Source organism: Schistocerca piceifrons, chromosome 7, assembly GCF_021461385.2.
Source record: "Schistocerca piceifrons isolate TAMUIC-IGC-003096 chromosome 7, iqSchPice1.1, whole genome shotgun sequence".
NCBI lineage: Eukaryota > Metazoa > Arthropoda > Insecta > Orthoptera > Acrididae > Schistocerca > Schistocerca piceifrons.
Genome location: NC_060144.1, coordinates 173,168,754 through 173,312,932, shown reverse-complemented (window position 1 = coordinate 173,312,932; position 144,179 = coordinate 173,168,754).

The window sequence follows — 144,179 nt, the reverse complement described above, 5'->3', positions numbered from 1 at the left end:
CATATCCGGCAGCTTAAACAGCCGTGTTGGCGGCATCTAAATGCTCTGCGATGCTTGAGCCACACCCGCTGGGGCGCCGACCGATCTACCCTGTTATGGCTCTACCAGGCGTTAATCCAGTCCCGTCTGGATTATGGGAGCCTGGCTTATGGCTCAGCATCCCCATCTGCGTTGCGAGTGCTGGACCCAATCCTCCACAGCGGGATACGCTTTGCCACTGGTGCCTTCCGGACCAGCCCTGTGGACAGCATACTTGTGGAGGCAGGTGTCCCTCCACCGCGGTTACGACGCCAAAAATTACTGGCTGCTTATGCTGCCCATGTTTTTAGCTTGCCCAGGCATCCAAATTATCGTGTCCTGTTCCCACAGTCAGTCGTCCATCTCCCAGAACGTCGGCCCCGGTCGGGTTGTCCGATCGCCGTACGCGTCAAAGAGCTTCTCTCCGGGCTTGGGGTTTTCCCTGTTCCACCTCCTTTCCGGGCCCCTCTGTATACCCGCCCCCGTGGTGTGTGACTCGCCCTTGCCTTCGGCTCGAATTGGCACAGGGCCCGAAGGACTCAGTCCCTCCGGAGGCCTTCCGCCGCCGTTTTTTTCCATCCTGGCCACGTATCAGGGCTCTGGCGTTGTTTACACTGACGGCTCGATGGTTGCTGGTCATGTTGGTTATCCTCTGACTCTAGGGGACCACTATGAACAACATTCATTGCCAGCTGGCTGCGGCGTTTTTACTGCTGAGCTGGTCGCCATCTTTTGTGCCCTAGAGTATATTCGCTCCTGCTCAGGTGAGTCCTTCGTTATCTGTAGCGATTCCCTGAGCGGTTTACGAGCTCTCGATCAGTGTTGCCCTCGTTCTCGTCTGGTGATGGCTATCCATGAGTCCCTGTATACTCTTGCCCGTTGCGGCCGCTCTGTGGTCTTTGTGTGGACCCCCGGTCATGTTGGTATCCCGGGCAATGAACATGTTGACCACCTGGCCAAACAGGCCACCAGTGAACCCACCCTGGACATTGGCCTCCCGGAGACTGATTTGCTAGCAGTCTTCCGCCGCAATATTTTCGCGCTATGGGATGCTGAATGGCGCGGTATGACCAACCCCAACAAACTCCGTGCCATCAAGGAGACAACGACTGTGTGGCAGTCACCCCTGCGAGCCACCTGCAGGGACTCAGTAGTCCTTTGCCGGCTCCGCATTGGCCACACCCGCTTGACACACAGCTCTCTACTGCAGCATGAGGACCCACCTCTCTGTCGATGCGGGTCTGCTTTGACGGTGGTCGACATTTTGTTGGACTGCCCACTTTTAACCGTGCTCAGGCAGACGTTTGGGCTGCCTGATACGCTCCCTGCCCTTTTAACTGACGACGATGCTATGTCTAGCTTAGTTTTACGTTTTATTCGAGCAGGGGTTTTTTATCATTTAATCTGAGTGTTTGTTTTTAATGTTGATTCTGGCTTTTGGTCTCCGATTTTAAACTGAGTTTTTAATGTGTTCTCGGTGGTTGGCTTTTCCTTTTTTTCTCTATGGTCGGCCAACCACCGTCACACTCGGTGTGATTTTAATATGTTTTGTCTGATCTCTGTTGGAGTATCACTTGTCCTGTGTCATCTGGCATCTTTCCTGTTGTTCGGTTTTTATTCCCTGTGGGTTGTTTTAGTTTTTTTTGGAAAAACTGACCGATGACCATAGCAGTCTGGTCCCTTTAATCCCACAAACCAACCAACCAACCTTAAACCCACAAACCACCCAACCAATCTGAGTGTTTGTTATGTTATTTTATGTTGATTCTGGCCTTTGGCCTATGGTTATAGACTGAGTTTTTAATATGTTTCTCGGTGGCTGGTTTTTCCTTTTTTGTCTATGGTCGGCGAACCACCGTCACACTCTGTGTGATTTTAATTTGTTTTGTCTAATTTTTGTCTGAGTCCTTCTTGTCCTGTGTCGTCTGCCGTCTTTTCTGTTGTTCGTTTTTTATTCTCTGTGGGTGATTTTAGTTTTTTGGAAAAAGGGACCGATGACCGTAGGAGTCTGGTCCCTTTAACCCCCACAAACCAACCAACCTATTCATACGCTACCATTTACTATTCGTCTTTTCATAATCCCGCTCTTAAGATACCCAGCGAGTTTGAGTCAAGCAGTCAAGTTGTAGTCATCTAGATGTTTTCTTATCCTGTAGCGTTGTAATATTTGGCTTGTGGATTAACTTGCGTACCCTTAGTTTCTTCCTAAAGCTACCATATAAAATACCTCAAAAACTTTTCGATGTCTCATGAGGCGCTTTCGGACATACCACTAACATCTTGTGTTTTCTTTTCGCAATATCTCGACAGCGTAACTCGCTATCATAATCAGGTATTACCTGATGTACAAATACATCAGAGAGCACCCGATTACGGTGAAAGTTGTTTTCTGCTCTCTGGTAGTATTTTTCGTTGACTCCATAAAGTTGTGAAGAAGGAAGTTCCTCAGTGAACACAAGAAAAAATTAACCTTCTGTCGGCTGTGCATACAGAGCCATTTCTCAGTAGATTTCCAACACAGACGAAGAATAAAGGTTAAACTTAAGACTTCTCTTGTGCTGGCAACTTTCCATTGATTTTAGAAATTTCGCCGGCCGCGGTGGTCTCGCGGTTCTAGGCGCGCAGTCCGGAACCGTGCGTCTGCTGCAGTCGCAGGTTCGAATCCTGCCTCGGGCATGGATGTGTGTGCTGTCCTTAGGTTAGTTAGGTTTAAGTAGTTCTAAGTTCTAGGGGACTGATGACCACAGCAGTTGAGTCCCATAGTGCTCAGAGCCATTTGAACCATTTTTTTTTAGAAATTTCTCTTAGTAGTTTATCATTTTATCTTTCCTATTGTTTTGGTCTACAACATACTCTCCAGAAATTGTTTACTGTGACGGAAGGTAACGTCTAATTCATTTTAAAATTCGGTGATAACTCGTAAACAGCTACAAGAATTTTTAATTTAACAATTAGACGCTTAATAATGTCAATATTGTTTAGATGTGTTTTATGAAAGTAATTGAAGCTGATAGAACACTTTTCGGTATTGCTTAAATCAACGACCAACTGTCCTTCGACTTTGGTAGGTCCATAGACAAACTATATGACTGAGCACAGGAAAAAAGATTTCAAATATAAGATCATACCTTTGTAGCACATTTATCCTGTAGCTATGTCCTCTGTGCTTTGAGTCTGTTGATCGTTCTGCAGCCTCCAAGATCACTATGCAGATGTACGCTGCTGAAGGACGGTAACGTCGTTGGTGATTAAGCTAATAATCCCAATTTATTTACCAGCAAACAAAATTTTCATCTAGTATTACCTCGCTCTGCAAACTCGACACAGCACATTGCTAGAGGAAATGTAGCGTCAAATTTGTAAACAAGATATACCAGCATAGCGCTATTACTGTGATTGTCTATCAGCCCTTTTGATGGACCAACCACACGTAAAATACATACAGCATTTGAAATGAAGTAAATAATACTCATCTGAGTGATTACGGAATTAAATGGTCTGTCTTTATTCGCTGGGGGTTACGAATCGACCTCACAGTCTCCCATCCCCCTCTCTGCAATACCTCGCACCAGGCGCCTAATGATTTCAGTCTGAATTAAATCAGTGTTTCACTGATCAGTTAACTATTCTTCATAACCTCTATTTCATGATACAAGAAAAATGCCTATTCTGATTCCAGCCAAAGAGTTACTTTCATCTTCCACTGCTAGTCATGAAATTCAGATTACAGTCTTTCCATTTCTTCCTGTTTTTCTCTAACCTTATCTAGGTTTTAGCTTCTTCTTCTGATCTTATGTCACCATTCCTTACTCTATTTAGCCAGAACTAACGTTGTTACGCTTTTGATCAAGTTTTTCTTTGGGAATCAGCGTCAATCCAACACACATTGCAAGAGTACTGATACTGATAAAGCTCTCAGTAGGGTTCTGCCGACGCTGTTCTTCCAACATTTTCTACACCAGGAATTCCTAGGCTTTCTAAGATGATCGATTACTCCTGAACGAGATCAGCTATCAGAGCGAATTCACACAATAGCATAATCTTTAGACTGAAAAGAAATTGTGAACACCCTTATTTATAAAATTCGTGGTGAGCTATAATATTTATAGAACATTCCGTCGGTACTTAAATGAACGTAGACATACCAAAAACTGAGATCCGCAGTTTTAATATTCCGAAATAATAGTCATTTTAAATTTTGTTTTATGAACCGGCTTACGGCTTTCTACGCCATCTCAGACTACTTAAGACTGAACACAGACATCACACAATATTAACGAGAGCTTCTAGCTAGCAGTGGGTAAAAGATACTCGCTTTCGAACAGGCTTGCCATTTCCACGTACGCTGAAGAGCCCGATATAGTATCAAGCGCTGCTCTAACAATCACGTGACATTTGATTCGCCGCGCGGGATTAGCCGAGCGGTCTGGGGCGCTGCAGTCATGGACTGTGCGGCTGGTCCCGGCGGAGGTTCGAGTCCTTCCTCGGGCATGGGTATGTGTGTTTGTCCTTAGGATAATTTAGGTTAAGTAGTGCGTAAGCTTAGGGACTGATGACCTTAGCAATTAAGTCCCATAAGCCTTCACAAACATTTGAACATTTTTTTACATTTGATTCGCGAGGCGCAAAAGCAAGCGATCACGAGAATTTAAAAAGTTACCACAAGAACATGTTTTAGCTCAACTTGAAATCTGACAGTTTCGTGAAACATAAGTCGGATTGATAATAGATGCTACCACTGTTCAAACTCCTATTGTATTTGAGCTGATTTACAAGAACACATCTACTACAGTAATTTTAGAGACCTTATCTGTCCAGATACTAAATAACGTGTGAAAAGTTACTAGGTTTTAATCAGCCTTAAAAGACGATGGTAATACTTAGATGAATAAGGAAGAATATACGTGAGGAACTTAATACCTAATAAACGAAATAAATTATATTAAACTGGTTGTAACTACGACTGGGAGATTAAATGACAGGAACGAATCACCGTTGCGAAGATAACGCCAAGAAACGTCACTAGGTCACAGAACGAGCTAAATCTCTAGAATCAGACTGCATCGTGATTGTGCACATTAATTTATTTATTACAGGCTTTGTTTATGTATGAGCTGCACTGTTTAAGTAGCTGTAGTTCCTGTTGCACGGTTATTTTATGGTTAAAATCCATAACACGTTAATAACACTAGGATACGTCATCGCGATAATGCCAACAGTAATTGCAGGATAGGGTGGCAACCGGAAGCTCGTACAAAGCCCGAGATTCATAGAGCTGTAACGCCAACTACTCGAACAGTTCCAAGTCATGCACATGTGCACAGACTTTTTCCAAAGATATGTGACGTTTAAGGATTATGCATCTGCACGTAAAACAGAAAATAGGAATGCTTCAGCTTGACATGGGAAGAAAACAGGATATATTGTGTGGTGATATACTGAATATTTTAGACTATAAAAACAGGTGTATAAGTCCGCAAACACACTGACTCACCTAAGCATGCTGCTCACGTTATACATACTGAGTTAAAGTCTCTAAATTGTCTACGAGCTAATATTGAAATATACACTAACAAGGTATGTAACAATAAGTATAAGGTGTATTGATACAGTAAAAAGGTATGAAACATTACATATAAGGTGTACTGATACGTAACTTCTTTGTATATACTTCAATACTATTTTATGTGTAGTTTAGAAAATTTAACTAATATCTGTATAAATTGTAGAGTTCAATACGTTTAGGTCAGTTAGACAATTGGTTTACAGATTTATACTCCTGTCTTTGGAGTGCAAAATGTTCAGTTATCACTACATAATACGTCCTGTTTTCTTCCTATTTCAAACTGAAGCACTCAAACTTTGCATTTTTTGCGAGGATAGATAATCTTTAGATATCACATAGCTTTGAAAATAACAGTCTTTATACAACTAGAAATTCTAGGTAATATCTGCTCAGCTTATAGTTGCCTGACGAGGGTCTAGAAAGGTGTAAGTCAGTTCACAACAACTATAAAGTTAATACTATTATGGAAAATTAAAGAGAGTATTTTAGTTTTCAATGTGATACTTACTTAAAGTCCAAGGAAATGAAATTCAACTATTTGATACGTGTTTTGCTGAAGTAAGAAATAATGAGTCATTCAGCAGTTTATTTTTAAGATATTTTACTGTCAATTTGACTTGGCTAATGTATATCACAAACCATGCGCTAGATATACTCGATGTTTTTCTTTCCTTTTTATTGCTACTACAGAAAGAATGTACTTTCACATTTGTAGGTTGTGGCGAATGGAATGAGTATTCTTTTACCAAAACTTTGCCAGTTATCTTTTTATCAAAACTAATTTTCGTTCTGTTATTTTTGTGGAGCCTGACGAACGGTACTGGGATTGGAATTTCACTAGTTGAAAATATTAGTTTTTCAGTGGAAATTCTTAGAAAGGAAGCATTTACTCATCGATTTTGTAATCAGAAAATCTGTTGCAAATAGATTTCATTTCTCATTACAGGTGGCAAGTTACTTAATCTCTAAACGCATTTCTCATACGTTACGCCATTATCATTCTGTTCAGGGAATGCCGTCTTCTACTACAGCCCTGAGTTCGTGACGCTTTAATTTGTGAGGAGAATTGAGAATCGTACGTTGCACTTTTAAAATGTTAAACGTAATTCCTTGCAAGCAGAGGTTTATTTCTTTCTCGTAATAGGTTCACATGGTGTACTCATTTGGTACTAAATAAATTATCTGCTATTTTGGCGTATCCGGCAATCGAGCGCCTGACTAGAGAAGCAACAAGCGAGGCGATGACCCACGAGCGGAGTTTAATAGCGGCCTCGGGCATTTTCGTCGGATTCTTCAAGACCTGCAGTCCCCACAGTGTGTTAGTGGAAGCACAACCTTGAGATCATTACCCGCAGTTCTGGGTACTGCCGATCCGCTCTCTCAGATGGCACACACGCTGGCGGATTTCTAGGACGAGCTTCGTTCAGCCAAGTCCGTGAGTTTCACGTGGGGCAGAATGTCGCGCTAAAGTTGGATGCCCTGCAGTCTTTCTCAGATTATTTTGAGGAAACTATTCGATAAAAATTTGGTTTTTACGTCAGTTATAGCGTTATAAGTAAGTTTCATGATGAAGTGCCTGGCATTTCGCTAATGGTCGTACAGTAGTCACTTTGACATTTCACATTTAAGTTTAACACATTCCCTGAAATTCGAAAATTTGGCAATGAACACTAGGGATCGCTAAGAATTTGCGATTGGTGCATATAGACCATACATTATTGAATATGAAATTTAGATAACTTATTGAATTTTTCTGTAGACCTGGCAGGCGGTCTCTTCATATCAACAATCTCGAGAAAATTAATGTTACTGAACTCCTCATCTGCGATGTCACATGTCAGTGACAAGAGTGGAATGAAATACTCGTAACGCCTCTCATATCTCAAAAACGGTTTGCGATACAAAACGAGATTTTGGCAAATGATGACGCACAAAGAGGAGAGTATTTTGACGTATGGTAAATAAGCGGAATTTTCTTAGCTCCACGATACGTCATTAGTGTAGACTTTTGAAACGGAACGATGTACCGTTTGAAAAGTCAGCGGTAGCTGGTGAAATGTGAATTAGTGTGGCTTTGCAACAAGATAAGTGAAGATATAACACTTCTATATTTCTGCCTAGAATGCGCTTTCGTACGCTTTTGACCTGGTGTGTCTTCAGTTACTCGTTTAATAAACCACTGTTTCAATATTCAACTGCAATTGCAACTGCTTTAGGATGTTATTGAGATGATATTGTGTAAACTCGCTTTGTTTCGCCAAAAGAAGCAAATTTTAACATGGCAATCAGACAGATGTAGAAGATACTTGAAAATATTCCACTGATGAATGAGTGGTTTGTAGGTGACAGCAAGTTTAAGTTGCTGTAAGCATGTTAAAGGCCACATCGAGAAACCTACACAAGTGTACCATGAAATACCTTGTATGCGAAAATTTACACATCAGCATTACACAAAGAAGCATGTAAAAGAATAGGGCACACAAAGAGATAGTTGAATCTTTTCTAGACAGTGTTTCAACTGTGGACCAAAATATTATAAAAAGTGACAACAAGGCCAAACGATGGAATACCGCAAAAACAAGCAAGCAGACAGTGTTTCCCGTTGGGAGCAAAAATCGGACATAATACACCGTAAGTAACGTCAACAACTTTTGTAACAAACTGTTTTTAGATGCAGAAAGGAACCCAAATTCTAAATGTGTTTCATTAGAGATCACTGATGATGCTTTATTTTAATAACACGAAACGCATTTGATGACAAAAACACGCATTTTGTTGTACCTGCAAAGATGGATTTAAAATATCATCAGCAATTTCAGAAATGATCTCAAAAAGGTCTATGTCTCTTGAAAGGTGCCTAAAGCGAGGGTGGAGGGGGAGGGGGTGGGGAGATGGATTGTCTAAACCGGGAGCGGCCGAGTACTCGGCTCGCGAGCCGCGCCCTGAAACAAGTGCCATAGCGCTCAGCATCGCTGCGTATTTCCCCCATCGCCACGTCTCGCTGTCGGAGCCCAAGGAGGGGAAGAGGGAGAAACTGCGAACGCGCCACACATAAAGTGCAGTGCAGATGCACTGCATATTGCTCGGTTTCGTGTTTCACATTTCACAGCAACATAGATCACAAACAAAACAAATGTTCAGTATTATTTTATTATTTTCGGCGCGCTGAAGCCATCAAATAACTTTTATCTGGTACAAATTTTCGAAGTTACGTTGCCACATATTCGTGACTTATTTAGTTTTCTAATTCAGAAACATCTTTCGCACACCTATGTTGATCAAAATATTGTAACACTACTGCAACCTCATTATCGAGACGTGAAAACTTTTCCTGAGGAAAGTAATGCAGACGTTCTGGACAATTTTAACGTAAAAGGATGTGTCTTTAAGACGCTAATTAACTTGCAAATCAGTCGGTTACAGCTACACATGCACCAGGGCTGCTTTCAATTGAAACTGCAAACGATCTCTAAAATAGCTCGGAAACAGATGTAAGATTCGGCGTGTTCTCAAAACTTTTAGAAAACTCCTTTGTAATTATTGTGAATTCATCAAACCTCGAATTTTCTTTAAGCTCAGCAAACTGGACTGTGTTTGTCAGAATGTGTACCTTCTGTAACGCAATTTTCTTTTTAAATGCATCCCCGTCCAGTAAGAAATATGTTGTTTCTCACCCTGCTATATCTTACTGTGTGCAATGTGCAGTCAATTCCATTTAAAATGCAGAGTCCGCAATCCATTCCAGTGTCCTGATTTCCGTTTCTGCACTATTTTTTATTTAATAAATCCAACAATAACGAGTTTCAAATCTAAAATTCATCCTGGCTTTCCCCTTGACTTAAGCAGTCATCCAAAACTGTTGCAACTGACAGTGGACTGATGCGTGCGGCTTCAGAAGTTTTACTATTCGCACCACCAATTTCTTCACGTCCTTCATGCCTGCAAATTTAGAACAAAGTGCTACTTGATGTACAGAACAACGAATCCCGTCTGTCGATCGTTGTAATTTTGTGGATTTTCACTGTCAGCTAGATCCCTAATGTCTTTCTACATGGTATTGTAACGTCGTCTCATAGCAAATTTGCATTACCCGTCTCTCTGCAACTGCATAATATACGAAGGTTGGAACTTAAATAGTGGCAACTATTTATTCACAACCGATACAGAAGAGTTACATGTTTTCACCTGTTACTGTCCTTCAAGGTAGTCACCAGCGTTGTGTAGAACCCGTTGTCACCGATGTGGAAGGCGTAGTATACCGTTAGCAGAGCCTGTTCTGTTGATGGTGCGAATGGAGTGGTCTACTGTCTGACGAATCTCTGGAACACTTCTGAAGCGAATGCCACGAAGTGGTTCCTTCATCTTCGGAATCAAATCAAAGTCGCAAGGACTCAAGTCCGGGGAGTGTGGTGGATAGTAGAGTACTGTACTTCACAGTCCCATCGAGCGAACAGAGTAGTCCCAGCTTGCGCTGTATGCGCCTGAGCCGTGGTAAAATTTGCTGTTTTGAAGAGCGCGCCGCAGCGCGTAGTGTGAAGCAGTCGCCCTCCGCTTCTGGCGGTGGCGCCGCTGTGGCAGTCGCAGCTTTGGTGTCTCCCTCTGGTGGAAAAGGGGAAAGGTTGCCTGTTCACGTGCATTTAAGGGGCGCTATAACCTCGCCAGTGGCAGTTGATCAGTGGGAGTGAGGCTGGGTCAGCCTCGCGTCACCAGTTGCTGGTCTGTCTCTAGTTCGCATTTGTGCGGCAGTTAGTGTCTGTCTGTCACTCAGAGTGCTAGTATGTCTGTCGTTTGGATCAAATTTTAAAGCCAGAAAATGATAGTCTTGCTACTCCGCCAGTAACAGAACTCAGCAAGTGGTCACCTGTTCGGGGCTGAGTTCCTGCATCCGAGTCTGCTCCAGATGCTCGGGCAACGGTCATTGGCGATGGGATCGGTCGGTTGGTCGGTCGCGCACTGACACACGAGTTGACTTGTCCGCCTTGAGCGTCGGCGCATGTGGGCGGCGCCGTATAGAAAGGGGTAGTGGCTTCGCGGTCGACACGAGAGCAACAGGAGTCAAACCACATCGGGCTGGCCGGTGCGAGCTGCGACGCAGTGAGACGGGAGATCGGCGCGACTTCCTGCGTCTGTTGAAGAGGCTGGCAGCGGACGGTTCGGGAGAGCGTTGGAGGTGCTGCGCCAGGTCTTCGCCAGAAATCGCAGTTTATTAGAAGTTAAGTGATTGGAGATATGTTATTTCATTTACTTGTTAAATTCTACTGGTTTCTTTGGTGAGGTCACCAGCCGCTTTGTTTTGGGGTCGTGCCACCATTCTTCTCCGTTTGCCCACCCGCAGGAAGGTGGTTATTTATGAATTGGGTGGTCCGTTTTTCGCTTGTGGAGTAGGGGCGGGTTAGAGCTATCTGCGGTTCGGGTTGTTCAGTAATTCCCCTGTCAATCTGCTATACGTTAATAGCTGTCTCTGTCATGTTTGTCGGATACGGTGTTAACGAATTTATTGCGTAAGGTGTAAAGGCCGAATTCCTGAAATATGTTTTTATCTTGCCTATCATCTTGAGAGGCGGTATATGTGTAATGTAGAGCATGTTTGTACATTTTATGTAAGACTGCATTTCATGAGTTTTTATTTAAATGGTCTTTTAGTATATAAAGTTGCCACCCTTCCACCATAAGAGTTTTCTTTTAAAAGAAGTTGCACTTTCGGTGGCAAGTAATTTTTTAATCTGAGTGTTTTGTACCATTTCCATCCCTCCTACGGGGGGCATAGTTTATGTGTTTGTGTGAGTTGTTAAAATTTTTAGTTTAAAGTAATCTGGTGTGTTGCAAGGGAGCGGGAAGATTCTCAGCGCGAAAGCTCATACTGTAAAAAAAATAAATAAAAAAAAATAAAAAAAAGTTGTTTCTGCCTCTGAATAAATTGTAACTTGATATTTAGAGGGTGCTTTCTGATTATAATTTTCAAGAATTCGGCCTTTACACCTTAAGCAATAAATTCGTTTACACCGAATCCGACAAACATGACAGAGACAGCTATTAACGTATAGCAGATTGACAGGGGAATTACTGAACAACCCGAACCGCAGATTGCTCTAACCCGCCCCTACTCCACAAGCGAAAAACGGACCACCCAATTCATAAATAACCACTTTCCTGCGGGTGGGCGAACGGAGAAGAATGGTGGGACGACCCCAAAACAAAGCGGCTGGTGACCTCACCAAGGAAATCAGTAGAATTTAACGAGTAAATGAAATAACATATCTCCAATCACTTAACATCTAATAAACTGCGATTTTTGGCGAAGACCTGGCGCAGCGCCCTCGCATTGTCGTGCAAATGTTGGATGGGCTGCGCAGAAAGTGTTGCCGCTTCTTTTGCAAAGCTGGTCGTCGGTGATGCTCCAAAAACGAACAATAATACTGTGCATTGACGGTCTGACGTGGAGGAACGTAATGCATTAGGATAACACCATCACAGTCGTACACAAGCATAACTTTTTCCGCTCCATGCGCACCATCGACAGGACAGGCCCTCCTAAAGGTATACTACATCTTCCACATCGCTGGCAACGGGTTCTACACAACGCTGGTGACTACTTTGAAGGACAGTAACAGGTGCAAACATGTAACTCTTTTGTGTCGGTTGTGAGTAAATAGTTGCCACTATTTAAGTTCCAACCCTCGTATATTGAGAATCATCATCCCTCTCTTCTGTCATTCCGATTCATTTTTTAAAGGCTTATGACGATAGATCGCTAGATCGCCCTTTTTGTGCAAACAACTACTGAAGCTGTGAATGTCCTTCACACCATGAAAAAATAGTGAATGTTAAACAGCGATGACGTCATGATTCTGCCAGACTGAAGAGAGTTGTGCCGACTGAAAAACTGCACACCGCAATACTAAATGATATGTTGTGCAGTTCCGGGCACTTTCGCGATAATTAATAATTCCACTGTCCAAACATTATCAAGCAAACATCCATCATCATACATTTCCTTGCGTATTTTCTTATAAATACACCATTTCATCTCACTTTACAATGCATGTCCTACTAACTCACAGTCTCCACTAAGAATATCATGTCCATACACTTCCCTATCCACTCGCTTACTGCTAGTCCGTCCAATCACAGAATCTCTTACCGATAGCGCAGAGCGTTGTCAGCGATACTAACACAGTCTATAGCGCTGCCAACATACAAACAGACTACTTACAAGCTCAACGGAAGTCGTTTCCGCCGAGCTTCTCCGCACGTCACCTGTCTCGTGCTCCTGACTTCTACAGCTCACCCAGAAGAGCAACTGTTACAGCGAGCACCATGTTAGAGTAAGGAATATTAAGAAGAGGAAATGTAACCACTGCATATAGTCTCTGTAATCTCACTACTCCACCTAAACTAACCCAACTCCCCTTATAACATACCTGTTTAATTGTGTAGTTAGCTTGGCTGAAGGAAAATTATTCTGTTACGTAGCCTGGTACATTATTATGTTTCTTGGCATAACCATTTGCAGGTTCACCTCTTTTCAGATAGAATGGAGCGAGAAAGGTAAATACTTCTTGTCAAAATTTCTGTCAGAATTCATCCTACTATTGTTGTTAATTCGTTTCATTGCTTAGACAACCACCAGTAATATTTAATTTGACACGCAAGTAAATTATGGAAATGGTGGTTATATCATTATCAGGCAGACATGGAAATAAATATTAGCCATGTTAATATACCTTACACTGATGTGACAAAATTCATAGGATAAAGATATGCACATTTATAGAGGGCTGTAGTATCAACATTGGTGGTGCTGTCACCTATACTCAGGTGATTCATATGAAAACAGCGTCCAACATTATTATGGCGGCACAACAGGAATTTGAACGCGAAATGTAGTTGCGGCTAGACACATGGGACATTCCATTTCTGAAATCGTTATCGAAATCAGTATTCTGCGATCCATCGTGTCAACAGTGTGCCGAGAATGCCAAATTTCATGCATTGCCTCTCAGCTCGAACAACGCAGTGGCCGACGGTCTTCACCTAATGACCGAGAGCAGCGGCGTTTGCGTAGTCAGTGGTAGCAGACAAGAAACATTGCATGAAATAACCGCAGAACTCCTTGTTGGACGTATGACGAACGTATCCGTTAGGAAAGTGCCCGAAATTTGGCGTTAATGGGCCATGGCAGCAGACGACTGAAGCGAGTGCATTTGCTAACAGCACGACATCGCCTGCAGCACCTCTCCTGGATTCGTGACTATCTGTTGGGCCCTTGACGACTTAAAAACCCTGGCCCGGTCAGAGCTGATGGTAGGGTTCGAGTGTGGCGCAGACCTTATGAAGCCATAAATTCAATCTATAAACAAGGCTTTATGCAATCTACTGGTGGTTGCATAATAGTGTGGGCTGTGTTTTCATGAATGATGGACGGGGTCCTCTGGTCCAACTAAACCGATCGTTGATTGAAATGTTTATGTTCGGCTTCATGAACCACTTGCAGCCATACATGGACTTCATGTTCCCAAACAACGATGGAATTTTTATGGATGTCAATACGCCATATCACCAGGCCACAGTTGTTCGCGACTGGTTTGGAGCACGTTCTGGACAGTCCGAGCGAATGATTTGGCCACCCAGACCACTCTACATTAATCACCTCAAACATTTATGGGACATAATTGAGAGGTCAGTTCGTGCATAAAATTCTGAACCGGCAACACTGTCGCAGTTATGCACGGCTATAGAAAAAGTGTGCCTCAATATTTCTTCAGGGGACTTCCAGCGACTTGTTGAGTCCATGCCACAACGAATTGCTGTCTTACGCCGGGCAAAAGGAGGTCCGGCGCCATATTAGGAAGTAGCCCATGACTTTTGTCGCCTCTGTATAGGTTTAAGATAATGAGATTACCTTTATTACTTGTTATGCCGTATTTGGTGCTTTAACATATGTCACAAAAATGGCCAAGTCTTCAAAAGTACAGCATAAAACCTGTAACACTACAATTTGAAAACTATTAGAAGGCAGTTGTACCACATCAGGAAATGTGTGGAGACGGATAGATAAGAAATATGTAAATAAGCGAAGAATAGGAATTTGGCATACAGTCGGAGCAACTGTAGATCTGGAAATCGCCTTCGACAGGGTAATGTAAAAATAGATATTCGAAGTCTTGATAAAGGTAGGGATAAAGTAGAGAAACAGAATCGTAATGCACACTAGATGCAAAAATCTGTTGGAAGGGGTAGGAGTGGAAGATGAAGAAAAATAAGCTCGTGTTAAGAAGTAACTGGCTCATGGCTGCAATTTATCAACACTACGCTATAACTTGTATGCCGATGAATCAATGGAACGTGTGAATTACAAATTCAAAGAAATATAAAAATATTACAAAGGAAACACTTCCCGACGTCCTTTAAAATTGTATTTATTTGGTCACGAATCGGCTTTCGGCTTCTTAGGCCATTTTCGGTGACAAAAATGTCGCAAACAGCTAAAAATAATGTGTGACTTATAAAGATATTATTTCTATAGAATATACAATGATGTAGATTGTCTGCATTGGAAAACATTGCATTTTTTGTCACATAAAAATAATTACATTAACTAAAAAACGAGGGAAAACTAAGGTTTTGTGTGGAGATACATTAACAACTGATGACAAACAACATCAATTACCAATCTGAATTTAGTATTTGCAGCGAAAACTTGATTTGACGAAGGGGAAAGAGGAAATTATCATTTAATACTTATCATTTACTACTTAGCTAGCATTCTGTGTCATGTTTGTTCATTTCAAGTACTTCTGGTAGGGCATCCGTCTGCATTTCTCAATAAATGTAAAACTTTTTGCACCATATGAATGGTTTTCTGTTAAAAGATAATCAGTGAATGCTGAATCTCTTTTCCTCAATGTCCAGTTTCGGTGATGTTCAGATAAACTAATTGCCACACCTCTGCCTAGTTGACAAATATAAACTTTTTCCAACTGCTTGCAATCGATTTTATACACACCATTCTGTGACAAGGGTTGCAGTTGTTTTTACTATTGAACAAAAATTTTTGATGCTGTTGGTATTATAAAAAGTTGATCTATAGTTGCCAGAGTTTAACTTTTTTGAAAGATTGTCTGAAATGTTGTCAATATACGGGATGTTGCACCAAGATTTATAACTATTAACTCATTCCTGCCGACCAGCGTACAGAAATGCTGTGATTTTACTCGTTTCCTTTTTTTGTAGTACTTTATCAATTGAGGGAGAGCTACAACCATTGCTGGAAGGTATATGTTTGATGGTGTGTTGTTCTGTCTGAAAGGCTCATTCAGATAGTGAAACAGATTTGAGGAGATGCACCATCGAATCGAAAGCTGTATGTTTGTGGCTGTTGGATGCTGGGAGCTTCCAGGGGTTATCGTGTATGTAGCTAGGTATTTTCTGTAAATGCTAAGTATCTTGTGCTACTGCCTATATTAAGGCCCAAGAAATTATAACAGAGCCTCCCAGTTCCATTACAAACTGGATTTTCTTATGTTACGAGCTTAAATTTCGGTTTTATGTATCTAATGGTCTAGTGGTACCATCTACAAACACAGCACTAAATTTTGCAATTCGGCTGCCCTTTTTGTAAGGAAATTTGTTGGGAATTGTCCACGAAATGTCAGATAGTGTAAGACTAAAAAGAAGACCTCGCCTATTTGTCATCAGCAGTTTCGTCCAAATTTATGGCATGTGTAAGGTTTAAACAGAAATAGAAATGACAAAAGTGAGAGCTCCAGATGACAATTCGTTTGCAAGAAAATATCATTTTCGGAGCGTGTCGGGAGAGGCGTGAGCCATTTATATTAGCGAGGATTGCAGGCAGCTGTTGGTGCAAGACGGTAATCCGAGGGACGTGTAATCGCGCCCCTAAGAGTAAAGTTTTTTAATTTCAGTTTTTACGTTACTTACACTGCAAGTAAAGTAAAATGATGTTCAGTATATTGCAATTATTAAATTTTCATAACAGGCATCAAAAGGAAAGAAAAACGAAAATTTGGGATCGCAAATAAATTTCCAAGAAACGATTGTAAGACGTACACGACAAGTTCGTATATAAAATTATATCCTTTTATTATTCTATAGTTGGTGATTTACACGTCGTGCGGTTATATTCATCGTAAAACTGGGAAAGCAGCAATTTCCTCAGCGTATTGCAAACCTTATAAACACAATATACGAACTGAATTTTTACAGTTACGTGGTTATTTTATGGCTTCTATAGAAAAACAAACTTGGTTTACATTTGTCTAAGGTTCTCTCTTATCGCACAGTTTGCAGGAAATCTCACGCAACTCACGTAAGGTCAAAATCAAACTAATGGAATAAGTAGTCCTGTACGCTTTCATTACAATCTCTTCTTGGAAAGTTATTACCAGTGTTGTGTCTAGCAATCTTGCATACCAGGTTCGCTAGACAAGCAATCAAACAACTCATATTAATGAGTTTTATTACAACAAGACAGGCACAAATGCTTAACTGGTACAGATATGTCGCAAGCAAATGGCTTCATACAAATTAATCATTCTTCTTCAGAATTGACAAACACAAGTCTGTGCTATGTAGAGATTGCTAATGATAGAGGTTACGATGCGTCGGCTAACGAAGTGGCTATCGAAGTGGGCTGTCACCAGTCGGACGCGGCGCTTATGTCGTCTTCACGTAGGGGCCGCAGCTGACGCGTTGTCGTCCTGGAAGGAGGTCGGTCAACATGCGAATGGCTGACCTCTTCTCACAGCTTTCATTCCTCTGTCGTTCTCGACTGGCGTTCCGGAGCTTGACGTTAAGCCGTAACAAGCAGGGTCCTCGCGGACGCTGTAAGGACCACACCTTCTTCGAAATTTATTTGCCACCCCAAATTTTCCATTACCCTGCCTTTTATGAAAATATTAAGAAGTACAATATATTAAGGATTTGGTTTGTTTGGAGTGTAAATAATGTAACAATGAAAGTAACAAAGTGGTCCGCATAAGGAATCGATCCCACGGTCCTCAGACCACCGTTCCGTGCGCCCACCGTTGCCTGGAAACTACACTAATGGAAGTTTCGTTTCAATTATCGCCTATTTCAAAACCTGCTCTCTATTTTAAAAAGCTGGTCATACATTTTACAATTTTACACGTTACAGTACATTGTTCCATATTTCTAACAAAATTTGTTTTTAGCAATACGACAAGAGTAACAATAATGAGTTAATACTGCTATAAAATGAGCATAATGTGAGGAAAAGAAACCAGAAACAATCTGTTTATTTCAAAAGAAGCTAGCAGATGATAGGAGAGGGTTTTATTAGAAGAAGGTGTGCCACTACCTGGCTGTTCCAGGAGGGAGAGCATCGGAGCAACTTCGAGCCAGTCCCAGATGGAACAGAAATTTGCTTAGATCTAAGTACAAATTGTATTGAACTATATTATTTACATTTTTTCATTATACACAATAAATTAACGTATTTTTCTCGTATTAATTTTACTGTTATAGTGTAATTTCCAGTAATGCATTATAGAAAATGATCTATTATGGGAAATTTACAGCTCAGATGGCGTTTGACAGTAGTATGACATTCTTAAATAATTACTGGCAATGACATGGCTTTTATTATGGGAGGGGAGCCTCGGAAGTTCGTCGAGCCTAGCCTCCCCAGGAAGTTTGAGCTCAGTGTATTTCTGTAATACAAGCCGTTATGAAATTAAACGTAGCAATTATGTACGTGTTACTTATGTATAGCTACAATCCTTATACATTTTCTATCATTGGTTAATGTTCTATAAATACTTTTATTTATTCCTTGTCCTATTACACGACTGGCCATTAAAATTGCTACACCAAGAAAAAATGCAGATTATAAACGGGTATTCATTGGACAAATATATTATACTAGAACTGACATATGATTACATTTTCACGCAATTTGGGTGCATAGATCCTGAGAAATCAGTACCCTGAACAACCACCTCCAACCGTAATAACGGCGTTGATACTCCTGGGCATTGAGTCAAACAGAGAGCTTGGATGGCGTGTACAGGTACAGCTGCCCATGCAGCTTCAACACGATACCACAGTTCACCACGAATAATGACTGACGTATTGTGACGAGCCAGTTGCTCGGCCACCATTGACCAGACGTTTTCAGTTGGTGAGAGACCTGGAGAATGTGCTGGACAGGGCAGCAGTCGAACATTTTCTGTATCCAGAAAGGCCCATACAGTACCTGCATTATCCTGCTAAAATGTAGGGTTTCGCAGGGATCGAATGAAGAGCCACGGGTCGTAACACATCTCAAATATAACGTCCACTGTTCAAAGTGCCGTCAATGCGAACAAGAGGTGACCGAGACGTGTAACCAATGCACGCCATACCATCACGCCGGTTGATACGCCAGTATGGCGATGACGAATACACGCTTCCAATGTGCGTTCACCGCGACGTCACCAAACACGGATGCGACCATCATGATGCTGTAAACAGAATCTGGATTCATTCGAAAAAATGACGTTATGCCATTCGTGCACCCAGGTTCGTCGTTGAGTACACCACTGCAGGTGCTCCTGTCTGTGATGTAGCGTCAAGGGTAACCGCAGCCATGGTCTCCGAGCTCGTAGTCCATACTGCTGCAAACGTTGTCGAACTGTTCGTGCAGATGGTTGTTGTCTTGCAAACGTCCCCATCTGTTGACTCAGGCATCGAGACGTGGCTGCATGATCCGTTACAGCCATGCGGATAAGATGTCTGTCATCTCGACTGCTAGTGATACGAGGCCGTTGGGATCCAGCACGGCGTTCCATATTACCGTCCTGAACCCACCGATTCAATATTATGCTAACAGTCATTGGATCTCGACCAACGCGAGCAGCAATGTCGAGATACGATACACCGCAATCGCAATAGGCTACAATCTGACCCTTATCAAAGTCGGAAACGTGATGGTACGCATTTCTCTTCCTTACTCGAGGCATCACAACAACGTTTCACCAGGCAACGCCTGGCTGTTTGTGTACGAGAAATCAGTTGGAAACTTTCCTCATGTCAGCACGTTGTAGGTGTCACCACCGGCGCCAACCTTGTGCGAATGCTCTGAAAAGCTAATCATTTGCATATCACAGCATCTTCTTACTGTCGGTAAATTTCGCGTCTGCAGCACGTCATCTTCGTAGTGTAGCAATTTTAATGGCTAGTAGTGTATTTACTTTTACAGTGTTCTGTGTATCAATGTTGTCTTGTTCTGAGGTTGTTGAGGCTTCTGAGTAGTGGTTGTGTTGTCGGAATCGTTCCATGTGTTCTGTCGTCTCATGTAGGGTCGTTCCTGTCTGTATGCTGTGTGCAGTGCCTGTGAAATTTTGCCTATGGTGGTGTTTAGTTCTAACCAATCATCCAGCTGTCTTATCTTTTGTCGTATGGCATTTTCGTGGTGCTGTGGCTGAATGTGTGTAGACACCTCGCAATATAATGTCATGTGTTCCGCTGTGCAGATTTCTCGTTATGTCTGTGTCACTTAGTCCAACACGATGGAGATGCTGTGGGTATGGTCCATGCTCTGTACGAAAGTTGACCATACCACGTGTCGGATCTATATACATATTTCATGATCATTCGTTCTCGGATGTTCGAGAAGAATGTGTGCACTGTGCGTCCTTTGTCTGCTGTGTTCCTTTCTCTCTGCCAGGCCTCACTGGCCTGTCGTCCCTTTTTCATTCAGTATGTTACAGCTCTGAAACATATGGTAAATCCTATTGGGTACACAGCCAGTACGACGCATAATGTCTCCATAGATGTTGTCCCAAACGCTCCAGACATTCTTGAAAGGATGCTTCTCTCTCCGTGTCGTACTATGGTATTGCGTGACTCGAGGCAGAGACGATGGACCCACGTGCTGGCTGTGAAGCTCAGAATGGACTCAAACAAGGCGATGCGGTAGGTTCGCATGATCTTCAGTGGTTGTCTAAAACGTGCAGTGTTGAGTCTGGCTAGTTTATGAATCAGTTTCTTCGTTTTGTCAGTCGCGAGATTTGCGTGGTCTTTGAATGAGAGTTTTCCGTCAACATATACTCCGAGGTATATTGTCGTTAGTTTTCGTTGTATGGTGGTATTGTCAGATCTGACTGTTGGGTTTCTTTGTAATCCTCCCTTTAGCAGTAGGTAGGCAGTTGTGTTGGCTGCTATTTTAAGTTCTTGCAGCGCCAGTTATTTACTTTTTCCAGTTCTGTCTTGCCTTTGCTTTTGACTTGATCGACATAATTACCATTACGTCATCTGCATACGCAATTATTTCTGTCGTCCTGTTCTCCTCATCAAGAACGTTGGACCGCATATAGAAACCTGTGGGCTGCCTTTTGTAATTCTTTTGAAGACCTTCTAATGGCCTGCGCGCCATTCTACTGCTCTATTGTTGCAATAGTCTAGGGGACTCTAATACAGCCAAACCTCCGTATATGATAAACCCGGGCACAGCAACAACTTTATATGGCCCCGGCTGATTTCCTATATTTACTATGTTAATTACCCCTCAATACAACGATGAAGTAAATTTAGCAACATCCTGTCATAACGAAGACAAAATTTCGAGGAATTTATTATTCCCTACTGCTAAGACGCTTATTATAGCGGTAGGTATTGTTTATTTAACTATTAGACTCTCGGCGCTTTATTTCCAGAAGCTTCGCTACATACTGGAGTACTGTATTTATTCTAGCGGTAAAGAGAAAAGCGTACAGCCGCGGGCGAGCTGTGCTGAGCGACAAACGTCGCAAAGCTCCTTTGTTTGTAGGAGTGTTTAGTTTGTCCATTGTTGAGTTTCAGTAACAGACATAAGTGTTTCGTTGGGCTCATAAGCAGCTTATGTCCGTGATTTTTGCAATTTGTGAATATTTTTAGTTGACGTAAACGCTTTAGACTTCGCGAAGATTTGGACAATGGCTGAAACTCGCAAACAAATAAGGATGGAGAAGAAAATAGGGGTTTCATAGACATTGATAACGGAATGAAACAAGTAGACGTGGCGAAGATGTATGAACTTGTGTAGTCAATGTTAGCTACATTCCTTAAAAAGCGAAAAGAAATTGAAGAAAGTTTTGTAGGTGGCTAATTTAACCCTTCAATGAAGACGGCTGCTGCAGGCAATGTGGACAGTGCTACATTGCGGTGCTTTAGCGAGATGCCTGAGCAGAATGTACCAATTAATGGTCCGGTGATATGTCAAAAAGCCTTAGACTTCGCTAAGTTGCTTGGCGATACTAATTTTAAGGCAAGTAACGGATGGATGCAAATGTTTAAGGACAGGCATGGGATCATTTTTAAAGTGATTTCAGGAGAAGAAAAATCAGCACCGTTAGCTGATGCAGAATTTTGGAGGAAAAACACTACGTGTGAACTGTTAGAAAAATACATTCCTGAAAACTTGTACAACGCTCTTGAGACGGGATTGTTTTATCAAATGATGCCAGAGAAGACGATGGCCTTTAGAGAAGAAAAGTGTAAAGGAGGGAAGCAGTCGAAAGTACGCCTAACTGTTCTTCTCTGCAGCAACGCGTCAGGTTCAAAATGGTTCAAATGGCTCTGAGCACTATGGGACTTAACATCTGTGGTCATCAGTCCCCTAGAACTTAGAACTACTTAAACCTAACTTACCTAAAGACATCACACACATCCATGCCCGAGGCAGGATTCGAACCTGCGACCGTAGCGGTCACGCGGTTCCAGACTGAAGCGCCTAGAACCGCACGTCCACACCGGCCGGCCAACACGTCAGGGACACACAAATTGACACCACTGGTGATCGGACGATCAGCAAACCCACGGTGCTTCAGAAATGTAAGAAGCTTACCAGGTAACAGGGTACATATATTTTATTTTACCTTCCTTAATTTATAAGTTAATTCGGTACAGTATAGCTTCAGCTGTAATGTTTTGCTAGAGTCGTATTGTAAATGTGATTTCTTTTACTGCAGTCAATTAAAAGGCAAATCGAAAAGCATGGATGACGCCTACCCTTTTAGTGAGTGGCTGCTTTCGCTTGATAAAGAGATGTCAATGAAGAATAAGAAAATTGAATTGCTGGTGGATTATTGTAGTGCGCATAAGAACATGCAAGCGTTGAAGAACGTTGAACTATGCTACTTTCCCCAAAGGGTACTTTGATTCTTCAGCCACTAGGTATGGGGATAATTAAGAACTTTAAGACAAAATACCGTTCGCGTTTAGTTCACCCGTATCGCAAACGGTGAAACGAAGGTGAGCAATCCATACAGTTTCAATGTGAAGCTGGCTTGTGGCATGATTTCTAGTTCCTGAAACAGAGTACAGCCGAATGTGATCGTGAACTGCTGGAAAAATGCAATAATTTCCGAAAGTGAAGATGTTGGTGAGAATGTTGTAGTGGATGAAATAATGCAGGATGATATTCAAAGTGATATGGAGACTTATTCAACAATTATTGGTAAAACCATACGCTTCAGTAGTTGAATATGTGTCAGTGGATGATGAGGCGTTGGAGTTTGAAGCATATACCGACGAATCTATCATCGAGACGTTAAGGGGTGATTCGTCCGTTGAAGATTCTGACGATGACAGTGACGTGATAAGTGAGAGTCCCCCTCCTCTGATGGAGCTAAGAGGTCACATGGAAACGATTCAGCAAGTAACTTCTTCAATCCCCAGTGTTTCAGCGCAGCAGTTGATTGTGTCGGAGGAGATAGACAATATTCACAAGAGAATCTTGAAGAAAAAAGAAACAAAGGAAAATAAGTGAATTTTTCTGTACACAAAAGTAAGATATTCTACAGGTACAGTATTAACAAATGAAGTGAACAAAATGTGTTTCATTGTTTGCATTTTAATGTTATTTTTCATCAGAAAAATACTACAGTAATGTACTTCTCAGCCACGAAAACATGGCTCCTTGCTCCGAGTCACGATAACAAAACCTCATTATAAGAATAACCCTGGTACAATAATTTAATTTTCATACTCCCGTTAAATTCGTTATATCGAGGTTTGACTGTATAACGATGTCGGTGTCTGCATTTCCCTAAATCTTCCAAATAGTGCAGGCCCTCAGAGGTTATCAAAGGGGCCGGCTATATCGATCAGGATCGCGACCACATATTTGTCCTGTGTCGTTTGTATCGTCTGCAGTGCATTTTTAATGGCGTCGTCTATATATTTCTGTGGTCTAATCCCTTAAGAAATCTTTGTAAATTCGTTTCCAGACTATTTTTCACCCCGTCTTGGGAATTTCTGTCCCAGGAGTTTGACTAAGATGCCGTGGTCTTTCAGGAGATTTGCCGTTCGGACCCATGTGTCGACCGACTCGAGCCAAAAATGCTATCTTTTTTAAACGTTTGGCTATCTGGAACTCCCACTTCTGCCACTTTCACTTCTGGCCAAGCCTTATACATGCCATAAATTTGGACGATCTCGGTGTAGACGAGTAGACGCGGTCTCCTTGTAAGAATGATTGTAATACTGGTTCTGAAGCTGGAAGTAATTCTGTTTCACACACTGACAATGTAATTATACACAGGCAAACGAGATATATAGCAATGTTGGGCTTCATGAACGGTCTTCTGACCGAAAGTGTAGAAGACGTAGAGGACCTGCTGAACAGTATTGATAGCTGACATTGTACCGAATGCTACTTCGTGCCAAAAAATTACTTGTCTCGTCGTTTAAGTATGCGTCTGTCCTGCGACCATGAATTGTGTCTCTGTCTTGTGACAACTATCATCTAAATTGATCTACTCATTGGTCGTGAGTCCGCAGCTCGTGGTCGTGCGGCAGCGTACTCGCTTCCCGCGCCCGGGTTCCCGGGTTCGATTCCCGGCGGGGTCAGGGATTTTCTCTGCCTCGTGATGACTGGGTGTTGTGTGATGTCCTTAGGTTAGTTAGGTTTAAGTAGTTCTAAGTTCTAGAGGACTGATGATCGTAGACGTTAAGTCCCATAGTACTCAGAGCCATTGGTCGTGAATCAGCAGTTGACTAAATATGAGCATCGCATGATTGCAAACTGTGGAACTTCACAGAAAATTTTGATCAATGGAGAGGAAGAATTCTAGTGTGTTTAACTCAACGGGGACCGTAACTGAACGCAGACTCCACTAATGGAACACGACAAAACGAAGATAAGTGGAATCCTACGATTACGGGAGAGTCGTGCAGTATCGGCCGGCTTACAGTACCGGCCACTACTGTGGCAGAAGTGTAGAGTAAGCAGAAGCAAGCCTGTGCATTGATGTGCACTGTAATCTCTTATCTCTCTCCTCTCTTCAGTGTTTTGTCTGCTCTGAGTGCCTGAGAATGTTGCTGTGCCTCTTAGTGCACGGAAGATATTTTGTGGCATGTGATATCCGTTTTAAGGTAAGTGATTAATTTCGTTGCTATACTTCGTTATCAGGAGAAAGAAAACTGGCGTGCTACGGATCGGAGCGTGGAATGTCAGATCCCTTAATCGGGCAGGTAGGTTAGAAAATTTAAAAAGAGGAATGGATAGGTTAAAGTTAGATATAGTGGGAATTAGTGAAGTTCGGTGGCAGTAGGAACGAGACTTTTGGTCAGGTGAATATAGGGTTATAAATACAAAATAAAGTAGGGGTAATGCAGGAGTAGGTTTAATAATGAATAAAAAAATAGGAGTGCGGGTAAGCTACTACAAACAGCATAGTGAACGCATTATTGTGGCCAAAATAGACACGAAGCCCACGCCTACTACAGTAGTACAAGTTTATATGCCAACTAGCTCTGCAGATGATGAAGAAATTGATGAAATGTATGATGAGATAAAAGAAATTATTCAGGTAGTGAAGGGAGACGAAAATTTAATAATCATGGGTGACTGGAATTCGACAGTAGGAAATGGAAGAGAAGGAAACGTAGTAGGTGAATATGGATTGGGGCTAAGAAATGGAAGAGGAAGCCGCCTGGTAGAATTTTGCACAGAGCATAACTTAGTCATAGCTAACACTTGGTTCAAGAATCATGAAAGAAGGTTATATACATGGAAGAACCCTGGAGATACTAGAAGGTTTCAGATAGATTATATAATGGTAAGACAGAGATTTAGGAACCAGGTTTTAAATTGTTAGACAGTTCCAGGGGCAGATGTGGACACTGACCACAATCTATTGGTTATGAACTGTAGATTAAAACTGAAGAAACTGCAAGAAGGTGGGAATTTAAGGAGATGGGACCTGGATAAACTGAAAGAACCAGAGGTTGTACAGAGCTTCAGGGAGAGCATAAAGGAACAATTGACAGGAATGAGGGAAAGAAATGCAGTAGAAGAAGAATGGGCAGCTTTGAGGAATGAAATAGTGAATGCAGCACAGGATCAAGTAGGTAAAAAGACGAGGGCTAGTAGAAATCCTTGGGTAACAGAAGAGATATTGAATTTAATTGATGAAAGGAGAAAATATAAAAATGCAGTAAATGAAGCAGGCAAAAAGGAATACAAACGTCTCAAAAATGAAATCGGCAGGAAATGCAAAATGGCTAAGCAGGGATGGCTAGAGGACAAATGTAAGGATGTAGAGGCTTATCTCACTAGGGGTAAGATAGATACTGCCTACAGGAAAATTAAGGAGACCTTTGGAAAAAAGAGAACCACTTGCACGAGTATCAAGAGCTCAGATGGAAACCCAGTTCTAAGCAAAGAAGGCAAAGCAGAAAGGTGGAAGGAGTCTATACAGGGGCGATGTTCTTGAGGACAATATTATGGAAATGGAAGATGATGTAGATGAAGATGAAATGGGAGATATGATACTGCGTGGAAAGTTTGACAGAGCACTGAAAGACCTAAGTCGAAACAAGGCTCCGGGAGTAGACAACATTCATTAGAACTACTGACAGCCTTGAGAGAGCCAGTCCTGCCAAAACTCTACCACCTGGTGAGCAAGATGTATGAGACAGGCGAAATACCCTCAGACTTCAAGAAGAATATAATAAATCCGATCCCAAAGAAAGCAGGCGTTGACAGATGTGAAAATTACCGAACTATCAGTTTAATAAGTTACAGCTGCAAAATACTAACGCGAATTCTTTACAGACGAATGGAAAAACTGGTAGAGGCCGACCTCGGGGAAGAACAATTTGGATTCCGTAGAGTTGGAACACGTGAGGCAATACTGACCCTACGACTTATCTTAGAAGAAAAATTAAGGAAAGGAAAACCAACATTTCTAGCATTTGTAGACTTAGAGAAAGCTTTTGACAATGTTGACTGGAATACTCTCTTTCAAATTCTAAAGGTGGCAGGGGTAAAATACAGGGAGCGAAAGGCTATTTACAATTTGTACAGAAACCAGGTGGCAGTTATAAGAGTCGAGGGGCATGAAAGGGAAGCAGTGGTTGGAAATGGAGTGAGACAAGTTTGTAGCCTCTCCCCGGGTGTTATTCAATCTGTATATTGAGCAAGCAGTAAAGGAAACAAAAGAAAAATTTGGAGTACGTATTAAAATCCATGGAGAAGAAATAAAAACTTTGAGGTTCGCCGATGACATTGTAATTCTGTCAGAGACAGCAAAGGACTTGGAAGAGCAGTTGAACGGAAATGACAGTGTCTTGAAAGAAGGATGTAAGATGAACATCAACAAAAGCAAAACGAGGATAATGGAATGTAGTCGAATTAAGTCGGGTGATGCTGAGGGAATTAGATTAGGAAATGAAACACTTAAAGTAGTAAAGGAGTTTTGCTATTTGGGGAGCAAAATAACTGATGATGGTCGAAGTAGAGAGGATATAAAATGTAGACTGGCAATGGCAAGAAAGCGTTTCTGAAGAAGAGAAATTTGTTAACATCGTGTATAGATTTAAGTGTCAGGAAGTCGTTTTTGAAAGTATTTGTATGGAGTGTAGCCATGTATGGAAGTGAAACATGGACAATAAATAGTTTGGACAAGAAGAGAATAGAAGCTTTCGAAATGTGGTGCTACAGAAGAATGTTGAAGATTAGGTGGATAGATCACGTAAGTAATGAGGAGGTATTGAACAGGATTGGGGAGAAGAGACGTTTGTGGCAGAACTTGACTAGAAGAAGGGATCGGTTTGTCGGACATGTTCTGAGGCATCAAGGGATCACAAATTTAGCATTGGAGGGCAGCGTGGAGGGTAAAAATCGTAGAGGGAGACCAAGGGTGAATACACTAAGCAGAATCAGAAGGATGTAGACTGCAGTAGGTACTGGGAGATGAAGAAGCTTGCACAGGATAGAGTAGCATGGAGAGCTGCATCAAACCAGTCTCAGGACTGAAGACTGCAACAACAAAAACAACTTCGGTTATCCATGTTATGTAAGAAATGGGATCTAAGGAACGCTTCGTTGTAATTTCTATAAAAGAACGCACAATATACTATTCATAATGCATATTTGTCATGCAGTACCGGCTACCCGATTGTCTTTCATTATCTGCCAGAAGTCATTTCAATTTTTAAATTATATTTTCTTCTTCTCACTTCCTTCCACATTGATATGACGGAAAATGGGAGAAAAAGTACGAGGAAAATGTAATGAAGAGTGCACTATAATTGCTGTAAGCAAGGTTATGTCTAACAAAACGACAATTAGAAAAGAAAAAGATCGTCAGTGAAGAGAAGAGAAAGCTGAACTTAAGTAGGGTGGTCGAATATAAAAAAGCACACGCCGGCCGCGGTGGCCGTGCGGTTATAGGCGCTACAGTCCGGAACCGCGGGGCCACTACGGTCGCAGGTTCGAATCCTGCCTCGGGGATGGATGTGTGTGATGTCCTTGGGTTAGTTACGTTTAAGTAGTTCTAAGTTCTAGGGGACTGATGACCTAAGATGTTAAGTCCCATAGTGCTCAGAGCCAAAAAAGCACGCAAAGCATGCACATGAAAAGCCAATTACAAACCGGCGAGTAAGACTGGAATGTGCTAGAGATAGTGGGTCAACAGAAGAGACTGAACAGTGCATTAGTTGCTTAGAGTTATTTGGAAAAGACCTGGGTGCTGTGTACCAAGCCTCAAGGCTGGGGACATGTTGGCTGTGTGGATCAGGTGAGCATTTTTATTTGCAATATGTGTAAAACATGTAACTCATTGTAAGAAATGAAAGGAATAAACTTATGAAACGGAAGAGAAGGGTAATAAACCTCAAAAACCTGGAAGAACATTCCTCGAAATTGCAAAGCAAATTCCACGTAACTAAAGATGGTGACTTGGCGGAAATGATTGTTTCAAGTGCACAAGAAGTCGGTGGCCTATGCCAAAAAAATAAACAACCAAAGAAATTCAGTGTCAAAACTGAAACCCTTTTACAACAGAGGAGAGAAATGAAAATCGAAACAGATCGTGACATGGTAGCTTATTCCGAACTATGCAAGGCAGTGCAAAGAGAAATGAAAACTAACATACAGAAATTCACTGAAGACACCTTACGAGCAAGCTTGGAGTACAAGACAAGTTTAAAGTCAGCCAAACGCACAATCGGTAAAAAGCAGATTATCGCACTCGATGGAAATGACTGTCGAATCACTGAAAAGGAGGAGGTTTTGAAGTTCATCAGAGACTTTTATAGCGATTTGTATAGCAATCCAAGGGAAAATTTGAGTGTATCTAAATTAAATGATTTACCTAGTGTTCCAGATATACTCCCATCGGAAGTCAAGTGTGCTCTAGATAGCATGAAGAAGGGAACAGTGGCGGGTGATGATGAGCTCAGTGTTGACATTCTCAAACTGGCAGGAGAGGCAACAATAAATCACTTGGCAAAAGTATTTACTTCCTGCCTGCACTATGCTTCAGTCCCACTATCGTGGAACAAGGCTAAGATTATTTTGATACACAAGAAAGGAAGTATTCACAATATTAAAAACTACATTCCTATCAACTTGCTCTCAATTTTGTACCAAATTTTCACAAAGATCTTGTTAAACGGAATTAGTTCCACCCTAGACTCAGTCCAACCTGTAGGACAAGCAGGATTCCGAAGCAGTTTTAGCACTATTGACCACATTCTGACCGTTAGTGAAGTGATAAGCGCAGCGAATGAATACCAACTGCCTCTCTGCATTGCCTTTGTTGACTTTGAAAAGGCGTTTGACTCCGTTAGCCATGTAGCTGTCCTCCAAGCTTTGAGTGAGCAAGGAGTGGGAGCAGCACACATTGAAGTGCTCAGGAAAATCTACGAGAATTCTTCTGCTTATGTTAACATCAGCGAATCAACTCAAGAATTCCGCATCATGAGGGGTGTCAAGCAATGCGATCCCATCTCCCCAAAACTGTTCTCTGCTGTATTAGAAATGGCTATGTCAGAGCTGAGCTGGGAAGGTAAGGGAATTAGAATTAATGTAAGAAGGCTTACCAACTTGAGATTTGCTGCTGATATTGCCTTACTGGCCAAAGACTTCGCAGAGCTCCAAAACTTAGTTACAGATCTTGCATCGGAATGTCAGCTGGTGGGCTTGAACATGAACCTTTCCAAAACAAAAGTAATATCCAACAAATGGGTCGCAGCTGGAGATGTGAAAGTCAAGGACAGTTTATTAGAAGAAGTCAGTGAATATGTCTACCTTGGCCAGATTATAAATATGAAGGGAGACATAAGGCCAGAAATCTATCGACGCATCAAGCTTGGCTGACAAGCATTTAGAAGAATTCAACGGTATTCAGATCAAAATTGCCAGTAAATCTGAAGAAAGTAGTATTTGATCAGTGCATTCTTCTCGTAATGACGTATGGCTGCGAGACATGAACACTGAACTCATTTACAAAAGGGAAACTTAGGACAGCACAGAGAGCCATGGAGAGATCAATGCTGTGCTGTACAAGAAAGGATCGGAAAAGGGCAGATAACATTCGGTCTGTGACGAAGGTTAAGGACATCTTAGAGACAGTAGGTTCCTTGAAATGGCAGTGGGCTGACCACGTCGCAAGAAGAAAAGACAACAGATGGACGAAGCTAGTACTGGAGTGGAGTCCGAGAGAGCACCCGAGGCCTAGAGGAAGACCACCAGACAGATGGGACAAAGACATCAAGAAGATCGCTGGTAACACCTCGCGGAGAACTGCCCAAGACCGTCCCACTTGGAGAAGACTGCTGAAAGCCTACCTGAAACCACGACTCGAAGAGGCCACATCATTTAATGATTGAATTGGCTGATGATAATGATGATGTGTAAAACAATGGGCTAAACATTGGTGAACTGAGGTGAAATAGTACCTTAAGTTCCCATACTCATGTGTTCTACTATTATTCAGTAAGTATCACTGCAGTGTATCGTTAACAACCTATATTATCACAGAAAAGATAATGGACGATGCTGTAAGACACTTTCTAGCAGCCTTGTAATTGTAACTCTTTTACTTTCGATGTAATTAAGTACTAAAAAGCAAATGAAAATCATTACGCTGTGCTCTTCATAGCACATGCCTTGAGGTAACAGAATATCACATCAATATTCCGATTTACCACCACACATACACAGTGAAGTTAAAAACTTATGCCAGCCGATACTGCATGACTCTACCCTATAACATCAATGGGTTGCTATCAGTCAGTTCATTCAAATACCTGGATGTAACAGTTCGTACCCACATCAAATGGAATGATCACAGAGGCTCAGGTGTAGGTGGGAGGTAGTCTTCGGTTCATTCGCAGAATACTGTGAAAATGCAATCAGTCTGCAGTCTGCAAATGAGGCTGCTTACAAATTATTGGTGTGTCCCATTTTAAATTATTGCTTAAATACTTGGGATCTATACTGGTTAGGAATAACAGGGGATACTGAACATACACAATTTTTTTTATTTTTTATTTTTATTTTTATTTTTTTACGGAAACGGTGAGAAACGGGAATCGACAGACGCTAGACGCCAGTTATCCTACGAAAGCCTACTTACGAAGTTTCGAAATCCATTATTGAGATATTCATCAGTCCTCTGTAGAGACAGCAAAGAGAAAATTAGATTAATTATAGGGGGCACACAGTAATTTAACGATCATTATTTCCGCATTGAATAAGCAACTGGAACGGGAAAAGTGCTTCACAAGCAGGCGACGTGGATTATTTACCGCATTTAGAACTTTTTCAAACGTGAATTTGAAAGCATTTCTCCTACTACTGACATTTGAAAACACAAGAACGGACTCCAGAACCATGTGGTGTCGCCAAGAGAACTGCAAAGAGAATTGTAAACGAAAATTCAGAGCTGTAGGAACCGTAGAAAAAATTGGTTTCGTGTCACCTGGAAAACATCGAAATCGCAAGGAACCTGTAACACAATTGGATGGTTTTAAGTACGATCTTTTAAAGTGCTGCATGTGAATGATGAACGCCCGAAGTCACAAAAACGTGTTACTGTGATGCAGGCTTCAATGGTTAAGCACTTCGTCAATGTAAAAAAATTTAAAAAACGTTCGTAGCAGACACGTTAAGAAGAGAGTTTTTAGTTCAGAGAAGTGGCATAGGTGCTGTACGATAGAATAGAAGGAGGTAGTTTAACAGTGTATTGCCGGCCGGTGTGGCCTAGTGGTTCTAGGCGCTTCAGTCTTGAACCGCGTGCTTGCTACGGTCGCAGGTTCGAATCCCGCCTCGGGCATGGATGTGTGTGACGTCCTTAGGTTAGTTAGGTTTAAGTAGTTCTAAGTTCTAGGGGGCTGACGACCTCAGATATTAAGTCCCATAGTGCTCAGAGCCATTTAAACCATTTAAGCCAACAGTGTATTACCTTGATCAAACAATGATCAGTTCGAATCATTCCAACAAGATCTGCCTGAAAATGAGTGATGGTACTGGCGGTTTTAAAGTTCTCATGGGAATTGGTTCTCGGATAATTATTCTGCGTGCTGACTCTTCCTCTGGTTTTGTTTCTGAGAATAAACTTATATTTACGTGTAAGAAAAACAGCAGTGATTACCATTCGGAAATGAGCGTTGTCAGAGTCGTGATGTGATTCACAATTCTTGTCATACCCTGCTTCGATGTCGGTCACTGCCAGTTATAATTGAAGTGTTATGGAGAAAACATCAGGTGGAAACACGAGAAAAGCGGACATTTTTTCGCCGGCTGAGAAATAAAAATATAACGCACCGTATAAACCAGACTCGAGTCGATATCCTGCGGCTCGTTAATTTATACAAGTCACTTAACTGCACCGTGCTTGTGTCTGACTAGCAGTCATTATCGCCAGGTGCGCTGCTAACGCCGGGACGGGCTTATATCGTAGTAGGTCGGTGGTAATAATAGTCTGGCTGATCAATGTATATGCCAGTTCCTAAAATAAAGTCACTACTAAAGTCACAGGAATACTTTCTTTTGACCTATTTATTTTAAATCACTCTATATTTCTTTTGTACTGCGATAGTATGGATTGAGAATAACGAAGCCTTAGTGTAGGTGTTGTAATTGAGTAAAAAGAACAGCGAAACAGCGACATGCTTAACAACTTAACAGCCGAATACACAGCAGGACGAAAACGACAGCGTAGATATCAGCAGTAGATTGATGACTTGGAATAAAGTTTCGTTCAAGAATCTCTGCTTCTATCAGATTAGACTATCTGATGAAAAATATCCAGAAATCCCTATGTAATGCGGGATTGACCGTTAGAAGTGCCAAACGCGGATCTGATGGTATAATAGGATGCGATTAGTATAGTCGAGTGAGATGCACTAAAACCAAAATGAGTAAGTCAGTAGAGCCGAGCGACTTCGGGAGTGGACCAGTCATTAGATGATAACTAAGTAACATGCCATGAGGGACATTTCAACCCTTCAAAAGTTACTCACGTCGCCGGAGATGTTGTGAAGTGGAAAAGCGAAGGAACAACGACAGCTAAACCAAGACCAAGCAGAGACAATGTACTGACGGATAGTGACCGTCCAACATTGCCGAGAGTGGTTGTAAAAACAATCGCATAAAATCACGGGCAAAATAAGTCGTGAGTTTGAGACTGCTACCAGCAGTCCAGACAGCACAATGACTGTGTACACGAAGTTAAAAACGTGGGGTACAATGCTTCAGTAGCTCCTCATAAGCGACAGTTTTCTATAGTCAGTGCTAAACGACGCTTCAGATGGTGTACATGACGACGCTATTGGGCGGTGGATAATTAGACACAAGTGATTTGGAGTGATGAATCGCGCTAAACACTGTGGCAATCCAATGGAAGGGTCTCGGTCTGGCGAATGCTTGCCATCATGTGTAGTGCCATCAGCGAAGTATGGAAGAGCTGGTGTCACTTTATAGGACTGTTTAAACAAATGTTCAAATGTGCGTGAATTCCGAAGGGACCAAACTGCTGAGGCCATTGGTCCCTAGACTTACACACTACTACTTAATGGGACCACACCGTGATTCAGGTCGAAAAAATCGATTTTCGGTTTTCATCATATTTTGATAGATTAAGGTTTTATTTAAGTATTCTGAAAAAGATTTTGCTGAAAAAATGTTTTTCGAGCATTTGTGTTTATGTGCCCCACCCACTTTTCTGTCACCTAATTTTCTGCATATATTTTAGATATCCCCTACATTGCACGTTAGAGAATCTTTTTACTCCCGAGTGTATTGGCTATCCTTGGAATGCAATGGTCGGTATTCTTTTGTTTCTGCTGTTTGTAAACAACGCGCTTTCAAATACGCAGTTAGTTTTGTTCAAGTGTGATTGCGAGTAGTTGTTATAGAAAACTTGCAGGTATACTATGGGCAGGCAATTAGGAGAAATAAGAAAATATGGAGGCAATGAAGAGAGATGTTTGGGCCATATTTTTCCATAAGTCCTCTACTGATAATGAACCATGTGATGGATTGTGTTGTAACCTCCCCACAAAATTCTGTTCTCAATTGTAACCTCCCTACAAAATTCGTTCACATTTAACCTTCCCACAAAATTCTTTTCTCATTTAATGTAAGCTCAAAACAGAAAACTTCCTAAACATCTCAACAGTAAAAATTATAATTATGTCGTTCACATTCAGTGTAACGTCCCAACAAAATAATTTCCGTAACCTGGTAATAATACAATGTAACTAAACTCTCAATTAAATTGTCGCTCACTTATAACTTTTCAATAATTGACTGTGAATTTAACCTGGTAAATCTTGGACGTCAGCAGTGCTGCGTCATGGCCCTGAAAGATCATTCTGAACACAAAAGAGAAGAGTTCTTACCTCAATGAAGTCGTCGGATAACGCATATATATCTGCTCTTACAATAAATTTTTTTGGCACAGCCTTGTGCAATGCTGGCCGATAGATTTGTCATTTGTGAAAGGAAGCAACTGATTTTTCTTTTGCAACAATCGGGATGATCATGGATTGGAGAAATTGGTAAATTCTTTAAATTGAAATGAATGGTTGTTAAAAGTTATTTTTTTATGAGAAAGATTATTATTACGAGATTTTTAACATTTACATGGGACTTGAGATAACATTACTACATATGCGCGAGGCTGCTTTTTACCTTATACAATAATACTCAGGCTCCGGCATCGCTACACCGCGACTGGGCCAGCCAACACGATATACCAGACCAGACCAGAGCAGACTGCAGACTAGCAACAACTTACTGCTACAGCTACACAGGTCCTACTGCAGTCAACACTGCTCTCTGGTCAGAGATTCTCTTATACCTTGCATATCGCAGGCAGCGCATGAGCAATACATCGAAATTACATCTGCTCGGACCTCTTACGTAAAATTACATCTGCTCGGACCTCTTACATAACCCTCCACGGGGGGGGGGGGGGGGGCAAAAAAATTTGGCAGCGATGGTGAGTCAATTGGACTTGCCATGAGCAACAAATTTTTCTATAATCTACTTAATTAACTAAGTTTACAGTCACAGGGTATATACATATATATATATAAGTGCAGAACATGAAATGAAATAGAGTACACATGCACTGAGTACAGAACATATCAAGAAATCACAAAATGTACACGCAATGAGTACAAAACATATTAACAAATGACATAAAGTGCACACACACTGTATATATTTTTACCATTTTACAAAAACTAGGAAAGGAAAGGGAAGGATTGCATCATGGTTGTAGCACAGTAGGTTGCACGTAGCTGCACTGAAAGTCCATATCTTTCTACAGAAGCACAACACCAAGTGAGACAATCTGAAGTTCTCTTCCCTGAAGTGTTAATCAGTGTAGCCAAGACACTGAAATGTTGTATTAATATTCAATGTTATCATTTTGGTAGTACACTAGGTACACCAAACAGTAGGATCATAATAACATCTCCATCGTTCAAGGTGGTGGACAGCATGATGTGTCAACACCACATTCTTGTAGAATCCATACTCTTTCACCAACGTAGAATTAGTGCAAAATCCAAATATAGTGCTCCATGATCATGAGGATGGACAGGATAAACGGATATTGCAGTAGGTCGGAAGGTGAAGGACATTAAGTCTTATGCTAGTTATCATTGAGAATTACACTAGTCCATCAACCGATTTGAGTAATTGTTGGTACTCATTGCCTAGTTACTAAACATTTCTGTACTATGTATGGAGTATTACAGAACATTATTCATAAGTCATCTGATTACAGTAAATATTGGCACTCATTGGCCAGTTACAAACCATTTTTATGCATTATTCAGAAGTCATCATTCAAAACAAGAGTTAATTAATGGCATAGAATTTACATAATTCATCTAATTATAGTAATCATTGGCATTCATTGGCCAGTTACTAAACATATAGCAAGTATTGAATATTACAAAACACTTTTCATAACTCATCCGATTGCAGTAATTATTGGCATTCATTGGCCAGTTACAAACCATTTTTATGCATTATTCAGAAGTCATCATTCAAAATAGGAGCTAATGAGTGTAGCATCAAGCTACTGGTATTCATATATGATATCATGTAAGTGACATAAGACAAATTTAAAATATAAGAAACAGTGGCATTCATTGGCCAGTTACAAAGTATTCATATAGTTTTATAAAACATTATTCAGTATTATTCAGAAGTCATCATTCAAAATGAGAGTTAGTAATTGGCATAGCATTTATAGAGCATAACAAAAATATTATTTACAGAAATTATTGGCATAGCATTTATGCCTTATTACAAAACATCATTCAGTATTACTCAGAACTCATCAGTCAAGTGACATAGGACATATTTAAAATGTAACACACTGTAACTATTACTCAAGGTCTGTGGTCCAATAATACATAGATATAATGGATTCAGTACATCTGAGAAATTTGCATTATATTTAGAACTAGAAATATCTCTTAAACTAGTAGCATAATTTGGGACTGGTAATACATTTTTTTGTGCTAGCAATTGCGTTAAGATCGATAATTAATTGCTGGGGCATGAAAATATTTGCTTTTGACTTATTGCTGGAAATAAGGATTAATAACGTCATTCGTCATGAGTCAGCTGTAGCAAGGTTATGAAACAAGTAGAGTACATGTGATCACATTCATGAATGACACACACAAATGGGTAAAAAAAATGCAAGTACTAGAATGGGTTTAATGACTAACTGCTTATAGCACATTAATTTCATGAATAGCTTCTCCTCGAAAAAATACAAAATGGATTATTCAGCTGAAAGAAGAAACGCATATTATGCTGAAAAGTAGTGAACTTCGAATCAACAGGTAATGAAACGTGTACTCAATATGTATGTACTCTAGCTGTCCTTTCCAAAACATTCAGTCATTATACCATGCGACATAAGACATACTGTCAAAACGAACTGCAACAAATACTTAAATAACTACATAGCATCTCTTAACTAATAGTAAATATATAAACTTCATCATTATTCTCATCTGCAAGCAAAAACTTCATTATTCATATCACCATAACTTCATTACTATCATCACCTGCAAAGAAAAACTTCATTATTCATATTAGCATATTCTTCATATAACTATTCATCATCATTCATTATCATCCGCAAAAAAGACACTTCATTATTCACATTCATATTAACATTTACTTCATACAACTATTCATAGTATAGTGTTTCTTATTTCTAGCATATTTCATCACTAAAACTAAGATGTGTAGTTCTATCTGGCAGTGTGCATCAATCGCCTCGTATTCTGAAAGAAAAATAATTAGTCAAGACTGCTGTCATACGATGTGTATAGTATATTCTTGTTAATGCTTGTTAATTCCGATCCATTTACTCTTCATGACAAGGTATTGCATTTTCTTTCGTTCATTCCAAAGGTGAAATTCCCATTTCATAGTAATCCACTGTGGTTTGTTTAAGTTATTTCTTTTACACGTTATTGCTTTCTGAAAATGATGAATAAGGATTAATATCTTGCATTTAAATCATATACTCATTAAATGAAAATTTGTTTCTAGTGATATAATTAAGCTTACAGCATAGCATGACAGAAAACGTATTATGGCAAAAACATAGACAGTTTTCAAGTGCAAAAAATGTACAACGAGTATCATAATGTAGTAGCAAAAAAAAAAAAAAAAAAAAATGTAAAATAGTCAAGATATTGAGATATCATAAGGAAGAATGTCAAAGTCAACTGGCGTTTGTTATATCTTAAAGATTACATAGTGCATACAGACAAAACAGGAAAACAATCATACATACACGAAAAATGGAAAATGTGCACGGTCTGATGTGTAACGACAAGAAAAGCGACCTGCTAACCTTACCTTGTCGGGCACTTGCCAAGAAAAAATATGATAATCATCAGTAAGCATTCATATAAATATCTGCAAATGGCATTACAGTGCGACAAATCATAAAGTATGTTCATTCAATAAAGGGTTTAATATTGGAAATATGGTGATTGCCCTTGCTTTTTCTGGTTCTCAAAGTTTCGAAGTGTACTACATTGGGGTGAGGAATGCTGCAAATTCGATATGGACCTGCGTATAGAAGCTCAAATTTACTACATCTACTCTTTCCTCTGTTGGATAAATAATGTGTGCGTACTAATATCTTCTATCCAATGTGAAAGTCACGGCGTGTACAAACCTGTTTTTGCTGTCCTCCCCGGCGCTCTGTGGCACGTTTGATGTTGTTCAGCGCAATGTCAATCACTTCATGGCGTCGTAGTTGACGAAATGTAGGAAAGGATACTAACTCTTTAATTTTGTTAGGTGGTTCAATATTTTTCAGTATAACAGTCGGAGATAGCATAGTAGATTCATTTGATATCGAGTTAATTACATCCTGGAATGAGAGTATGTGTATGTCCCAGTCAATATGTTTTTTATGGTAGTATATTCTACACAGTTTACCAATTTCTTTCATTAGACGTTCACAAGGGTTCGAAGAAGCGTGATATCTGGATACATAGATCGGAGAAATGTTTCTTGCTCGTAACATACGTGTCCATATAGGAGATCGAAATTGTGGTCCATTGTCGGAAATTACTTTTAATACATGCCCTACATGGAATAAAAAATGTTTTACAAATGCATTCGAAATCGATTTAGCAGTAGCTTTGCGTAACGGAGTGAAGGTAACAAATTTCGAAGTGAGTTCAACAGCGCAAAGATGTAGCAAAAACCTCTATTATTTCTGGGAATCGGACCAAAAATGTCTACAGCGGCCATGTGTCTCAATTTAACGGGTACAATGGGATGTAATGGAGGAATATGTGAAGTCGTGTCTGACTTAGCTTTCTGGCAGATTTTACATGACGCTAAAACACGTCGTATACGTTTCTCCATCTTGGCAAAATAACAGTTCTGTCTCAGTATAAGAAAACATTTTCTGGCTCCGTAATGTGCGTAACTTAAATGAGTATACCAAATTAATTTGTTAACAAGTTCGTCAGGAATGCATAGTAACCAGTAGTTGCTGTCAGGGTGAGAGCGGCGAAACAGAATGTTATTGCGTACAGTGTAATGGTTTCTGATGGTAACATTATTCCTATCTTGCCAAAGGTGTTTAATTTCTTTCCATACGTTGTCTTTACTCTGCTCTTGTGCTATATCTCGTAATGATGCTGAAATGAAGTTTTCAAATGCAACTTGTTGAATATACATGACGCTAGAATTTGCTTGGCAGAAGTTAGTTGCAATGTCTTGCTGATTGTTGCTGAGAGAACGGGATAGTGCGTCTGCTACAATATTTTGCGTACCGGGAATATGAACAATTGTAAAATTAAATTCCTGTAAATAAAGTTTCCATCTGCTTAACCTGTCGTGTGTAAATTTTGCGGAAGGTAAAAACTGTATCGCTCTATGATCTGTGTAAACGGTCGTATGTCTTCCATAAACAAAATGCCGAAATCTCGTAAATGCCCATACAACACATAATGTTTCAAGTTCTGTAACAGAATAATTGCGCTCATCAGGTGACAGAATGCGACATGCAAAGGCGATGTTTTTAATTACTGTAGAACCATCTTCTTCAATTTCCTGAAAAATGTGTACTCCTAAAGCGGTGTTAGAACTGTCGGTGGCAATGGAAAAATTTGTAGTAAGATCTGGGTGTGATAAAAGAGGTGCATTCAACAAAGCTTGTTTTAAATTAACAAATTCAGACTGCGCTTGGCTATCTCACGACCAAATAGTGTTTTTACCTGTCAATTGACATAATCTAGGGGTGTCTAAAGCAGAGTAATGAATAAATTTACGAAAAAAGTTAATTAATCCCAGAAAGCTGCGTAATTGTTTCTTCGTCGTAGGTACAGTAATGTCACGTAAAGCTTTAAGTTTTTCCGGGTCAGGCGCAATGCCTTCTGCTGAAATTACATGTCCAAGAAATTTTATAGAAGTTTTGCCAACGTGTGATTTGCTAAGATTAACTGTGAGTCCTTGTGCACGAAATGTTTGTAACAGTTGTTCAAAAATCAAATTGTGTTCAGGCCAGTTAGCTTCTGCAATAAGAATATCGTCTACATACGTTGTGATTCTGTCTTTAAGTTCTGTCTGAAGTATTTTATTCAAACCGCGAATAAACGCTGCTGAAGAAATTGTCAAACCGAACCGTTATTTACAAAATTGATAACAGTCACCAAAACAGAGAAATGCTGTGTACTTTCTGCAGTTCGGATGGAGCTGAATTTGCCAAAATCCCGATTTCAAATCTAATGTGGAATAAATAGCAGTACCATGAAATTTCTGTAGAATTTCTTCTAGTGTCTGTGGGCGATCTGTTTTATTAATAATAATGTCACTGATGTGACGCGAATCAAGTACGAGGCGAAGTGAACCATCCTTTTTCTTAACAATATGGAGCGGGTTTATGTACGGACTAACTGCCGGTTCAATAATTCCTTGGTCAAGCATAGCTTGTAATTCTTTCTTAACTTGTTCTCTGTGAATATATGGAACAGGATAATGTTTGGCTTTAAATGTATCGTGCTGTTTAACTTGAAATTCATACATAAAACCGGACATAGTTCCAGGAATGTTGTCAAAAACTGGAGCTTGCTGTAAAAGAATTTTGCGTAGTTGCGTGCGTTCGTCGTCTGTATTTGCACTGCTCTGTTTAACTTTATCAGAAATCATCTGCATAACGTCATAGTCGGCTTCGTCTGGTGTATAATAGTTGTGAACATACGTATCTGTGAAGAAATGGTTCAAATGGCTCTGAGCACTATGGGACTTAACATCTAAGGTCATCAGTCCCCTAGAACGTAGCACCACTTAAACCTAACTAACCTAAGGACATCACACACATCCATGCCCGAGGCAGGATTCGAAACTGCGACCGTAGCAGTCGCTATCTGTGAACAATGTGGAATGACAGTCCCATGTTACGTGATGCAGAAATGACCTCTGTCCGATTAATTGTTTGTTCTTCTGCAGATAAAGAGTGCTGAAATTCTAATGCCAGTTGTACATTTTCATCCTTTAACATTAAATAGGAATTCTGAAAGTCAATAATTGCGTCGTGTTGTACCAGAAAATTCGTACCTAAAATAACGTCTGTTGTCAATAACGGAACAATCAAAAAATTTGAGTGGAACGTATGACCTGCAATATAAAACGAAAAAGTAATTTTTTTATGAGAAAGATTATTATTACGAGATTTTTAACATTTACATGGGACTTGAGATAACATTACTACATATGCGCGAGGCTGCTTTTTACCTTATACAATAATACTCAGGCTCCGACATCGCTACACCGCGACCGGGCCAGCCAACACGATACACCAGACCAGACCAGAGCAGACTGCAGACTAGCAACATCTTACTGCTACAGCTACACAGTTCCTACTGCAGTCAACACTGCTCTCTGGTCAGAGATTCTCTTATACCTTGCATATCGCAGGCAGCGCATGAGCAATACATCGAAATTATATCTGCTCGGACCTCTTACGTAAAATTACATCTGCTCGGACCTCTTACAGTGTCCATCAGGAGAAAGTTCGTGGTGCAAATACAATAGGCAACTGGAGAATCTTATTCTCATCAGCATTCCCTTCCTGCTGCTGTTATTACAGCAATTAAACCTATTTTCAGAGACTTTGCTCATCCTGACCTTCTAAGGAAATGTCTGCAGGTTCAGACACAGCACCCAAATGAATGTTTCAACAGCATAATTCGGAACCGCCTTCTTAAAACTGTATTTATAGGTATGCATACAATGAAACTAGGAATTCATGATGCTGTTATTACATTCAGTTGTGGTAATATTGGAAAGTGTTAGGTACTGAAAAAGCTGGGAATTACTCCTGCTGAAAATATGATCACTGGGCTGCAACAATGTAATAAAATGAGGATAGCCGATGCAGACAGGTCTGCATCTAAAATGGCCAAGAAAGCAAGACAAGCATCCAGAAAGGTGAAAAAGAAGCTGGAAGCCCTGCTAGAGGCCAAGGAAGGGCCATCATATGCAGCAGGACTGGTTTAATTAGCTGTAAGTAACAAATTTCAAAAGTTTTTCTTTAAAGTCAATTTCCTGCAAACTAACATTTTCAGTACATATGCCCCTTTATATCACAAACTATCATAGATAAATGAATTAAATTTTCAGAGACACTGCATAACATAAAAAGCCATCTCTGGTACTACATTCATTAATATTCTCCCATTAGGAAGCTCAAAAAAAATTTTTTCTGCAGAAAAACTTAATATTTTTTGTTTATAAATTTAAAAAAGTACTTCTTAAAAACTATAAAATGGATAAAGTAGATTTTAATACTCTTGAATCTATTAGCATCATGTAATATATAGTAAAAATATTAAGGTGCTGCAACATACAGTTTTTTTCAGAAATGGGTCAAACACTTGCCTAAATTAACATGGGTTGGATAGGCAGGGTGTGGTCCCCTTAAACTAACTTATACTAAGAACAACACACACACCCATGCCCGAGGGAGGACTCTAACCTCCGGCGGGAGGGAGACTGTTTTTCCTTACTAGGGATTGATATTCTTATAGCGCTTATGAAAACGCTAAATGCGGAAGGATATGTAAACATTTTGCAGCATTGTTCAAAATGGTTCAAATGGCTCTGAGCACTATGGGACTCAACTGCTGAGGTCATCAGTCCCCTAGAACTTAGAACTAGTTAAACCTAACTAACCTAAGGACATCACAAACATCCATGCCCGAGGCAGGATTCGAACCTGCGACCGTAGCGGTCTTGCGGTTCCAGACTGCAGCGCCTTTAACCGCACGGCCACTTCGGCCGGCCTGCAGCATTGTGTACTGCGTACAGTATAGCAGCAGTTCGGAGTCTGTAACTGTTTATATCGGCATGATAATGCACCGTGTCATAGAGCAGCAGCTGTGAGGCAGTGGTTTGTGGACAATAACATTCCGAAAATGGACTGGCACGCCAGGAATCGCGACCTGAACGCAACCAACACCTTTGTGATAAATTAGAATGTCGAGTTTGCTCCAGACCCCAGCGTCTAACATCACTACCTTCTCTGATTTCGACTCTTGAGAAAGAATGGGATGTCAGTCCTACACAGCCATTTAAACGCCTCACTGAAAGCGTTTCCAGCAAAATGAGGTTGGACGCACCCCACACTAACGTGCGCTGATAGATATCAGTATTGATTTGAACAGAAAGTGCAGACGTATTTAAGGAAGAAATCTGTACAGTACTGCCTCAGGAACACAGGTGAGCGAAAGTCTTACGCGCACAGTGAGAAACCCGGGAAAGAAGAAACAGGATACATTCTAAATGTGGTGTTACAAACTGAGCTTAAAATAAACAAGTGTGTGGACAAAATGTGAAGAATTGCGAAATAAGGGTAGACTTTGCAAAGCATATAACGAGAATATAGATCCTATAGAAACGGAAAGATAATCACAAATGAAGATATTCAAGAATATAGAAAAAAATCGTTAATTTTGACACTATTTGTTTCTCCGATTTATTAATAGGAAAAGTCACTATATACTAAATCTTTATTAAAAACGGATACACTGATAGTATGGGATAATGACACGTTGAGAGACGAGTATCAGCTTGTTACATACGACCTGCCGCTGCGCTTATGCAAACTGCATATGGAAGCTTTACTGCTATATGCCGAGTGGCTATTACGAACAGATGACGCCAGGCGTCGCCCTGGGTCCGCGATTAGCGTAATCACGACGTCCATTACACAGAATGAAGTATGTATCGCTTCCATTACGTTTACAATCACATATTCCACGGGCCCCAGGCGTATAGCCGTTACAGCGATCTGTTGTGCAGCATAAAGCTCTCCATCCACTGTCATAACCAGATTTGCTCTGGAGGGCACGGATTACCGGCCAATATCCTTCAATGAATCTGCCTTTAGAACAGAAGGGCGCCCGTACAACCCAAATACTACTCGCCGTTTCGGACGGTCCACGGGGTAATAGAAACACCGTTCTGTTCGAAACTACTGTCGATGTTATAACTACTTTTACGTACATCAACATTTGTACTAAGGCTCCTAGAACAGTTTGGTTATAAAGCCCATTTAATTTACATTGAAATAATTTTCACCACACTCATTACATCTCCACATTCTTATAACGAGCTGGTAAAACAGTTCTTGTCTAGTGCTCTATGACAGTTGAGCCCCCCTACACTAGCATCTGAAAGTTCGCATAATCGCGAAAAAAAAAATGGATACAGGAAAGACGAAACCCATTGCAAATGAGCATTAAGATCTCGTAAAATTATTAATGTTGGAGAGAATACTCGTCAGTACGACAATCAACGATCAATGCTATTGCAAAGCTGTACAGAACATCCAAAGTCCCATTAAAAGAAAGTGATGGCGCAGATTGTCCCAGGCTGTGATTTTGTTTCACGATAATGCTCGGTCGAACACTGTGTTTTCTACCATAGGGTGGTGAAGGACCATTTGCCTTAAAGTTCGGACTTACGAAATGCGGTTGTAAAATAACGGGGATGACGCTGTCACAAAATACACATGCGCCAGAGATTAACAACCAATAGCTGTGAAGAGTGAAACCTTCTCCGCACAGAGATACATTACTAGGCTGCCAAAGGCGTATCTTTTACTGAAACCTGGCATTTTGTGAGGTAAGATGGTGGTATCAGGCAGTTTCTGCAGGGTACCTCTAAGATTTTTTGAAAGAAAATGAATTTTTGCGCCTTGGTCTAAACAATTTCTGCAGTTTATCTAATATTTGCGTATTGGTTGAGTTTAACACATACATTGTAGAATCGTGCTATGACGATGACCAGTGGCGGGTTTAATCTTGACAGCATGGCACCCCGCTGGCGCCATTATCTACTTGCGTTGTACTGATATCGATCTCAACGTACCTCGCGAGCTAGGGTTTTTGGTCGAAGCGTGTGGGGTTGGCTTGGCGGGGCCTGGTACAGTCAGTCGGCTGGACGGGCCTCGGGAAGCCGCGAATGGTTAAATCAGTCAGCAGCAAGTCTTTCCGGCTAGCTTAAGCACTGTTAGTGGCTAGTTGCGGGATGAGCACAGGACATCGCGTTCAACCCGGTCGACAAGTTCCTGGTCAACTCTGCAAGCTTAAATTTTCCAGCACCTCGAAGACCGCCTGTATGGATTGGAGGCAATAGCACCCCGGCTGGAATCCTACAAGTCACGACTCCTTCACATATAAGTTGAGATACGTGTTCTTTTCTTATTTTTTGGGTACTTGATATTGCAAGGCCATGTCTGTGTAATGTGGAATCGGACCTGTTATATTAACGTGCCTATGAGTGACTGTGTGTATGATCATTGGTCAGTGTAACTGACTGAAATTTGTGTTCCAGGCCGTAAGCCATGCAAGTGTACGAGTATTCTCCGTTATAAACTGAATAGGGGAAATTGTATTTGTTACATAGTCGTTGTCAGAGGCAAAGTACCCTTTGTAGAGGAGTATTCCTCAATCAAGGCATCAGCAGGAGCTGATATTTCCGCCTCTAAATAACTACATATTAGGCATTCTCGTCTGAAGCAATATCTGCACGGATTACTGTTCCCTTTTGGTGTGTTGGCAGGGTAGCTTTGTCAGTGACGACGCGTTCATGTTCCCTGGGCCCGGAGCAGAGACATGTTTGCTTTCGGCCGTGGCGGCGCTTCCATCGTCACACGGCGTCTTGGTTGACCAGAAATCTGGTGCCTCTACCAGCCGCAGCCGTGTCTTTGTGGCTCAAGTTAAGTAAAGTTGATCGTCTGATGCGTGCCACGGCGGGGTGTCGCCGATTAATCAAAAAAATGGCTCTGAGCACTATGGGACTAAAAATCTGTGGTCATCAGTCCCCTAGAACTTAGAACTGCTTAAACCTAACCAACCTAAGGACATCACACACATCCATGCCCGCGCTTTTCCAGACTGAAGCGCCTAGAACCGCTCGGCCACAGCGGCCGGCGCCGATTAATCGGGAACCAATAGTATGCCCTATTTTAAAGTATGTTCTGCAACCATGAAGCTCCTTCTCGATATACCTGCTCTTTAACTAACATTGTACCCGTATTGCTGCTTCTGAGTGCTTAAGTTGAAGCCCTTTTACTAATCGATATAAACTGTTGAGACTCTCCTTTGATGTGCAGTCATTACCTATGTCCACTCATTGTGAAACTTGCGTACTTGTTGGCTGTGATAGCCGTTTGCTGCAGTCCTCAGCTTACCCTGAATTTTCGGCAATTGTATATTCATTAAAGGTCATCGTTAGCGTTTCTGCTGGAGTGTACCTGTTGGGAGTCACATTTGAATTGCATATCCTCCTAATTTATCTTGCACTTGGAGCAGGTGTATCTTTATTAAGGGTCATTGTCAATGTTTCTGCGGGTGTGTATCAGTTTGGAGTCACATTTAAATTGTATGTCCTCTCAGCTTATCTTGTATTTTGGGCAGTTGCATATTTATTTAAGGTTCATTATCAGTGTTTCTGTTGTTGTCTACCAGTTGGGAGCCACATTTAAATTGTATGATTCCCAGGTTTGTCTGTATTTTTCGGGTTTGTGTATTTTATTGCTTAATGGATCCCTATTAAGGCTTACAGCTTACACGTAGTTACGGGCTCTCCAACAGCCACAATCAGTGGTGTAACTTGTTATTTTTTCTGTAATCTGAATGGGCGTTATCCACTTGTGTAATGTGTTACCCAAGCTCGGAAATTTAGTCCATTTAGTAGCTGTCTTTGTAATTTATTTTGCCGATAAAATTGTTTGTTAACCTGCTTGCAGCCACGCCTAGTTGATGTGACCTCTCTCTTATTTTGGGAACTGTATACTTCCAGTTTTAAGCCCTGCTCTTAATCGTAAAAACTGTTAAAATTTGTTTTTAATGAACTGAGCCTGGTCAACATTTGTGATCATTGTGATTCTTTTAACAAGGTTTTCCTTAAATTGTAATTATAATAGTGTTGTTAGGAATAAAGCGTATTAGATGAAACAACAAATGACGAAATATGTGTGTGCATCTTCCATGTGTTTTCCTTAAATTTATCTCAACCGTAGTTGCGAGGTATATCAATTGGTATACGCAGAGCGCGGTTACGTTCTGTTTAGGAAGGGGGTTAGAGTTGTTTGTCTTTGGCGTCATTTGTCGCCTCTTGTAATTATTGTGGTAATATATTTATCCTTTTCAAGGTATTGTACTCTTATCAAATTGTCATTGTTTTCAGGGGGCCGTTATTTATCCTGGATTCCAGGGGGTGACCCAGAGTTTCACATCTAAAAAAGAAGTTCTTTCTGTATGAACTATAAATATGTCAATCTCCAACCAAAGGTTGCGTCCCGGAATGGATGACCAGGTTGCGTGCGGCGTTGGACAGGTCGCTTACTCTTTCGACGGATATCATTGGGTTCAAATGGTTCAAATGGCTCTGAGCACTATGGGACTTAACATCTGTGGTCATCAGTCCCCTAGAACTTAGAACTACTTAAACCTAAGGACATCACATACATCCATGCCCGAGGCAGGATTCGAACCTGCGACTGTAGCGGTGGCGCGGTTCCAGACTGAAGCGCCTAGAACCGCTCGGTGGATATTATTGGGAAGAGGTGCCTCTCTTCATAACGTTCCAGTGGAAGTCCTTGGTTTATCCCTGTTATTTAAGTAGTTGAGTGATTGACCAAGGGACTTGAAGGTTGGTGCTGCATTCCTGAGTTTAGAAAGTGAGAATGTATGCTCTGGGTAGGAAATTAAAGGCCTTCATGAACTCGGCGATAAGAGCTCTGAAGTCTACGTAGTTTGCCCTCTGATCATTTTGGTAAGTATCCCAACCCGATTATGTACTCCTTGAATGGCATTTCAGAATTGTCTGTAGATAGTTTAAATCAAGTGCAGCAAATATTGTGGCTGCTTGTCCGGTTTCTGTCTCATGCTGATACCTTACACATACTGCTCCATGTTTTACTGTCCTTGCTTTATCCTTTAGATAAAAGAGCGCTGGGTACCTTGGTTTCAGAAACCTTGAAACATCAGGATTCTATAGGGCAGCTCAGGGCTTATTATAGACGGAAAGTTGTCGGCACGTACGCGCAATGAGCTTGAGTGAAGTGTTATTGGCAGGTACAGGCGTCCTCAGAGTCGTTGAGCCAACATGTGGAGCGAGTGCGCACGGCCGTGTTAGGCCTTGGGATGTCCGTTACCGAGTCTGACAGCATTTCCAATATCTTAGGACACGCGCCTTGAGAATCGATCCACGTTTGGTGTTTGCTCGGCCTCCCACCAACTTTGATCAATTACAATAATTAGTAGATTCTATTGAACCCCGCACTTTTGCTGATGAGCAGCGTAGGGTAGGTGTGGGTTCGACACTTTTGCCTTCAGCTTCCTAGGCTGACAAACTCACCATCTAGTACGCGAGTGTCCAGTTGTGAAGGCCTCGAGGCCTAACAGCTAGTGCCATGGAGGGGGCAGCCCTTGTACGCGGTTGAGAAGGTCAATTCCCTAGTGTGCACGTATTTGTGCTGCAACAAGATCGTCCCTCCCTTATGTTTGTGACCGTGTCAGACAGGAACATCTGTAGGCATTTTTCGATTCCAGTAGTTCTGTCTCGTTACTTGACTGTAACTGGTATTTGGAATTCGGCCATTTCTGTAAATTATCTCCCATGCGCCCGTGCCCTCAGGGATGCCGTGTGTCCAATTGGCAGGAGCTGCCTCTGGTTGGGGAGGTACATGGTAGCTTCTTCATTTGCAGTATCTCCTTACCAGTTAATCTCCAGGTTGAAAATGACCTAGCAGGAAATTTGTCGCTCGGCTGTGATTTCATTCAAAGAACCGGAATGGTCCTTGATTTTGCTAGTCGTGCTTTGTTCTTTAAATTCTCGGCAAGGCGAGAAGGTAGCTCTCTGTTATTGTCGCCGTCCGAGCGTGATTAATTCTGTAAGTTGCGAGACTGGGAATTGGACGGGGCTCATCTTTAATCGAAGCAGGCTACGCATTAATTGGGTTTGTCGTGGGAATTTCCTGATGTTTTGTCTAATAAGTTAGGAGTAACTAGTGTGATCCAGTATGATATACGTTTGTTTGATGATGTTCCTGTTCAGCACTCTCCTTATCGACTTTCGTCTTCTAAAATCTGAATTTTCAGGCATAATTTGGCTAATATGTTGCATGATGTAGTGATCACGCATTCTACTTCTCCTTACGCTTCGCTCATTTTTGTTGTCCCCAAGGTTCAAGATCAGGACTATATGCCAGTCTCCTTGCCCAATCTTCACAACTGTTTTATGTAGTTCTCTGGGACTAAGTGGTTCACCGTGTGTGATTTGAATCAAGCCTATTGTCAAATCCCTCTTACCGAAAAATCTAAGCACATCACGGTCTTTTGCACCGACTGAAATCTGTACAATAGGGTGTCATTTGGCTTGGCCACCAACGTCGCTGCTCTCTCTCTCGGTTGTTGGATCGTATCTTGGGGGACTTGTAGTTCGTCTGTGTATTTAACTACCTGAATGATGTGGTCATTTATAGTAGTTCATTTGAGGAACACCTGTCCCATGTTAGACAGATGTAGTTTTGCGACGCTGTGTTGACTGTCAAACCTTCTAAGATTACTCTCGCGAGCCGTCAGATTTCATTTTTGGGTCATTTCTGGGGTTGGCATTAGTATCGAACAAAAGCGAACGAAGGACTTGGAGAGATTCCCCCAACATGTAACTGGGAAAGGGTTAGCTAGATTTATTGGAATGGCAACTATTTCCGGAGGTTCCTCCCCAATTTCGCTCAGTTTGCTGCCCCTCTTAATAATCTGCACAGGAAGGGAGAAAATTTTGGATGAAGTGAAACCAAACAGTGTACCTTTGAAGCTATTAAGACTGCCATCAGGAACCCCACCCCCCCCTCCCCTACCTCGCCCCACCAATTTTGGCCATGCCCAGTTTCGGCAAGAGGTTGATTGTACAGACAGACGTCTCCAACCCAAGGGCTGCTGCGGTACTCTTCCAAGAAGATCAGAATCAGAGACTCCGTTTAGCTTTTGTATCAAAAAAGATGTCTGGCTCCGAGTTGAATTATTCTGTGTATCAGTGTAAGGCTTCTGCCATTCTCTTCACCCTAGAAACATTTCAGTTCTATCTGGAACGTAGGGAGTTCCATTTGAAAACAGATAATCAGGCCCAGGAAAGCCTGGGAATCGCGAGTTGGGCGATCCGAATTTCGACGGTTCACTTTAAGGTGTGCCATGTTAAAGGCTCCAAGAATCAGGCAGCTGATGCACTCAGCCGGATGTTTGAGCAGAAAGACACCACTGAGGGAGATCAAGCTCAGTGCTCTGTTGATCTTATTTACACTTTTATGAATGAAGTGCCCCAATTATTTGCTGATCTTAAAATTAAGCAGGACCAGGATCTGATGTAGGGACCGATTAGGAGACAATTGTTGTCTGGAAAGGAGATTCTGAGATATTCTTTGAAGAACGGTATATTGCGTAAAGAAGTTTGCGAATATGGGGAATTTAGGATTTGCTTGCCTCTTTAGTTAGTCCCTTCCATCTTTCATTACAGTTCGTTGCTCGTGGGCATTTAGATCTTGTCTAAGAGCTCACCTCACCTGGCCGTCTTTGTATAGGGATATCTGTTTTGGTTGGTGAGTGCGACTCTTGCAGAAGAGGGAAACACAATAACAACCCGCTATGCAGGTTATTACAATTCAAGCGTGAACAGAACGCTAAGGATAAAATCTTTATTGATTTTGTGGGACCCCTTCCCCATACTAAGAAAGGAAACCACTATATCCTTGTGGTCGTTGATGAATTTTCGCGATTTCTTTGGTTCGTTCCGAGCTGAGGGAATACTGCCGCTGTTACTGCCGGACACATGACCAACATCTTCTCCTGGATTGGCCCTCCTAAGGCTCTGGTGAGCGATAACGCTCTGGCGTTTCTTTCCAAGCAGTTTAAACAATTCTGTCTCCACAGAGTCATTAAACACATCACTACCACGCCATTTAATCTGTACTGAAAGAGTGAACCATTATCTTAGGTCGGCCTTGATTTTATGCCATAATAAGTCCTCGAGTAAATGGGATACTACCCTACCTCGGCTCAAAGAGCGTTTGATTCTGATCAAAACGAAACATTAAAAGCTGCTCCTGCCACCTTGATGTTGCCGTATACCCTCACTTCTCCACTAGCTAACTTGTAGAATATTAACGATCTTCTGCCCGCATCTATCACTCGTGATACCCTGAAGCAAAACTGGCAATGGACCAGGAACAATATCGAGTCTGCCCATCATTGACAGGCAAAGCACTAAAACCAGGGTAGACGTCTCTTTCAGTGGAAGGTAGGGGATAAAATCTTTGTTCGAAGCTATGCACTTGGTGGCGTTCGACTCGGCAAATTCATCCCCCACTTTATCGGTCGTTAATCCATTGTTAAGGTTCTGGGGAACTGTATACTTCCGGTTTCAAGCCCTGCTCTTAATGATATAAATTGTTAAAATTTGTTTTTAATGAACTGAGCCAGTTCACGATTTTTAAAGTTTGTGAGCATTGTGATTCTTTTAATAAGGTTTTTCTTAAATTGTAATTGTAACGTTGTTGTTAAGCAGTAAAGTGTATTAGATGAAACAACAAATGGTGAAATATGTAGGTCCACCTTCCATGTGTTTTCCTTAAAGGTATTCAAACCCTAGTTGTGAGGTATCATAGCGGAGCATCAAGTTACATAAATACATGTTTAAACCAGACTGTAGTTTTCGTAAGAACATTCTGTTGAATAAAGGCACCTATTATGAACGACAAATAGCACGTTCTACTTAAAGGAGCTCTTTCATAACGAGCATACTATTCGAAGAAAAGTCCTACATAATCTCAGAAACAAAACTACGTAAGATGTTTCTAATTATGCTTGCACTGAGATATGTCTTTTTCCTTGTATCTTTAGGTTGGTGCTCGAAAAGATACACCCAAACACGTCACATATATTGACCCGTAATTGTATCAGTACATCACCTTTTCTTACGATTGCTTTATCAATACACAAATAGCTGTATACACATCCTTTGCGTTCTCAGAAACAAAACTACGTAAGATGTTTCTAATTATGCTTGCACTGAGATATGTCTTTTTCCTTGTATCTTTAGGTTGGTGCTCGAAAAGATACACCCAAACACGTCACATATATTGACCCGTAATTGTATCAGTACATCACCTTTTCTTACGATTGCTTTATCAATACACAAATAGCTGTATACACATCCTTTGCGTTCGCCGTCATATTACGACACTTTTCAACACGAGAAACGGATGAAAATAGCGAAAACGTAGGTAACCTGGTTTGATTTGACAGTAGGTTAAGTATTCGATAACTTGGTGAAACTGTAGCAACTGACAAGGAATGTGTTGAGGCAATACTTTTGTGAGACCACTGATAATGTATACGGTATTGCTAGTCTAGTAATGTGTGTGTGTGTTTGTGCTTCCGAATGGGGTATCTCTGGTAGATAAAGCAGTGTGGCCTTCGTTTGTCTAAGAGCTGTTATTCTGTTTTGTCGGAAAAATCGTAAGTGTCATAACAGAGCAACGAATTGTGAAGTTTCACAAGAAACATCGAAATACTGCTACTGAAAACTATCTTTTACTAACAGAAGTGTAGGGCGAAGACTGTTTATCACGTACGCGAATTTTTGAGTGGTTCAAGGGTGTTTCTAAGATGGACGAGAAAACGTTGAAGATGACTCATGCTAGTGACGTCTTTCAACATCAAAAAAGGATGAAAATGGTGAAAAAGTAAGTAATGTGATTCGATCCGACCGTCGGTTGACTACTCTGTCGACTGCTGAAACTGTAAGAATTGACCAAGAATGCGTTAGGCAAATTTTACATAACCAGTTAAAGATGAGAACAGTGCCTCCGAAACTGGTTCCGAAACTTCTCGCGATCGACCAAAAAGAACCTCGTGGAAATATTTGTACTGACACTTGGAATACCATTGAAATTCTAATTGTTTGGAAAGAAAGATAACATGTAACGAGTCTTGGTTTTCCACGTATGATCCAGAAACTAAGCACTAGCCCATGCATTGGAACTGCCGCACTTCACCAAGAGTGAAAAAAGTTCGAATGAGCAAATCAAGATTCAAAGCGGTGATAATTGTTTCTTTTTTTTCAGTGTTCATGGAAATGTGTGTCTTCACTGGGTTCCTGAGTAGCAAATCGTTACTACCTTGAGGTTCTCGCTCAACAAGTGGAAAAAAACACCCGACCCGAATTGCTGAAGAACACGTTATGGGTTCTGCACCAAAACAACGCACTGGCTCATATCACAAAGTCTGTTAAGTAACGAAGACCAGCATCCCAGAGTTCGACCACCCACCTTGTTTGTTTGATCTAGCATCATGCGATTTATCTGTCCACGAAGTTCAAATCTGCATTAAGAAGAACAAGATTTCAGTCCGCCCAAGCACTGAAAGAAGAAACGGCACGTGTCATCAAGAATATCACAGAGGAGTATTTCCAGTACTGTTTCCATCAATGGAAATTTTGTATGGTGCTTTTTGAGGATAGTGGAGTGGAGTATATTAGTGATAACGATGACTAAATATTTATGTTTTTGAAATAAAATGTTCTACAGCAGGAGTCCCGTTATTGTATAGCTAGGCCTCATGTTGCTTTGCGACTATCACCTGTCTTGGCCGGGCTGGCCGAGCGGTTCTAGGCGCTACAGTCTGGAACCGTGCGACCGCTACGATCACAGGTTCGAATCCTGCCTCGGGCATGGATGTGTGTGATGTCCTTAGGTTAGTTAGGTTTAAGTAGTTCTAAGTTCTAGGGGACTGATGACCTTATAAGTTAAGTCCCATAGTGCTCAGAGCCATTTGAACCATATACCTTGAAGAATGCCCTGAAAAGTCAGTGCATTACCAGCGTCTAAGCAGTGCATGACACCGTGGAAGAGTGAATCCGCCATTAGTACTCGTTCTCCTTTTTTCTTAGAATGTGTAGAAACTTCTGCACCTCGTTGGGGCTGTTGTCTAAACAATGACCTCTCTTAATTCATCACCGCTTGTCGACTGCTGCAACGTTCGCTTCTGAACAAAGTATCTGTAATGACTCATACGTCAGACCGCGTTGCATTTGTAGAATCCACAGACGTATAACACAGACTGTTGCCCACCATACACTGATTCGATTGTTGCCTAAATTATTTTAAGATTACGGAACAAAATATTAGCCACCCCTGTAAAAGAAGATAGTTGTCGTTTTGTAACCCCATATGTGGTGCAACAGGCGGTCACGGGACCTTCTAGTGTAGTCGTAGGTTATGTCTCTAATTGGTAGTATATGTATCTTACTCTTGCTCTTTGTAGTAAATGATCTAAGCGACTGAGTTATTCACGAACGACTGCCGATAATCCCCAACTGGAGAGTCGTCCGAGACTAACTGCGCTAAACGTAACTGTATTTCATAGTCGACAATTGCCAAGTTTGGCAGTGTGTCTGTGAGACTAACACAGAGAGACAGTTGTACATTCCGCTTGTCCGTGGTTGCTGTTTTAGGAGCAGTTTCTGCATTGAGTTGGTCGTCTGTACGGAGGAAGCGTATCGACGGCGCGCAGCGTTCTAGGAAAGCGGCTAGAATGTACACAGCTTGTTGCACAAAAACAGAGCGCCTCTTTCCACCGACCGCGTCGCATGGCACTCACACAGTATTCAGCACACGGGCGAAATGTGAGTAGCAGAAAGGAGCCGTCGCATTAATACGTAATACTACGCCTCTCTGGACATGGAAGGGTTTGCGGTGGCTTTATGACGCAAGTCTTCCGCCTATTAGCACAAATTATACAGCGTTTCACAGCTGCTTGCATTATTTCTGGGTCCAGAAGTAACTTGGAGATCTACTAACTTTGTGATATATGCTAGGAAATAGGATATCTATTTTATGGCACTCATGATAGGTCGAGATAATTCCTTGGTGGTGCTCTACCAACACACTCACATTACTGTTGCACTCCTACATCAACGATAATTTATAACTTTTTCAACCCTACGTATATGCTCACCCAGTAAGAATCCTTCTTCTCTTTTCTTTTTATTTTACTGTGTTGATGCTAGCCGACCCTCTTACCAATGTAAATCCGGCAGACCTTGTAAGAAAACATTGGAGATAGAGGTTTTTTTCTGAAAACACATAGCAATAAACTCTACTCAATATCGGATTTCGGACAATGATTACGTCACAGAAAAAATCTAGACAGCTCTTGCGGAACAAATTATAGATTCTATCAGTTCACATTTGGCTACGCATGGTGTCAGCATGAAGTCTCCTGTGATGCGTAATTTATTTGTCCAGTTTGCGTGTTATAAGACAAGTCAGGGACTTCATAAGATGTATGCGAGCAAAGACAACGCCATAGTTTCTCTCTTTTTCCTTAAAATTGTAGTAACCGTCGTGGCAAGTTTGGATAGGGAAGGATGGTTGGAAAGGAACTGTATTAATGTGTAAGCGTTGTTTATTAACGTTTTTCTCTATATGCTTTTAAAGAAAAGGTACGAAGAATTACAATACAAAACACGAGTCTTCAGCTGTGGGTCACAAGGAGACCCTTGCCTGTGAGGTCGCAAAAGGCCAATGATGTTTACGGCATTCGACGCCCCATATAATGCGTACCATGCAACCGCAGTATTGGCTGCTAATGGCAATAAGGGGCAGGACTGGAGGTATCCAATGGTGAGTAGAGCATGAAGTTATGGAAGGTAACTGGACTTCTTAGTCGATGGGTAACACACAACAGTGCTAGAATACTAGTGGTGTTAACATAAAGCAGGGCAGTGACAAAGATAAAAGAAGCAAACATTGGATTATACACTGAAGAGCCAAAGAAGCTAGAACACCTGCCCCCGCGAGCATGCAGAAGTGCTGCAACACTACGTGCCATGGACTCGACTAATGTCTGAAGTAGTGCTGGAGGGAACTGACGCCATGAATCCTGCAGGGCTGTCCACAAATCCGTAAGAGTACGAGGGGGTGGAGATCTCTTCTGAACAGCACGTTGCAGGGCATCCAAGGTATATTCAATAGCGTTCATGCCTGTGGAGTTAGGAGACCGGCGAAAGTGTTTAAACTCAGAAGAGTGCGGCTGGAGCCACGAAAATTTACGAAAATTGTTGTCATCCCTCGTAGTTATATCTTGCGTATCTTCTTCTTTTAACTTCTGGTAAATAATTTGACAGTCTCTCACAAATATCTTCTATGGCTTTTCTTGGTCCTGTTACCTGCTTACCTACCTGGTTTCGGGAGGATTCGGGGCTACGACCACGGAGGTCGGCGTCAGCAAATATTTTTGCATTCGGAGGAGAAAGTTGATGATTGAAATTTGGTGAGAAGATCCCGCCGCAACGAGAAACGCCTTTGTTTTAACGATTTTCGCCTGAAATCCTGTATCATGTTCATGACATTCTCTCTCCTATTTCTCTGTATTACAAAATGTGCTGCGCTTCTTTGAACATTCTCGATGCACTTCGTTAATCCTGTCTGGTAAGGATCCCAGACCGCTCAGCAGTACTCTAAAAGAGGATGGACAAGCGTAGAGTAGGCAGTCTCTTTAGTTGATCTGTTGCATCTTCTACGTATTCTACCAAGAAAACGCAGTCTCTGGCTCGCCTTGCCCACAACATTTTCTATGTGATCTTTCCAGTTTAAGTTGTTCGTACTTGTAATGCCTAGTTATTTAGTTGAATTTACTGCCTTTACATTTGTTTGATGTATCGTGTAACCGAGTCCTTTTAGAAGTCATGTGGATCCTCAACCGAGAAACCTTGCGCAGCTGGTCGCGGCCCTGGAGCCAGAATGGCTGCACTTCCATGTCGGTGCCTCCCAGAACCTCACTAATACACTCTTCCTGCACCAGCGGTCCGCACTGCAGAAGTTTGTTATTCAGGCAACTGGCAGATGGTCACGTTAATGTGACCAGTGTACAGTAGATGAACTCTGGCAAAGAGTTGAATAAGCGTATAATGAAGTACCTGTTTCTCTTATCTCACTTCAGTTCTACTGGATGCGAACCTTGATTAGAGCTGTTGCTGCTGCTATAGGTGGTAGCTCTGGAAACTACATTTCACACCCATTACAGTCGCATTTCACAAAGAAATTTGGTTTGTATACGTCTCTACAGCGCAACAACAACAACATTACTTATTCGCTATCCTTCCAGGCGTTGCAATAATAATGTCCACCAATGTATATAAGGGCACGCCACACATGCTGCGTTATGATGTTCAAACCTCCCCTTAGAAAAATTTGTGAATGATTGTGCTGATAAACCCCTTACGTTATTTGATTTTCAAACAGCAGAGCAGAACTGAACATACTCAGACATTTCGCTCTTTACTTACTCTGATCAACACTAAACTGACACACAATATTTTTAGCGCAACGCAATCTGACTTTCAATAATCCCTACAAAAGAATGGCCCTGACTGACAATAACCTATAGCTTTCATGAATCACTTACCTCAAAAAATCTTCGATACTTGAACTACTGCAATACAGCGAGCGCCAGTAGTGCCAGCTAAATAAAAGATTCTAATTACTGAAGGCACTAACTGCTGATAGGCATACTTAGCAAATGAAAGATTCTGATAGAGAACAAACAATGCATTTACCTTAATAGTGTTCGAAAGTTTATATATATATATATATATATATATATATATATATATATATATATATATATATATCAGTTCATGACATCCAGTCTTACAAATTTACTGTCTCTGATGGACACACGTCCAGATCATCCGCTCTCAAAACTCCGCCATCTCTCTCCCCACATCCACCACTGCTGGCGGCTCACCTCCAACTGCGCAACGCTACGCGCTGTTCACATCCAACTGCCCAACACTATAATAACGAATATTACAACAATGCCAACCAACCACAGAGTGCACACAGCACAGTCAGTGATTTTCATACAGAGCGCTACGTGGCGTTACCAACATAAAAACCTAAACAGCCTGCTTTACAGAGCGCTATGTGGCGTTACCAACATAAAAACCTAAACAGCCTACTTACAATGTAATTGATAGCCTCTGGAGATAATTTGTAAATGGCCCCTAAGCTCGTGACGTACAAATAACTTTTCCAAAAACTTGTGGCTACAGTAGAGCCGTCCATCAAGTTCATAGTGGTTGGGTTGTCTAAAGTAAGGAACTCGAAAATCGTAGTTTTCACAGTCAGCTTCAAAAAGTTCACATATTTTTTTCGGAAATGCAATCATCGTCTAAACTACGTGCCCAGGGAGCAGTGCGCGTCAGCACGGCGCTTCCGGGATCGAATCTCTCCCGCGGATTAGCGATGAGTGTCGGTTTGCCGGTCAGCCTGGATTTGGTTTTCAGATGGTTTCCCACACCCGACTAGGTGAATATCTGGCTGGGTTCCACGTTCCGCCTCAGTTACACGATTCCCGAACACGTCAAAAACGTTCTTACGCTTCGACACGGATAAAACTAGATGCAGACGGGCACAGCAGCTTGGTTGTGAGTGCTCGCCGTTTGGTCTGCAGCGCTTCTCGGTTATGAAGAGGTTAACTTGATAGAATAGTCAAAACTATTGTACCACCATGAATTTTAAGTCTATCAGAATATTGTGTGAGTGGTTTGTGAAATGGAAGAAGCACGCCACAATACCAGAGCTGTATCTCATCGACATCTCGCTGTATCGGTTCTTTTTTAGTATGGTAATATGCTGTTGGGTCATCGAAGTTATGAAGTTATTTCAATATAACTAGAAAATATTCGCCATATGACATAAGACATCCTGTATCTGGTCCGTAAGCCCATTACGTTTCATTTCGAAAACAGTTAAATTGCTAAAATGCTAAAAAATATGTTTTATAGTTTGTAACTTTTCTCATTATTGCATTATTGCCAAAAATTAGTGTCACTCACCAATTAATTCACTTTCAAAATGCAAATTTTTATTTCACAATATGAAATTTCACTGTATTTCTTTATGTAGACTGCATGTACCTGCTATGTTCAACATACTTAACTGAATATAGTTTTTGGTTGAAATTTGTACATTTTGTTTTACTACCAGTAAGGTAACGTTCAGATTCATGTTTTTAACATTGGTTGGTAGCACTACAGAAAACCAACGAGTTGGGTATAAACCTCTGCTCCATGCATTTGGAACCCAGAGCGGAGCAAGGAGGGAGATGAGTTTGCAAAGACAAACATTATTTTTATAGGAAGGGGGTTAGGGGGGAGAGGCTGCAGTACCTCACGCCAGATATGTCATTGGTTGAAATGTTAGTAAATCAAATTCACTGACAGGTACGTTCTATTCTGATTAAAAAGACTGAAGCAATGTAGAAGTATGCGTCATTTCGAAGTAACATTAATTTGTTCCTCTTTTTCGTTCCTACAAGTAATAGGAACTGTAAACAAATAACTAACGTACATAAAATGGGCATTATAAAGGACACCAATAAAATTTTCGCTTGAGTTGCTCAAATCTGCTATATTCCAGAATAAGGACGTTTTACTCTGGGTCAGCGATACACACACACACACGTATTTTCCTGTCTCTACCTTTTATTTTCGTATTGCTTCTTTACTTCTGCGATAGTGAATTTTATCTCTGAGTTCATTTGTGGACGAAAAGCATAGCATTTGTACGGTTCTACGGGAAAAGGATTGCAACAACTCTTTTTACGAGTTTGGTTTTGATGACATAGCCTGGTGTATTTCATTTTATTTCCGAGGAGTGATGACAGCTATCGTGATCGCTAGATGTCTGTAGGTATTACATTTTTTATCTTGCAAGATCCTTTCATTTGCCGCGATACATTACTGAGTGCAGCGTCAGGCAGACACACTTTTCTGGCAATATCAAATAGAATGTGACCATCATTAAGATAACTCTAAGAAAGAAACCAACTTGAAGTTACTCGGAGATTGCAGTGTGTAACACATATTATCGAATAAACTGGACATAATATGTGCAGAAACTATAAGATTAGTACAAAGCATGTGAGACTTGCGAAAACTGATGCAATCATGTGTCAATGAATTCTCGGTCGAATTGGAACTTAATTGATTTTTACCTGTATTATTTATATATGTGAGCCGTTTTGGGTTAACGGAACGTATTTCTATACTGCTATGCTTGACCGCAGGCAGACGGCCACAAACGCTGGGACGGTATTACTCATCCGCACCAAAGGAAGTTTCAACTAAACATAGATAGGATTTCCAGATCATTTTCATAGAATATGGGAGATGAAGTGCAAAGTGGGTGATACCATAATACGGTAGAAGATCAAACGCTGATAGCTGAATTTTACATTATTGTTATTATTTTTGTTCTTGCTTTGGCCTTAGAGGACTGAGCGACGTATAACAGAGAGCAATTCAGAAATTTATTTTAGTTACTCCTATTTTTAATTCCCTCACAATGAATTCTTTTCCTGTCCTCAGAGAAAATGGTTCCGGTCTACTTGAATATTTCTGCTTGGTGAACTCTCGAGTTGTGGATTTACATTATAAAAGTATCATAGTGACGTGCAGAATAAGAAGTTTAAACGATCTACTTGTCGCCGTGGTTATAAATCTGACTCAGAAGCGCAGTGTGTCATTGGCCTGAGTTATAATTGAACCTACCTCTAAAATGATGGCTCCGCTATGTCTGAACAGTGCAAAGTCGTAAACTTACTCTACTGAGTGGACAGAATTCACATAAAAATTGACAGGCAGCGAAGTTATCTAAAATCTGAATTGAAATTGCAGAAAATTTTTAGGGGTTACTCACTAATTAGAAAGAAGTACCGATTGCCAAAAGCGAGCAGTTAGAATAATATGTGTGTTCATCCGTTGTCGTCAAAGGAGTGAGCCATTTTAACTGCAGCATCACAACATATGAAATTCGCTACTGAAATTCCTCATAAATAATCCATCATAATTGGAGAATAATTGTGATGTCCACGCCTACAGCGCTACAGGAAACATGACTTTTATTGCTCATTATTAAAGCAGCCAGAGGCTCAGAAAGGAGTTCAATATTCAGCAACAAAAATTGTTGATCCTTTGCCCAATAACACAAATGTGATATTTAGCAAAGCAAGCTTCACACCTATTTAAACCTAACCTAAAATAGTTTTTCCTGAACAACTCCTTCTGCTCCGCTGACGAATTTCCATTTAAAACTAGTAGGCCGTAAAAAACGGCTTGTTTTTTAGAGTAGTTGCGTGAGTAGAACTAAAAAAAGTGTTCATTATGTTAACATTAAGCTTGTGTACAGACCCTGCTTGTAAACTGATTCGTTCCACATCATTTCTATTTATGGAACGTTGTAATTAACTAAATGATGCTAATACTGGAGGGTGGGGGGTGGGGTTACCATATAATATGGAAATGCAAGATATCCTCGTCTGACAGCTTGCGAGTTCAAAGTTAAAGAGAAAGAAAATCCAAAAAATTTTAATCACTTACGCAATTCAAATTGGATGGGTATCCTATAAATGCTGTAATATCAGAGTTATAATGTTCTTTGAATTTACACATACGGAAAAGACTATTCTCATTTTGGAATGTTACGTAATTAGAATTAATTTGTGAAAGTATATTTTAAAACGATGTTCTTTCGTAATGCAAATGTATTAAAATTTTGTCTGTTAAAGTGGCCCCATGATTCACGGCTATAGGACTGAATGAAATATAAAACCTGGAGGAAGTTCCTCCGCAACGAAAAGCTTTAGGCGGGAGCGCAAAAGATGGTTTGGCGCGAAGTAGCGCGAGAAGACTTCGGGGCTGAATATTCTGCGGCCTAAATTCAACACGCTACGATCCTGGGTGCGTATGAGGCAAGAATTATAGCAAGAAACGATTAATTATACCTCAGATGTGGATTTGTGTTGGTTATTAGGTTATGGCATTGATTGGTTTGCTCTCAATCATGAAATTCCACCGCAATGAAGATATTTTATAGAGCATTTTACACCAAGAGCCATGATCATGTGTGACCCAGAAAATTATCACGACCACCACCTTCGGGACAAGTAAAGTTTAGTGTTGTACTTATCTGCACGGACCAGTAATTTGCTGAACATTTAAATAATAGCTTTTCCATTCTTAACTTTGTGTCAAGAACACAGATTTATCCTCAGCCATTTACTGAATAGGTTTGTGTTTATATTCCTGAAATATATCAAGTGTTTCCGAGGATAATGGACAACAGAGTCATTACTGTTGAAAATATTTATTAACTTACACAGAGTAGTAACTTTCTTAAGTGTTTAGTTAATCTTCTGTATGAAATGTTTCACTTGGTCATCAAAGTGTATATCTAAAGCATTTCAAAAGTGTGTTTGATAAGGTTTTATCAAAGTGATTATTTGCTGTTATTGTTTAAAGTTCACATTACTAAAAGTTGTATAATGGAACTGTAATTATAAAAAAGAAAGTAGAGGCCATTACAGTTCAAAGTCTTAAATCACTACATTTTGGTTTACAGATTTGTATTGGTGCTTTTATTCATATGTTTGTGTTTGTGTGTATATTATTACTGTGTCCTGTTAAAAGTTCCCACCTTATGCTGAGCCACTGATTTAGTAAATTTCGCAGTGAAAGTGTTTACAAAGTTCAGGAATGATCCTAGAGATATTTGAACACTTAAACCATAACTGGCAACAACTTATTAAAACCATAACAGATTCATAGTCCACATGTTTCTATTATGATCTATATAATATGGTTTGCATGAAAGAAATAGTGTTGATGTTAAGTAAAATGACAGATTGACAACTATTTCAAAATTGCTTTCTCTCAACAGTAAAATATTAAAGCTATCGGATGCCCAAATTATCTATGCTCCTCCCTTATTAAATGGTACTTTATAGCGATCATTAAACTCTACACTTTAGAACAGACAGTGTACATTAGTGTGAGATAGCTTGTTGCCAATACTATTTTATTATTTATCGCTGTTGTTCATGGATAGTTGCTTTGATACTGCAGGCTTGGGTGTGCTGTTGTTTTCAAGTCCGATTTACGTTTCTGTTGCAAGTAAAGTTTAAAACAGTCCTAATTTACTTTGTTGGCCGTATATTTGTTTGGAATTACTTTGACTAATTAGGCTGGCGATCGTATTCATTTGCATGATCACATAATTACTTTTAAAACATTAATACGGTGAGTTGGATTCCCGCTGAAATAAGTGCTGCTCTCTCTTGAAACATAAAACGTCTGGTGACGTAACATAGCCCAATAAATTTCCACTAAGACATGATCAAGGTCAACTCTCAGGGAGTAACATTATAGGGGACTTGCTCTTGTAGTAATAACCTGCGGTGTTATAATGTCACAAAATGTTTTGAAAAAAAAAGTAAATAACAGCAAATCATTGATGTGTAATCGTACCAAATGTTAATCAATGATATATTCAGAAGAATGTGTTACTGTCTTGTGCAACCTTTTCTGTTTTTGAACATATGTCGTGAATCATTCGATGTCAAAGTATTGTTATTGGTTGGCTCCATTACCTTAACACACCAACACAATTCTGACCAATATTTTTTCTCGTGTGATTAAATTTTGGCATACTTTTGAATTTCCTTATTTGCTCTCATAGTGATGTTTACCTGTTCGTATAGCAGAGCCCACAGCGCAATACACAGCGAGACAAGGAGGTGGTCCAGATCCGGATCGATCAGAGTGTTAATTATGAGCTGGGTCACCGGCTGTAGTGTCGTTTTTACGTGATTTCCGCAATCGTTAGGCAAGTACTGAACTGTTTACCAGTTCCGTCTCAAAGAACACGATGTACAAACCGTTAGAATACGATAACACACATGCCAAAGTTTACGCGACAGATGACACGCATGACTTCCATCCCTTAAGTTACCTTGACGATTACGGCATCAGGAAGGGCATTCATCCACGAAGTTAAATAACGCCGTAAAATTCACCAAACCATGAAAAAGAGAACCTGGATGCTAGGGAAACAGAAAGCTGTCTCCATCTTTATTCCTCAATGTTTTTTGGACCTAAAATGTTCCTGAGAACTATTTGTTCCATCTTTTGGGTTTTACGGAGTTTCCTTCCTATTTAAAATTATGCAGAAGACTTTGTAATCCGGGTAGGACCGCATCAGCTGAAGTTGTCTTATCTTCAAACTATTTAAAATTAATTTTTCTGCTTAGCAATGTTACAGTAGTTTGATGACTTTTTGTAGGACTAAGTTTTATATATTTTGAGGTGTATTTTTTTTCTCTTAAATGTCTCTTGAAACTGTGGCGGCTGTTCCTGCTTTCTGGCAAAGAATTTCATAGTTAACCATTTAGAGGCAACTCTCTTCAATGCTTCCATTTAAACATTTGAAATGAGAAACTGTCGATTACTTTGTATTTAATTTCTAGCCTTTTGGGTGCCATACTGTTGCTGGGTATGTACTTCTTATTCCAAATTGAAGACCTACTCTTCCTGTTGTTGGTTTAAAAACAGAACTGCAAAGTCGTCAATGTCAGCAATGTATCCTAATATTGGACCTTCCGTTTCAGAGAACAAAATGTGCAAACCTTTAGAATACGATAAAGCACAGAATAGCTTTTACACGACAGATGGCACACATTTCTATTTTCTGGCAAAGAATTTCATAGCAAATCTTTCAGAGGCAACTCTTGTACTGTAAACAACGTCCTAACCCTTGTTTTCACTTTCTCTAAAAGTTGATAAGAGGTGGAAGGCATTCATATCTTATCTCACCCTTGTTTTACTTTCAAAATGTTCCAAAATTTATCTTCTGAATTATAGTTTAGATTTTGCACCATTTGGTGTTCTTCTAATGACGAAGTTGTAAAGTTCAGACCTCGCTTCTTCAGAATTCTGAAAAGGCAATTATAGTCTACCGACTCATAATCTTCTTAAAATCTACAAAAACACAGACTACTTTATTACTATAAGTTTCTTGATATTATATAAATCGCTTCAAAAACGAATTTTGTTGTGGTCACGATTTGTTTGATCTGCAGCTTGCTTGGTATTCACTGAGTTTACATTCTAGTTGTATGCAACAAGAACAATGGAACGCTACAATCTTAATATCAGTTCTGTCTCCCGACTTATATAGCGGTCGTACCTATGGTGTTTTCCAGTCAGCAAGACTTTTTCTGGTTGCTTAAGCGTTCGGATGGCCAATGTTAACTTCCTTTATTGTTTTTGAGCCACCTGATTGGTGCAACAATTCCGTCTACGCCTGAAATGTTGCTGTTTTCAAGGTTTTTAATCTGTTAGATAATTTCTTCTTCACTTGGTGCTTGTATATCTGGGTTAGTTTTAAGGAAAATTTGTTCTAGAAATCATTCTGCTAGCTAATACCAATTTAAAATTTTCTACAAATACCCTAACGGAAAAACAATCGCAACACCAAAAAAAAGTAACATATTTAAGTGCTTAACGTTGTAAGACCACATGTTTAAATGTAAGTACGAGGTAAGACATTGCATACATGAAATGCTGGTACATCAACAGCCGGTGTAAACGCCAGAAAGTTACATGCAAGTATGAAAACGCGCATGTATTCTGGTCTACAGGTGCCGGATGTTAGTTCGTGCGATGAGGTTCCATGCCTGTTGCACTTGGTCGGCCGGCCACGGTGGCCGAGCGGTTCTAGGCGCTTCAGTCCGGAATCGCGCTACTGCTACGGTCGCAGGTTCGAATCCTGCCTCGGGCATGGATGTGTGTGATGTCCTTAGGTTAGTTAGGTTTACGTAGTTCTAAGTTCTAGGGGACTGATGACCTCAGATGTTAAGTCCCATAGTGCTCAGAGCCATTTTTTGAGCACTCTTTGGGTCAATATAGGGACGGTTAATGCCTACTGTGGATGGCGCTAGAGTTGTCATCCGATGATTTCCATGTGCTCAATTTGAGAGAGATCTGATGATCAAGCAGGCGAAGGCGACAAGTCGATTCTCCGTAGAGCGTGCTGGGTTGCAACAGAGGTACGTGGGCGAGCGTTATCCTGTTGAAAAACACCCCCGGGAATACTGTTCATAAATGACAGCACAAAAGGTCGAATCACCAGAATTGACGTACAGACTTGCGGTCAGGGTATGTGTGATAATCACGAGGGTGCTCCTGCTGTCATAAGAAATAGCCCGCCAGAAAATAATTGCATGTGTAGGTCCACTGTGTCTAGCAAGCAAACAAGTTAGGCGTAGATCGTTAACTCGCCTAGTTCTAACCAACACATGGCCGTCATTGGTACAGAGCAGAAACAACTTTCATCAGAAAACACAACACAGGCCCACCCTGCCCTCCAATGAGCTCTAGCTTGACACCAGTGAAACAGCAGATGGTGGTGGTTTGGAGTCAGGGCATGTGGTTCGGAGCTGTCCTTGGTGTAACCTGTTTGTGACAGTTGTGTCACTGGGCTGCCAACTGCTGCAGAAATAGCTACTGCAGCTGCAGTACGGTGCGCCAGAGCCATATGCTGAACACGATGGTCTTCCCTCTCGGTAGCGTCACGTGGTCGTCCGGAGCCGGGTCTTCTTGTGACCGTACATTCTCGTGACCACCACTGCCAACAATCGTATGCGGTGGTTACATTGCTGCCAAGGGTTTCTGCAATGGCGCAGAAGGAACACAGCGAATTGTTGACGTCTTTGTCGCCTTAAAGGCATTCGTGACAGACATCAACTCACTGCATCCAATCCCAAAGGTAACTAACATCCACCACTGTTACACCGTGTATTTAAAGCAAACATGATTTGCAACCTCACAGTGGCACTACTAGCGCCATTCTTCTGCCACTGGCGTAAAACCTGAATAGACATAAACTTTCAGATGTAGAAACGCGCCTGTTCAAATTCAAATGGCTCTGAGCACTGTGGGACTTAACTTCTGAGGTCATCAGTCCCCTAGAACTACTTAAACCTAACTAACCTAAGGACATCACACACATCCAAGTCCCAGCCAGGATTCGAACTTGCGACCGTAGCGAACACGGGGTTCCAGACTGTAGCGCCGAGAACCGCTCGGCCACCCCGGCCGGCGAAACGCGCCTGTCAACTTTCGTTTATGTCGCACAATTTCTTCGAGGTGTAGCAAGTTTTTTCCCATCAGTGTATTTAGGAAGCTATCTACAATTATTTTCATTTTTCAGGCCAAATATTCAGTTTTCTTCTTTAACTAGAGAATTTGGGACACACCCATTTTGCGGCATTTTAAGTGTTTTGCAGTAATTCCTGCTGTTCTTCGATTTCAAAGAGCTGACTGTTGTCGTACGTAATGTAGCAAGATAGATTGAGGATCACAAAACACTCCAGCAGAAAAAGCAACTGATATTATAATACTGTAATTGATAAGTTGTAGGTATTTAGTCGGAATTCTGGCCGAGACAATGACCTTATCTAAAGGTCACTGATAAAGTATGGGGTTACATATGGTGACTAACTATATTGTAGGCCACCTCCTACACCCTTCCCCTAGGGACTGACTGGCATCTCAGTGTGGTATATTGAAGGTCATTCAGGGCAATCCCCACCGTCTCCCCTCCCCCGCTCCAACATGGACCAATAAGATTCATGCACTCCTCTCACTCTTCCTCCTGCCTTTGTGATTAGAGTACTTGAGTGGGTGGTTTCATTTATGAGCTGTGCACCATAGCAAGAAGATCAAGGTGTAGCTACTACTTATTAACAAATTAATTTACTGTAATTACGTTAAGTCACGTCACTTTACGTCTAGGAATAGGATCAGGATATGGATGTTTATTAATAAGATATTAAGTTTAAATATTTTTATGCGAATTTCATCAATGAAGGTCGTAGCAGGGACCACCCCAGGCAGACATGTAAGTACTTTCGTTCTCATCTTTTCATATATTCCACAATTTTACAAATTTTTCCACTATTTTTACAATCTTTCGTATTTTTCCAGTCTGTTTGTAAATTTACCATAGTATATAATAATGGATAAAATGTTCTCGGGTTTCCAACCGCGCAAATTGCTTAAAACTACACGAGCTTTCGGCCAAGCACTTCTTGGCCATTGTAAAGTGGTAGTGGGCTGTTGGTGCGCCCTTATATACGCTGGCTGCCGGCTGTGACGTCACTGGTGCCCGTGACATTGCCATATATGGGCATGTTGGGAGTCGGCCTTCGATGTGCCCTTTTTGTAAATTACCATAACAAATTGTTTAACAACAAATAGGGTAATAAAAACCGCAGAGTGATTTATAAACAAATTATGTGATATTTAACAACAAGGAGAGACGAAAAGAACACAATAAATAAATAAACGTTTGCTAACTCACACCTTAGTTGCTAGATTGTGTGGCATCGTAGCATATGTCATAAAATGGAGCATGATGTTAGAAATAATGACGTCACCGCATACTGCATAAAATCTTAATCAATTTATAAGGTCATAGTAAAATTCTGAGATTTGCCGGTTTCAAAATACACTCTACATGTTAAAGAAGTGACATAGCACGAAAGACAAACTCTTTAAAGTCATTCCTACATTACCTTCATATGTGTGCAATGTCATTACGTATGTGTTACTAGGAGCGCGTTATTGGAAATAATAACGTCACAGGCCATTGCCCAAAATGTGGGTAATTTTATGAAGTCATAGCAAAATTTTAAGGTTTACGAATCCTCAGGACGCACGCAAATACGTAGGTACCGCCACATGAGCTGCTACTAGTCGAACACAATGCCCATAGCTCAGGCAACCCATTTTTCCGGTGACACGACCACATGAACCCAAGTAGGCAGTTGTAAAGAAACAGTTTTTATTCAAACAAACAATGTGTGTGTGTGTGTGTGTGTGTGTGTGTGTGTGTGTGTGTGTGTGTGAGTGGAATCTTCTTCGTGCCAGGCGCAGTCATCCTGGGTGTTGACAGAGAGGAGACTGGAATGAAAACATGAACTCAGTAAAAGACAGCCTGCCCACGGTAATAAAGGCAAACAGGTTCCGACACGCTGGCTAGAATATGGAGGCAGCATTATAGGTAAGTGTCAGGAACTCCCATTCCTTCCCCCTTTTCTCTTTGAACCAGTCAGACTGAAGCTCCACCAACAAGCCTGCTTTTTAATACGATAGAAACTCTGTGGTCGACGCCAGTCTTGGTCAGCTTGTGCCCCCAGACGGAAAAAAGAGGGTAAGAAGCAGACATTTAACCCACCACAACACGATAGTTAAATAAATAAACCTTGCGTTATTAATGTGTGGCAGCACTATATGACTTGCAAATAACTACGGAAAAAAACCGAGTAGACGAGTCTCAGCGCTATGAACAATTATCGCAATTTTAAGAAAAAATGGCGAATGATATCCACAGTTTATACGAGCCACTTAGCTTGCGAAGTACCACCATGGGTAAGCACCTCTTATATCATCGTCTTATATCACCTCTCTCCTTCGCCCTTTTTCCTTGTTTTATGAAAGGTATCAGTTTGTTACGTTTAGAAACGAGGATGAAAATATTTATAAGTCGTGACGTCGCGTATATTTCGCACAAATAGCAGCTAAAATATACGCTGACAATCATCAATGTTGCTACGTAGGCAAGTAATTCTGAGTAAAGGTGCTGGGTTGGGTTGTAACTATTTACTTTTGTTCTCAATACACGCTGCTAGCTCAAAAATACGCGTGGTTTGTTTAAAACTGTAGTAGTTAATGCCTGCTAAAAAAAAAAAAAACTGTTGCAGACAGAGACACAATATAATCACCTACGTAGCTGCACTTCTGTTCTCAATGATACGTAAATTCTTTGTTGAACACTGATCTTTTAGACTGTTAATTATGTTTTGAATAATGTTTACGGCAGTGGTAGAAAGATTTTTACCAATCAGCAATTTAATCATAAGCAAGCTTGAGCCTCATATTATTGTTTATTATCTTTGCATTCGTTGTGTGTACTTAATGAAAATTTTTCTGCAAAAAGTGTTTTATTTTCCTTATACAAAACATCTAAAGTATTTTTTCTTGTTATCTTGTGAGTAAAGCCCGAAAATCACGTGATAAATTATATTTCAAGTCATGGCTACCAGTGCGCTATTATGACAAAAGAATGGCAGATGGCCAATGATAATACTTGAATTCTAGCGATAATTAATTATTTCCACTTAATTATTTCAGATGGAGTGAGAGGTATGAAATGAGATTAAACGGAAAAATGTTTTTTATTCATATGCTGTGAAAAAACTTACGTGCAATTAACAAAATCGTGCGAACAGAAGCAACCTCGTACGAAAGCGTCTACCAGGTTCAAGAGCTGACAACAGAGTCATCATTTTATTCATCCAAGTCTTTATCCCAGAAATATATAGAAATCACACGACATGATACACTCACAGTCTTTGTTATTATTAGTATTCGTAACACAGAAATACATTTATTAATAATATTTTTATGTTCAGAACACGAAAAGATGGAGAGTTCTCTCGTTCCAATATAATATTTCATCATTGATAGCAGATTTTGCATACATAAACACTCATAGTTTTATTCGTTATTGAGACAGTTCACTTGTGGTTATCGTAACATTTTACTACGATTTTTAGAAGACTTTCCAGAATACGGTACATCATTTCATTGATTCTAAGTAGCCACGCGAAATCTTTCCACGTGTCAGACTCTCTGCCCCGTGTGTCACTTGCGGTAACAGCCGGATTCCTCACGCCGTCTTGGAAGGCACACGTGCATCCTACAGACATTAATTTCATCACCCTTTAATACGGCTGCCCGATAGATCACCAACTCCTCCTTGTGTGTACGCCTGCCCGCCACACTGCTGTGGCACAAAAGAGATGACGACAAGAGTGGCGTGCACAGTGTGGAGGCAGTCTAAAGACTTTCTTATTACATGTCGGCCTAAATATCAAAATAAATCCATTAATGACAGACTACAAATTGTAGCAGAGTTTTTCCGTACAGCAAGATTTTATATAGTCGATAGTTCTAAGAAAAAAAAACATTCTGAGGTATTAACGATGTCAAATATGTTTTATGTTGTGTCACGCTGGCAGCCTAATCACCAAGACGGAATCGTTAAATGTGCACATTTTATGTACGCAGTGGCGAACTACAATCGATGTACCACAAGACAGATCCATACGCTGCATCCTGTGAGGATCCCTAAAAACAGTCGTGTAATGCTAGACCTATTACCATTAGATTCGCTCAGGACACGAATATTACATAAACTCAAATTGAATGACGTTCTTTTCACGAAAACACTAGTGAGAACCGATATTCGAAACCAACATACGTTCTGCACACGGTAAGAGAAAAACTAGGGTTCGTAGTTAGGCATATAACGTATATAGTCTTTTTCTCCCTCTCTCTATTTTTGCGAGTGGCGCAAGGTGGTTTGAGGAGTATGTATGTTCAAAAAAAAAAGATTTCAGCTCGCACTTCCAGGAATAAAAGTTATTGAGAAAGCAAGTAACCTACAACAGCACAATATTTTAAACAAATAAACCAGGCGTTATTAGCATGTGAGATCACTATAGGACTCACAACTGCAAAAAAAGAAAAGAAAAAATTCAAGGTATATACATGTCGCCACCATCCAGAATTGGCATTATGTTACAAGAAATAAACAATTTCGACGTACTAAGTCATCGACACTCCGAGATCATTCCACCTTTACCACTGAAAGAGAAATGCGACCATAGAGAGGTGTGGAGCACGTAATTTATAGTGTAAGGCATCATGAGAACGTAGTATGTGGCTAAATTAATGACGTCACGATGTACATTATGGCGAAAATGGTTGCAAAGTGTTAGTCCACCTGTCAGATAATTCTTTGATTTCCTCCTATAGCTCGCACTCTGCTGGGTACTTTTCTTTTTTCTTGAACAAACATTTAATAGTTTCTTAAAATGGTGTGCAGCGGTAATAGTTTATATCGTTGTGTTGAAATGTTCCTACACAAATTTATTTTGTAGTTTTGCGCAATTCTTATAGTGCTGCCACACACTAATAATGCAGCGTTTATTTGTTTAAGTATAGTGTTGTGGTAAGTTAAATGTCTTCTTATGCTTTTTTTTGGTTTTGTCTTGGATCACTGGCTGACCAAGACCAGCATCGCCCACACGATTTCTTTTTTATTAAAAAGCAGAATGGCTTGTGAAGCCTGATTCCGATTGGTCCACAGAGAAGGGATGAATGAGATGGGAGTTCTTGACACTTCTCTCTAATGCCGCCAACATATTTGTGACAGCCTGTCAGAACATATTTGCCTTTGTTGCCATGGTCGGGATGACTATCCCAGAGTGCATGTTTTCGTATAAGTATCTTCTCTGCCAGAAGATTACATATAGATTATTTGTTTTGATAAAACGCATTTATTTACCACTGCCTGCTTAGGTTTGTTAGGTCTCGTCAGCAGCAAAATGGGTTCCTAGCATGACACTCATCGTGTTCGACTAATAGCAGCTCCTGTGGTGGGTGGTACATAGCCTAGTAATGTACACACACCGGTACATATACATGTACATTCAAGGTAACGTAGGGGTGAATTAGTAAGAGATTCTCTATCACGCTGTCGTATTTCTTTAACATTTAGAACATTTGGGAATCGGTAAACCTCAGAATTTTACTACGACGTCATAAATTTATCGAGATTTTACGTAATATGCAGTGACGTCATTATTTCTAATAGAACACTCGTTTTATTACAAACACTATGATATCACACACACTACTAATGAACTTGTGACTTAGCCAGGGTTTATTTGTTTATTGTGGTATTTGTTGAATATTTAAAATCTTTGTTATTAAATAGTACGCATTTTGTTAATAAATTGCTCTGTGGTAGTTGTTTAACACTTAAAATCTTTGCAACAGCATATCTTTTGTCAAGTATTTCGTTGCAGTAATTTTCAGTAAGAGAAAACATATTCCAGTATATTTCTACATTGAAGAGCCAAAGAAACTCATACACCTGCCCAATATCGTGTAGGGCCCCTGCGACCATGCAGAGGTGCCGCAACACGACATGCCATGTACTCGACTAATATGTGGAGTGATGCTGGAGGAAATTGTCACTATGAATCCCGCAGGGCTGCCCATAAATCCGTAAGAGTACGAAGGGGTGGTGATCTCTTCTGAACTACACGTCACAAGGCATCCCATATATGCTCAATAGTGTTCATGTCTGGGGAGTTTGGAGACCAGCGGAAGAGTTGAAACTCAGAAGAGTGTTCCTGGAGCCACTCTGTAGCAATTCTGTACGTGTGGGGTGCCGCATTGTCCTGCTGGAATTACCCAAGTCCGTCGGAATGCACAGTGGACATGAATGGATGCAGGTGATCAGACAGGATGCTTACGTACGTGTCATCTGTCAGAGTCATATCTAGACATACGAGGGGTTCAATAAGACTCCAACTGCATACGCTTCACACCATTACAGAGCCTGCACCGGCATGAACAGTCCACTACTGACATTCAGGGTTCATGGATTCATGACGTTGTCTCCACACCCGTACACGTTTATCCGCTGGATACAATTTGAAACGAGACTCGTCTGACCAGGCAACATGTTTCCAGTCATCAACAGTCCAACATCGATGTTGGTGAGACGAGGCGTAAAGCTTTATGTCGTGCAGTCATCAAGGGTACATGGGTGGGCTTCAGCTCCGAAAGCCCATATCGATGATGTTTCGTTCATTGGTTCGCACGCTGACACTTGTTGATGGCCCAGCATTGAAATCTGCAGCATTTTGCGGAAGGGTTGCACTATTGTCACGTTGAACGATTCTTTTCAGTCGTCGTTTCGTTGGTCCCGTGCTTGCAGGATCTTTCTCCGGCCGCAGCGATGTCGGACATTTGATGTTTTACCGGATTCTTCATAGTAACGGTACACTCGTGAAATGGTCGTATGGGAAAATCCTCACTTCATAGCTAGCTCGGAAATGCTGTGTTCCATCACTCGTGCGCCGACTGTAACACCAAATACAAACTCACTAAAATCTTGATAATCTGCCATTGTAGCAGCAGTTAATCGATCTAACAACTGCGACGGACGCTTATTGTCTTGTATAGGCGTTGCTGACCGCAGCGCCGTATTCTGCCTTACCATATATTTGAATACGCATGCCTACATCAGTTTCTTTAGCGTTTCACTGTATACATACTATGGAACACATATAAAAAAATATGACAGAACGGTAGAGTTGTGGAAAAATACGGAAAATTGTAAGAACTGTGGAAAAATAATTAAATTTATGAAAATATGGAAAGAAGGAAAATGAGGGTAATCAGATGTCAGCCTGCGGTGATATTTTCTGGCGTCAATAATTACGATATTTGCGTAATAATATTAAATTTAATTCGTTATTAACAAATACGCACATCCTCATCGTCTCTCTAGACCTCAAGTGCCTTAACGTAGTTACAATAAGATTAATTTGCTATTAACAATAGGCAGACTCTGATCCTTCTATTAAGGTGCACAGCTCAAGAATGAAGCCACCTATTGAAATGTTCTAGTTATAAAGGCGAGATGGGGAGGGGTCTTTGAATATTATTGCTCCAGTGGGCGGGGTGTGTGGGTAGTAGGAGGAGGGGATTGGATTGTGTTTCCACTCAATGACCTTGAATGGACCACATACGTGTGATAGCGATTCCCCAAGGGGATTGGGGTGGGTGGTGATATAGAATATGGCTAATCCAGGTGTGTAACTGACACTGGAAGTGTAACATGATACCCCTTATCTTGCCAGTTATCTTGAGATTAGATAGTTACCTCATCCAGAATGCCCACTAGATGACTACTACTTATCAGTTACATCATTATCCAACCTGCTACCTTTTCGTGAGTACTGTTAGTGTTATGTGATCTAGAACCCACCCTGCTACGCTATTCTCATAGCGTCCATTTCTTAATATAATTAATTTTGATACTTCTTTGCTAATTCCCAGAAACATAAAAAGTGTGTTTTGTAATTTGTGACTATTTCATGCTCTAAATACCTCTTATATCGTCGACGTTGTTTCTTCCACCTTTGTAAAAAAACTTTGGTTGCCTCCTGTTTTGACAAATTTGTGTTTCACTTAATATCAGTTTTGTGCTTCTGTTTTGTTGAATTCAGGTGGTCATAGAGATGAAAAGTTTTTACTCGGGTCAAATTTAGGGATTACTGACATCATTTTGGCTAATTTTTAGGGCTATCAATCTAGTTTCACAAGGTTTAGGTAGTATTGTCAGTGTTGTCTAATGTGAGAACTTGATCATTTAGAATATCCGTGTGACATGAATATGGGATTTGATGTGATCATTTCGGATTTCACCCGAGTTGTTGTTAAGTGAGCGCTATGTTGTTTACTTTGAAGGCGTTTTTTTCTTATGATGCTGTAAGTTAACATAATTTGGAGATTGATTTTTTTACACAGTTTTTCCAGTTTCTCTCATTTTGATTAGTTCATTTAAGTGCGAGGGATTCACAAATCACATTCATGATTGTATTTTTCTAATTGAGCGTTGAAATAGCCTAGTAAACTTCACGTTTTTTTAAACAGAATTTTAAGAAATTTTGTTTTATAGAACTTATTGTGACTTGCTTACTTTTTGTGAATTTGTTTCATTCTCTTGCTTGGCAAATGAGCGTTAACTGCTGTGTAAATTCATTTGCTCATGTCAAGGAAATTATCATTAGTCTGCTACTCACAGGTTTTACTTGGAGTGTGGAACAAATATGTTTCGCGAAACTGCAAATGTAGCACCCAGATGAAGTGTGAAATTAATGGTCTTTTTTTTGTCTGATGCACTTTTGAAGACTTCGTAATTCCCAGAACCCATAATGTCTTTATCTTGTCATCATATTCCTGCAAAGGTAAGCTTTTTGAAAGATAACTTTTGTTCAGTTAGTATATATACTAATTCGTTAAATTTGCCCGGCGTTTAGAGTGAGTCAATGTTGACTATGACAAAGACAGTTCCGATTTTGGACACAATTCTGATTTTGGACTTAAATTGACCGAAAGACTTGGATTTCCTCAGATTTGGGCCGTATCGTCTGAGCCTAGTCTCCCTACAATCCGACAGACTAGTTACACCATGGTGGTGGATTGTTTCTTACCTCATGGGACAATTTTGTGATTGTTAAAATGATCCATCACTGTACATGGAATTTGAGGTATGGCTTAATAAAACCGACGTATTGATTAAGAATGGAGTAATTCGAGCCGTTTATTATTTTAGCGAAATTGATATTTCTCCTCCTCGTTCCTCAGCACCTGCACGACGATGCGCAGGGCACGGTACATGAGTTTTTATATTATATTACTGTATTAGTATTAGAAGGAGCTGTAGAGGATAAAAACTGTAGAGGAAGACGGACATTGGAATACATCCAACATATAACTGAATGCATAGGCTGAAAGTGCTACTCTGTGATGAAGAGGACAACACAGGAAAGGAGTTCGCGGCGAGCCGCGTCAAATCAATCAGAAGACTGAGGATTCAAAAATAAAGAATGTACAAAGCGTATCTCATCAGTCAGGTCTTCACTTTCTTTCCCACAAAGTAGTTTGCGAGTTGCACTGATGGCGACGATATTTTTGAATCAGAACTCTAGAGATCATAGATTACAGAAATTAACTGAGCTGCAGGCGGTTCTTCGGACCAGTTATCTTCGAAAAGCACTCTTATGAATCGTAATTCACTACTTAACAGGAACATTTTGTTATTAACACGTTCATGTGACTAAACGAGACATCAACATTCCTTTTTCTCTTCTAATTAGTTAGTGCAGCATCCATTTGTTTCCCAAAAGTTACACTGTTAAATGCGTGAATCAAGGACTTGATAACTAATTGTCAACAGCATTTCAGTTATAGGACGCGCTACACGATTTGTTCCTGTATACGGTAAGTGATGTTCAAGACGCTGTATGTGTATTTCCGACATGTGTGTGCGAACAAATCTGTTTCCATGTAGCACTGTAAGGAGTGGTCAGCATCAGTCTGAAAAGCATGTAAGAGTGTTCCAGAGAAGAGTGTGCTGGGAAATAATTGCTAAGAAAAAAATTCGATACCTTGCTCCGTTATTTAGCACTGAAGCTAGCCAATCTGGTCGTCGCGCGTGCAAATTCAAGCAGTCTGCTGCAAACTGCGTAGAGCATCGAATATTTTCTTAAGAATTATTTCTCAGCAGAACCTGCCCTGTAACACACAAGTTTTTAGACTGTTTCTGACCACCCTGTACAGATGATTTTAAAAATACACTCCTGGAAATTGAAATAAGAACACCGTGAATTCATTGTCCCAGGAAGGGGAAACTTTATTGACACATTCCTGAGGTCAGATACATCACATGATCACACTGACAGAACCACAGGCACATAGACACAGGCAACAGAGCTTGCACAATGTCGGCACTAGTACAGTGTATATCCACCTTTCGCAGCAATGCAGGCTGCTATTCTCCCATGGAGACGATCGTAGAGATGCTGGATGTAGTCCTGTGGAACGGCTTGCCATGCCATTTCCACCTGGCGCCTCAGTTGGACCAGCGTTCGTGCTGGACGTGCAGACCGCGTGAGATGACGCTTCATCCAGTCCCAAACATGCTCAATGGGGGACAGATCCGGAGATCTTGCTGGCCAGGGTAGTTGACTTACACCTTCTAGAGCACGTTGGGTGGCACGGGATACATGCGGACGTGCATTGTCCTGTTGGAACTGCAAGTTCCCTTGCCGGTCTAGGAATGGTAGGACGATGGGTTCGATGACGGTTTGGATGTACCGTGCACTATTCAGTGTCCCCTCGACAATCACCAGTGGTGTACGGCCAGTGTAGGAGATCGCTCCCCACACCATGATGCCGGGTGTTGGCCCTGTGTGCCTCGGTCGTATGCAGTCCTGATTGTGGCGCTCACCTGCACGATGCCAAACACGCATACGACCATCATTGGCACCAAGGCAGAAGCGACTCTCATCGCTGAAGACGACACGTCTCCATTCGTCCCTCCATTCACGCCTGTCGCGACACCACTGGAGGCGGGCTGCACGATGTTGGGGCGTGAGCGGAAGACGGCCTAACGGTGTGCGGGACCGTAGCCCAGCTTCATGGAGACGGTTGCGAATGGTCCTCGCCGATACCCCAGGAGCAACAGTGTCCCTAATTTGCTGGGAAGTGGCGGTGCGGTCCCCTACGGCACTGCGTAGGATCCTACGGTCTTGGCGTGCATCCGTGCGTCGCTGCGGTCCGGTCCCAGGTCGACGGGCACGTGCACCTTCCGCCGACCACTGGCGACAACATCGATGTACTGTGAAGACCTCACGCCCCACGTGTTGAGCAATTCGGCGGTACGTCCACCCGGCCTCTAACATGCTCACTATACGCCCTCGCTCAAAGTCCGTCAACTGCACATACGGTTCATGTCCACGCTGTCGCGGCATGCTACCAGTGTTAAAGACTGCGATGGAGCTCCGTATGCCACGGCAAACTGGCTGACACTGACGGCGGCGGTGCACAAATGCTGCGCAGCTAGCGCCATTCGACGGCCAACACCGCGGTTCCTGGTGTGTCCGCTGTGCCGTGCGTGTGATCATTGCTTGTACAGCCCTCTCGCAGTGTCCGGAGCAAGTATGGTGGGTCTGACACACCGGTGTCAATGTGTTCTTTTTTCCATTTCCAGGAGTGTATAACTACTTACACTCAACCGACGCAACCGCATATGAGTATGGCCAAATGTCGAACTGGTCCGAAATGTACTGCATGCTGTAATAAAATTCATTTATACAAAAAGTTTCGGACAGTCTACGCTTGACACAAAACTGGTTTTATTTTTCAGACATTACGTCAAGGCTGTAGATCCTCACATAAGGAAAGTAATCTTCAAGGCAATTGTGATAATGTAGTAACCAGGTGCGGCTTAACTGTTCACTGAGGGTTCGCAAGTAAGTAATCAATGGACAACGTCTTATTTTGTACTGATCTCCAAGCAGAGCCGACATACCTCCTCCATCATATCACGTCATTGTTTACCGCAGAGGTAGTGGCTGTAACGTAAGCTTCACGTTCGTTGAACAAAGCACTTCATTTCCACGTTTGTTTTATTGTTACTTACCAGAGCCATGCTATTCAGCACACCTTTCGATGGTTCACCTTGATGAATCGATAGGTCGGTCGTGTTTTCGCAGGTGCGCCGCAGCCACTTTACGGAACGGAAAGTGATCACAAGCGGAAACCTGAGAGGAGCTCGCACATTTGTTCTCGGCTCAGAATTCCTGAACGCCCACTTAACAGTGAATCAACATTTGCGAGAGGTGGGCACCACCTGTCAGACACCTTTACTTGGTGTCTGGCGCACACCAATGACAGCTTTAATAACACTGTGTCACTGGGACATTCGCAGAGAATGGACGCCTTCGTAGGAAATTGTTTTCATCAAGGGTTTTGAAGGCTAACTGCCCTTATTGCAGCAGCAAAAATGAATGTGAATCACAAATTCCTTGTGATTTAGATATTACTATACAGTTATTATCACAAGTGCTCTACACTCTGCTGGGTTCAAATTGAAGAGTTCAATACACTGCTGAAAGAAAGAAGTACGCCCTTATAGAATTTTCCAATTCACTCAAGATTTACTGTTGCAAAATTCTAATAATTTTAAGGAAAAAAACTCTTGAGGTCGATGGTATTTCAATCAGAATTCTGAAAAGTTGTGCAAACTTAATTAATACTGTCTTTAGTGACATATGCAATGCATCACTGGGACACGGAATTTTTCCAGACAGGTCAAAATATGCAATTACGAAACCTCTTCATAAGAAGGGCGACAAGGTGACTTAAGGAATTATTGTTCAGTTTCCTTACTGACATTTCTTTTCAAAGTATTCGAAAAAGTAATGTCGTCAAGAGTAGTCGTACATTTAAGTGGAAACAATTTACTTAGCATATCACAATTTGGTTTCCAGAAAGGTTGCTCGATTGAAAATGCTATTTACACAGTCACTCATCAAGTAATAAAATAAGAACATGTCGCCAGTTGGTATTTTTGTGATCTCTCCAAGGCCTTCAATTGTGTATATCATGATTATCCCTTAGAAAAACTTAGTTTTTAAAGATTTGATAGCTTTACTTACAGTTGTGCTGAATAATTCAATGTCAGAAAGGTAGAAAATTTTAGCAACTGGGGTAAAATCACAAACGGAGGCTAAAAGGGTTCAATTTTGGGTCCACTGCTATTCCTTATACGTGTGAATGACCTTCCAATTAATACTAAAAAGTAAATAAAATTGATACTTTTTGTAGTGTTGTAATAAATCCCATTTGAGACAAAGCAACTGAAGAGTTAGTAAATACTATTTACAAAAGGATTATTAAGCGGATCTCTGAAAATGGATCCTCCCTACATTTTGAAGATACACATTACATTCAGTTCTGTAGAACAAATACTCATACAAACAATAAATTCATGTAACACTTGAGCAAGAGTCAGTAAGTAGGGTAGAAAGCTCGAAATTTTTAAGTGTACATAATGACGAAACCTTGAACTGGAAGAAGCATATTACTGAGCTCACGACACCTCATAGGTCTGATTCATTCAGCGGCAAGTGTCTTTATCAGCTGTTATCTACTTTGCCTAACAGCCTACAAGATTCAGCCTGTATGGTGAATACAATGCTTTGCAATCACATAGCCTCAGAATTCGACGATGACGAAGCAGTGGCATCAGCGACGAGTTACCTTGTTTGCCGAAAATTGTTTATCACATAAAAGCTTAACAGGAGACAATGTAATTACGCAAGAAGAATACCACCACACGAAAGTGCATGAATATTTCAGCTAAGTGAGACAACACGATGAAAGATCCTCCTCACCCCCCATCCCACCCGCACCCTGGTACTAAACCTACATGAATGTTTCTCAGTCTAGTGACAAGTCCGTAGCAAGTGGTGTAGGTGACGTACAGTGCTTCTAGTAGTACCTTCCCACTGAAGGCTGTAGAAGTTATATTAATTCTTTCCTGGACAAACTCAGTGAATCGACGCTTAGAAGTCCTCCCCACCTGTTGTGTGCCGTTCTCTTGCTGAAGTTGTTCCTTGCGGCAGTTCTCGTACGGTACTGGATTCTTTCGGAGGCATGCAGACAATCTGCCTTTTTGGCTACGAATGAAAGTACTTGTAACTACTCTGTATTCAACAAGTTACGGGACGCCATTACGGTGGATTTATCAACAAACATCATAAGCCGGCCGTTGTGGCAAAGCGGTTCTAGGCGCTTAAGTCTGGAACCGCGTGACTGCTGTGGTCGCAGGTTCGAATCCTGCCTCGGGCATGGATGTGTGTGATGACCTTAGGCTAGCTAGGTTTAAGTAGTTCTAGGGGAATGATGGCCTCAGATATTAAGTTCCCTAGTTCTCCGAACCATTTGAACCAATTTGAAACACCATAAAATAATTCACATGACACAGTCTGATCATACAATTACAAAAAGTACGGGAAGTCGACAGCGTTAGCGACACAGAGAACTGGTCTGGATTGCATCCTGTTGCCGACTGATACGACTGGCGCGAAACGGACGTCTTTAGTATATTTTCTATAACTTCATAACTATTCACACGTTTTCGCCAGAAGAATAATTGTCATTTGTTTCGTGATGTAAATAGTTTACTGCGACGATTGTTGCAACTGTATGACACGTTGCATAGTCCTGCTGGCAGATGCCATCGTGCCGACGGAAAACAAACTGCATGTAGGTGTGGACATGGACGTCAAGGATAGATGCATACCTGTGTTGATCCGTTGTGTCTTCCAGAATGACATCGCCCAGTAACGCTCGTTCCTCCGGCGTTGACACTTCCGACGATTGTTGCAGGGTGTTTGATTCCAGCCGTTTCTCACCGCGCACGCCAACGGCTATTCGTCATCTCAAAATGCCACCTGTTGCCACTCAGTGGACGTCTAGCGTACAGATTGCAGCTTCCGTCGCCGATGACCAGCAATCATCTTGGGTGCATGCACCAGACGCTTGTTGCGTTGGCCCATACCCAGCAACGTTCGAGAAGAGACTGTTGGTTAGTTAGTTCGTTAGTTAGTTGGTTGCGTGTTCCATTGATCAATCGCACGGTACGGTAGCCGTTATGATGTGGAACATGTCAAGTGCACAAGCAATGCACATATGAAACAAGATTTTTTAATATATGTAAATTACAACACAGAGTTAAAGATTAATATTTCTGTTAGTAACCCCATTCCCTTAAATGGCACAAAATGCATATACTATATTTATAGATTTATTTATTCCTATTCAAGAATTCATCTATCGTGTAGGAGGAGTTGTCAAGTAGATATGATTTCAATTTATTTTTGAAGCTATTACTGCTGTCTGTCAAACATTTTATTTCATCTGGTAATTTGTTGAACGTTTTTACAGCAGCGAATTTTATCCCTTTCTGTGCCAAAGATAGGTTGAGTAAAGGATAGTGTAAGTCTTTCTTTTTCCGGTATTATAATCATAATTGTTTTTAAACTGGTCCATGTTGTTGAGAACAAATTTCATTAGTGAGTAAATGTACTGTGAGGCTGTTGTAAGAAATCTCAATCTTTTAAAAAGATGCCGGCCTGAGTGGCCGAGCGGTTCTAGGCGCTACAGACTGGAATCGTGCGACCCTGCGGTCGCAGGTTCGAATCCTGCCTCGGGCATGGATGTGTGATGTCCTTAGGTTAGTTAGGTTTAAGTAGTTCTAAGTTCTAGGGGACTGATGACCTCACTAGTTAAGTCCCATGGTGATCAGAACCATTTGAACCATTTTTTTTAAAAGATGCCTACAAGATGTGTGACTATGGACCCCGCATATTATTCTAAGTACTTTCTTTTGAGTAGTGAATACTTTTTGTCTAAATGTTGAGTTACCCCAAAATATTATTCCCTATGACATCAGAAAGTGAAAGTATGCAAAGTATGTTAGCTTACTAACTTCTATATGCTCAGAAATGGCAATTATTCTGATTGCCAAGTAACTGAACCTAGTCGCTTTAGAAGATCCACAATATGAATTTTCCAATTGAGATTCTCATCTACATGTACACCCAAAAACTTAGTATGCTCTACCCTGGCCTGTCTACTGACTTCTGTTGATGTGTTATATTTATTGAAGGAACTGTACTTTTTGCAACAGAAAATTGGACGTACTGTGTTTTTTCAAAGTTTAGAGCAAGCCCATTTGCAGAAACCCAGTTATGACTTTTCCAAAGACCTTATTTGTATCATTTTCAATTGGAGTTTCTTTTACCGGATTAATAATGATGCTTGTATCATCAGCAAACAGTGTCAGTTCTTCTTCCTGTTTCAGATAGGAAGGGAGGTCGTTCACATATATCAAGAACAGAAGGGGACCCATGATTAAACACTGTGGGACACCTAAAGTAATTTCATCCCAGTTAGATGAAGTGGCAGACTTATTTAAATCACTTGACACATATAAGGAACCTTTTTGCTTCCTGTCCTTTAGGTACGGCTTAAACCACTCATATGCTATTCCATTTACACCATAGAATTGTAATTTCTGTAACATAATGTCGTGGTTCACACAATCAAGTGCTTTGGACAAGTCACAGAAAATTTCTGTTGGTGACGTTTTACTATTTAAAGACTCTATTATGTGGACAGTGAAATTGTATATTGCTGTCTCAGTGGAACAGCATTTTTGAAATCCAAACTGTGATTTACTAAGTATTCCATTACTGTTGAGATGGCTAACCACATTGAGTACATTACTTTCTCGAAGGTTTTTGAAAATACTGTAAGCAAGGATACTGGCCGATAATTATTGACATCTGTGGTGTCCCCCTTTTTGTAGAGAGGCCTGACAATGGCATATACCTTGAGTTAGTGATGCATTGGCAGCCCCTTGATTCATTCGGGCGGTCAACTGCTCGACGGCTGTCGTTGACCCACGTCACCTATTGCCCGTGGCACACCACAGTTGCCTCGGCGCCGATTACAGGTAGCGCCAATTTGCCATGCACGGTATGTGAACAGTTTACAAACTTAGCAGTTTCGGAAGTGTTCCACTCTTGGCAAAAAACACAATGATCATTCCCTTTCCGATGGCAGATAAATCACTCTGGTTCCGCTTTGCAACAACGACTGCACTGTTTTCCGCTTCCCGCGACATGATTTGTATACCCTACACCGCTAGTGCTGCCACCTGCCCTCTGTGAGTGGTTATTGCATGTGGACGTCGAATACAAGCTGTTGCCACATTAATGTAACTGGACCGTGTAGCCGGCCGCTGTGGACGAGCGGTTCTAGGCGCTTCAGTCCGGAACCGCGCTGCTGCTACGGTCACAGGTTCGAATCCTGTCTCGGGGATGGATGTGTGTGCTGTCCTTTCCTTAGGTTAGTCAGGTTTAAGCAGTTCTAAGTCTAGGGGACTGATGGTCTCAGATGTTACGTCCCATAGTGCTTAGAGCCATTTTTTTTTTTTGGATCGTGTATTATAAATTCCCAGAACATTTGAAAATGGGTGTGAAAAGCTACTCATAAACCTTGTGAATTTACCGATCCTTAATCAGATGGATTCATGCCACCACGTGTTCTGAATTAAACAGAATGTGAATAAAGATACGGTATTCTGCACGTGAGATTTACACACACACACACACACACACACACACACACACACACACGAACACAAACGCGCGGTGCGGAATAGCCGAGTGGCATTCTCATCGACTGAAGTCGGTCAAAGCACTTAGCTCGCTCTGAAAGAGTCCTGCACTTTATAGTTTACGGCAACGATATCTTTTGTTTGCGGATAGAAGCGAAGCGTGACTGAATGCTCATAATCAAAACAAGTGACTTGTGTTGAAGTACGTTGGAATCTTGCGATATATGAAACGCACTCGTTTTAAACGGACGTATTTTAAAGTGAAACAGGAAATCAATAACCACAGCGTGTGCTTGCACAGATACAAAGAGAATATAACGAATTATCCTTTATTGTCAGTTTCGAACAATTGTGTTAAACTGTGTTGATGGCAGAATCATTGACTGTTTAAAACTTTGCTGCTTACAGCTTAAAAACAATAACTTCTATGAATTTAAAAAATGAGTTCATTTCATGCAATCAAGGTATATGTTAGGGACCAGCTGAATCTATTTCAGGAAGTACATATTTTTAAAAACAATTTTAGCTGCAAAAACGTGGTCGCAATTTTCATAGTTGAAATAGGGTTGTTAAATTTCGAGAAACATTCCTTCGAAGAACGTATAATGTTGTTTAGCATGCTATGCTGTCAAACCTCAGCATCTACGTTAAAGGGCTGAACTTACGCCAGCAGCAGACGCGTGTTTTGAAGTAGCAAGACCTGTTCTGTGGCGTGCCACTATCGCACACCGAATTTAGGATGCTAGCATTTAGGAACAATGACACGTGACAGACGCCATCTTGTGCTACTTGTGCAACGCCTAACGATCCTCCACTGAATGACAAACACGTGATTCCACCTGTAACGCAAGAATACATTGAAATGAAACATGTAATAGATAGCTCGATCACTACCACTTTCTGCAGTTTTATCAGGCTGAACTTATTCTTAACATGTTTGAACGAGATATAGCCTTTACGCTGATATTTTCACAACGGCGCCTTCCGCTGACTATTGAAATTTTAAGTATGTTAGCTTACAAGTAGGTTGAAAACAAACAAGAATTAGATTGTACACTGACGGATTTATATTTGATCAAGTGACTGAGCGTATTTACATGGGTGTAGCTAACATGCATTTGGATTATTCGAAGTTAAACCAGCAACGACAATAAAGGCGGCAGACCTGGAAATCCGCAAAGTGACATAAGCTGCTATTGTGTAAACATCAAATAAGTCTTGCCATTGCTAAAATCATTTTAAATGTAATCAGTATAACCTACGCAGGTAGAATTTCGAGGGCTGCAAGGAGAAGGAAAGTTATGGGAAAGGAGGAGGGTGGTATTCACATTCAATTAATGAGAAGGCTGACCAATTAGTAAAACTAGCGACGTATCAAGGGGTATAGGACGATAAGGCCTCGATACTCTACTTTATGTCACCCTTAAAAGCTAAAAGAAAAGCTGTCAGAATCATGGTAAACACATAATCTAGATAACAGACAGAACTATGAGTCCATACTACCAAGTATCCTGTGATACCAATGGCACTCGACAACTGAATGTTTATATAACTATTTCAACAGTTAAATATTATCACAAGTGCTCTAAATAACCGTTATTCTTCGAAAGAACAGTCTGTCACGAGTGTGGGGAGGTTAAGTCTTTTAAACTTAACTGTGCGGCGCCATTCGACTGATGAAGACCAGTTTCTTACGAGTCCACCTATTTTCACGTTTTCAGATGTTCGGTGCAGATGAACACAGGGGCTACTATTGTCACTCATGGGTTATAAAGTGGTGACTGCTTCATCCGTAGCAAATAACTCATTACACACATGAAGTAATCACTGCTATCGACAAGGAACCTCAAATTGATTCCAGGTTTCTGGATGGCCAGAAGGCTCCTGGCACCGTTCCTCACAAGTGACTTCTAATCAAATTTCGTGCATATGGAATATCCTCTCAGTTGTGCGTCTGGGTTAGTGAGGTCATCGAAATGAATACTAAAACGGATCCGTTTAATTTCCGTTACCCAGTAAATCACAAATCTAAACGCTGTCCATTCACTGAAATATTTAGGAATTTAAATTAAGAACAACTGAAACTAGAACGATCACAAAGATGATGTGGAGAGGAAGACGAACTAAAGACTGCGCTTTATTGGCAGATCACGTAGAAGATGCAACAGGTCTACTCAAGAGAATAGTCGCACTACGCCTGTCCATCATCTTATAATGTATTGCTGCACGTTGTGGAATCTGCATCAGATAGGACTGACGGAGGACATCGAAAAAGTTCATAGGAGTGCAAGCCCCTTTTCTATTATCGTGAAATAGATGGGAGAGTGTCACGAATATGATACTCACTGATATGATGCCCGAGTTGAGGCGGCAATCATTCAAGATAAAGGCGCTTTCCTTTGCAGCTAGATCTTTTCACGAAATTTCAATCACCAACTTTCTCCTCCAAATGAAAAAAAAAAAAAATGCTGACACGAACCCACATAGAGCGAAATGATCATCATGATAAACTAAGAGAAACCAGAGGTCGCACGAAAAGATTTAAGTGTTGGTTTTTCCCACTGGCTGTTCAAGAGGAGAACGGTAGCGATATAGTCTGAAGGTGGTTCGATAAACCCTCAGCCTGGCACTTAAGTGTGATCTGGAAAATAGTGATGCAGATGTAGAAGAAAAAAGGCGAGAAACGGCAGAAATGCCACACATCTCCGATGTGTGTAAACACAATGGTGTTCACATGCAAATGGTTTGAGCAGCACAAACTATTTTCACCACATATCTGTGTATATAAATAACAAAACATTTTGGTTTTAAAAGTAACAATAACGCTGCGTAGTGGCGGAAGAAATAAACTGTGACAAATCATTGCAGCACTATTTAGTCAACCCATTAAAACTATGCATTTCGAATATGGCTGACTGTAGTTCATTGGCTGCTACAACCAGCCCGCAGTTTATTTCTCTGTATGTACAGATGAATCCAGAATGTTCTTCATTTTCTCATTCGTGTGTAATAGTAAAGCAACAGATCTTCCTCTGAGCTTAAATCTCTACTCCTGATGCCGCTTGTACTCATGTTCAACAAACAGTACTCCCTCTCTTCAACGCCAGCACACTGCAATTACAGTTTGTCACTTCACAGTCGAGACATACGCCGAACTGCGTTGCCAGTCAGTCGACAACCAGTCGCCGGATTAGGTTGTCTGTCTGTTGCATTCCTTTTCACTCGCTACGTATTGTGACGGCTTTACATTACTCTCGGTTGGTGTGTCATCTACTACTCCACACTAAATATCTAAGTAAATTCGCTGTTTTCAGATAAAGCAAAATCTCAGAATCGTTTAGTATCGACATGATCGTCAACCAGAATTTATTGTACTTATTCCAAATCTTCTGGTAAATTATAGAAAATGTGCCTTACTTTTTTCCTTTATTTTTGAGTATCTGAAAACTTCTGATTTCCTGCCATCAAAATGTTAAAGTGTTTTCCACAAAAATACAAAATGCATTGTGAACTCTGCATAGTGATGACCGATTTAGACGGAAGTAATACTTATTTTTAGTATTGTGGTAGTGAATTTCATAGTGTATTCTAAATTCACTTTTACTGTTAAACACAAAACCATAAGGAAGCACTTTTATTGGCGCGGAGTTGTATGATTTCCAAGTTTCCGCGTCGGTTCTGGGGAAACTTATATCAAATAACCATTGCTTTGATCTTAACTGCATTGTTTCACAAGATTATGCCACAGGACAGAATCGAGTGAAGGTATGCAAAAATACTCCAGCAATCTACTATGCAACGGGAAATATTTCTAAGTGCAAACACAAAAAACTGAAATTTTTTGATTAAATTATCCATTTGCTGGTACCACTTTAATTTATTAACCATCAGGACGCCCAAGAACATCAGACAGAGTTTCGTTTTACTAGGTACTTTATGGTCTATACTACTGGGACATGCGAGTGAATTTTTATTTGTCTGTAGCTGCATATATGAGTTCAGTATTTTGCTGTGAACCAGACGTACACTGATATGACCAAAATCGTGGGATAGCCCCTCGTATCGAGTTGGACCTCCTTTTGCCCAGTATAGTGCAGCAACTCGACGTGGCATGCACTCCACAAGTCGTTGAAATTTCCCTGCAGATATATTGAGCCATGCTGCCTCTATAGCCGTCCATAATTGCAAAAGTCTCCATGGTGCAGGATTTTTTGCATAAATTGGCCTCTCATTTCTATCTCTTTTCAAGCATTAATCCAGACTTGCGGGGTCTGCTGGTTAATCCGATGTGACATGTTAATTTTTTTAAGGGGTGGCCGGATGCCCTTCCTGTCACCGCCCCGTACCCCACGGGAAGGAATTAGTGTACCCCAACTGTCTGCGTCTAGTGTAATCCATGGAATGGTGCGAATGTGTTCAGATGTCTGCGAGCCGTGTAACTGAGGGGGAACGTGGGGGATCAGCCCGGCATTCACCTAGTGGAATGTGGAAAACAACCTAAAAAGCACACCCAGGCTGGCTGGCAGGCTCTTCGCTAATTCGTCAGGAGAATTCGATCCGGGGCTGGCGCGCCTACCCGAGTTCAGGAAACAGTGCTTTAGCACTCTCGACTACCCTGGCGGGTGAACTGACCTCTCGCTTATGTTCCATAAATGTGACCTCTCGCTTATGTTCCATAAATGTTTGATTGGATTAACGTCGGGTAATCTGGGTGGTCAAATTGTCTGGTCGAACTGTCCAGAATGTTCTTCAAACATGTAACCAACAAACTGTGGTCCGGTGACATGGCGCATTGTCATCCATAAATATTCCATAGTTATTTGGGAACATAAAGCCCATGAATGGGTGGAGATGGTCCCAAAGTAGCCTAGCATAGTCATTTCTAGTCAGTGATAGGTTTGACAACTGAGTTAATGGTTTCATGGGGTTTGCGCCATTCTCGGAACGTACCATCAGCTCTTACCGACTGAAATCGGGACGCATCTGACCATACCACGGCTTTCCAACCGTGCTGGGTTCAAACGGTATGGTCACGAGCCCAGGAGAGGCGCTGCAGGCGATGTCGTGTTGTTAGCAAAGGCACTCGCGTTGGTCACCTGCTACCATAGCCCACTAGCCCTAAATTTCGTCGCACTGTCCTACGTTCGTCGCACATCTCACATTGATTTGTGTCGTTATTTCATGCAGCGTTTCTTCTCTGTTAGCACTGACAACACTATGCAAACGCCACTGCTCTTTTTTTCTTTTTTAATCTGCTCCTAAGTGACGTAATTTGTATTGCTGATGTGAACAAATTGCGTCCTTCCTAAACGACGGGCCTTGTCGTAACATAAGATGAAACTTAAACGATGGTAAGTACATATGCACTTGGTTCCATCGCAGCACACTGACAGTTTCAGAGTGCGTCTTCACGGATGTGCCGTCGCAGTTTCTGTCCTTCCTTAGCCGTGTTGCATTTGCCGTTTACTGGCTTTGAAAGATTGAGTAGAGCTGCCGGCTTCTCAAACTCTGGATCGACCGTCCGCGAGGATTCCACAGCGCAGTTTGCTTCCTTTCTTGTTCCAAATGGAAAAGAAAAGTATTTGGAATAAAATAGAGCAGACGTTGTTGAACAGTTGTACTTCACAGTATTGCTAAGGTTTTTTATAAAATATGGCAGCACTTCTCTTCGTATCAGAGGAGTAATTGGAAACCACAATACACGTAGAGCCGGCCGCGGTGGTCTAGCGGTTCTAGGCGCTCAGTCCGGAACCGCGCGACTGCTACGGTCGCAGGTTCGAATCCTGCCTCGGGCATGGATGTGTGTGATGTCCTTAAGTTAGTTAGGTTTAAGTAGTTCTAAGTTCTAGGGGACTGATGACCACAGATGTTAAGTCCCATAGTGTTCAGAGGCATTTGAACTATTTGAATACACGTAGAGAGAAAAGTTCAAAAATACACGGAAAGATAATCTACATTATTGGAAGGCCGTTAAGTGAAGGCCGTCGGCCACTGCGTTGTGTGTGGTGAATATTGATTTCCGCAACGATTTTCCAAATGCAATGTTCCATGCGTCTAGCTCCAGCCATAATTCCGGTTTCAAAGTCTGTTAATTCCCATCGTGCTGCCGTAATCACGTCGAAAATCTTTTCACGTAAATCACTTGAGTAAAAATGACAGTTCCGCCAAAGCACAGCCCTTTTATACCTTGTGTGCACGATACTACCGCCATTGGGATACGTGCATATCGCTATCCCATGACTTCTAAACCTTAGTGTATTTGTTATACAGTGGTCATTCAGTAGTTGTAGCACGTCAAGAATACATTTGTTTGTAACGTATCGAAGTATGTGACCATTTTAGGTACCACCAAATACGAACCAACTCATGTAACCAATGCATAGCATGTATCCGTTATTCACCTCTGGTGAACTCCCTTCCTTGTCTGTGTGAGAATGTACATATAACATAGCTCATTACGCCTTCACACAAGTGTGGTTACATACACTGCTATTTTGCTATTTAATTTCAACTATGCATCTTCAGACCAAATAAATTCCACTACTTTCTCTCTTCGTGGTCGTCCAGAAATTTGCTTATGTTCATTATTCACAGCCCACTCGGTTTGAAATTAAAAACTGCTCACGGTATTGGTGTCTGTATTGTAGACTCATCCGCGCATTATCGTTGCAATTCTTTGGTGCTGTCATACGTCCTGTTTAATGCAAATACAGATTGCACTTCACAAAGAAAAAATCTCTCATTTCAGTTTACTTATGTGCGTTACCATCTACTTGCAACAAACAAGTAGCTCAAGCAATCTACGTTATTAGTTGAGAAGACATCACATTACGAGGAGGAGGAGTAGGAGGTTAGTGTTTAACGTCCCGTCGACAGCGAGGTCATCAGAGACGGAGCACAAGCTCGGATTAGGAAAGTGTAGGGAAGGAAACCGGCCGTGCCATTTCAAAGGAACCTTCCTGGCATTTTCCTGAAACGATTTAGGGAAATCACGGAAAACCTATATCAGGATGGCCGGAGACGGGTTTGAACCGTCGTCCTCCCGAATGCAAGTACAGTGTGATAACCACTGCCCCACCTCGCTCAGTATCACACTACAAGTATCTCGATGTCTTTGGAACAAAATGATACGTAGTTAAGAAGCTTGCGTCACACTAGAAGTATACTGCTACGCAACCATCTTAACCACATGTCCTTTTGTTCCAAATAAATCGACTGTCAAAAAGTGACTAAATTTTTGGGCTTCCCGTATATTTATTACCAGTTTTTTAAACAGTATTTGTAAAAACGCTTTTAACCCTTTCACATTCCACCTGCTATTCCACGTGCTATTGAACACCAGATGGATTCAGGTTGAAACGACTTCATGACAACCATAAAAAGGAGAATGTTTATGGCGCATCACTGTGTGTAGGCAAATGACTATTTAAGAGTATGGTCTGTTCAAAAAATTCCGCCAACATTCATAATTTAGTGCCAATGGTATGTAGGAGTATAATGCCGTTAGAATCCCTGCGCACGCCTGTGATTAATGTGTAACTGCCGGAAGTTTCATTGTTGTATGTCTGTTAGTTTTTTGTTCAGTGCTGTGTTAGGTAGAATTCGAGAATTTCGAGATGGCAGAATTAGAGGAACAACGCGTCTGCATTAAATTTTGCGTGATACTAAAGAAATCTTTACAGGGACACACAAAATAATGCAGAAAGCCAACGGTGAGGAGTGCTAAAGCCACACTCGGTGTTTCGAATGGTTCACACGGTTTAAAAATTGCCGGACAGAAGTTAGATGACCCTCTTTCAGGACGCCCTTCGACGTCTACCGACTTCAACATTTTAATGTTCGGATAATAAGTTGCCCTCTCTTTAATCTAAGAAAAGATGATCAATGCAGCTAGCCGCTATCTCTGTGTAATGTCTGTATAGACGTGTATCTGTTGTCTTTAAGATCCCTTCACCTTCACACATAAGTCTATACAGTAAAGTAAGACCCTCCCAGTTCTTGGCTGATCCGTGACGAGACAGGCGAAAATTAGACTAATGCAGGGTTATTAGTATTATCTCTATTTTCATTCGCTCTCTCTCTTTCTTTCCTTTATTTATGAATAGTTTTTAATATAAGATTTCATTACGTGGTATAGTGATAAAAAAATCAGCCAAATAGAATCTTTGGTGGAGTCCTTTGTCTTGGTAATCAGCGGCTGGCTTGCTGTAAGAGATCTTTACATTTATTATTACTGTTAAACACTGCAGTCAGTCGGGAGAATCAATCGTTTGGACAATTTGTTCCTTTTACGAAAGATTGCGAATTCCAGATGTGTACGAAGCCTTTTTGGACGATTTAACACAGACTCAGTGATTGCAGGCTCTCTTCGACACAGCTGAAACTTCCCCACTAATTACAGGGCCAACGTGATCAACAAATGACTCAGAAAAAACTCATTCGTTCATTCACTCCAGAACAAAAAAGTCACAAACCTTATTTATGGAGGAAATCGTGTATTAAATCCATCTCCATTACATGTCCAGATCTCCGGTGATTCCACGCCTTAATTATTTTCCTTTTACAATCTCTTTCACTTCAAAACAAACCGCTAGCGGCACAAACGTTAATAGGCTCGCTTTAGCGAGAAGAAAAGCAGAATATGTATCTCTCAGAAACACGTCAATCTCTCAACAGATACTGCAGAAGCTGTCTTACTTACTACTCACACAGCCATGGAGAATGCATATATGCGTCTCTGTTATTTCAAAGAATAAATGTACTAGAAAATACTTTGGCGTCGACGAGCTGTCGCCGCATATATTACGAGAAAATCAGATCAGATAACTTTTCCAAAGTGAATGAATGTGGATGGTTTGATTGAAAATGATTAATTGGTGCGTGGTAGAGGGTATTTGTTGTGGGGACATTACACGACGACGCTCATACCAATAACATTAACGAAACTGTGCGTACCAATCGACGACTGACTTTGCAAGAGATTGCAGAAGAATGCAAAATTTCAGTTGGATCATGTCATGAAATCCTGACAGTATCTTGGAAAACATCGTGTTGCCACCGAATTCATCTCGCGGCTCATGAGTCAAGACTAGAGACAGACAATAAGAAATTCAGCCTTCAGTTGCAAGGTAAAATTTTTTTAGTTTACCTAGGTGTCCATGCCAATAATGATATCTTCTTCAGAACAAATATTGAGGGCAAAACGTTGGCCGTGTCACCGAATAAAACTAATACAGAATAAAGACGCGCATAATCATAAGATTATGTCTGTCAGTACTAAAAACGATAAGAAAACCGTAGACGGAGCTACGCCGGGCCAGGAATAAGGGTCACACGTAAGCAACAAGGTTGTTAATTTTTGTTCTGAAGAAGATACCGTTATTGGCATCGAAACCTAGGTAAACAAAAAAGTTTACCTTGGAACTGAAGGCAGAATTTCTTATTGTCTGAACAGTTCACGGTTACTGAAGCGCTGCACTATGTTAAGGATCTGTAAAGACTAGAGACCTTCGCCTCGCAGTTTGTGTAGAACTTCTTGATCGTGCAAATGAGAACCACATGTTCCTTAAGAGAATCATAACTGACGATGAGACGTGGGTCTTCGGTTATGCTGTGAGACCAAGTTTCAGTCTTCACAATGGGTCGGGAAAGTTTCTCCAATACCAAAAACGGTCTACAGGTCAGATCAAATGTCAAAGCCGTGCTGATAGTTTTCTTCGACTTTGAATGGCCAGTTCATCACGAATTTGTGCCACAGGGAAAAACTGTCAATCAATGGTACTATCGGACCATGATGCGACACCTGCGAGAGAATCTGAGAAGGAAACGGTCTGAAGTGTGGCGAGACAATTCATGGCTCTTGCATCAACGACAACGCATCCGCACATTCATCCCTGTTTGTGCGCGACTGTTGGACAAAGAAACGAAATCACGGTGCTGCCTCATCCATCGTACTCGCCAGACCTGACCCCTGCGGACATTTTTTTTATTTCCAAAGCTGAAAACCCCGTTGAAAGAACGAAGATTTGCAACGATATACGAGATAAAAGAAAATTCGCAGACGGCACTTCACGCGATCCAACAAAAGGCGTACCAAGACTGCTTCCGGACGTGGAAACGGTGTTGGAAGCGGCGTATCAGTTGTGGAGGAGAGTATTTGTAAGGTGATCAGGCACAATAAGTAAAAGTTAAGTTCTGGGATTTTCTGAACAGATGATGCTATAGATATGTTAGGAGAGGAGTTGCATTTATCATCTAATAGAACATAGCACTCCTTGTGAACGTGGCCACGGTGCTGGATCACGGATGATGGCTGTATGGTGAAGCGTAACACAAGCGAAGGGGCGGCCGCTGGCGTTTCCTTCCGCGGCCGCAAGGGGCGCTGGCCAGAGCTACAGGCTCTCGCTTTTAGCCACTAATTGCAGGTCCTAGTCAGTAGGTTCTCTCAATCAAGTCCTGTCGGCGCCGCCATTTTTGCGGGTCAGTCTGAGAGATTAAACGTTACAAATTTATGCGAAACTTACGGAACGGAACTGCTGTATAAAAATGCTGTTTTGTGAGCTCAGCCTTAATTTGTAAAATTTCAAATTAAATCCATATATATAAACAAACGCCTTTAGAATTATATCAAGCCCTACAGATTCTATACCGCCATACCCTCCCCTAAACGAATACTCTTTGAATTTATAATCCCATCCTTACGTTTCACAATGAACGCTTCCGAATATTATAAGAATGCTTGGTGTCTGTTCCTTTGGACGTGTCTGACAGAACGGTCAGGCCGGGAACCTGCAGCTGTGATACAGTATATGTAAACTGAAGGTGGAGGGGGAAGAAACAAAAATAAATGAACTATTGATGTCAGCTGCATCAGGACTTAATGCGGAATCAGCGGCGCTGAGTGAAATTGTGTACCGGACCGGAATTCGAACCCTAAATATCCTGCTTACTAGGCAGGTGCGTCAATATGCGGCATCCGAGACACAGCGTTTATCGCAATTGCACGGACTTTCTCGGTAAGCCTCTCAGTTGACCCACACTCCTATCCAGCTCCACTTACCGCGGTCCCCGTCCATATACCAATGCTCGCTACTTTGCGATTCCCACAGGAAGTCGTACGTAATTGTACATCCACTCTGAACGTGGTGGTTTCATTGTCCATCGAAGCGAATCAATTATATGAATGCGCCGTGTATGTTCTTTCACACATGCAGGTAACGCATTTCTTAAACAAATTCCGAAGACGCCTCAAAAATGCGAAATGAGTCAATGAATCTTCTGCTGCCATTGCAGCCTAGACCGTTTTTAGGGATTCGTACCTTCTTATTTAGAAACGAATCCGTAGTTTGTTGTCCGTCTGTCTGTCGGTCGAACTGCTCAAACCCTTTTTTTCAGGAACGGGCAAATGTATCAAGTTGAAATTTAAGTCAAACATTAAAGTATACGGTCCCTTGGGTATGTAAAAACGCGAAGCTTGTAACTCCATGCAGTGAAAAGATAAAGCATCTATGTAAAATATTTTTATATTCGCAGTATCATTTATCAAAACCTAAAAACCTAAAAACGCGAAGCTTGTAACTCCATGCAGTGAAAAGATAAAGCATCTATGTAAAATATTTTTATATTCGCAGTATCATTTATCAAAACCTAAAGCGTACTTCCCGTTGACCTAGAATCACGAAACTTGGCAAGAAGCAAAGTTTCAAACTACAACGAAAGGAAAAAATCCGAAAATTGTGACTTTGTAATTATACCACGCGAAAAAATTGTTTTTGTCATTTGTTATCAGAACGTGTGTCTGTTCTTCCGTTTGTTAAGACCCTTTTATCTCGGGAACGGCTTGACGCATCAAGTTGAAATTTATTTTACATACTAATGCCTATGATTCCTTGCTGGTGTAATAAACGGATGTTAGCTGCTAAGTCAGTGCAATCAACAGAAGCGGCCATTTATGTCACATGTTTTGACGTTTGCAAACCCACTCATCAAAACTTATAGGGTATTTCCCATTGGCCTAGAATCACGAAATTTGGCAAGAAGAGAGGTTTCATTGTGTAATTAAAGGAAAATAAGCAGAAAATTGTTAATTTGTTATTAAATCAGACAAAAAATATCTTTTCTGTCATTTGTTATTAACATTTTCGGAAGTCTTGGAATCCCTGGGACAGATGTCTTGCCAGTATCAGTATCGATAATAGGTAGAAATCGTCGAGATACCCGATTCCCTGAGTGGTAGAACTGTCTGTATACATAAATTTGTACAGACCCCTCAGTGCGCGACTCCTACTCGCACCTGGCCAATTTTGTCCTACAGAAAATACGTTACGGTTGCTCCACCATGGCCACAGAGTAATCTGCATAAAAATTAAAAAAATGTGGATCTCTTTGGCAACGTTCAGTTCGACTTTAGTAAAGGTAACGGCACCAGAGAAGCCGTTTTTACGTTACCCTTGACAATGCAAGTAGACACATTTATAGGCTGTCGAGGCAGCTAAAGCGTTTGAAAACAAAAATAATACACTATGTTTGAAAGTTCTCTTTAAATAATGAAAATATGAGTGACGTACTCTGTTTTGAATAATAAGAGCTGTGCAGAAATAATAATGAATCGTAATAGAAAATTGTACTGTCGTAATGTGAAGCCAAAGCTGAATTGTAATAATAATTAATTGTCGTGATGAAAAGAGAAGTATTTCACACTGTAAAAACTTATGAATCTGACTGAAACAATTTTGAACAGTATAAACTGCGTGAATAATGAACTTTGACATAAAACCTACAATAATTAGTTCTGCAAAACTGACCACAAAAACTGTCTCTGAATGAAAGAAGTTGGCCCTGATTGAATAAAAAAAACATCAAATTATTTATTCCTTACCTCTGCTCTCCGGAAATCTGGATAACGCTTTGCATTACTGCTCTGTCTTGCACGCCGCTATGCTAAAGCTGCAAATTACTGTATCCACACAGAGACACTCGTGAGGTGCAATGAGTTCTGTCAGTTGCAAATCGAAGTATGCTTTTAATAAAAACTATGATAAATTAAAAGTTGTGAGAGAAAGGTAAGTGAAAAATGAAATATGGGCATAAATGACAACACTAAGTTTTTTTGTATACAGTGGTAGAGTGCTCATGGCTGATTTTAAATGTAATGGATGTCTTAACATCCAAACAATACACTTTACAATCTTTCAAATCTAGTAACTCTCAGGACAATAACCAAGTTAGTCCGATGGCGCAGCAATAATGAAAAAAAATATCAATGTAATATTTACCTCTGACATTCCATTTCTGGTATACATTTAGTTCCATTAAACTTCCTCCTTCAAAAATCAGTTCCCGTTACAATCTTGATATAATCCTGTTAATTAAACACATTGATAAATTGAGAGTTTACATTTGAAACATAATATTAAAATGTATTCTCAGTGCAACACAGCTTAACATTATCTGATCCTGCGCCTCCTCGCACACCAAAGATAATAACCTAACTTATGCGATACAGCTTTACAACATCGCTGCTCGCTCACAATCGACTCAGATACCAAAATTACACATGAGACCTATCATGTTTAAAATTCTCAGAAAAATTGCTGAAGACTGTATGAAAAAACGTCCAATACATAATATCCCGACGGTACCACACAGATTTACAATGATAATTTCCTGTGAATTCGTATATAAATATTATTGAATTGGTAAACTACTATAATCTACTGTAGTCGAGACAAATTGTTTGTAATAAAACTGAGAGGTTATTTTGGCAGATTTCGTAAACACGCATCACTGGCGCCTGTTGTAAGTCTGAGGTATCAACAGAAATGTCTTACACCTACTGTGATTAAAGCAAAATATTAAAGTTCGGAGATTGACTCATAAGCTAAAATACGGTGTACAGAACACTAAAATGTCCAACTCAAATAATTATGACACCGACTGATCCCACCAGCTGAAAGCAAATACAAGTCCTGACTGTTCGTCCAGCTTACGAAATCCTAACAGGGGTTAACTCATGGAAGGTCAAATACTCGTTCAACATCCACAACTGCAAATATTCAGTTTTCAAAAATGCACTCGAGAAATCTGCGGTCTGTAAAAACAGCGAATAAAGTTAGAGTACAAACTGTGACTCAGAAGCGAAATTTTCACAAGTGATGAAGGTACACACAGGAATAACTCTAGGTTTCAACTGTAACGTGAGGCCAGTTCACGACGCAGAGCGGCGGAACACGTGCTTCCAGCGTTATTGAAAACAGACCCCTCTCTCGAGAGGAAAGCTTAAATGCCATTCGACGGTACTTTCCTAAATTTTCATTAAGCTCAGATTTTTAAGCAGAAAATTACAATTTCTATATCCTTAATTATAGTACAATTATAAATACTCGAGAGACTGCACGCTTCTGTGATAATCAGTTAAAAGGTCGCAGGAAAATATGCTGTGGATAATTCGTGCACGATCTATAAAAATATAATTAACATGATTGCACAATGTTAGTAAATTATTAATATCGTCCAAATTCTATTACTGACGAAGCGCAGATCACTCTAATGGAATATTACCACCTCTTTCTGCCAGTGCATTATTTTTCTTGTAACTTTGATTTGAAGTATGGGCGACTTTAATTGCTAAAACATTAATCGGCTGAAAATAGCGCAACAAATCATATAAAACTTGTAAGAATAATGTGTGCTGTGTATGATAGTAGGCTGTCCTAGCTTGTGTTCCATTGCTGTTATACGTAGCTGCCTTCTTTGATTAATAAAATAGTATTTTGATTTAATGTATATATATTTTTATCGATGAAATATGACATCTTTGACAAAAGCAAGAACATCACCTGATCTTCCTCGTCCAATAGTTCAGTGTGACATTTCGATTTTAATTATATCACCTTTCGCTAAACAGGTATTAATTGCCAATGTTTTCCTGTTACAGTTTTTCTTCCCCTAATGAACGTTGATGGTGCTGATACAAACATGGTAGCGGAATGCTCCGTGCCTTGCCCTCTTTAAAAGGGTAAATGGCGCTTTTGTGTACCTCATATGGTTGGCGCGATACAACATATAAGTAAAACGATTCGCTTACCGGTACTATTATCACATATGCTCACGTGGCCAGCACGATAGACGTTCTAGTCGCGCCAAAATTTGACACTGTCGCGTGTACGTCCCCTCCATCTTCCTGGCCAGCGCGGGACTACTCAGGTCTGCACTGACAGCTCGAAGCACCCGTGCCACGCCCCCTCAACTGCCGAGCGTTCCATGTCTGCTCTTACGGCAGCTTGGGAGAGCATGGCACGTCACAATATGTACAAGAACCAAGAGGGAACCATAAGAATGGGAACCCAAGAGGAAGTGTTTGCATTAAAAATGGCATAAGGCAGGGATTCAGTCTTTCTCTTCTGTTGTTCGACGTGTATATCAAAGAAGCAAAATGAAGGAAATAGCAGGACGGTTCAAAAGTAATAATGAAATTCATAGTGTAAGGGCATTAATGATAAGATTTACTGCTGATACTGCTGTCCTCCGTGAGAGTGAAGAATTATAGGAGTTGAAATGGATGAACAGACCATTGACTAAAGAATTTGGTTCGAGAATAAACAAAAGAAAGACGTAACTGTTACGGTGCGGAAGAAATGAGATTATTGAGAAACTTAACATTAAGTAAGCAAAATAAGGTGTAACGGACCAAACAGGGAGGATATAAGAAGCATACTATCGCAGTCAAAGAGAGCATTTCTTACTAAAATAAGAAGAAGGAGTTCTGCCGCACACCACTGAAGAGATATAGAATATGGGCTGTTAGCAAACCAGAATATCATAGAATCGAGGCGGTACAGAACAATGCTGAAAATTAAGTACACTAAGAAGATACGGACTACTGTAGAGGCTCTACATCTATCTGCAACTATACTCCGCAATGCACATTACTGTGTGTGGCGAACGGTTCTCAGGTGTCACCATCATTTACCCCTTTCTCTGTTCCACTCTCAAATGCTGGTGTGTGTGGGGGGGAGGGGGGGGGGAGGGAAACGCCTGTCGATAAACTTCCCTATTAGCTTTAGCTTATATGACATTTTCATCATGCTCATTTCACGCGCTGTAAGTGAGAGGAGGTAACAAGTCGGCTCTCGGAATTTATACACTGGTCTCCTTTGTGATAAACAACGCCTCTTATAGCGACTGACACTTGAGTCTGTTGAGTATCTCCGTAATGATTTCGCGCTTAGTAAATGATCCAGTAATCATTGTACCTTCTCTATCTCTACTCTTATTCCTAGTTGGTAAGATTTGCAGACTGAAGAACAATATTCAAGAATTGGTCAAAGAAGCGTTTTGTAAGCTATTTCTTTCACATATGATATACATATCCTTTAGAGTCTTCCAATGAATATCAGCCTGTCATCAGCTTCACCTACGGTTTGTTTTAGATGATTATCCCTTTTTAGGTCACTCCAGATTGTCATTACTGTTTTCAGCGATTGTTCATCAATAGTATAAGCTGGTCTCTTCGCCTATTTACGAGTAACATACTAGGCTTATTTATGCCATTGCTAAACTTCCAGTACCTGCACCAGTCATCGGTGATCTGCAGGATGTTCTGCGTTTAGATGCTGTATTCTGGCGTTGCGACCTACCTATAGACTACAGAATCGTCTGCAAAAAGCCTCATAGAGCTTCCGATAATGTCCTCTAGATAATTCTTTGACCTGTGGTCTAGGGGTAGCGTCTTTGTTTCATAATCAAAACGTCTTCGGTCCCGGGTTCGATCCCCACCACTGCCTAAATTTTGATAAATAATCAGCATTTGCGGCTGAAGACTTCCGGCATAAGAAGTCAGCCCCATTCTGCCAACGGCTTTGTCAAAGAGGGCGGAGGAGCGGATAGAGGTTCAGGGCACTCTCTTGTCCTAGGGGTGGGAAATTGCCCCTAAAGGCGGAAGAATCAGCAATGATTAACGACATGAGGATGCAGAAGGCAATGGAAACCACTTCATTAAAGACACGTAACGTGTATCCACAGGACTTGTGGCCTGTAATTGAAGAAGTGTCATGGTGATCTCTCCATTGGCAAAAGATTCCGGAATAGTCCCCCATTCGGATCTCCGGGAAGGGACTGCCAAGGGGGAGGTTACCATGAGAAAAACATTGAATAATCAACGAAAGGATAACGTTCTACGAGTCGGGGCGTGGAATGTCAGAAGCTTGAACGTGGTAGGGAAACTAGAAAATCTGAAAAGGGAAATGCAAAGGCTCAATCTAGATATAGCAGGGGTCAGTGAAGGGAAGTGGAAGGAAGACAAGGATTTCTGGTCAGATGAGTATCGGGTAATATCAACAGCAGCAGAAAATGGTATAACAGGTGTAGGATTCGTTATGAATAGGAAGGTAGGGCAGAGGGTGTGTTACTGTGAACAGTTCAGTGACCGGGTTGTTCTAATCAGAATCGACAGCATACCAACACCGACAACGATAGTTCAGGTATACATGCCGACGTCGCAAGCTGAAGAAGAACAGATAGAGAAAGTGTATGAGGATATTGAAAGGGTATTGCAGTATGTAAAGGGGGACGAAAATCTAATAGTCATGGGCGACTGGAATGCAGTTGTAGGGGAAGGAGTAGAGGAAAAGGTTACAGGAGAATATGGGCTTGGGACAAGAAATGAAAGAGGAGAAAGACTAATTGAGTTCTGTAACAAGTTTCAGCTAGTAATAGCGAATACCCTGTTCAAGAATCACAAGAGGAGGAGGTATACTTGGAAAAGGGCGGGAGATGCGGGAAGATTTCAATTAGATTACGTCATGGTCAGACAGAGATTCCGAAATCAGATACTGGATTGTAAGGCGTACCCAGGAGCGGATATAGACTCAGATCACAATATAGTAGTGATGAAGAGTAGGCTGAAGTTCAAGACATTAGTCAGGAAGAATCAAAACGCGAAGAAGTGGGATACGGAAGAACTAAGGAATGACGAGATACGTTTGAAGTTCTCTAACGCTATAGATACAGCAATAAGGAATAGCGCAGTAGGCAGTACAGTTGAAGAGGTATGGACATCTCTAAAAAGGGCCATCACAGAAGTTGGGAAGGTTCAAATGGTTCAAATGGCTCTGAGCACTATGGGACACAACTGCTGAGGTCATTAGTCCCCTAAAACTTAGAACTAGTTAAACCTAAGATCCATACCCAAGGCAGGATTCGAACCTGCGACCGTAGCGGTCTTGCGGTTCCAGACTGCAGCGCCTTTAACCGCACGGCCACTTCGGCCAGCAAGTTGGGAAGGAAAACATAGGTACAAAGAAGGTAGCTGCGAAGAAACCATGGGTAACAAAAGAAATACTTCAGTTGATTGATGAAGGGAGGAAGTACAAACATGTTCCGGGAAAATCAGGAATACAAAATACAAGTCGCTGAGGAATGAAATAAATAGGAAGTGCAGGGAAGCTAAGACGAAATGGCTGCAGGAAAAATGTGAAGACATCGAAAAAGATATGATTGTCGGAAGGACAGACTCAGCATACAGGAAAGTCAAAACAACCTTTGGTGACATTAAAAGCAACGGTGGTAACATTAAGAGTGCTACGGGAATTCCACTGTTAAATGCAGAGGAGAGAGCAGATAGGTGGAAAGAATACATTGAAAGCCTCTATGAGGGAGAATATTTGTCTGATGTGATAGAAGAAGAACCAGGAGTCGATAGGGGATCCAGTATTAGAATCGGAATTTAAAAGAGCTTTGGAGGACTTACGGTCAAATAAGGCAGTAGGGATAGATAACATTCCATCAGAATTTCTAAAATCATTGGGGGAAGTGGCAACAAAACGACTATTCACGTTGGTGTGTAGAATATATGAGTCTGGCGATATACCATCTGACTTTCGGAAAAGCATCATCCACACAATTCCGAAGACGGCAAGAGCTGACAAGTGCGAGAATTATAAAACACAATCAGCTTAACAGCCCATGCATCGAAGCAGCTTACAAAAATAATATACAGAAGAATGGAAAAGAAAATTGAGAATGCGCTTGGTGACGATCAGTTTGGCTTTAGGAAAAGTAAAGGGAAGAGAGAGGCAATTCTGACGTTACGGCTAATAATGGAAGCAAGGCTAAAGAAAAATCAAGACACTTTCATAGGATTTGTCGACCTGGAAAAAGCGTTCGACAATATAAAATGGTGTAAGCTGTTCGCGATTCTGAAAAAAGTAGGGGTAAGCTATAGGGAGACACGGGTCATATACAATATGTACAACAACCAAGAGGGAATAATAAGAGTGGACGATCAAGAACGAAGTGCTCGTATTAAGAGGGGTGTAACACAAGGCTGTAGCCTTTCGCCCCTACTCTTCAATCCGTACATCGAGGAAGCAATGATGGAAATAAAAGAAAGGTTCAGGAGTGGAATTAAAATACAAGGTGAAAGGATATCAATGATACGATTCGCTGATGACATTGCTATCCTGAGTGAAAGTGAAGAAGAATTAAATGATCTGCTGAACGGAATGAACAGTCTAATGAGTACACAGTATGGTTTGAGAGTAAATCGGAGAAAGACGAAGGCAATGAGAAGTAGTAGAAATGAGAACAGTGAGAAACTTAACATCAGGATTTATGGTCACGAAGTCAATGAAGTTAAGGAATTCTGCTACCTAGGCAGTAAAATAACCAATGACGGACGGAGCAAGGAGGACATCAAAAGCAGACTCGCTATGGCAAAAAAGGCATTTCTGGCCAAGAGGAGTCTACTAATATCAAATACCGGCCTTAATTTGAGGAAGAAATTTCTGAGGATGTACGTCTGGAGTACAGCATTGTATGGTAGTGAAACATGGTCTGTGGAAAAACCGGAACAGAAGAGAATCGAAGCATTTGAGATGTGGTGCTATAGACGAATGTTGAAAATTAGGTGGACTGATAAGGTAAGGAATGAGGAGGTTCTCCGCAGAATCGGAGAGGAAAGGAATATGTGGAAAACACTGATAAGGAGAAGGGACAGGATGATAGGACATCTGCTAAGACATGAGGGAATGACTTTCATGGCACTAGAGGGAGCTGTAGAGGGCAAAAACTGTAGAGGAAGACAGAGATTGGAATACGTCAAGCAAATAATTGAGGAATTCGTGGCGGGCCGCATCAAACCAGTCAGTAGACTAATGACAAAAAAAAAAAAAAAAAAAAAAAAAAAAAAAAAAAAAAAAAAAAAAAAAAACCTCGCCGAAGAAAGAAATACATAGGGAACAGTGACAAGAAGAAGTCATAGGACGGCAGGGCAGACACATGTTGAGACATTGCGAAACAAATTTCGTAGTACTAAAGGCAACTGTAAAGGAAAAAACACTTTCTTTAGGGGATGTCAGAGATTAGAATGAATACGTTTAACTTAAAAGGCGAACAATTTTGGGTTAGGCTTTACCGTGACTTATTGACATTAAACGAAACAACAAGTTTACTGTTACCAGTCACCGTTTTTATTTATTTCCACGACGCGTTTCAAAGATTTAAACCTCCATCATCGGGTGGATTTAGATTAGTTCGTATGACATTTGTGTGTGTGTTGTGTTACGATTTTTGGAGGAACTTGTGGGACTGCCTGGTGGAGAAACAAGCTACTATTTCAGAACATGGATTTGGATTTAATCTGACAAAAATTAAACTCATATCTAATGGTAAACATAAAATAAGTAAACTAGAGTACCTCCAGTGGTCACAGGTTCCTTTCGTTATCGTAACACATCACATGTATATTGTCACATTTGTAAACAAATATGGCGTGTAGAATCAGCTGGGTGCAAGGTTCGTATAGCAGAAGAGAAGACATAATCGCAAAGTGCAAAGAATATATATATTACAGAATAATTGTTAAAGCGTTTGTAGGTGTTTGTTTTGAGGTTTCGAATATATGTGTGTGTGTTAAGCTTATCCATTACGGATATTTTAGAACCGTAACTGTATATTAAATGTAAATAAGTTATACACAACTGCAACCAGTCACTTTTTTTCAATAGTAATGCTTTATTACATGAACCGGTTTTCGCACAGTTGTAAAGCGCATGCTGGATGCTGGTAAAGTGTCACTGTCAAAGTGTAAATTAATATAGTTCGTGTGAAAGTGTTCTGGACATCAAAATGGAGGCAGACAGATACCAAAAAGCCGCCTATACTGTCGCAAACCAGCACCAAGCATTATGCTACTACCTGTAATGATGAAACTTCCCGGATCCTCCCGAAATCATCTGAAGATGAACCTGAAAGGGTTCGAAAACCGGTTCATGTAATAAAGCATTATTATTGAAAAAAAGTGACTGGTTGCAGTTGTGTATAACTTATTTACATTACATATATGTGTGTGTACTTCAGGTGGCATATACAGGGTGTTACAAAAAGGTACCGCCAAAGTTTCAGGAAACATTCCTCACACACAAAGAAAGAAAATATGTTATGTGGACATGTGTCCGGAAACGCTTACTTTCCATGTTAGATCTCATTTTATTACTTCTGTTCAAATCACATTAATCATGGAATGGAAACACACAGCAACAGAACGTACCAGCGTGACTTCAAACACTTTGTTACAGGAAATGTTCAAAATGTCCTCCGTTAGCGAGGGTACATGCATCCACCCTCCGTCGCATGGAATCCCTGATGCTCTGATGCAGCCCTGGAGAATGGCGTGTTGTATCACAGCCGTCCACAATACGAGCACGAAGAGTCTCTACATTTGGTACCGGGGTTGCGTAGACAAGAGCTTTTAAATGCCCCCATAAATGAAAGTGAAGAGGGCTGAGGTCAGGAGAGCGTGGAGGCCATGGAATTGGTCCGCCTCTACCAATCCATCGGTCACCGAATCTGTTGTTGAGAAGCGTACGAACACTTCGACTGAAATGTGCAGGAGCTCCATCGTGCATGAAACCACATGTTGTGTCGTACTTGTAATGGCACATGTTCAGCAGCAGAGGTAGAGTATCCCGTATGAAATCATGATAACGTGCTCCATTGAGCGTAGGTGGAAGAACATGGGGCCCAATCAAGACATCAACAACAATGCCTGCCTAAACGTTCACAGAAAATCCGTGTTGATGACGTGACTACACAATTGCGTGCGGATTCTCGTCAGCCCACACAAGTTGATTGTGAAAATTTACAATTAGATCACGTTGGAATGAAGCCTCATTCGTAAAGAGAACATTTGCACTGAAATGAGGATTGACACATTGTTGGATGAACCATTCGCAGAAGTGTACCCGTGGGGGCCAATCAGCTGCTGATAGTGCCTGCACACGTTGTACATGTTACGGAAACAACTGGTTCTCCCGTAGCACTCTCCATACAGTGACGTGGTTAACGTTACCTTGTACAGCAGCAACTTCTCTGACGCTGACATTAGGGTTATCGTCAACTGCACAAAGAATTGCCTCGTCCATTGCAGGTGTCCTCGTCGTTCTAGGTCTTCCCCAGTCGCGAGTCATAGGCTGGAATGTTCCGTGCTCCCTAAGACGCCGATCAATTGCTTCGAACGTCTTCCTGTCGGGACACCTTCGTTCTGGAAATCTGTCTCGATACAAACGTACCGCGCCACGGCTATTGCCCCGTGCTAATCCATACATCAAATGGGCATCTGCCAACTCCGCATTTGTAAGTATTGCACTGACTGCAAAATCACGTTCGTGATGAACACTAACCTGTTGATGATACGTACTGATGTGCTCGATGCTAGTACTGTAGAGGAATAAGTCGCATGTCAACACAAGCACCGAAGTCAACATTACCTTCCTTCAATTGGGCCAACTGGTGGTGAATTGAGGAAGTACAGTACATAATGACGAAACTAAAATGAGCTCTAACATGGAAAATTAAGCGTTTCCGGACACACGTCCACATAACATCTTTTCTTTATTTGATTGTGAGGAATGTTTCCTGAAAGTTTGGCCGTACCTTTTTGTAACACCCTGTAAATCCAATTTTGACAAGTTAAAACAGCTTAACATTCGTACTCGTTTGTACAGTCAGGTGAAATGTTAAAATGGCTTAAACTTCATACTTGTTAATAACAATCACGTGAAAAGTTACAGACTTGAAGTACAATAATCATATCGACTAAAGCAGTAAAATCTTACATAGATGACGCTATTTGATTGGGATTAATAGACAGATGTGAGAGGCTGGAGGCAGAAGGAGAGGAAGGGAGAGAGAAAGTGTGTGTGTGTGTGTGTGTGTGTGTGTGTGTGTGTGTGTGTGAGAGAGAGAGAGAGAGAGAGATAGAGAGAGAGAGAGGATGGGGGGGGGGAGGAGAGAAATTGTGTGTACATCAACTACTGGCACAAATTGTATATCTATCTGCATATTTTACAGCATTAACCAATGTATTACCGCGCCTTTAGGCAGCTAATATATGTAACATGTAATCTGAAGACCCCTTGCCATGTAAATGTTGGCTCTCAATAATCACTCTTTGCATCCCATCTCTCTCTCTCTCTCTCTCTTTCTCTCTCTCTCTCATTCAAACTTAATCTGCCCAGTCACGCAATCAAGGCTATTTTCGAGTACAAAAACATTGCAGAAAAGGTCGCAATGACAAGACAACACACAAACTTCAATAGTAATTGTCTCAAGAATAACGTCACTCCAAATTATGTCAAGTTTGACATCAAAACAAACACGACAAATGCGATGAAAACATTGGAAAACGCACGAAAACTCTGGGTGAAAAATGAACTGAAAAAACTCTATATTAAAAAACAAATGTTCAAGACACAGCTTTATAATTCAAAATTACAGTTGGGAAAGTTGCTTAATAGATTATAATATGATTCCATAACCAAAAAAGTCAAAAAGTACACCGAGTTCATCGTACAGAAAACGAAAGCTACTCAGAAGAAAAAACTAGCCAATCTTATAAAGCAACAATTACCCCCAAACTGAACCAAAACATCCGAAAGAAACACACATGGTACTCACTTTTCCTCAACAACACGAACATAATATTCACTGCAGAAGAAGAGGCACTACTCTGCAAAGGCTTAAATACAACGTTCACGCTACACTGGAACAAAAGAACCAAGAAAAGCTCATTACTTGTGTCGCACAAATCTCTACCATCGCCTTTAAGAAGCAAAATGATAGAATAGCAGCCTGCCACAAAATTAACGAAATCATTGAAAAGGAAATTGAAAAACCATTCCAAGCATACAAGAAAAGAGAAGAAGCCCTTACACGTACCATTAAGACTAAATTAAACATGAATAATGCAATAATTGTAAAAGCTGACAAGGGCACACAACTGTTGTAATGGACAGAGTAACATATATAGAAAAAACTTTATACTTCTTCCAAACCAGCAACATAACAGAAATACATAAAGATCCAACAGCCAGAATACAAAAGGAGATTAAGCGCATTTCAAACAACATTAACATTCTACTCACCATCCAAGAAGCAAGAAACTTTGTAACAATGAGCCCACAAGCACCTTGCCTTAGAATGCAACCAAAGATCCACAAAAATGGGACCCCCATCAGGCCCATAGTGAACTGTAGGAACAGCCCAACATTCATATTCAATAAAATGCTCTTCAGAATTCTCAAAGAAACATACACATTCAGTAATGAGAGAACACTTAAAAACACGACAGAATTCACACAGTATGTCAAAAACATACAAGTACCTGATGGAGCCACACTTGCCTCATTTGACATACAAAACCTTCTTTCCTCTGTGCCAATAGATCCCACACTACAGGTAATCAATGCCTACCTACATAAACACAAAAACATCCCTTCAACTCACATTACTGAAATAATGGACCTACTTGAATTCACACTTTCACACAACTATTTTAAGTTTAACAACAAAATCTACAAACAAACAGATGGTCTGGCAATGGGCTCTAATCTTTCTGGATTGCTAGCAGAAATATTTATAAGTAACCTAGAAGACAAAATCCTGAATTCCAATCACCACCTCCTCAAAAATATCATTTACTACTACAGGTATGTAGATGATACCATCATTTTAATCAAAGGAACTAAAGATGACATCAGTGAGTTGAACCAGTTTTTCAACAACTCCCATGAAAACATAAAATTCACAGTTGAACGTCACAACACATACCACAATCCACAACTCCTCTTGTCACCCTGAAGCACACAAAATGGCAGCATTCCGGTACATGATTAATAGAGCTATCCAATTACCACTCTCTGAAGATCAAAAAATTGAAATAATAAAACAAAAAGCTATTGAAAACGGATATAACAGCTCCATAGTAGACACCTTAAAACACTCAGTAATGGCAAAGCAATCACAACACAAAAAACAAAAATAAAATATCATATTCCATACAATCCTCTTTCTAGGTAAAATTTCATACCAGATTACCAATGTCTTCAAACGAAAAGGCACAAGCATATCATTTACAACAGACAACAAGATTGGAAACGAAACCCACTTCATCACACAGGAGTGTACAAAGTTGAATGTTTGGACTGTGACTGCTTCTACATAGGCCAGACAGGCAGATCATTTGAGATTAGATTCAAGGAACACATGCCAGCACTGTTGTTGTTGTGGTCTTCAGTCCTGAGACTAGTTTGATGCTGCTCTCCATGCTACTCTATCCTGTGCAAGCTTCTTCATCTCCCAGTACCTACTGCAGCCTACATCCTTCTGAATCTGCTTAGTGTATTAATCTCTTGGTCTCCCTCTACGATTTTTACCCTCCACGCCTGCTTCATTTATTGCATTTTTATATTTTCTCCTTTCATCAATTAAATTCGATATTTCTTCTGTTACCCAAGGGTTTCTACTAGCCCTCGTCTTTTTACCTATTTGATCCTCTGCTGCCTTCACTATTTCATCCCTCAAAGTTACCCATTCTTCTTCTACTGTATTGCTTTCCCCCATTCCTGTCAATTGTTCCCTTATACTCTCCCTGAAACTCTGTTCAACCTCTGGTTTAGTCAGTTTATCCAGGTCCCATCCCTTTAAATTCCCACCTTTTTGCAGTATCTTCAGTTTTAATCTACAGTTCATAACCAATAGATTGTGGTCAGAGTCCACATCTGCCTCTGGAAATGTCTCACAATTTAAAATCTGGTTCCTAAATCTCTGTCTTACCATTATATAATCTATTTGATACCTTTTGGTATCTCCAGGGTTCTTCCATGTATACAACCCTCTTTCATGATTCTTGAACCAAGTGTTGGCTATGATCAAGTTATGCTCTGTGCAAAATTCTACCAGGCGGCTTCCTCTTTCATTTCTTAGCCCCAATCCTTATTCACCTGCTATGTTTCCTTCTCTCCCTTTTGCTACTACCGAATTCCAGTCACCCATGACTATTAAATTTTCGTCTCCCTTCACTACCTGAATAATTTCTTTTATCCCATCATAAATTTCATGAATTTCTTAGTCATCTGCAGAGCTAGTTGGCATATCTGTAGTAGATGTGGGCTTCGTGTCTATCTTGGCCACAATAATGCGGTCACTATGCTGTTTGTAGTAGCTTACCCGTACTCCTATTTTTTTTATTCATTATTAAACTTACTCCTGCATTACCCCTATTTGTTTTTGTATTTATAACCCTGTATTTACCTGACCAGAAGTCTTGTTCCTCCTGTCACCGAACTTCACTGATTCCCACTATATCTAACTTTAACCTATCCATTTCCCTTTTTAAATTTTCTAACCTAACTGCCCGTTTGAGGGATCTGACATTCCACGCTCCGATCTGTAGAACGCCAGTTTTCTTTCTCCTGATAACGACGTCCTCTTGAGTAGTCCCCGCCCGGAGATCCGAATGGGGGACTATTTTAACTCCGGAATATTTTACCCAAGAGGAAGCCATCATCATTGAATCATACAGTAAAGCTACATGCCCTCGGGAAAAATTACGGCTGTACTTTCTCCTTGCGTTCAGCCGTTCGCAGTACCAGAACAGCAAGGCCAATTTGGTTAGTGTTACAAGGCCAGATCAGTCAATCATCCAGACTGTTGCCCCTGCAACTACTGAAAAGGCTGCTGCACCTCTTCAGGAACCACACGTTTTTCTGGCCTCTCAACAGATACCCCTCCGTTGTGATTGCACCTATGGTACGGCTATCTGAATCGTTGAGGCACGCAAGCCTCCCCACCAACGGCAAGGTCCATGGTTCATGGGGGGATGGCAGCACTAAAAAACAAAAAATACCACACATCAGCAGTAGCTACCCACATGCATGAAACACCATGTTAACAACACAAGTATTAGCATCCTACACATCCAACCAAAAGGCAGAAAACTAGACATCCTCGAAACACTCCAAATATACAAACACCAAACGAAACAACCAGAATCCATCTTAAATGACAAAAATGACAATATTTACAGTAGTATCATCTTTGTTTTCAGCAACTGCCTACACTATTAAAAATGCGCGCGCGCACACACACACACACACACACACACACACACACACACACACACACGTGCACACACCTTAAAATGTACCATGAATATTGACAGATGCCAAGAGTACAAGAGATTGACCTTATTAACAGATAATTCATCACACCAACAACTTGTACCCCTTGTCAGCTTGAAACTGTATGTACATCAACTACTGACACATTTTGTATACCTATCTGCACATTTTATAGTATTAACCAATGTATTACCCCAACCTTTAGGCAGCTAATATATGTAACATGTAATCCTAAGACCCCTTGCCATGTAAATGTTTGCTCTCAATGATCACTCTTTCCACCCTGTCTCTCTCTCTCTCTCTCTCTCTCACTTTCTCTCTCCCTTCCTCTCCTTCTGCCTCCAGCCTCTCACATCTGTCTATTAATCCCAATCAAATAGTGTCATCTATGTATGATTTTACTGCTGTAGTCAATATGATTATTGCACTTCAAGTCTGTAACATTTCACCTGATTGTTATTAACAAGCCTGAAGTTTAAGCCATTTTAACATTTCACCTGATTGCATAAACGAGTACGAATGTTAAGCTGTTTTAACTTGTCAAAATCGGATCTATATGCCACCTGAAGTACACACACATATATTCGACACCTCAAAACAAACAGCTACAAATGCTTTAACAATTATTCTGTAATAATGTTGTTGTGATGTATATTCTTTGCACTTTGCGATTGTGTCTTCACTTCTGCTATACGAACCTTGCACCCAGCAGATTCCAGACGCCATATTTGTTTACAAATGTGACAGTATACATGCGATGTGTTACGACAGCGAAAGTAACCTATGACCACTGGAGGTACTCTAGTTTACTTATTTTTTGTTTACCAATAGATATCAGTATAATTTTTTTCAGAAGACATCCAAATCCGTGTCCTGAAATAGTGTCTTGTTTCTCCACTAGGCATTGCCACAAGTTCCTCTAAAAATCGTAACACAACACACACACAAATGTCATACTAACTAATGTAAATCCACCCGATGATGGAGGTTTAAACCTTTGAAACACGCCCTGGAGATAAATATAAGCGGAGAATGAATACGTTTGGTGTAGGCACTACTCTGAGATGAAGAGATTAGCACATTAAGGTGAAACGGAGGCAGCATCCAATGACTGATGTCCTTAAAAGGACGTTCGTTTTTCGTTTGAGATGCATGTGCTGTGTGTCTTACCACAAGAATCAGTTGCTGAAGTGACCTTTGGATGTTATCGTCAGGTGACACCGTCTCATTGAATAAATTTTCAGTGGCAGGCTGAAAGATTTGCGCAGTTCGTCGAAGCACCTACCAAAGGGGAGAGGAAATTTAGAGTTGAAAACCAGGTCATTGGGGATGGTGGAGCCTAGTTTCCTATTGGGAGTGAACGGGTAAGGAAGTAGGTCGCACCTAACGTCTCCAGCCTTTGGCTTAAGCAATGTAGGGAAATCTCCGGAAACCTCATACATGATGGCCGGATTGAGGTTCGCACTCCGGCGCCCCAAAATGCGAATCGTGTGCTTACCAATGCGTCATTCCGCTAGAATTACTAGAAGGGCCACCACTGCCAGATAGCCTCAACGGATAAGCCCATGTCTCAGGTCAGGTGGAAGAATCCCTAATGGAGGAGACCCTGACATCAGACACCACCGCCTCAGACGCAGATCCACTACTGGTATATCTGTTGCATGGGGGCTTAATTATTTAGAATATGGAATGAAAACACTTTTAATTTTTAGTAGCTAACTGTCCGGTTACGAAGTCTCGTAAACGGTTGGCCCTGACTAGTATTTGTACGCAATCTGACTGCATAGAATGAAATGAAATTTCCGTTAACACAATTAATTAATTATGTCCCCAGCAACTATAAAACCTACGAAACCAAAGCACAAGTATAACTGTTCTGTGTGTGGAAGTATGACTCAACATACGCATCTGGCACCGTTCTTCTTCAATAAGACAAGAAATTTTAAATATCATTAATACTGAAGTAATTAAAAAATAGAAATACTATAATTGCGCAAGAAAACCAGAATTACACTCTAATACAAGAACACAAGCCAGATGCTTTGTTGACTGAACCTGTAATGACGCATTATTCAAGACATTGAAATAATGAGAAAAAAAAACGAGTTTTGTTACCTTCATATATATTGACGAAAAGCACTCTAATCATTACATCTCCATTAGAACAACATCTGCTATCTAGCCCATCAAATAACTGCATAAAACATGGAACAAGCACTCACTACTACGACATCTCGACAAGAACTTTTCACTACCACACCTCAGCAAGCACTGCCTACTACGAGTCCTCGACAAGCACTGCACTCCGCTACTTCTCAATAATCACTGCCAGTGGAGGCGGCGGAACAATACTCTCCAGCGCGATCTCTGGCGCTGTGGCTCAGTGTAGCCACCTTTCATATGCCCTTCCTCCACGGGCCAGAATTTGATGGTATTTTTGCCAGCATCGGTGGTGAAAATACCACCAAATTCGTCCAAAAAAAATACAGACAAAAATAAAAGATAATATTAATACGTAAATATCACATAATTAGATAAAATTTTGACTTTGCACTGACCTTTCAATAACCTAATATATAAAATACAGTAAGCAATACAAATTCTTTCATACATGTGACTTTACATAATAGTTTACACAATACACAAAAAATCAGTTTTTACAAATGTTCACATAAAATGCTTTCAAAGATTAAAAAAAAAAAAAAAAAACAAGTAGTTGATAGTTCCAGCTGTAGCACCCAGCAATAGTCAACAGGTGCAAATACCAACGAGTGACATCATTTCAGTAGAAGAAGTTCCATCAGTGGCACCTAGTAATGTTGAACAGGTGCAGATACCAACAAGTGACATTATGTCAGTAGAAGCAGTTCATCAGTGGCACCCAGCAATGTTAAACAGGTGCAGACACCAACAAGTGACATTATTTCAGTAGAAGCAGTCCATCAGTGGCACCCAGCAATGTTGAGCAGCTGCAGACAGCCAGAAGTAACATCATTTCAGTAGAAACAGTTTCAACAGTGGCACCCAGCAATGTTGAGTAGGTGCAGACACCGACAAGTGACATCATTTCAATAGAAGCAGTTCCATCAGTTGCACCCAGCAATACTGAACAGGTGCAGACACCAACAAGTGACATCATTTCAGTAGAAGCAGTCCATCAGTGGCACCCAGCAATGTTGAACAGGTGCAGACACCAACAAGTGACATTATTTCAATAGATGCAGTCCATCAGTGGCACCCAGTAATGTTGACAGGTGCAGACACCAACAAGTGACATCATTTCAGTAGAAGCAGTCCATCAGTGGCACCCAGCAATGTTGAACAGGTGCAGACACCAACAAGTGACATCATTTCAATAGATGCAGTCCATCAGTGGCACCCAGTAATGTTGAACAGGTGCAGACACCAACAAGTGACATTATCTCAGTAGAAGCAGTCCATCAGTGGCACCCAGTAATGTTAAGTAGGTGCGGACACCAACAAGTGACATTATTTCAGTAGAAACAGTTCCATCAGTGGCACCCAGCATTGTTGAACAGGTGCAGACACCAACAAGTGACATTATCTCAGTAGAAGCAGTCCGTCAGTGGCACCCAGCAATGTTGAGAAGGTGCAAACAGCAACAAGTGATATTATTTCAGCAGAATCAGTTCCATCAGTCGCACCCAGTAATGTTGAACAGGTGCAGACACCAACGAGTGACATCATTTCAGTAGAAGCAGTTCCATTAGTGACACCCAGTAATGTTGACAGGTGCAGGCAGCAACAAGTGACATCTCATCACTGGTTGAGCAGTTCCAACAGTGGCACCCAGTAATGTTGAGCAGGTGCAGACAGCAAGAAGTGACATCATTTCACTAGAAGTAGTTCAATCAGTGGCACCCAGCAATGTTGAGCAGGTGCAAACAGCAGTCCATAATATTCACTATCACTAATCACACTGTTCATCAGAGTTTATCAGCAGAAATTAAACATGTCCTAGTGGCACCAATCATGTAGAAAAAGTGCAAGTAACAGTCCATAATATTCAATATCCTAATCACACAGTTCATCAGCAGAAATTAAACATTTCTAAGTGTCACACATCAATGTTGAACAGGAGCAGGTGTGAACAACAGTTTGAATGCACACACAATTGCTTTTACAAAATTATTATCAATGCTCTTACACTAAACATACAAATCATAATAAACACGCAAATTATATCAGATAATTGTCCTATTAACTATTACAATACATGAATAACAGTAAACCTATAATGTTTATGGGTGTCAGTGCAAGCCACAAGAAACATGTAAAATAATATTTAGGAGATAGGTTGGTACCAATTATCTGGGATTATAAAAGGAAAACACACAAAACACACTCACTCAACTTTCATTCACATTTAGTGCTACTGTGTAGTTGAATAGTGTTAACTGTGTAAATGGAATTCTGTCCAAAATTTTATGTTCATCATGTGTATCAAGTAGTAGTGGCAGCAATGTATAACAGTCAATAATAGTTAGTCAACGTCATAGTCATCATGTCAAGACCAATGTTTGCCAAGCCAGATCAAATGTACTGTTGCTGAACAACTGTCAGTGAGCCAAGATATGCAAATGCTTCCTCTGCTTAGTGATTTAACAAAGTGTGTGTGTAGACAATCTTCCTTCTACTTGAGTATTCTAGTCTGCTATCTTCATCCTCCTTGTTCCATATAAACCAACAAAAAAAAATATGCTCCTCACTTACTTTACCTCTTATCCACCAAAACTCCAATAATCATCAGCATCACATAATCTCAATACTTCAATAATACCTCTTACGTCGATACATATAAACCTTATCGTCAATATCATTTACCTTACCTCTTGTCCACCAAAACTCCAATAATCATCAACTTCACATAATCTCAATATCTCAATAATACCTCTTCAATACGCCGATACATATAAACCTTAGCACCAATATCATTTCACTTCGATAACAACTCTTTCCTCTAGTCAGTCTCCTCAAACAAGTACAGATAAAATCCTAGTGCAAACTTCAGTTCATCATCCCATACAATCCGAAGACACAATGTCCACACACACCCTGTGTGTAGTCCACCTGAGCCAAATCTTCTACTCATTATGAATTATAAAATACATTTTGGTTACCTTGTCCATCATTAAATTAAAAAAAATGCATACATGACCTCTAACAGACTTTAGTTCAAATCACTCTCAGTAAGTAAGTACGAAGAATTATGGCAAACAGAAGCAAACATGTGGAGTATTTCTTGTGTCAAGTGTCACTTACTATTTCAATTGCTCACGAAAAATGCAGTGTAATAACTGTCAATGGTCTAAACCTAGTGTTGGTATGTCATGTCGTTAGCTTCCTTCCTATTAGCATAAATTTATACAGCTTCCATAAAACCTCAGCTCATGTGACTTCTATGAAGTTTCTTGTACTAATGTCGTTCGTTGATTATAGCAGTTCATTTTCTTATCTTAAAAGTATAAGGCACTGAGCGTAAGCAAAACATGCAATAGCGAGTAAATATACCAGTGGAGAACAGAATGTCAACAAGTGGATGCAGCACAATTCTTACAACGAGGCTCTGCCAAGCGAACAATCTATAATTAATACAATAGTGTGACCTACACTCTATGTTCGTACACAGTGCATCAGCATTTCTATATACCAAATTAAAGAGTAGTTATGACACCAAAACAGAAATGTGTAAATATGCAATCCATAAGCAAGGCAGCAAATATGTTATCTAACATAATAAACAGGTCATTAGCACCATATCAGCATAAGCAAATAAATGTTCATATGTAATCTTAATAAGTAAACATGAAGGCGCAAGCAGATAAATCACAAAGTAAAACTTATACACATAACCATAGTCAGCACAATTAATCAGGTGAAAATTATAATTTAAATAAATAAGCGCAGCAGGCACATAATAAAAAAAAATATGACATCAGTGAAAAAGCAGTGCAGCCAAGCGATGCATAATATATACAAATAACAACCCTGTTCATTAATCAATCATTGTCAAAATCAGTTAGCGTACGCAAGCATGTCGCTTCACAAGTAAATTCATAGAACATGAAATTTAGCACAAAGTATAAATCACGTAATCGCGAGCAGCAAATTACGTCTAAGTACGTACCAAAGTGGAAATATGTTACCTGAAAAATAAACTCAATTAATAGTTACCCTTTATAGTTTATTACTTTTTTCTTCGAAATTACATTCTTCCTGAAATTTTCTCCATAGCAAGTCCTCTTAACGTCGGACACACACAGAGTTAACCTGAAGTTCTTAAATATTTTATACAACCATATCCTGAAAAATACTGAACATTAATAACATAATTCATCAAGTCACTATAGCTTTATACTGAATTTAGTCAGAGCCAAGGAGTAAATCTCCTCCTGCAACTGATATCTCGTGGAATGACGTCCAAATTGCTTCTCTTACCGAAGGTCACCTCTCCTTGCAGTACCTGGCCAGATGAATTTTCCCACGTCTTTCTTGGTCGATCTCGTCCATCCTTGTTTTAAATGTTACTGAGATCCGTTTTTTGGAGTGACAGCTATCGGCCATCTACGGAATAGCCCCTGTTGTCTTCTTTATTATCTATTATTGTTGCTGTCTTCAGTCCAGAGGCTGATTTTATGCTAGTCTACCAGATGCAAGACTCTTGATCTCTGCATAATTACCTCAACCTACATTCGTCTGAACATACATATTTATTCATGCCTTGCTTTCCCTCTACAATTTTTAGTCTCTACAGTTCTTTGCATCATCAAATTGACGATTTCTTCATGCCTCAGGATGTGTCCTGTCAACATGTTCATACTTTCAGTCAGTTGCATCATTAATTTCCTATTTCCCCAACCCAGCACCTCCTCATTTGTTATTCGAGCTATCCATTTGATCTATAGCATTCTTGTTCAGCACCACATTTCAAGAGTTACCGGTACTGTTATCTGCTTATCGCCCACGTTTCACTTCACTTATAAACTGTCCCATTTTCAGCATTCTTCTGATTTTATCGAAATCGTATGTACGCTATCTAAGTGTAAAATTAATTATGTGGAGCCCATTCTCTGAGACACATATGCCGAAAGATTCGAAATAAAATATTCAAGGTACAACACTACTGATGGAGAGGTGCAATTGTACCACTGAAAATTTTTTTTAACTATAGATAGAAATACAGAAATCTGATATGACCAATATATTTTATTTTAATTTCTATGACAGTGGCAAAAAAATTTAAGCCATTAATATGTATTCGCTATGTACAATGTTAGGCTGCTTTTGGACTTACTCTAAACAGTTCCAATAATAGCTACTGATTCATTCAGCTTTGCAGCTATCAGAACACAATATTTTTTCCTTTGTGCTCACTTTCACACACCAGTTATTCATTACTTCGTTCTGCTCAGCTTCGCAGACCGTGAAGAAGAACATGGAAGACGTATTGCCGATGTTGGTTTTGCCTGTATTAGTTTCGTTATGCTTACTTTCAGTTTTCTTAGATTCTTTGTGAAGTAGAAGCCTCTTGTAAGGAGCACCGGTGATCTCAGGAACATACTGTATAGGGTTACTCTGCTTTTTCTTTTTGTCTGTAGAGTTTCGAGACTTATAATAACCATTTCACTTCTACTATGTCATTTGGACTCTAGTAAGTTTTTATTCTGGCCAAAGAAACGATAAATATTCTCTCCGGTCTTTCATATTCATTTCGTCTTTGACGTGATATATACATCTTATATGACATGTTTCTCTTAAAATTTAATTATTCACCATAAAAAATTTTATAAAATGAAAAATAATGAAACTTTCACAAGAACCGATAAATGTCCTCTCCAGTCTTTCTTTCATAGCATGACTGTCAATTAATATGTCTTATGATTACATGCTTCAGTAAAATAATGCAGCACGTGAACTGTAGTAAGGCAATATTTGGAAACAGTCACAGAATTAGCTTCTGTTTTGTTCTATGGTTAAATAAAATGAAACAACGAAATGTGCAAAACTGAATCTTCTAAACATAGGCTGTAAGCAGGCCTCCTGTATTTACATATTTACAATTGCCAACACATATAGCAGAACGTATCAAATCAATTGTAAAGCTTGTATAATGAACATTATTTTAAAATATTCTGGTATAATATGTAGGAAAAGTGTTGGTTCGGTATACAGGACAACACTATACTTTATAAACTTGCTGTTCCCGCAGAGAGGGAGATTTTAAATATTTCTACACTATATTATCACTGAATAGGAATAGCTATATGGAAGACGTAATTATAAATACACTTTACATAACTGCAAGAGTACAGATGCTTACGTTCACAAGCAAGTATTGACTTCCTCAGACCACAGAATAAAGTTGAACCTTTCCACATCAGAATTCTTGATGGTCAGTCGAACGTGCAACAGGCGGGTGCAACCTAATAAACATTCTGTCCAAAGTGTGACAACTGCATGCACATAGTTCGCTGGATGTGTTAAGTAGGACAATTTTAAAAGCGGTACTGTTTATAAGAATTTCTCCTACGTCTTTAGACTTCCAACAAATAGCTTCAGAAAATACTTCTTGCACTGAAATTGATGTTGAATGTTAACAATTTTTTCTTTTTAAAATGCTTTTTTGCTATTTCCATTCTGTATTTTATATCCTCTACTTCTGTGTAACGTATCCTTTCTTGTGTATCATAAGGAAATCTTGAAGCCGGCCGCTGTGGGTTAGCTGTTCTAGACGCTACAGTCGCAGGTTTGAATCCTGCCTCAGGCATGGATGTGTGTGATGTCCTTAGGTTAGTTAGGTTTAAGTTGTTCTAAGTCTAGGGGACTGATGACCTCAGATGTTAAGTCCCATAGTGCTTAGAGCCATTTGAACCATTTTGAAATCTTGAAAATTTATCGGGTAATGAGTCGGATGGCGTCGTCCAACAGGCGCGATATTTCGGCAAGCCGACTCCTAGTCATCGTCAGGCGTTCCTGCAGTCTGACTGATCTGGGTCTATACCCATGATGCATATGAAGACCCAGCACCCTTAAAACGCTCTGGCTTTAGAAGTGATCCTCATTTGTTAGGATTGGCGTATTATGTGGTGTTGGACTGGGGATTTTTGTTCCCTAGGTACATGATGGTGGTGGTGGTGGTGATGGTGGTGGCGGTGGTGGTGATGATGATGTGATTGGTATGTATATTTATGAGTTTCTTAGTGGATAGCGCCGGGGGGATTTTTGTTCCCTAGGTACATGATGGTGGTGGTGGTGATGGTGGTGGCGGTGGTGGTGATGATGATGTGATTGGTATGTATATTTATGAGTTTCTTAGTGGATAGCGCCGGAATTGGTGGTGGATGGTGGTGACTGGTGCTCTGTGGTCAGGGTTGACAACCCCTCCCAGAGAGTTGATGAGATGATTTGGAGATGCATTGGATGAGTCGAAGAATTTTGTTGATTTTTGCTTAATGAGGTAATAAAAGGATGGCTGTTCTAACATAGCTCTGATATCCTCATTACTTGAGAACCTCGGTGCGTCTGTGATGATTCGGAAGGTTTTATTTTGGATAATTTCGAGTTTCTCGAGTTTGGTGTCTGCTGCCGCGCTCCACGCTTCTGAGCCGTAGAGGATGGCAGGCAGGATGATCGTTTTCCATATTTTGAGCTTGGCAGGTACTATTAGTCCCTTACCTTTTAGAAGTGGACAGAGTCGGGCGGAACCCTTGTTTCTGACTTCCTTGATATGGTGTGTGAATGTCAGGTTCTTGTCCAGTTTTAGCCCCAGGTAAGTAACGACTTCCTTCCAGGGTAGTACCTGGTCGTTGTGGGTGATATTAACTACGGGGCGTTTGATTTTATGACTGAATAGAATTGTTTGACCACAGGCTGCACCACTTGGTCACTTTATCCAGGTGGCGTTGTAGGCTGTAGGCAAGATAATTTATGTTTCTGCCACTGTGATACAGTGCAGTATCGTCTGCATACAGGGCTATATTGCCGCCCGGCTCTTTCGGCAGATCGTTGGAGTACAGGAGATATAGGATCTGATGGATGCCGATTTTATATGATCTTCACCTCTCTGCCGCAGCCTCCGTCTTGGCGCTTTCGTGCTGTACGCTGCCGGTGGTGGGGGAAGCATGGTGCCTGGTGGTGGGGGAAGGGCGGCGCTCCGCGACACATCATGGACCGCAGTCCTTCCGCGGCCATGGTCGCGTGCAGAACTCTGCCGCCGTGGTGACAATGCGTCTTCTTCGTCAGGTGCCCTGACAGGAGCGGATTTCCGTGTAGACTATCGTTGTGTTTTAATCATACTCAAGGCTGGATCCGAGGCCTTCCTTGACCGCTGTCTTTATTTATTAGCTCGGCATGCAGCCGGATCTCCATTGTCTCCTTCCCAAAAGGTGTTCGACTGCTGTAACACCTTTGTGGCATTTTCATGTCCACATGAGATGCAATGCTGTGCCACGGCGGACTTGATCGGCTGTCCCCCACTATCGGCCGCGGACCACACGGGAACGCGAAGAGTGGCTGCGGGAGGGGTGGGGTGGGGGGGTGGGGGGGTGGGAAGGGTGAATATTATATAAAGTCGGCATCCAATAGAGATCAATCAGAGTCCAGGAACGCCTGAAGATGGCAAGAAGTCGGCTTGCCGAAGTATCGCACCTGCTGGACGACGCCACCCGGCTGAATACCCGAAAAATTTTCAAGACGTACCCTTCCTTCCTCCCAGATAATGAAGTGATAAAAGTAATTAAATCGAGCCAAAAGTATACATTTCATGTACCGGGTGATCAAAAAGTCAGTATAAATTTGAAAACTGAATAAATCACGGAATAATGTAGCTAGACAGGTACAAATTGACACACATGCTTGGAATGTCATGGGGTTTTATTAGAACCAAAAAAATACAAAAGTTCAAAAAATGTCTGACAGATGGTGCTTCATCTGATCAGAATAGCAATAGTTAGCACAACAAAGTAAGACAAAGCAAAGATGATGTTCTTTACAGGAAATGCTCAATATGTCCACCATCATTCCTCCACAATAGCTGTAGTCGAGGAATAATGTTGTGAACAGCACTGTAAAGCATGTCCGGAGTTATGGTGAGGCATTGGCGTCGGATGTTGTCTTTCAGCATCCCTAGAGATGTCGGTCGATCACGTTACACTTGCGACTTCAGGTAACCCCAAAGCCAATAATCGCACGGACTGAGGTCTGGGGACCTGGGAGGCCAAGCATAACGAAAGTGGCGGCTGAGCACACCATCATCACCAAACGACGCGCGCAAGGGATCTTTCATGTGTCTAGCAATAGGGGTGGAGCGCCATCCTGCATAAACATTGTACGTTCCAGCAGGTGTTTATCAGCCAGGCTGGGGATGATGCGATTCTGTAACATATCGGCGTACCTCTCACCCGTCACGGTAGCAGTTACAAAATCAGAATCACGCGTTTCCTCGAAGAAATAAGGTCCGATAACGGTAGATGTGGTAAATCCAACCCTCCCGTTACTTTCTCGTTGTGCAATGGGGTTTCCACGACAGTTCTAGGATTTTCGGTATCCCAAATTCTACAGTTGTAAGCGTTGACCGACCCTCGGAGCGTGAAATTAGCTTCGTCGGTCCACAACACGTTACTCAACCAATCATCATCTTTTGAAGCGTCACTAAAAGCGCCTTTTCAGGTAACGTGAACATGCTGCGACTGCTGGTGCATCTGATTCTCTCTCTCATTACAGCTCCTTTTATACACGATTGTCACGCGCAGTAACTGACGTTTTGCTGTCCATCCGTCGGACATTTTGTGAACTTTTTTTTGTTTGGTTCTAATAAAACCCCATGTCATTCCAAGCATGTGTGTCAATTTTTACGTCTCTATCTACATTATTCCGTGGTTTATTAAGTTTTCAAATTTATACTGACTTTTTGATCACCCGGTATAAAGGTTTCCTTCAGGGAAGACGCGTCACAAGTGTAATGGCACGATGCAGTCAGTATTATACTGCCCATCAGTAAGTACTCATAAAAAATGAGTTGAAAAACAGTTGTTTAAAAACTTAATAAATGAAGGCATTCCTAATATTATAATGAAGTATTGCGTTCTTCAGTACTAATATGAAGACATAAATCTTGATAGCTCTTCTCTTTTCCTTCAAATTTTCAAATTTCCATTTCGCTCCCTTCTGTACGCTGACTGGGGACACTCCCTGTGTCGCACCCAACAGTGGTCAGGTATCTTGTTGACATACCATCGGTCCTGGTAAACTCATTCCATTTGTTTAGTGTCTTGATGAAACCATATCCCTGTTCCCCGTTCGCAGCATCCAAATTTTCTAGAAAATAGCTCACGTGGGAATCCAGAAAGCGCAGCTTCAAGCTCATTGAGGCATCCAAATCTTTTAAGTTATCCACCGTGTTTCTTAGTAATTCTCGTAATAAAGGTTTTTGCTATTGCCAATAAACTTGTTGACAACTTGTTTAAAGGCTATCCAAGATTATTATCTTTTCATTTCATTTTTTTACTTCAAATGTTTCGTTTTTCACTAGTTTCCGAATGTCAGGTGAGACGAAAACCCTTCATCTCGACTTCCGATAGCCGCACTAACGTACTTACCAAATACTTGAAAGTGTCATCTTCTGGTAGGGCTTTTAATAAATTGCTTCATAATGCCAAGTTTTATGTTAAGTTGAGCCATAAGTGCTTTTGGGTCCTCCTTTGAATCGAATAACACTTTTTTCCCCGCCATCTTTTGGCGATCAAATTGGTCATATTTTTGAGATCGCGGCTTCTCTTCTGCACGACTGTCCGGTTTTCACGTGAAGCAGAAGTACTTGCTCACAACTTGACCATACTCTCAGTGGGGCCAATGACTTGCTCACAACCCCAACTTTTACATCAAACTACGCACAATACACTTCTCTGACAAAGTTTGAGATTTTCGGCTGCTGATTTTTCAATACAAATTTTCCACAGACGTACCATAAGCGATCAAGGTAATTAATACAACTTCTTGAAGTCACAAAATACGCAAAAGCACGCTCCAGTTGATTTATCCCCCGCAGCTGAAGTTTGTATGGAATAAGATACGTAAAGTGAACATACTGGTCTCAGCGTAACAATATCACCGAAATATGAACGTAACTGTATAGTAAACTACGCAGCTATAGATCTGTTTGTTGCTAGTTACTTTGAACATTTTCACAAAAACTGTTGGTGTCATTACAATGATTAAATAGCTATATTTTACATATCTCACATGGGACTGCATGTGATTGAACAATCTAAGCACTTCAAATGAAATCAGCACCCAAAAATACACCAGGGACGCCCGTTACCTTTAGGAAAAAATTTCATTCAGTTTAATTGAGCTAGTATAGATGCAAGTCGAAGTACATTAAAATATTATTAGTTTCATGTGAAAGCTAAGTAACGCAAAGGTCAAATTAAAGTTATCATACCATAGCAGAGGCTACGCAAGAAACTTCCTCGCAGCTAGGAGGGCTGTTGCCAGCTTTCAGCCTCGTAGCACAAACAGGTGCAGCAGGAGATACCCACCAATATAGCTACTACAACACTGAGGCGTTGCCATACAGACGTATAGAAAGTCGCGTTACGTGACTGGTCGAACAAGACGGGCGATGCAGCCACCCCCAAGCACACTGCAGCCGACAGTTAGTTTCTTTCGCCAGCTCTACTGAAGTAAGAGGTACTTTATGCGTTGATTAATATCGAGACAAAGTGTAACGAAAGCACGAAATCATACAACTAATTTATGTGACTGTGGTGCCATGTGATTTACAAGAGATGTGCTCGATAAATTCGAGAGTGCTGAGTGCCCTGTCAGTCACTTTCTTAAATGTATAAATATTTCAACTAGTTTTCACCTACAGATAATATTTATATATGTCGATATGATTCATTACCTCTCGTTGATAAAGAACCCCAAACCATTGCGTTTATTTTTTAAAAAAATTGTTCAAATGGCTCTGAGCACTATGAGACTTAACATCTGAGGTCATCAGTCCCCTGGACGTAGAACTACTTGAACCTAACTAACCTAAGGACTGCACACACATCTATGCCCAAGGCAGGATTCGAACCTGCGACCATAGCAGTAGCGCGGTTCCGAACTGAAGCGCCTAGAACCGCTCGGCCACAAGGCCGGCTGTTTATTTTAAAGTAGTCATAATAAGAAAACGGGGATGAGTATTTATGATTAATATATTTGTTTCCCTAAGATGAGCCAAGATTAAACATAGGGAACTAGAAGGTAAAAACGGAAGAATTTCGTCTCTAAAAATTTTCAAAGTGATATAAATCACTAATTTGCTTTAAGTCATATCTCCATATTATATGTTTCTGCTGACACTTTCGCTTTGGCGTACTAGGAAGCAATTTTGAAAAGCTTCCACAGTGTAATTTATAAGGACATAAACTTGTAAGTATGACCAAACGCAGTACAAAAACTATAACTGTCGGTGACCATTCTTTCCCTATACTGAAAAGTTTTGAGTCTTGTCACAGACAAACTAAACGGCCTTGCATTTATTATTTCAAAGCTTTAAGACAAGTTCGTTCCAGATGTGAAATGCATATTATTAAGATGCCTTTGAAACGTGTGTACTAACGGCGTAATGGCATTCAAAACCTGCAGAGTGCTTTCGGAGAAACCTTACGCCGGATCATAAAAAATATCTGCAACAGAAATCTGTTCTGCGTATATGAATGTTCACTCCATAGATAATCATACTCTATGTACGTTGCACAGAAAATGTTATTTCACTACATCATGTAATGTAAAAAACCGAATACTACACAAAATATTCATTAAAAATTACAGCTTTGCAGTTAGCATTTAAAATCCAGATAGCCAACAGCGTATGTTTTAGTATGATTATCGTTATAAACGTCGAGGAATTATTTCATCTGCGTGTCATTGCACCTATGTATTTGCTGAAAACTATGAATAAATCGAGGTAAAATAAATATGCAATAGGTTTGGTGGCCAAAGACCTGTGGAGCACAGAATGTGATGATTTTGTTATAGTTTGAAGCGAGGTTCCAAGCAAATAGCTCAGATTTCTATTATATGAATTCAGTAATAAAATTATGCCTTTTTCTGATTATTATCAGAAAATACATCATGTGAAGGATTCCAAAAAATGGCTGTTGCACGCAAACACGTTGCCTTCCGTTGTAACGTAAATAAAATCAAAAGACTGATGGAACACAAATTGCAGCGAGAGTTGTATAATTTGTCTTTCAAGCCGAATGAAAACATTTTATAGAAGAGCACTCAGCAATTTAACTTCTGATTCTGCAAATCATTCTTCTTCGTCCCTCATTTTAAAACGTGACTCAATTGTGCGCCGGAAGTTCTGCCTAACTTTTGCTCTCTGATTTGACGGAGTGACGATGCTCGCACACTAATCTGGTTTTCGCCGACGGCGGTACGGAAATGACGTAGAAAAGTGAATTTCACTCCAGTCTGTAGGGGGAGGAAGGCAGAATTGAGGCGTCGCCGCAGCGAAAGCTGTGGGCGAAATGTGGAAGAGCGTTGTCACCAGCATGCATGTGACGCAAGAACACAAATAATGCCAACGAATTTGACACTTCTGAAGTACGCTTTACACATATTTATCAAAAAATCTGAAGATTTCCGTTATGGAACAACTGAATGTTTTTGTGAGTCATTTACTGGATCTTAGCAGGAAACAGTTGACTGGTTATTACGCTGTCCATTCAAAACTGTATTGTGGAAGTTAACCGATACTTGAAAACTAAAGAAACGTTTTCTATCATAACGGAGCTAGGAGGCATTACATAAAGAGGTCTCTGTTTGACTTTTTTACAACAACACTTCATACGTAGTTGATAACGTGGTGAAATATTGAAAATATAAAAATTTATTGTGTGTGTGTGTGTGTGTGTGTGGGTGTGTTTGGGGGGGGGGGGGGCGGCGTGTGGATGAGATACAAGTGAATATTTATATCACACACCTTTTTTCTCTTTTCCCTTATCCTTCCACCTTTGTCTCACGCCGCATTTGTGTACTTCCATTATGTGCTTCACGTAGGAAGCTACTGGAAGGTCACGTGGACTTTCTGATGAAGTTGTACAACATATGTTCTTGGGTTAGTAGACGGTTGCCCAGCTCTTAACTGATTCGTATAATGTTCCGTTGCGGCTTTTATATCATCCTTTACAATCCGAGATAATTAACTGCGATTCAAAAATGGTTCAAATGGCTCTGAGCACTATGGGACTTAACATCTCAGGTCATCTGTCCCCTAGAACTTAGAACTACTTAAACCTAACTAACCTAAGGACATCACACACATCCATGCCCGAGGCAGGATTCGAACCTGCGACCGTAGCGGTCGCGCGGTTCCAGACTGAAGCGCCTAGAGCCGCTCGGCCACCAGCGGCCGGCAACTGCGATTCATTTCATCCTCAGTTTATCACTGGGACTATTTCAGCGACACGGATTATGCTAAATACGTTGTATTCATGGCGTGTGGTTCACATGGTGCCCAATGACAGAACTAAAGGCATCGAAGACAGAGCTCGCCAAAATTTCGGTTACTTATTTTCTGCCTAAAATACTGCCCTCGTATTCAGTTGGTCGTATGAAATATGCATTTTATTTAAGGTGCTCTATAAAATGTTGCTTTTACTACTGTTATATGAAGCAACATTTAGTAGAGACAGAATGTTATACTGGATAAGTGAAGAGTGCTAAAAAGGAATAATAAAGATTAGGTGAGTAGATATGATAACTAATAAGGCTCTACTGAATGGAACTGTGAATAGAAATTTATGAGAAGCCTAATTAAAGGAAAGAATCGGTCGACAGGGTACAGGGTGCGTTAATGTGGTAATGGAGGGAGCCTGAGGGGTAAGAATTGTTGAGGGAGACAAAGACCCCAATACAGTGAGCAGGTTTAACTGGATATAGTTTGCAGTAGTTATTCACAGATGAGCAGGATTGCACAAGATAGTCATGTCTGGAGAGCTACTTCGAACCAATCTTCGGACTTACAACCACATCAGTAAGAAATAAACAGTCCTTGCAAAAGAATACAAGACAAGTGTCATTGGTAAGTAACATCAAAGTGAAACCAGTAGATTCATATAGAACTGAGAGAAACAACCCAGCATAAATTTACCTCCACTCATACGGATTTCTACTGATTTCCATCGGTATGTAGTTACTTCTGTTTGTCATGAGTTCTCGTTCCATTAACATTGTAAGAAGATTCTATTTTACGCAATACGAGCTGCATGCAGAAAGTTCTTATAGTAGAGATCGGTTTGAAATGCCTGTTCCTAGCCGTATCTGTTACAAACAAACAGGATGTCACTTAACAAAGTTTACGAGTAATGCGAGACCTCATTGTCGATTGTTAAGGAATTCCTGATAGACAATAGTCCACCACCTAGGCGTTTCTAGAAAATTGTTCGAAAGGATTATTAAATTTAAATAACATTGTTTCATAATATTTCTTTAATTTCAAAACAGTATCGACAACGAAGTCAAATGTACAGGGTGATCAAAAAGTCAGTATAAATTTGAAAACTTAACAAACCAAAGAATAATGTAGATAGAGAGGTAAAAATTGACACACGTGCTTGGAATGACATGAGGTTTTATCAGAACCGAAAAAGAAAACAAAGTATTGCTAGATGCGTGAAAGATCTCTTGCGTGCGTCGTTTGGTGATGATGGTGTGCTCAGCCGCCACTTTCGTCATGCTTGGCCTCCCAGGTCCCCAGACCTCAGTCCGTGCGATTATTGGCTTTTAGGTTACCTGAAGTCGCAAGTGTATCGTGATCGAACGAAATCTCTAGGGATGCTGAAAGACAACATCCGACGCCAATGCCTCACCATAACTCCGGACATGCTTTACAGTGCTGTTCACAACATTGTTCCTCGACTACAGCTATTGTTGAGGAATGATGGTGGACATATTGAGCATTTCCTGTAGAGAACATCATCTTTGCTTTGTCTTACTTTGTTGTGCTAATTATTGCTATTCTGATCGGATGAGGCACCATCTGTCGGACATTTTTTTAACTTTTGTATTTTTTTGGTTCTAAAAAAACCCCATGTCATTCCAAGCATGTGTGTCAATTTGTACCTCTCCATCTATATTATCCGTGATTTATTCAGTTTTCAAATTTATACTGACTTTTTGATCACCCGGTATTTGACAGATCACTGCTATTATTAACCAATAAAATGTCATCCACAACACTGAGATACCTTCAGCTACACATGCCAGAGAAGGAACTGTTGATGTTCCTTTCAATACCCAAGAATATCAGTTTCCGCCTCTGCACCATTTTCGGTAGCAGCTAGTGTGAGATACAACAATACTTGTGGTATTTGTCTACACGGTCCAGATTTCTCGCATACTTATGGAATTTCAACAGATGAACCAGTTTCGATGGGACTGATATACTTTCGTGTGAACCACGAGTAACTAGAAAGAACAGAATCGTGATTTGTAGCTAAATTCTCTCATAATCATGTTTAAAGATATAGAATAGTAGCCGTATATATTTACTCACTTGGAATGTTGACGCACTAGTCCAACCTCTTTGAAAACTGTTTTCAGTGCTCTGCAACAAAAGAGGAAGATATGGGGGACATAAAAAACGCTGCGATCTTGTGGTACAATTAGAGTTTATTCCTGTCATTGCTTCCGTCCACGTAACTTCTGCACATTAATTTAAGTATTGCAATAGCATCACCATATAATTTATTGAGACTCGAGTGATCATCTATAAATGTACACCGCCAGAGAAGTACCCAATGGAGGGTTGTATAGTTGTCTCGTTCTAGATTATTTCTTTGAATGGCTAGAGAAACATGATAAGCTCGTTTAAGGTGTACACATCTATATTTTGAAGTCCTTGTTGGAGGAACTACTCAACCTCGATCAGCCTATCACGTACTAAAACCAGCATGTCTAACAAAGCGTTCCATTGGACTTCGACCTCTTGTTTGAGTGATCTTGTAAGTCTCTTTGAAGGAAAAACTGTCTCACAATATGCTACTAGTGCTTTACTCGAGTTCACTATCTCTCCTGTACGATGATAAAAACTCCGACGTCAAAATAAACGATCAGGCCACATCAGTTTGCGACTTCCATTCTTCCTGTGGCCCTCCACAGCAGAGAATCTGTACGCGTCTTCTCTGTGTCATACTGCACCATCTGTGACTGTTTTCACAGATATTGTGGATGTTCTGTGTCATACTGCACCATCTGTGACAGTGTTCACAGATATTGTGGATGTAGGACCACCCTGGAAACATTAGAACGCTTCACAGGTACCCTGACGTCATTGCTGACGTGGTTGTCCGTAGATCGGAATGGCGTGTTCCTTGCAGAACACGATCGCAACATATGTTGACGGTTTGTAATTTTATAAGTTAGACACAGGACGGGGACGTGGCAATCTGTTGCTTTAATTCTGGACAGCAGCCGGCCGCGGTGGTCTCGCGGTTCTAGGCGCGCAGTCCGGAACCGTGCGACTGCTACGGTCGCAGGTTCGAATCCTGCCTCGGGCATGGATGTGTGTGATGTCCTTAGGTTAGTTAGGTTTAAGTAGTTCTAAGTTCTAGGGGACTGATGACCACAGCAGTTGAGTCCCATAGTGCTCAGAGCCATTTGAACCATTTTTTTCTGGACAGCAGTTTATTAGAATGCTTGCGCTATCTCTTGAAACCTGAGCCACGAACCATACTGAATAAACTAAGATCTTCGCAGCACATGTGTGCCGCTAATAGCAAACATCGCGCTTTTAATACACGCTACTTCATTAACTACCTTAATATTCAAGTAAATACAGATTTTTTTCAATGATATAATGTAATTTCTAAGGGCCATCAATAATGGCAAGAAAATCATTATGGGTTTGTAACAACATAAATAAAGATGTTAGTCTTTATTTCTAGACTGACAATGAGCTTTTTCATGTCCTCTTTTGCTTGTTCAATAAAACACTATTTCAAGATTCCGTCGCGGTTGTAACTTTTAGTGGGATGTATCATTTTAAACTGTGCTAAGCTTTGCCAAAAGATCCAAATTTCAGCATGGTAACAAGATGTTCCTAATATATTACTCAAAACTCGTTACTGATGAGCTACTCCTGTACGCTCCAGTAAGAGAGAACCGGGGCCAACGAGATATACGGTCACTGCAACGAATTTGTGACGTCACACTAGTCGGCTTGTCCACCACACTTCGAAAACGCTCGTCTGCGTGGAGAGTCCTGTATTTGGAAAGTTGGAAAGGTACGCATTAAAGCCTTCCCCCCCCCCCCCCCCCCCCCCGGTGACGGTGACGGTGACGGCTGGTTTCCGTATCACCAGACAGATGGCGTCGACATGAGATGCCCACTTTTTTCACCGGTTGTAGCCAACGGTTTTATGGAGAATTTCGAGGAGAAGGCACTAGAACAAGCCAAACAAAAACCAACTTGTTTCTTCCGCTACGTGGATGGCACGTTCGTTGTTTGGCCACATGGACAGGACAGCTTAAATGAATTTCTCGAACACCTCAACTCGCTGCACCCTAACATACAGTTCACGATGGAGTTGGAGCGGGATGGATTTCTCGACGTCCTGGTGAAATTGAAACCTGACGGCAAGCTGAGACACAGTGTATATAGAAAACCTACACACACCGATTTGTACCTAAATGCCTTCAGTTGCCACCACAACTCCCAGCGTGAAGGCGTTTAGCGCACACTTGTTCACAGGGCACGATATCTGCGACCAGGAGAGCCTTCCATCAGAACTGCAGCACCTCGAGATAACATTTCGGAAAAATGGGTACAACCAGAAGCAAATAAGACACGCACTCAGACAGACTGCGCCAAGAGAACAAGAAGAAGAAACAGAAGTCATTGGCGTGCATTCCATTTGTCGGAAACACCTCAAGAAAAATCCGTGGAATCCTGGGGAGACACAATGTGAAATGTGTATTCCAACCCACTGCAAAAACCTTGACTTTACTGGGTTCAGTGAAAGATGACCTCGGCCTTCGAAAACCTGGCGTTTATCAAATTCCCTGTCAGTGCGGAAAATCATACATCGGGGAGACATTCCGCACTGTAGAAGAGAGGTGCCACGAACTCAAGCGCCATACCGAATTACGCCAGGCCACTAAACCAGCCGTGGCTGACCATTGTATAAAGACTGGCCATACTATGGACTATGAAAAAACAAAAATACTCTGTCAATCCTCCTACTTCTGGGACGGCGTTACTAAAGAGGCCATCGAAATCCGACTACAGAATGATCTCATTAATAAAGACAGCGGCCTTCAAGTTAGTCAGGCTTGGAACCCTGCACTCAGCCTGGAGAGAAAGATGTGGTCCCAGAGATCGAGGACCGCCCTTGATGGCGGCAGCAGGGAGCTGCAGACCCCAGTTGAGACCCAGGGGCCGCTTCCCCCACCACCTCCAGTAGCCGCCACGCCGGCCGCACCAATGACCCCAGGAGAGGAACGGCTGGTATATACAGGGTGAGTCACCTAACGTTACCGCTGGATATATTTCGTAAACCACATCAAATACTGACGAACCGATTCCACAGACCGAACGTGAGGAGAGGGGCTAGTGTAATTGTTTAATACAAACCATACAAAAATGCACGGAAGTATGTTTTTTAACACAAACCTACGTTTTTTTAAAATGGAACCATTTTAGTTTTGTTAGCACATCTGAACATATAAACAAGTACGTAATCAGTGCCGTCTGTTGCATTGAAAAATGTTAATTACATCCGGAGATATTGTAACCTAAAGTTGACGCTTGAAACCTCCGACGTTCAGTTGCGTGTTGTAACAAACACGGGCCACGGTCGGCGAGCAGCATCTGCAGGGACATGTTTACGATGACGACCGTGTTTACGAGTGTGGCTGTAGTGCACTGTTGTAGTTTGGTCCAGCTGTCGCAGTGTCCGCATGTAGCGCTTGCTGCTATTCTTATTCTGCATTCGTCTCCACACGCAGACCAACTGTAGTACACCGTGTTACCAGACGTCTGTGATAGTGTAGTGTTGTAGGTACTGTGACCATGGTGTATTCGAACTCTGAAAAGGCGGAGACGATACTCATCTATAGCGAGTGTCGACGAAATGCAGCTGAAGCCTGCAGGGCGTGTGCAGAACGGTACCCGGACAGAGAGCATCCAACGTGCCGCACATTGCAAAACATCTGCCGCCAACTGTATGCAACAGGTATGGTCGTAGCACGCAAACGGGTCCGTAACAGGCCCGTCACGGGAGAAGCGGGTGCAGTTGGTGTGTTAGCTGCTGTTGCCATGAACCCACACATGAGTACAGGGGACATTGCGAGAGCCGGTGGATTGAGTCAAAGTAGTGTCACGCGCATACTGCATCGTCACCGCTTTCACCCGTTTCATGTGTCGCTACATCAGCAATTACATGGTGATGCTTTAGTCATCGAGTGCAATTCTGTCAATGGGCATTAACAGAGAATGCGTTGCAGGTCTACCTGTTTACCGATGAAGCGGGTTTCACAAACCACGGGGCAGTGAATCTACGGAACATGCATCACTGGTCCGTGGACAATCCTCGCTGGCTCAGAGAGGTAGAGCGACAGCGACCGTGGACTGTAAATGTATGGTGCGGAATCATTGGCGACCACCTCATTGGTCCTCACTTCATTGCAGGAGCCCAAACAGCTGCAACATACATCGCGTTTCTACAGAATGATCTGCCAACGTTGCTCGAAAATGTCCCACTGGAAACGCGTCGACGTATGTGGTATCAGCATGATGGTGCACCTGCACATTCCGCAATTAACACTAGGCTGACCCTTGACAGGATGTTCGACGGGCGTTTCATAGGACGTGGAGGACGCATAAATTGGCCAGCCCGTTCTCCTGATCTTACACCTCTGGACTTCTTTCTGTGGGGTAAGTTAAAGGAGAATGTGTACCGTGATGTGCCTACAACCCCAGAGGATATGAAACAACTTATTGTGGCAGCCTGCGGCGACATTACACCAGATGTACTGCGGCGTGTATGACATTCATTACGCCAGAGATTGCAATTGTGTGCAGCAAATGATGGCCACCTCATTGAACATCTATTGGCCTGACATGTCGGGACACACTCTATTCCACTCCGTAATTGAAAACGGAAGCCACGTGTGTACGTGTACCTCACCCCTCATGGTAATGTGCATGTGCGTCAGTGAAAAAGACCAATAAAAAGGCTTTAGCATGTGGACGTAATGTGCTGTTCCAGTCTCTTCTGTATCTAAAGTCCATCACCGTTCCCTTTGGATCCCTACGTAATTCGGTGCTCTCCGATACAGACGATCTAACAGCGGAGGAGCCGTACTCAAGCGTCAACTTTAGATTACAATATCTCCGGATGTAATCAACATTTTACAATGCAACAAACGGCACTGATTACGTATTTGTTTGTATGTTCAGATGTTCGAAGAAAACTAACGGGGTTCCATTTTTAAAAAAAACGTAGGTTTGTGTAAAAACATACTTCCGTGCATTTTTTTACGGTTTGTATTAACCAATTACACTAGCCCCTCTCCTCACGTTCGGCCTGTGGAATCGATTCGTCAGTATTTGATGTGGTTTACGAAATATATCCAGCGGTAATGTTAGGTGACTCACCCTGTATAGGGCGCCGAGAGGAACAGCACAGCATTCGTCAGGAACCACCTGAAGATGGCAGCGTGTACGTCTGCCGAAATATTGGGGAGAAATTACAACGCTACCCGGTCGGATATCCGAGAACTGTTCAAATTGGAAATACACCTGGAAAACTTCAGATCGCATAAGAGATTCGTAACCTTCCAGGTTTTCTAACTTAAGTGTGACATGTAGAAACTGACATCTGAAACATGAGTAGTCTACTTTTATTCTCCATTCGGCTCTCTCTCTCTCTCTCTCTCTCTCTCTCTCTCTCTCTCTCTCATTGCCCGTATGAGGATGCCCATTTCGTCATTACGACACATGAAAACAGGGTCGTTAGAGTCCATAATATATTCTTATCGTGTGATAAGTATAGTACAATCACATCAACTGTTGTACACATATTAGTGTTCCAAATGCAGTTCCTGAAAGTGGTTAGTACTTCAGTGTTCCTTAAAACTTACCTGGAAGGAAATATGATTGAAGTTAACAGAGTTAAGTCAATTATTTATATAGAACTGTCGGGTCCACTCAAAAAACTACTATATCATAAAAGAAGAAACGGTTATTGTGTGACACATTAAAATATTCTATTTAGCAGTTGGTCCTTGAGTCATTGTTTCTCATATGGCTGTTGCCTTAGATATAGGGAAAATTACTGCTTTTTTCTAAACAAAAAATACAACCAATCAAAATGAGGCGACACTGCGGCGTCTTCCCTTTAGAGGAGGTGGTTTTAAGTTAGCACGAAGTGCCCCTTTTTAGTTGTGTTTGAGCCGCATCATTGCATCTACGTAACGAGAGGGGTCTCTGATTACCACATCCATGTTACGCGGTATTTTTCAGAATCAGAAAAACGGTATCTGCAGCTACAATAAGAAAGATAGTTTGGGCAACAGGAACTGCGATAGCGCTGTCGGAACAACATAGCGGGAAAGAGAGAATATCAACGACAGGATAGAAAGCGCAGTCACAACTGGAAGTGAATAAAATTAGTCTCGGCTTAAACGTATACGAACACATTGGAAAAATTGAATCAAAACCGGAATGACACTGGATAGCAAACGTAACAAGTTAAGTAGGAAATTGTGAATGACGTCCAGGGAGAACCACTAAATGAATTAAGAAACTTACATTATGTATCTGAAGTAAAAACAAAGCCAATGATTATCTACGAATTCAATTTTTGTGCACTTACGACGATTGTACAGCCCACAGGAGATAGGATGAATAAGGGGGCCTACAAGCTCATTGGTTTTGGGGGCAGGAAGTTGGTTTTGAAGAATAAGATGTGATTAAGAATGGGATCACTAAAAGACAAGATAGATATCTCTGCGAAAACATTTCAGGCTTTTGAAACTACACTTGAGTCATGAAAACTGAAGATACATTCAGACCCGATTTGGATGGAACGTTTACATAGGAAAAATTATAGACAGTAGTCTCGAGAAGGATAAAACTGAAGTGTGTGAGGAGCTAAGAAAGCTGTTAAAAGGTCTCCGAGCACAGATTGACCATATGGGCAAAAATGTAGACTAGTTATTAAAAATGATCAACACAGATGCAGGTGACAATTTAAATGAAGAAGCATGCAAGTTTATGGGAAAAATGAAACATTAAGGACTTCGCTAATTGACTGACCTAAAAGCTAGGACTCCGACTATGTTGCCATTTTGGGGGACATATTTCGACAATACAAACGTTGTATATCAGAACACTCGAAATGTTAACATCCAAGAGACATGTGAAGTTTACTGTGCTTGCTACATTTATATATAATTCATATGGATCAGAGACGTGGTAGAAGTTGCTAGATATAGCTGTTGAAAAGACTAAATTAACTAGACTTGATAGTTTGAACAAAGAGATGCAGTCTCGTAACATATTGTTGCATTTTATATTTTACGTACATGGTGAATGTAACTGAGGATGACACGAGCACTAGATGCCCACATCACTTTTATTTCCTTTACTGATGGCTATTGTTGTAATTTTTACTCTCTTTTAATCCAAATTTTTCGTGACTGAACTGCAAAACACTGTCTCTTACGTTAGTGGTGTATTACTCTCATATATAAGAACCTTCAACATCGCAGCGCGTCAGCAATCGTTGGCTAATATATTAAAAAACTAGAAACCCGCCTCGATTGCGAAAAAGCACCTAGTGTTAACCTACGTTTCGGCGTAATAACTACACCTCCTTCAGAACAATAAAACCTTTGTCAATGATTAAAAGAACACCATAGCTATACATTTATAAACGAAAAAAAGGGGAAACACAAACAGTACATGTGTACAAAGTCTAAACCGTTACTTAATGGTGTAACCTCCACCTCACACTGGCCTATGTTCGATGGGCCATGACCCGCCATAAACTATTGTTCTGAAGAAGGTGTAGTTATTTACGCCGAAACCTAGGTTAACACTAGATGCTTTTTCGCAGTCGAGGCGGGTTTCTAGTTTTTTAAGTCTTATATATACTGTTCGCAGCTGTTACCACTTGAAAATGATCAAAAGGTTGACAATGGAATAGTGGAATTTTAACAAATGTCAGCCAATGGCGAACATGGAATCTTTTAAAGAAAGACAGAATTCTTATTCACGACCATGCACGATTTCTCCCATGTACGTTTTTTGCAAATATTTGTCTCACTTCCAGTGACAAATTTGTCCGACGAATTTTGTTTGATGCCATATTAAAAGTTTTGCAAATACTATTGCTTATGAAAACATCAACTGGCGCTACCGTGTAGTATGGGAGGTAAGTTGCACCCATGCTCATGTGCTCGTGGGAAACTCTCTTATAAATGCATGATATTATGCGATTATATTGTACGACAGCGAATTCACGCAGAAGATTTTATGAGTTTCAGGGCCCAGAGTGGAATGTTTTTCGAACTGATAGTAGCGCGGCGGCTGCACGTTCCCGTAATCCATCTCCTGGCCAGAGATGTGCCTGAGTGGCTGACAAGAGACAGGAAAAGTGAGATGGGGTAGTGGAGTAGGAGGGGGCGGGGTAGGGAGAGGACCGAAGGGTGGGACGAGGCAGCGCTGATATTACTCTTCAATAAGGGTGGAAATCCGCAGAGTTCGAATAAAAATGTTCTTGCTGGGTTACTAATCCTTACTGTTGCTTCGAAATGTAGGCCGCTAATTCATTGTTTTTATCAACATTCGGGCATAGAGGTTGAAGAAATCTTGAGTCCGACAAGTAACTAAGGTGGAGCTAGTGAAACAATGAGGTCAAATGTTTGACGTCTTTCTTGTTACAAACTATTAGATACTGCAGAGGATTTCTGTGAAATGCAAGCAGTCTAAATGACGTTAGGCGGACTCAAGGCAAAAGTAGTGTGAAATCCTTTTCTTTGGTAAGGGGAAGTTGCTTGCTGACAGAGCAGTCAGTATAAAATACGCGCCTGACTACTGTTCCAGGACCAACACTACTATCAACGAGAAGCAGAACAAACTATTTTATGGTTCTTCAGTGTGCATAATAGCACATTGTTTGCGTATGATAAACTAGCTATCATACAACCTTGGCAAAGGACACGCTACATAATAACAGATATACATATACCAGAATGAAACATGCTTTTGTCACAACACAAAAAAGACGAAATGTTGTGGACGGGAACTAGCTTCTCGACTTATCTGGCAGCTTCAAAGTAATTTAAATCAATACATCTCAGCATATTCGCCCGGTTTTTTATTTACTGGTATTAGTCATGTAACATAATGCATTTTGGTTAGTAAAACAACATACAGTAATACATGATGTTATGTTATATAACATAACACATGCCATCATGTCATCCAACATGCCATTTGTCATACCATGCAATATGACATACTGTGTCATTAAAATTTATGATGAATGCATCCCTACTCTCGAATACTTCCTATAACAGATGCACCTCCACTTCGGATAGTTCCTATTGTAGATGCATTCCACTCTCTAAAAGCACATGAATTTTTGTCTATTGCTTCTTACACACCTCATCATATATGTAACAGGGAGTGGTTTCGAGAGAGAAATGGTCCTCTACAGGAAAAAGTCAGCTCATCCCCCCCCCCCAAAAAAAAATAAAAAATTCTTTTACTGTCCCCCCAGGAACAAATCAACCTCCAGATATTTTATCCCTCTAGAAAAACTTCTTTAGCTATACATGTTCGCTCCTCAGCCATATGATATTATATATTGTTTACTATAGCTGTCGAATCTTCTGCATTTTGGGTACAGGACCAGGGATATCAGACCATAAACTGGAAGATGCAGATGTGCCAACACCTTGCAGCTAAGAGAGCTCACTGCGTTGGGGACTAGAGTTAACCCGTAAAAAAACCCAGGTATGCCAAAATGCTTTGAAGCTGCCAGGTAAGTCGAAAAGCTAGTTCTCTTCTTTTGCATCCCCAACTCTGTCCAGGACATGTTCACCTTTTATGTGCTTTGATAGGAGCATTTCTCATTCTGGTTCCCAACGTTTACTCTACCATAATTTTGATATTAGACCGCCATAGTTGGGCAGTCGATGTAGATTTTTGTGACTGATGCGGTATAGGTTTTTAAATTGTTTTTCGTAGCTTGTTGCTTATATCGTGGTAACGGATAAAGCTTTCGTAAAACAAGAAGGCAATCATTAATTATATGTATATGTCTGCCTTCTTATAAAATTTGAATTGATTTGCATAAGCTTGAACGGTACAAAAGGAGAGGGAAAAAAAGTTCCCAGTAAGAGTGTTTTTTGCATGTAAAATCCCAACGAAGCTAGATTTCTGAAAGCGAGTTTCCAACTTTATCGTAAGTGTGAATTTTTTATTTATATGATTCGTTTTAAACTCATTCCGAACATTCAGTATACGTAAGGGAAAATTTTACATGCTGCATTTAGCTCTGATTTAAGCTACCGTATCTCGACACCAGATAAAGATTAATTTATAAAAAAAATCGTTTTGACTTTAGCCATTTACCTAGCTTCGTACAAAGTTTGAGCCGATACGTACCAGTTTAAAGTACAGAAGTAGTGCGCTTTCAAAAGCCTCAGAAAATCGTGTTTTTTGCATGTTTTCGTGCGTAAAATCCAACCGGTACACATACAACTGGTGACATTAGCTGCAATGTTTGAACCGATACGTACCAGTTTAAAGTACAGAAGTAGTGCGCTTCCAAAATTCTCAGAAAATCGTGTTTTTTGCATGTTTTCGCACGTAAAATCCAACCGGTATACATAAAACTGGTGACATTAGCTGCGAAGTTTGAACCGATACGTACCAGTTTAAAGTACAAAAGTAGTGCGCTTCCAAAATTCTCAGAAAATCGTGTTTTTTGCATGTTTTCGCACGTAAAATCCAACCGGTACACATAAAACTGGTGACATTAGCTGATCATTAATTTCAGCCCAATTATAATCTTTTGCAAAAGGAGTTAATCGATTCGCACAATTTGCCTGGGTGCGTGCTCCGGATGGCTGTCTTGCTTAATATATTGTATCACCGCCGCAGTATGACAGAAATATCGAATAGCTGTACAGATGGCCGCTGGTACGACCTAAACCAAACTAATATGTACCCCATGTCCCCAGCTTCAATAGAAACCTAGCTCGCAGGTCCCCTAAACTGCGATTTTGCACGCGGCCTTTGCAGACATATTTATTACAGCGTTTCTTCCCTGTAACTACAATTGACTCGAACGTTGGCGAGTGCATTATAATGTCTCGCTTCATAATCGTTAATTTTGTATCAGAATAATCTAAAGGCAGTTTTCAGATAATCCTCATGTGGACAAAGTACTGCCAGCACTCAGTTTCAGAATTACAACCGTTGATGAGCGTTAGCGAAGAGTGTGGAAACCCGTCATTGACCTTCTTGGTAACGCACTGATAGCTTGTTGCAGCCCTTATTTGATACGTCGCGAAATGTAACGTGTGTATTACCCCACAATGCCAACTGCTACCTTAGCCGGAGTAGCAGCACTATTATGGGTAAGTCCAAAAAAAAGAGAAATATGAAGATACAAACCAAGTATTCACTTCAACCTTTCCAATTGCTGCAGGAAAACAAACGATATTTATGTATCCTTTTTCTCTATTTTTCCTGGCGATCACGTGATAAAATCCATGAAGCAACATTCCGCCACAATGTCATAAATTTGATTGGCTGAAATCGTCAAATTATTTGTCGCCGATTCAGTCAAGCATGGTAATGATGACTTTCTGCTTGAGTATATACCGTCCGATACGCGAGCCTGTGATCCAGTAATCACGACACTTCTTTCTGACGCGACCTATATATTTTCTCCTTATGTAACCTTTTACCAGTGAAAGCATGTTTTTTTTTAAATTTTAAGCTCTGGAAGGAAAATGTTAAACATGTGGTTCTCACTAACTTGCGTGCAAAATCGGAAGTAATTGTATTCGTGCTGCAGTCCAGAATCTACAGCATATATTGGGTATGTTAAAATATTTTTGTTGCAACACGTTTAAAGGTGCCACAATTAAACGTTGACTGCAAATGTTGAAAACAGTGTCACACACTGCCAATTTGACAACAATTAAGGAAAACGTAAATAGTGAACCCGTGTCTAGTCTGAAGAGGCCATGGGCCTTAGTGCTGTATGGAAGTTTAGCTATAGAGTAAGGCATACTTTTTGTTACATGCACGGACATATGAAACAGCATTACTATCTCTTCGGAACCGCTCAACGGTCGTTGGATCTTGCGTTCATCCGAATTCCAAGATCGCCGAGTCGCAGAGAGCTGGACATTGAGTGGATGGGTTAGAACTAATCTCTTTATTTACTACTAAGGAGCACAGCCTGCGAAATGAAGAATTTATCATTTCCTATTATGGGACCCAGTTATCTTCTGTGGTCGGATGACAACACGAGACGACGACCATTTTGTGATTACAAGCATTTGTTCGGCCATTTCAACTATCCATACCACCAAAATGTTCTGAATTTTGACTTGTAAACTCTAACAAATTGTCACCACAGCCTCTGACAATGTTTCCCACAACAGGGGACGAAACAATGGAAAGAGGGAAATATCTTAGATATCTGATAAAATCCTACAATCAAATGTCGCTAAGAAAATAGCACCGGCCATTAGAACCTAGTGCGATAAAACCTCAATTTGTTTGAAATTTGATACTTATTTTTTCGTAGATAATTGAATCGAAGTGCTCCCACTCATACTTGGCTACTCATCTGCTCTAAAGTCATTTCGTATGATATCACGTAGATAAAATAATTTTATGGTTGTATTTTCGAAGTTCGGCTGTAAGAGACAGAAGCACTTAAATATACACAGATTTTGTAAGACTGGTTGTATCAACAACGACGTTGTACTACTGTACATATAAGTAAATTTTCTTTTCCATCTGATTTTTCGATAAACTAGTGTAATTGATGTTCTGATTTCATTCGTTTTTTGTTTCATGTCATTGTGTTAAGAAAACTGTAAACAAGTTTCAATGTGAATATTAATGTTTATGTCAAATGTCAAGTAATATTGTGATAGAATTGAAATGTAACAAATTTTGAAACTGTTGTAAGATGTTTAAAATTGTAACAGTGCGTCTGGTCCATACGTAGGCAATGTGTTAGGTTATGTAGAATGCAAAACCTCGGGTGAATACCCTGTCTGTAAGGGAGCGGTAAAAGGTGGATGGCAGGCGAGCGCGGGAAAATGCGCACGGGCACTGCACGGCACAACGGGCTCAGCAGTTGTAGTTGGAGTTTGGCATTGGTCTGAGCAACACCTTCTGGAGCGAGGAGGCTCTCCTGGAAGACATAGTTTCACTGAGCCTCGGGTATGCTGTTCCAACGCCCACACAGCATGGCAATATTCCCTAGGCACTAAATGGAAAAGTATTGTGACGCTAAGAGGAATTAAAGTGCCGATACGTCAAGAGCCATAGCTGTGGTTGTATGTGTGCTCTGTGCCTCGCCATCTCGCCGCATGCCAACCGCCGCATCGATACAAGCAGGTTGAAACTTTTAGTACTGTATGCGTATGGACCATAGAGTGAAC